The following is a 144179-nucleotide window of genomic DNA, read 5'->3' as shown; positions in this document are numbered from 1 at the left end:
CAGAAAAAGCCACGAGGAATCATACTATTAATAATCTACCCTTTAAGCCGGGCGGTGGTGGCGCACGCCTTTAATCCCAGCACTCGGGAGGCAGAGGCAGGCGGATCTCTGTGAGTTCGAGGCCAACCTGGGCTACCAAGTGAGTTCCAGGAAAGGCGCAAAGCTACACAGAGAAACCCTGTCTCGAAAAACCAAAATAATAATAATAATAATAATAATAATAATCTACCCTTTAAAAAACTAAAATACATATAAATCTGTATATAGAGCTTAAATAAAATGTTCTCATCTGGGCTGACATGCTCCCCCTAAGAGTCAAAGGCCACATAACAAAACCCCAACATCAGACATGAGAAGCCCTGTTGGTCAGGGCTGTCCCAGAGACTCCCAAAACATTATAGACTTCTGCCCTTAGTTGTCCCCGTAGAGACAGAAGGTAAGTCACTGTTGCTGAAGACGTGCACTTTAAAAAAAAAAAAAAAAACCCAAGACTCACGAGCTGACCTAAAAGTCTCCTCACTGAGGAGTAGTTTTCATGGTGCCATGTAAGCTGCCAAAGGAGAAATCAGCGTTCCTAGCCATACTATGACACCTATAAATCACAACAGTGACCAGCCTGGCACAAGACTCTAAGGATGCAGTAGTGGCGCACATACCTTGGCAGCAACCAACAGCTTTCTAATTGGACTTAAAGTCTGTTCAACAAGAGGGAAATTACGTCTGGTAGCAGAAACCCAGCCAACTGCCCAGGGCTTGTGGAGTCATGGACCTTGGAGGAGAACATATAGCCCCCACTTCACTAAACCAGCATAAGCCCTGACTCGACTCCAAAGATTTGTCCTTTTACCCACAGATAAGTGGGTTCCTCGTCCCCTCATTAAGTAAACTTTGTGTTTATATATTGTGTACCCTAATAAACTTGCCTAAAGATCAGAGAAGCAGAGCAGCCAGCCACTAGTTCTTACCTCTATGAAATCCTCAGTCTAAAGAGAGTGAGTTCCTGTTTCCTCATGTCTTATATACCTTTCTCTACCCAGACATCACTTCCTAGGATTAAAGGTGTGTGTGCTTCCCAATACTGGGTGGCAGTGTGCCACCACTGCCTGGCTCTGTTTCCAGTATAGACTTCAACTCACAGAGATCCAGACAGATCTCTGCCTCCTGAGTGATAGGATTAAGGCCCTCTATGTCTAATTGAGTGGATGGCTCTGTCCTCTGATCCTCAAGCAAGTTTATTACGGGACACAATATATCACCACAAAAATTCTCTTTGCAGCAGATGGAAGTCATTGCAGAAAACCCACAACCAATCAAAACGCAGAGTTGTGGAGCCCCATCTCAATGGCTACATCTACAAAACAACTCCCACACCTAAGGCTCAGGGAATATTGCAGAGGAAGAGATGGAAAGATTGTAAGAGCTGGAGGATTAGGGAACTGGCTCCGAGACTGTGCCTCCCAGTAATGTCGGGAGCTACATGCATAAAACCTCCCTAACATGACTGCCTAAGCATGAGCCGACCAAGATGACAACTCTGGACGAGCTGAAGTGGAGGGAAGAGCCCACGAGAGCTTGACCCTACACGAAGAACTGTAGGCAGCTATGCTAAGGACAGCACACTAATCGGTTTCCAATACCAAATGGTAAGCACTGAAAACATACATGCAAATAACATTACGTAGGTTGAGAAGGTGGTATTTATGTATGTAGGAATATACAAGTATATACAAATATGTATGTAACAATAATTATTGAAAAAGAGGCCATGGATTTGAAAAAGAACAAGGAGGAGCATATAGGAGTTTTGAGGGGCGGAAGGGGAATAAGATGCAATTATAATCTCAAAAACTGAAAGAAATATTTAAAATAAATAAATAAAAAAGACCTCTCCTCTCTGGACTCCTGTCAATCAAGCCTCCTTGTACAGACAATAGCTTTCCTTAGCCCCACAGAAAACTTTCTTTTTAAACTTTTCTTGCTTTTTTTCCTTGGGAGAAACAGTCCTTTGTTCTCCTCTGATCTCCCCAAAGCAGGAACGCCCACAAAGACCGAGTTCTTCACTATTGTTTTAAACTGATTCCCAGCCATGAAAACAAAACACTAGCAACTCATATGTGGGCAAGACAGTAAGGAAATACAATACAGTCACAAAAGAAGGTTGAAGGGCTAGCAAATTCGTATTAAAACATGTTAAGGAGTTTTGATAGACAGCCCCTTAAGCATGAACAAAAAGCTCTACAATAATTATTTTAAACTAATTATCCAGAGGATCCTCTTGACCTCCCAAATATTCATTTGTTCATGGGAGCAATCCCACCCATGCTTTCCATGAGCCTACTGAGTCATTATCTTTCCGTAATATTCTAATTAATCCTATTCAAATAAGTTAACTGGCAGAGGGCACAACTATGCTTTTTATCTAGGAAAAAAATAGTTTATAGAAATTTTAAACTGGTTTCTAAATTTTTTTCCAATTAAGATTCTGGTAACACACCAACAGAATCCTCTAACCTAGTATGAGAAATTTTAGGAATTTTAGCACAAATATCACATGTTTAAACCTTTTAAAAATTGCATTTATTATTTATTTATTTATTTATTTTTGTGTGCATGTGGGCAGAGTGGGGCATGTGTGTGCTACAGGCATGTGGATGTCAGGAGCCAACTTGCAGGGCAAGGCTCTCTAATTCCATTGTGTGGGTCCTGGGGACCCAACTCAGGTTGTCCGGCTCAGTAGTAGGTTCCATCCTACTTTTCCTGTTCATGTCTTTATTGCTAACTAACCTCTTCCAAAGGTGTATCGATCTGCTAAGGGCCAGCATCCTGCATACTAACAGCATGGACTCCTCTTCTTCCAGTTCTGAAGGCTAGAAGTACAAGATCCAAGTTCTGTCCCCTTGGTTTCAGATGAGGGCTCTCAATCACGTCCTGTAGACTGCCATCTTCTCCTCACGGGACCTTTCCTAAGCACGTGTCCATGGAGAAAGAGAACAAAATAGAGACCATCTCTTTAGACTCTGGCCTGACCCTATGAAACTCAGTGGACCTTAGATCCTTGATTGGATGTCCCCACTGTCAAATTCATCCACGCTGGAGGTAAGTACTTCAGCATGAAAATTTGAGGGAGCACCAAAAGAATCCAGTCTTTAGCAAGAAGTATTCAAGCATAGCGCTCTGTGGTCCTTGATGCCATCTTTGATGCTATTCCCTTTTCCCATTTCCTGATAACTTCTTTCTCTGTGTCTCTCTCACAGACCCCCACGCCCCCATCCACATGCACGGTTTTACAGAAAATATCTAGTATTAAGATAAAAAGTTTCAAAGCATGAGCTAACCACAGCCTAATATGTGAAATGTCAGCCTGTGGTCTGTGGTTTCTGCTTTCATCTCAGAAACATAGATTTATGCTGTCTTAGAGTAGCAGTGGTTCAATAACTATAAAACACAATTTCAACAGAAAGTTTTTGGTTTGGCCTTAAAATATAGTATGTGTCAGCTATGTCCAGGGGAAGCTAAATTACTAACCATCTTCAACTTCATCACCCTACTCCTAAAAGATCCATGGAACACCTTCAGTATCAATGCAAACACATTTTTTTTTTATTTTGTCAAAAACCTCAGAAGTAGCAATATTTTAAAAGATGTCTTCAGTGGCACCAACTCCATCTTGCTCTGGCCCTTCTCATCTTCTCCAGTCAAGGGTTGGGCAAGAGAGTATAATGGCTACGAGTACTAAAGACAGATGAGGGGTTAGAATTCTTGTCACTTACTAGTGACATGATCTTCAGCAAGCTGCATGGGCTGGTCCGTTTCTGTCAACTTAACACATACAAGAGTCCTCTAGCAAGAGGAGATCTTAACTGATGACTCCATTAGATGGCTGGTAGGCAAGCAAGTCTACGGGGCATTTTCTTGATTGATGCATGATGTGGGAGGGCTTGGGCCCAGCCCACTGTGGGAATTGGTCCTGGGTTGTTTAGAAAGCAAGTTGATCTACAGCCAGTCAGTAAACAGCATCCTCTGTGATGTCTTTTTCAGTTGTCTCCAGGTTCCTGCCTTGAGTTCCTGCTCTGACTTCCCTTCATGATGGCCTCTAAGATAGATGCTGATAGAAACCCTCTTCTCCCCAAGTTGCTTTTGGTCATGGTTTTTAATCACAGCAATGAGAAGCAAAAGTAGGACACCGCATGAGCCTTTAGTGCCTCAGTTTCCTCATTCATGAGCCAAGAATGTGTCGAGCAGTAATCGTCCACCAGCCACTCAGCTAAGCACCCATGTGAAGGACATGTGAAGTCTCCCCCAGAGCCCAAAGCAGGTTTCCCAATACATATTTCAGAATATTATTTTATAGGCCTTAACTACAGGATTCCCAGTTCTGACTGAATAGTAGAATCCCCTGTGAATCTCTCTTTAAAAGAACAAAAAAACAACGTATGCCCAAGTTGAAATACAGCATTTATATGTCAGTTGCACTTAAAGAAAATAGTCTGATATATTGTTAAGAGTCTAGCAAGAGAACTCTGCTGGTAGAGCGATAGCTAGTGTACATGAAGACCTGGTTTGGATCCCAGCACCCCAGAAAACAGCTTATTGGTTCGTGCCAAAATCACAGCCCTCAGGAGACAGATACCCGATACAGTGAGTTGAGTTTGAAGCCTGGGCTACAGGAAAGCCTGACAAAAATAAATAAATAAATTCTTTTTTAAAATATTTATTTATTATGTACACAGAAAAGGGCGCCAGATCTCATTACAAATGGTTGTGAGCCACCATGTGGGTGCTGAGAATTGAACTCAGAACCTCTGGAAGAGCAGTCAGTGCTCTTAACCTCTGAGCCATCTCTCCAGCCCCATAAATAAATTCTTAAGAAGGTAAGATTCATATCAAGTGTTCAAAAAAAAAAAATTCAGAGTTCTGAGAAAACATTTGGAGATAACAGGCTTTGCCGTCCTGGTTGCCTGGGTGTTCATATGGCCAAACTCATCAAGTTACATCCATTACCTGGGCTAGCTTTTGTATACTGACCACACCACACTAGTGAAGTTTTAGAAGTATAAACGATGCCAAATAGCCCCCTACAATCCAGTGCACAGTTTTCAGAATTGAAAGCTAGGCCCAGGGTGTCTCTTTATCTCTCATCCCGAGAGTTCTTACATGCAGAATTGACAACCAACTGATTAGATGAAGCGATGACACAAAGGAAGGATTATGTTTCTAAAGCTCTCGACAAATTCAGCCTGTGTCTTAGCCAGGGTTTCTATTGCTGCAGCGAAACACCATGACCAAAAAGCAAGTTGGGGAGGAAAGGGTTAATCTGGCTTACACTTCAGCATTGCTCTTCATCACCAAAGGAAGTCAGGACAGGAACTCAAACAGGGCAGGACCCTGGAGGCAGGAGCTGATGCAGAGGCCATGAAAGGGTTCTGCTTACTGGCTTTCTCAGCCTGCTTTCTTATAGAACCCAGGGCCACCAGCCCAGGGGTGGCACCACCCACCCACAGGCTGGGTCCTCTCCCATTGATCACTAATTGAGAAAATGCCTTACAGCTGGATCTCAAGGAGGCATCTCCTCAGCTGAGGCTCCTTCCTTTGATGACTCCAGCTTGTGTCAAGTTGACACACAAAACCAGCCAGGACAACATGTAACAGGAAAACAGAACTGAAGTCTAATGAGGAAAAAAAAAAATCAAAGAAAGGTGAGGTGCAGTGGGAGATGGGAGCAGGGGTCCCAGGATAGGAGCAGGGAAGGAGGCCCAGGTGGAGTAGGACTCATGTGAGCTGAGTTGTGTTCTATCGTAGAGTCCTAAGGCAGGTCGGGAAGCAATGACTACAACCCAGGTACTGTGGCCTGCACCAGGGTGGAGGCAAGGGGGTGGGGAGAATTGGTCAGATCACACTGCTGTGAGAAACAACAGCACTGGATGGCACTGGAGAACACTGGATGGCACTGAATTACACTGGATGGCACTGGATTATACTGGATAGCATTTGATGACACTGGGTGGCACTGGAGGACACTGGGTGGCATTGATGGCACTGGTCAACACTGGATGGCATTGGATAGCACTGGATAACACTTGATGGCACTGGAGGATACTGGATGGCACTGGATGGCACTGGACAACACTGGGTGGCACTGAAGAACACTGGATGGCACTGGATAGCACTGGGCATCACTGAACAACACTGAACGACACTGGATGGCACTGGACTACACTGGATGGCACTGAATTACACTGGATGGCATATTGGGGATAAGGTACAGAAGAGGAAGGCAGTAAAGATTTCAAAAAGTCTGGATGAGTAAATGGCAAACTATAGTGGCTTTTAATTGAGATGAGAAGTCTGTTAAATGTTAATTGGTGAATGTACTGTCCTCATAAAATGGAAATATAATCATCAGGCACATGCTTATTCACATGAAGTGTTGATGAGTAATTAAGCTTTTGTACTTTTGGGTAATAATAAGCATTTATTGAGTGTATGATGTGCTAGGCTGTGCGGTAGGTATTCTGAATCCAAACATGAAATAATTTGACCCAAAAGATTTACAAGAACAGAATGAAACCCAGGTGGACACTTGTAAGGTTTCAGAACAAAACTGCCTTTTGGGGAGACTGGCTTGGGACAGAGAATCCTGCTCTCATTTTTAAAATAATTAAGTAACTATTCTCTTACAGGCTGTGTGGTCTTGGGGACATCAAACTTTCTGGATCACAGTGTTGTAATTAATCTATCAAAGAAAATGGCTATTCTGTGATTATTAATTTCTTCTTGCAACTTATAAAATTATGAACTGCCCAAGTATAAAATCCAGGCCTTGTTTGTCTATAAAGAAAGAGATGGAAATTAATCTTGGTTCCCCTGATGCTCTGTGTGCAGATGGCTTCGGAAACACATAACGCTTCTGAGAATGGAGGCAACTTCCTGCTTTCACAACTTGGTCCCCTTGTGTGAATATGAGTTACTTTTCTTGTTGTTGTGACAAACTCTGAACAAAGGAGCTCAAAAAAGAAAGGGTTTATTTTTACTCATAGCTGGAGCAGATACAGTCGTCCATCATGGTGAGGAAGGCTTGAGGTACCCAATCGCATGGCACCCATGGTCACAAAGCTAAGAGAGGTGAATGCTCAGCTCGCTCTCTCCTTTTTATCCAGTCAAGGACCCCACCCCGTGGGATAGCACCACCATTTCTAAGGTGGGTTTTTCCATCTCAACTAACTCAATCTAGAAACTCTCCCACCCAGATGCACCCAGAGGCTTGACTCTTGGGTGGTTCTTCGTCCTGTCAACTTGACAGTCAATAACAACCATCGCAGTCAGGCTCTTACTCAAGGGTCATGTATTAAGCTCCGCCTCAAGCAAAGGCTCCTGACATTTCTGGAATTAAAGACTATGCAGCTCTGGTTTTATATATTTGCAGTCAGGTAAATATCTCTTGCCCGGTCCCTAGTCTATTAAGACTCGGCTATGAGTTGAAGATGTGGAGTTTATTATGTAAGGCAGCAAGCATGAACTCAGGGACCCCACAAAGGCCCAAAGGTAATCTAAACATAGGAGAGTCACCTGATTTCTCCTTTCTTGCCATGATATGTTAGATTTTAGTTGCTGGGACAACACAACAACAAACAACAACAACAACAAAAAAAAAACCTGAGATAAATCAACTCAAGGAGGAAGGGTTTGTGTAGGCTTACGGTTTTAGAGTAGAAGTCCGTGGTCAATTCTCTCTGGCAGTTTTGAGTCAGTGTCAAGATGAAAGATCATGGTAGAGTACATGTCACGAAACCAACCTTTTCACCTCATGATGGCTAAGAGGCAGAAAGGGGGCTGGGTTCCTGTACCCCCTTCAAGGGCTCTCCCCCAGTGAACTAACTTTCTTTTCAGTAGGTCTCACTTCCCATTAGCACTATGGGCTAGAGACTAAGTCTTCAACACAGGGACACTGGAAGACACTTCTAAACCATGGCACTCGATCAAGACGGACAACTGTCAGGTCCCACCTGACCTGTCCAACAGTCCGGAATAGGGGAGCGAGGACTGAGAAAAAAAAAAACAGCTAGGAAAAATAGAGACATACAAGAAAAGACAGACAAACAGGATAGGTTCGGGAGGGCTCTGAGTCAATACCGCAGCAGCCCCAAGTTTATTTCTCACAGCCTTTTTATACTCAAATCAAGGGGGTCAAAAGATCTCCCCCTCTCAAGACACCATGGTTCAAGGAACAAACAAGCATAAAAACCTCCTTAATTCTCAAGACATCTGGTAAGCACACCTTTGGCCAAACATCTTGTTATTTGGCCTTGAAGAGTAAGACATCTGGTGACCACGCCTTTGGCCAAATATCCTGTTATCCAGCCTTAAAGGGTAAAGACAAGCCTGAACTCTCTGACCTGAGTCAAGATGGAATCAAACCACAAACTGGAGTCACTGTGGGCTCCCACAGAAAACAAGGCCCTGACCTACGCCTTGGAGGGTCAGAGTAGTTCAAAGCCAACATGATGCTTGGGACTGTCCAGGATGTCCAGTAACATCTACAATAGCCAAATGCACATGTTCAGGGGAGAACCAAGGAATGTTGTCAAGTGAGAACCCACCTGTGTGTGTGTGGTGACTATGTGGGGAGAGTCACAGAATAGCTACATGATAATGAGCAGCACACATGGGCTGGGGTTGGGAATTGGACCACAAGCAAAGTATGAGAACCAGCTACTCTGACTCCCGTAAGAAGGGAGGAGTCACAGAGCTGCGGTGCAAAACACACACACACACACACACACACACACACACACACACTCATATACACACACACAGACACACATACACATACATACACACATACACACACACACTCATACACACACACACATACACACATACACACACAAACACACACATATACACACATACACACACACAAACACACATACACATACATACATACATATACACACATACACACACACACACCCTTTGGATTCCTTTGCTTCCAGCACAAGGCTTAAAGAGCAAAGAGAGGGTGTGGTAAAGAGCAGAGCACACAGACATAAGATTTGTTTTGCGATAAGACCGGATGGAGCTGATCAGTCGCAGGCCCCGAGGAAACAGGCCGCTCAAGTGCAGATGCCTTCTGCTTTGGCCTCATATGTACAGACTTCTACACTCATCTTTGCCAGCCACTGGCCTCTTCCTGGCCTGCTCCTCGGGTTCACTGGAGTTCTCACAGGACTTGGGCTGGAGGCTCACTCTGCATGGCACAGCCCTCCCAAAACTTGTGACAGGAGATACTCTTAATTTCTTTTTGGACATTTAAAGAAAATGACATAGGGTCATTTGTATGTCTTCCCAAAATACATAGAGTTTTTTTTTTTTTAATCACTCATAATCTGCCACCCAGGCATACTATATTTAAACAACACTTTTGTGTATTTCCTTCAAGCCTTTAGTTTTAGACAAGTTAAGGCTGTATTTAATATGGAATTTACAATTCTGTTCTTCCCATTGAATGGTCCTTTGTAAAGTTTCCCCAATATCATACATTTTCAGATTTTCCCTTGTAGCTGCTTTAGAAGTGTCTGTCTTTTACTCATTTTATCATTCCACAGTGACTTCCCAGGAGGTTTTTGAGTGGCCTTGGGTTCTACACTGACTGAGACAAGATCTTGAGTGGAACAGAACATGTCAAACCCAATAGCAGCAACCTTCATCCTGAGTGTCCAGGTGACCATGAGAGGGGGCAGATGGGGAAATGTAGGTAAATCATCTTGGAATCTTACCAAGTAGCCCCCCCCTCCTCACAGCCTGCTAGTTCATCTTCGTCTATGGTTGGGGGATCCTGTCTAGATGGTTCTAACACTGAGCCAGGTACAAACAACTGTAAGCAAATCGGAGACAACGAATCAAGAGTTAAGAGAGAAAAACAGTAACACAATCAGACCCTGAGTTCCTCCAACTCAGGCTGTAGAGCAGCAACACTCAACCTTTCCAATGCTCGACACATTTAATACAATTCCTCATGTGGTGGTGACCCCCAGCCAGAAAATTATTTTTGTTGTTACTTCTTGACAGTAATTTTGCTACTGTTACGAATCATAATGAAAATGTCCAGTATTTCTGATAGTCTGAGGTGACACCTCAGTGAAAGAGTCACTCAACTCCCAAGGGGGTCGCGACCCACAGATTGAGAACCACCGTCATAGAGTCTAAGTTTCCAACACCGCCTCTGCTTCTAGTTTTCAGCCATTCTGACCCTCGAAAGAGTCAGTCAAGACAGTGTCAGTATTAGGGGGACTTCAGAACGCACAGTACAAGCACCACAGTGCCGCTCTGTCCATGGTGGGATGGTTGCCCAGGGAGACTGGATACTTTCTCCCTAGACCAACCCCAAAGAGGGCTGGTTCATAGTAGAGACAGTTCATGAATCATTTGTATGGCTTTCGCTGTGTGAGTATTGTGTTGCTATTTTTGTCGCTCTCTATTAAAAGTTTGTGAGTTAAGCCTGTGTCTTAGTTGATATATGCAATGGTTATCATGCTTTTAAAATGTCATAGGAATGGAGAGGAGCAGGGAACACGGGGAGGAGGGGGAGTACTCTATGATACCTGCAAAGCCTGAAATACTTCTTATCTGGGGGATTGGGGGGAGGCACATGTTCATGGACACACGAAGGACAGATGACGATGCTGGGTATTACTCCCCAGGATCTGTCACTGGCTTGAAACCAGCCAGGAAGTCCCAGGTACCCACCTGTCTCTGCCCTCCACAGCACCTGGATTGCAAGCCTACGCCAGCGTGCCCAGCTTTTACGGTGTGATAACACTGGGGTGAAAACTCTTGCTTGTGGCAGCAAACATTTTGCCGCCTGAGCATTTCCACAGCCTTCCTTATCTGTCCTGTTTTCAAAAGATCTTTTCTGCCTCTCTAACTTAGAGTGAGCCCCAAATCTTAGTGGGTTTGCACAATTCAGATTTGGGGGGTATTTCTTACCATGTGGCAATTCCGTGTAGGTAGTAGCCCTGGTCGACTCGAGGTTTTCCTCCGCACAGTGACGCAGGGACACAGGCTACTTTGCTCTTGAGGTCCCACCCTCCCCTGGAGTGCCGAAGTGTCCTCTGCATCTATTGGAATCCCAGAGGGGACACCAGCCAGAGAAAGCACACATCTGCTTCTCAGAACTCCAGCCCACAAGTGGGACACGTTGACTCACTTCCGTCACTAAGAGGCAGTCACATGGCCACACCCGGGGCAGAGGAGCCAAGAAATGTAGCCTCTGTCTCAGTGGCTTCTCTGTGATGAATTGCCTCTCAGTGCTGCAAGTCATCATGGGCCTCCTCCACAGAAAGGACAGAATATCTTTTTCGGTTGGTACATAGATCTCTTTGCTAAGGCTCATGCATATGTCTATGTATGTATATATGGTCCATGCATATGTATGTGAATATAAGGTTCATGCATACATATATGTGTGCATACATGGGAAGTATATATGGGGGCACTTATTTTTTAAGTGACTGTGCTGTTAATTTCAAATTTAAAAAAAAAAAAAGGTTAATTTACAAAGAGTCGGTCTATAAGGAGTTTTTTTTCCCAGAAGAAAATTATTACTGTGGTGCTGGGAAGTGGGCTGTAACATCACCAGTAAGGGGAAGAAGTCAGAATCAGACAAAAATCTGTCGAAAACCATGGAGCCAGAAGATGCCTGCACCGTCTCTGTGGTCGCCCAAGCCTTCAAATCAAGTCACCTCCGTAGTCGGCCCAAATGAGAGTCTACCCGTCCTAAATTATGGGAGAAGATGAAAAGGGTCCCCCGTCAAACGCCTTGACATCACCGCAGCTCTGCACACTTCTCCTACACAAGCTGCAATTATGAGAAGCATCTGACTGGGCCTTAGGAGAAGCCACAGTACCTCGCCCCCTCCATGTCTCCAAGACTACAAAGGATGTGCTGGTGAAGAAGCAGAGGAGAGCTGAGACCCACGCAATCCTAACACCATCATGCCTGTGCTGGGCACCCCTCTTCATTATTGAGCCGGGTGCAACGGAAGGGGTCCCTCGACTACAGATGGACTGGGGTGGAGACTAGGAAGCTGAAAATCCATTCAGTGTGCTACCAAGGAAGGGAATTAGCGTGGGGAGTTTTAAGTTGGATTTGTGAAAACACACTTATTTTATTCAGTGTGTGTATACATACCATGACATGTGTGTGGAGGTCAGAGAACTATTTGCAGGAATCTATTCTCTCTCTCTCTACCACGTGGGTCTTGAGGATCAAACTCAGGTCATCAGTTAGGGTGGCAAATTCCTTTGACTGCCGAGCCATCTTGCCGGCCTAGCGTTGGGATTCCTTATGATGCAGAAAGTATATGTTAGATATGTTCAGGGTAATCACACACAGTGCCTTATCACATGCCCACAGGTGCGCAAATGTCAGCTGCATTTGATGGCAAAGATACCAGGACGCAGAAACCCAAGTACTTACACTTACTGGAAATACTGTGTGGTGGCAAATTCGGTATTCTCTTGAGAGGTCTGAATTCGAAACACCAAGGAGATGGCAATGTAAAAGACAGAGAAGGGAAGCTGAGTCACAAAGAGATCAAAACTAATAATCAAGAGCCCTGGATCTCAGTGAATCTTATGAGGAAGTTTTGGTCTATAATTGTTGATGGATCTGCTTCTGTGGTGTATTAAGTCTCAAGGAGGCTAAGCAACATTCTACAGGGAAGACCAAGCCACATTCACGAGTACTGGTGTTTTACAAATGCAAGGTGATCTTCTACTTACCATTTTAACCTCATCGTGGCATCCTCCTGCTCTTTGAATAATTGCTTAGATATCAAGTTTTCACACCTATCACTTCCCCATTTCCATTCGCTATAGGTAACCCCTACTCTTGGACTCCTGGGGGTCCATAATTTTTTATTTATGGTTATTGATGCTCATTTTGTATTAATTTCCCCATGATAACACTATGGTGGTGTTTGTCCTGGATAATATGGCAACCTCTTGCCTTCACTGGACATAATCTGAAGGCACCATAATCTCAGGAGCAGCATCAGTACCATGCTGACCTTGTACAAAGTTGTAGTATCAATCAGTTGTGTTGGAGACCCTTCACCGTTCCTCTGTCCCCTTCTAATATTGTATTGCTTCTCAGAACATCACACACCTTGTATTCCCATACCTTACCCAGACACGTCCTAGCCAAGTACCCTGTATACCCAGCCTCATCAAACTTGTCAGTGAGATAAGTCCGTTGACACTAGATTGAAAATAAATGTTCTTTTATGGTGAATTGTCTTTTCTAGAAGGTCTCCATGTTAGGGGGAGGGCCCTTGAGGGAGGCTGATGTTGACTGAGGGAAGAACAGTCACTCTCCCTTGGGGATGTGGCTGATGGTAAATTACCGTGTCCCAGTGGATAGCCTCACATCTATGTGCGTATGGGCAGCACTAACTGGACTCAGGGAGTTATTAACAAGTTAATCAAGAAGTGGAAGGCATGACGTTGGGAAGGAGACGGGGTGGGGGTGCTAGGGTGAGTGGGAGGGAGGTAACAGTATATGGTATAATCAAAATTCATTTTAAAAATGTACAGCATCTCAAAGAATAAAAAAAAATGTTCAAGGCTTCCATTGTATAAAAAAAAATCACTAAGTCAAAAAGAATCCATCTGGATTAGTAGTATTTACAGCCAGTAGTTCATCAATGTGGTGGGTGGTTTCTGTCTGCCAAGCCCAGAACAATGGGACAGACACTTGTAACCGAAAAGGACAAATTCGGCTAGGAATAGATCCCGAGGCTTGCATCAGGAAGGCCTCATGTGACTGAAAAGGTTGCTGTAGAGTAGAAGAGGGAAGGGACTGTCCAAAAATCGCGGCAGCGGGCTCCCCACAAGCTGAACCTTCTCGTGTCTTGTCACTGTTTGGGGTTTCTGTCTTGTGGGGGAAAAATGTGTTATCCTTGCTGCGGCAGAACAGATGGAAGTCTCATTCCGGAATCAGTTTATGGAGCTAATTGAGTAATTCTATCAGGCTCTATCACATTTCCCTCAATATTTTTCCTCTGAAGACGTTTGTCAGAAAACATCACAGTGCTGAGGTGGAAGGGGGTTAGGGACCGTAAAGTTCAGGGAAGTTCTTCATGCACTCCAGAACACTGTCTGTGCTCCTTTACTGGCCCGGACACACTTCTCTGGGGACTGAGGATCCCGTCGACAAGTCAGAAATGTCTTTGGTCTGGGACAGAGGAAAAGAAAAGCACACAGAGAAATAAGTAAGCAGAGGGGGGAAGCCTGCTCAGAGAAGCCCTTTGAAGAAGATGAGGTTCATAAGATGGTTGGATTAGCCATGCCTTACTCCTCCAGAGGGGCCTTTTAATTGAGATGGAACTGGTTTATCAAGGGTTCGAAGGAAATGTATCCCCGAGAAGAAAAACAGATGTCCTGAGCTGGGAACAAGATGGAGATTCACTCCATTGTAGATGTAACTGTCTTATGAAATAAGAAACACAGAGCCAATGCAGAGATGAAAGCCCAAGAGGTCAGAGCAGTAGCTAAGAGCTAAAAACCTTACCCTTCACTGCCGCTTCTGTCCTCCTCAGCAAGAGACCTACCAGCTGATCTTGTTTCCTCAGACTGGAAGCTTCTGTGTCCTCATATCTGAATGGCTCTCAGCTGAACTGTGCTGCTCAAAACCTAAAACCTTAACCAGCCAAATGCTTCTAGTTCCTGGTCCTCACACCTTATATATCTTTCTGCCTTCTACCACCACTCCCTGGGATTAAAGGCTGGCTTTCTGGGATTAAAGGTGTGTGTCACCATGCTTGGCTGTTTCCAATGTGGCCTTGAGCTCACAGAGATCCAGAGGGATTTCTACCTCTGGAATGCTAGGATTAAAGGTGTGAGTGCCACCATCTTCTTGCCTTTGTATCTAGTGGCTGTCTGTTCTCTGACCCCAGATAAATTGATTAGGGTATACGATATTTTGGGGAACACAGAACCACCACACTCCATGTGAGAAGGAGGCATGTGTGGTGATCTTTACCACCCTCTGCACATCCCTCCGGCCCTGTTTTCCATCCAGCTGCTGATGCTGACGTTGATGCCTCCAGGGCCAAGGGCCAGCACGTTGGCATCGTGTTGTTTAGTGTGCCAAATAAAACCCCATCTGGCTCCAGTTCAGACGTTTAGTGGGGACTCTGGTCCATCCTGGTCCTTCATTCATGTGACAACTCTTTTTTTTTTTTATTTGTTTTGTTTTTTTTGTTTTTGTTTTTTTCGAGACAGGGTTTCTCTGTGTAGCTTTGCGCCTTTTCTGGAACTCACTTTGGAGACCAGGCTGGCCTCGAACTCACAGAGATCCGCCTGCCTCTGCCTCCCAAGTGCTGGGATTAAAGGCGTGTGCCGCCGCCGCCGCCGCCGCCGCCGCCGCCGCCGCCGCCGCCACCGCCCGGCCTCATGTGACAACTCTTAGGAAATGAACCAGTGGAGTGATTCCAAGAGGACACCAGCCTTGAAGCTGGGGGTGGGGTGGCGGTAGAGGAGTGGAGGGGTGGGGGGTGGGAGTGGAGGAGTGGAGGGGGTGAAGGTGGAGGGGGTAATGGAGGGTGGAAGAGTGGGGGATAGGGGGAAGATGGCAAATTCGAGAGCAGAGATCATGGGAGGTGATTTCAGGTTTTCTGCAGAGGTCAGGGTGGCTTTGAGCTAAACTTGACAATACAGCCACAGTGAAGGCACATGGCTTTGTGAACTTTCATCCCCAAGTCTAGACGAAGCAATAAGTTAACTGGGTCATAGTCAATCATCTTCAGCCATGCTCTGAGTCTGTCATTTCTTACCTCTAATTCTGATAATTTTTTTAAGTCTTTGAAAATCAAATTATTTTCATAATTCATTTGGTCATGGTGCAAGGCCACTTGTGCCGGTCACAGGGTGTGTCCATATTTGTATTGATCCAGTTGTAGAGATACAAATGAGCTTAATGAGAGGATACTAATACCCAACAAAGGCATTCCAAAATCTATAATGCCCCCTCCATTTTAGCTGTATAAAATCAGGCAGTACGAATTCTAAAAAAAATCTGACACAAAGTCTGCCAGAGCAGATTATCTCCTACAGATAAACACCTCCGGATCTCTGGCCATTCAGTCTGGCCTACTGTGTAGTGAGCTCCAGGCCTGAGAGAGACCCTGGCTTAAAAAACAAAAGGTGGACGGCTTCTGAGGAACCACACCCAAAGTTGTCCTCTGGCCTCCACACTCCAGGATGTGTGTATAAATACACTAAGACACACACACACACACACACACACACACCCTGCTGTCTCTCAAACATAATAACTAAAATGAATCTCCTTTGTTTTCCATCACAACAATATTTTTGAGGCTGGCTTAGGGAAAAAATCATATGCATCTCTTTGAAAATGCAAATGCCCCTGGTGGGAGTGTGGGCACTGACGGAATCCAGGGGGCGCCAAAAAGGAAAGTTTCTTTTATGTGAGGGCTCTGGGCATCCTGAGAGAAGAAAAATATACTTTGGGATGGGTGACTGCAACTCCAGGCCACCGACCGTCTTGCCTCCTATCCCGAACCTGGATCGACGTTGTCACTGGGGAACGGCTCCAGAACTTGGGCAACAAGTTTTAAAAACAGAGTTGTCAAGGTATTATTTCAGCCCTAAGGTTGGCCGAAAGAGCTGTCACTTGGGGAAATGGAAACGCCCTTCCTCTTGGAAGATCCATCATCCTTAGCTAAGCCTAGTGAGGTGGTCTTCATGCTGTCCGGAACCATGGCAGCATCACAGGAACCCCTGAGGGTCAGCGATCCCTGGAGAGAGGGAAAGGGTTCAAACCGGGAGAAACAGGGTGGAGGCACTAGCAGCGGCAGGCATGATGCAGAAGCTTTATGAAGGAAAAAATAAGGTAGAAGCCTTCTTCTTCTGGGTCATACCCCTGCACAATGAGGTCATGGAGAAGTGGACTGGTGGAGTAAACTGGATCACAACTCCAGTCACAATGACAAAATCCAGTGAGGGGATAGATCCCATGTGTGACTGTGGCTAATACGACCTGAGGAAATAAGAGTTCCTTGAGAGAAAAGGATGTTAAAGCGCTTCGCCATTAATAAAAGAGCAGGAAACGCACTTTAAAAAGGAAAAATAAAAATACCAGTTCCTCCCACATCTCCGATACAAATCCCATCAAACCGCCTGGTGCTTCTGTAATTCCCAATGTCCAGTCATCTGGCTTCTAGCCCAAACTTGCTTCTAAGTGCATTACAACAAAGTTGGCACCTGCCCCAGCTCAATGGAGTCTACGTATCCAATACCAGCTCTGGGGAGAAATGTCAAGATGAAAACAGAGAGATCCTTCAAACTGGGACCACTTTCTTCGTGTCCTGGGATGTTGTTCCTCGAACTAATTGTTATTGATCTTGAGACAGCTCATTCTCCTCTCAGGATACTCAATTTCCATACCTTCAGATGGAAGATTAAGTAGAGATGGGGCTTAGAAGTAAGTGTGTGTGTGTGTGTGTGTGTGTGCGCGCGCGCGCGCGCGTGCGCTCATGCATGAATGTGTGTGGTATACTATGTACATCTGTGTGTGCAGACAGGTATAAAGCCAAACAGTGGGTCACATAGGAGAGCATCAAGCCTAAAATTTAGTATTAGAGAAAGCATTGCCAACCCAATTTGTCTAAGAAATGTAGAAAGAATTTTGGAAGATTTCTAACTTCTTCAAAATTCGCAGTGATAAGACCAAGCCCAGAATCTTATTTCCTAACTTTTTCTTATTTTTCTGTGTTATGTGTATGGGTGTTTTGCCTGCATGTACGTCTGTGGGCCATGTCCCTGGCTGGTGCTTGCTGAAGCCAAAGAAGGGCATCAGATCCCTTGGAACTGGAGTTACAGACAGGTGTGAGACACCACGTGGGTGCTGGGAATTGAACCCGGGTCCTCTGGAAGAACAACCAGTGCTCCTAACCACTGAGCCATCTCTCCAGCCCCATCATTTCCTAAGGTTTTAAAACATCACCTATCAGCCTGCCAGCAGAGCTGGGAAAGGCCACCGACATCGGTGTGTCGCCCTGTGAGAAGAACTGATAGGATGGAATGTCTGAGGACCGTGGGGTGAGAAGCATGAGGCACTGGGTGTCAGCCTGGGTGTGTGGACGGATGCATATAAGAAAGAGGCCACCAAGAAGAATATCAAGTGATACCTTTGGTCCCCGACTTCTCTCTAAAATCCCAGGCCCATTTGTGGGAGTGTTTCTGGCCAAGACAAATAAATTAAAAGTCCAAGATCCTGGGACAGAGTCTCTCATAGCCCAGAATGCAAAAGCTAACATAACAAAAATTTTTATCACCCTCAAGAAAGATATACTATACACACACACACACACACACACACACACACACACACACAAGGACCTCATTACTTTCAGTATGCATCAGCATCCAAACGCCACGGACAATACCAATTAGGGTCGTCCTCGGAACACTTTCAATTTTTCAACAACAGTCCTACAATTTGAACCATTTAAAATCAACTATCTGGACAGGTATGGTGGCACATGCCTGTAATCCCAGCACTTGGAAGGTAGAAAGGAGCAGAGAGGTCAGGAAGCCAAGGCTAGCCTCATCTCCACAGTGAGTTGGAAGCCAGCCAGAGCTATAGGAGACCCTGTCTCAAAAGGAAAATAATTACCAGCACCCGACCTCAACATGCTAATGCCACTAAGGTAGTTACAGCCCCAAGCCCAAGCAGAGAAAAGAGGTCAGGTCCAAAAGGAACTCAGGACAAATGTCTAACTGGTGCCCATTAGCCTATCGAAGTGACTGTTGGCCTCCAGGCTCACTCCGTACCTGTGGTTCCTCTCAGCTCTTCTCACTCCACCCCCTGCCCTAAACCTCTCCAGCTCATGGGCTTCCCTTCCCCCAGCTTCAAATTTCTATATAGCCCTGACATTTCAGTCATGCGTCCTCTTGGCCTCCTCTGTCTTGGTCATCCCTTTTGTCTTCCTCCTTGGTCCTCCGCTCTTGCCCCTTCCCGCTTATGGCCCGGTTCAGTCTACCAGCCATGGTCGGTCTACTACTTTCTCTCCCTGCTCTGGACTCTTCCAGACACCTCAGGCTGTGCTTTTCCTCATATCTACAATAAAAACCTGCCCCCTCAACCACACCTCGGAGCGCTCATGTCCTTACGTCACACAAGTGTCTCCTCATGAAGGGACTTCATAGAGAGGGCAAAGATTGATGGCCGAGGCTCCCTCTCATCAGAAAGTTCAGACTTGAGAGAAAAGCCATGCTCTAGCCTAGAGCTGGCTGTGTCCAGGCCCAATTCCTTTCTTCAAAGTAAGTGCGTCCGTTCATTTCTTTGAGCCTCAGCCAGTTCTGCTTGGAATTATGAAGGCCACTACCTGGAACTCGAGGGGACTTCCTAACGGCATCCAGAGCCAGCGATGTCCAGGAAGATGGAGAGCAGAACTGCTCTGCAGAGATTGTATCAGAGATACCTAGGGAAGACCAGGGTCTGTTTCCACTACTTCACGCTGCTCCAAGACAGCCTGGGTTAGATAATTTCAGTAAGGCTTCCTTGGCCAGAATTCCAGAAAAATCCAGACAAAAGCAGGACTTGCCTCTAATCAGTCCACTGCCTATAGGCCTAAGCCTACCCCAACACCAGCTACATCCAGGGCTGCTCATTCCTGTCCTGAGTCATGGGGGATGAAATCAGGACCGTGAGGGGTAAACGATACAATATAATTTCCCTCCTGGGAAAACATGAGCAATGTCGGGAAGTCAGCAGAGAACAGAATCTGAGCTGAACTTTTCAGACAAAAAAAAAAATTATTCAGTATCACTCAGCAATTCGGTGGCCCTCGTTTCTGGCCCCGAGATGGCAAAAACAAAACCCCCAAAACGAAATCACTCCCTCCACCCACTTTTCCTTTAGACACATGCCAGGCTGTCTGGAGATAAGTGTGCCAAACTTGGCAGGTGCCCCACTTCACCTGGCTTATTCATCAGCTCAGGTCTGCGGATCCTGACACAACTTCAGAGGCAGTGGCCTCTCGTCGCCAAGCCTCCTGACAAAGGAGGCTGATGAAATTGCGCTGTTGTCAAGGAGGATGCATGGGGTGAGGGATGGGAGGCCTTTAACCCGCTGCCTTCCTCTGAGTGAGCTGTCCTAAGTCAATATTGATTAAGTCATGGGGCACAGAGTGATATACAGAGGACAACAGGATGGCCTTATTTGTACCCACGGGCAGGTCTTCTGCAGTCTTAAGGACTGAATTTCTACCCCCATCCAACACACCCTAGAGCTATGGCCTCCCACTCACCACACACACACAAAGCCAAGACAAACCCAATCACCGTCACCCCCTCTCTTGGCAGCCAGGGCTCCAGGCAGCAAGAAAGGCTCCCAGAGGCCTTTGGCCAATTGTCCCCTGAAGAGAATATAAACATCTCCACGCTGCCATTCAGCGGACATCCTGTTTACATGGGGAATGAGGATCTTGCTTGCTTTTCCTCTTCTCTTTTTCAAGCCTGTAATTATGTTTACCCAAGTCCAGCGGGTAGGTGCCAGGAGGGCTAGGAGCTGATTTCCCTGGCTAACACTGCCGTGGCGGCAGCCCCACTGACCCTTGAGTCCAGGCAGAGAGCCAGGCCTGCACACACCAACACTCCCCACACAAAGAAACCATTCTCGCCGGGCTGTTTTCTCTGCGGGCATGCTGGGATGCTCTGGGTAATTGTCTAGCAAATGTCCAAATATGCCGGCGCTATATACTTTCTGGTCAACTAGATGACAGAGGAAAAGGACAGAGAAAGGCGCTAGGGTCTATGGTAGGCCTCCCACATGCAATGCGGTGTACTGGAGCCATTTTACACATATGCCATTTGAGTCAATGCCAGCACCACCCAGAGAGGTATGGGTCATTGCCTGATTTCCTTGGGCAAGGGAACTAGGCATAGGAGCATTCTGCTGGTGTCTGGAAGATCCAGAATCTAAGCTTGATCCATCAAGCTTTATTGTCTGTGTCCTTTTAGCTTGGGGAGTAGGTATGGGGAAAGGGTGAACTTTAGAATCCTTACATTTCTTTATAGAAGCACAATTAAGTTGCTCTGAATCAACGAATCGTGAGTGTCTTCATCCACTTCTCACCTACTCTAATGGATTCTCAAACAACACACTTAGCATAAACAGTTCTGCTTCTTAGGTGCCAAATCTGCCTATAGTTATCAAAGTTGGAGGTGAGAACCTGGGCTAGGTCAGTTCCAGCTGCGCATCCCCAGTAAGCCAATTAAAAGGGCTAAGTTAAAAGAGGAAAGCAGAAATGGGAGATTTATTCAATGAGGTCACTGTTGGGAAGAGGGATCCAGAGAACCCCCACCCAAAGTCCCCATTCAGGGGTCCTGAAGTGATGTCCAAAATTAAATAGAGGGTCAGGTATAGTGGGTAGCTGTTCCAGCTTTGACCTATAAGTAATACCCTCATTGAGGTTTTGGTAACTGTCACTCCTACAAGGTGGGGCCGAGACAGGAGCCCTTAAGATCCAGATGTGGCAGCTTTCTTGGTTCCTGGATCCTGGATGCTGGAGGTAGATTGAGCAGAGTTTTCCAGAGAACACCACCCAGACTGCGCTACACCTTTCCCAGACCCTGTAATCTATCCATTTACTTGGAAGTTACCTTACAAAATAAACCTCCCTTTTAACTAGATGGAGTTACCTTTAATACTACAACCAATAGTCAGGAATATGCACATCTAAGCAGTTCTGGTCAAAGTGTGGTCTTACCCACCACTGACCCATCTTCTGGGCTTCAGTCCCATCCCATAAGGTGGTCTGACAAGTTGTTAGAGCTGTGTGGAATCTCAAGTGGTCCCTCTGCTTGGTACCTCTTTCTTCTCCAGCATGAGGTACATAGGGAAATTCCCATTTCTTTGTTGCTCAAACTATTGAAGCAATGAACCCCCAAAGTGTGTCTTTCAAATACCTTTATTTCTGCCCAGCCAGTTACATACTGACAATGCCTGAAAAGTCTAGACAAAATACTCTTTTAAAAAATTATGAGGAAATTAGAAATAGACAGCAGATAAGTTGTTCAGAAAGATGAAATTTGGAATCTGGAAAAGTGTTAGCATGGAGACAAGTTCTCCTTGGCTCGGTTGGAAGGTTGAACCAGCTTAGTTGGTTGGTTTAAGGTGCTTTTTGTTGTTGTTGTTGGAATAATTTGGTGATTGGTTGATTTGGTTTAGTTTATTGGTTGGTTAATTGGTTTGGTAGGTGGTTGGTTGGCTGGATTGGTTTAGTTGGTTGAGCTGGTGTAGTTGGTTAGTTGGTTGTTTGAAGTGGCTTAGATTGGTTGGTTGGTCTAGTTGATTTGGTTGGTTGCTTGCATTGGTTGGCTGGATTGGCTTAATTGGTTGATTGATTGGTTGGTTGGTCCCATTGGTTGGTTTGATCTGGGTGATTGGTTAGTTTTAGTTGGTTGGTTGGTTAGTTGGTTTGGTTTAGTTCTTGATTAGACCAGTTTGGTAGGTTGGCTCATTGGATTGGTCGGATTGGGTTGATAATGAATTGGTTTGTTTGGTTGTATAAATTGTGTGCTGATTTGGTTGCTAACTTCTTCTCAAGGTCATCCAGGCAGCTTTGAAAATTGTCTCCAATGATTCCTCCCCTAGTATTTATTCCCCATGTAAGCCACCCTCACCAGCTCTTGAGTCTGGGCTGAATTTAGTATCTAGATTCTAACAGATGGAATAGACAGGGTGATGGATGTCATTTCCAAGATTGGGTTATAAAAATATCATATTCCCTCTGTGTCTTAGTTAGGGCTTCCATTGCTGTGATAAAACACAATGACCAAAAGCCACCTGGGGAGGAAAGGGTTTATTTCACTTACAACTCTCAGGTCACGCCCCCTCCCCCATTACTGAAGGAAGTCAGGGAAGGAACTCAAGGCAGGAGCTGAAGCAGAAGCCGCAGATGAATGCTGCATGCTGGCTTGCTCATCATGGTTTGCTCAGATTATTTTCTTACACGGCTCAGGACCACCTGCCCAGGGATAGCACCGATCACTGTGGGCTGGGCCCTTCCACATCAATCAGTAATCAAGAAAATTCCCTAAAGGCTTGCCTACGGAGGGATTTTCTCAATTGAAAATTCTCTCCTCTCAGATGACTCCTGATTATGTCAAGTTTACTTAAAAAAAAAAAAAGAAGAATGAAAGGAAAACAAAAACTCTCCCTCTCTCTCTCTCTCTCTCTCTCTCTCTCTCTCTCTCTCTCTCTCTCTCTGTTGGTGTGGGTCTCCCTCCATTCTCCCCCCCCCCCCTCACTCTGGAGAAAACAGGCTGCTGTTATATTGTGAAGAGTCCTATACAGAAGCTCACAGGTCACAGCCCATGAGGGTGTCTCCTAACAGAAATGTGGGTGGGCCTGGAGCAGCTCCCCCTCTGGCTGAGCAGTGAGATGATCCCCACCCTGGGTAACACCTTGATTACGGGTTTGTAAAAGGTGACAAATCGGGGACATTGGGTTAAACACTGCACACACGTAGGTAGATTCCTCATCCACAGGGCCAATGAAACAAAGTTTTCTATTTTAAGCTATTAGAGTTATGGCAAATTTATTTCCTGGCAATAAATAACTGATATAGTGTAGGGACAGACCCTAAAAGAGAAGCTATGTGAGAATACCAAGATAGACTATTACTGTCTCTAATTTCTGTAGACCCGGGGGGGGGGGGGGGGGGGGGCGGGGCGGCTGACTTTAACCTTCAAAAAAAATCTACAAAATTTAAAAAAAAAAAAAGTTAAACTTGTTTAAAGATATTGCCTAACAGGGCATTCACAATTTGATTGTAAGTTGTCAGAATTTGGTCTTCGGGAAAAGGTGGGGCTTGAAGAGAATAACCTAAGAGGAGGCTGACACACAGCAGAATAGTCAGCTATGGCCACTATCCTCAAGGGACAGTAACCCCAACCATCAATAATACTATAATTATAATGTGTCCAGCAGTGTGTGGGAAGAACTTGGACTAGATAACAGGTTGTGCCTACACCCAGGGATGTGTTACCCATAATGCATCATTGGGACTCTGAGAGTCAGTCCACAGGAAATACACTTCCCCCTTCGGCTGTTAATAGGAAGACCCCACCTCCACCCCTTGTAACCTGCTAGGGCTGGAGACTGCCAAGGCTAGTCAAATGTGGACTTTATGGGGGAGGGGGAAAAAAAGAATCCAAGAAAGGACTCTGTGGGCCAGCATGACAAGTCCTTAAGAAAGACTGTGGTTTGCTGGGCATAGGAAGAGAATACTTATTGGAAAAAAAAAAAAAAAGCAAACCTAGGCCTCATCAAAATGTATTCCTTTCTGTGGTTAGGAATTGTGGCGAGCTGAATAATGGGCCCCCAAATCCACCCACATCCGCGTTCCTGGAATTTGCAGTGTTCCCCTGTACAGCAAAAGGGACTTTGCAAATAGGATCAAGAGAAGAAGATAAGCTCTGGACTGTCTGGAGGAGCCTGGTGTCACCACAAGGTTACAAAGGGGGACCAGAAGTCGCAGTCCCTGGAGGAGTCGTGGAAAGGGAGGCAGACACTGGAGTGATGCACTTTGAGGAGAGAAAAGCAAAGTCCCAAGACAAGGTAAGGAGCAGTTGCCAGCAGCCGAAAAAAGGGGCAAGAGGACAGATTGTCCTCTTGGAATCTCCAGGAAGAACCAGCCCTGAGGAAATGTTAACATTCACCCTGTAAAACCCATCCATCACGTCAGTGCTGACCTCCAGAAGACTAACAGGATTGATTAGCGTTCTTTCCGCCGCTAATGTGGCAAGAACTGGAAGCTAATTCAGTTACTTGTTGCGGCAGCCCCTGGAAGCTAATTCAGAAACCATCAGGAAGTTGTCAGAGGAGAGCACGGAGGCCAAGCAGAAATGGCAGGAAACAAGGGCAAACTGAGGAAGGTCTCTGTCTTAGGGAACCCACACTCGAATCCTGTCCAAAGCTGGGGCCGAAGACTGCGAGCCACAGCTCTCCTTTCCCTGGGGTTCTCTTCCAACCTCAGGAGCATTTCTCAAGAGCATTTCCTGACGAAAGCATGAGAAGGGAAGGAAACGTAACTCAGGGAGTTTGTACCAATGATGCCAGCAGCTCCTCAGGGCCAATGCTTGTCGCAGAAATATTGCTCGGGAAGGTTTCCATTCAAAGTGAACCTCATCTTCCCCCACAGCAACACTCACTGTGACTGACAGATGGTGTCTACGCAAATACGTAAATGTATGTAGAAAGCAGGCCTTTGCCTGCACGTTGCTTTGTAGCACAAGTAAACAAATAAGAATATTCTGTGGCAAACTCGACTTCGCAAATACCCCAGACTTACATAGATTTAAAGAAAAACCTTAAACTAAAAAGTTAAGCGAGAGTTAAAAGTATACATTTTAGCTAACATTAACTATATAATATATAATTGCAGTTTATTATTAATGTTTGCTAATATACATTATGTAATATGAATAGTTCAACCAATTACAAAATTGTGATAATAAAACAATGATCAGGAAAAAAGTTAAACTTCGTAGACAGATAATTCTTTAAAAGTGCAACCTCAGCTGGTAAAGATGGAGACTCCATTATCCTCCCAGAACTCAAAGGGAGTAGGAAGTTGAACCAGGAAGGTCCATTTCTTTCAGATCTCAACTGCATGTGTCAGTCATATACCTCAGGCACGGCAGATGGGTCTGTGTGAGCCTCGTATTTGTCTTGCTATGTTCAATGTGTGCCTGTGCTCATCTGGACCACTTTTGTAACCTGCCTTCGCCACAGTCACCCATACTAACGTGTGCCAATCTATACGCTTAGACAGGTTTTGCTCTGGAGGGCAAAAGCCCCAAACTAAGATGCCAGTGTGGGTGACAAGGAACGCAGAGGGAAATGGAGAGAAAAACACAATGACACGGTTGTATAAAGACGTGATAATGGGCCGGGCGGTGGCGGCGCATGCCTTTAATCCCAGCACTCGGGAGGCAGAGCCAGGTGGATCTCTGTGAGTTCGAGGCCAGCCTGGACTACCAAGTGAGTCCCAGGAAAGGCGCAAAGCTACACAGAGAAACCCTGTCTCGAAAAACCAAAAAAAAAAAGTGATAATGAAGCCCATTATTTTGTGTGCTCTTGTGGTGCAAATGGATCATGAGTTTGAACGATACTGGGGTACTATTTTTGGAAGCCGCTGGCCCTTTAGGAGGTGGGGCCCACTCAGAGGCAGTGGGTGTCTGGGGATGAGCCTTATGGGTTACAGCCCTAATGCCTCTGCTTCCCGGCAATTGACAGATTTAAGAGCTGCCCACACTCCCACAAGCCCCCTCTGCTCTACCTCCCCTACGATGATGGCCTATGGTCTCTTGAACCAAAAACCAAAACAAGCTGCTTCTTTCAGGGATGTTTCACAACAACAACAAAGTTAATAATACATATGCTATATTAATAATAATAACTGTGGTGGTTTGAATAGGCATGGCCCTTGTAGACTGGTGTGTCTGAATGCTTGGCCCATAGGGAGTGGTACTATTAGGAGGGGTGGCCTTGTTGGGGGGAGTATGTCACTGTGGGGGCGGGCTTTGAGGTCTCCTATGATCAAGCTGCGCCAAGTGTGGCACACAGCCTCTTTCTGCTGCCTGCGGATAGGGATGTGGAACTCTCAGCTCCTTGTCCAGCACTGTATCTGTCTGCACACTGCCAGGTCCTGCCATGATGATAATGGACTGAACCTGTGAACTGTAAGCCAGTCCCAATGAAATGTTTTCCTTTATAAGAGTTGCTGTGGTCATAACATCTCTTCACAGCAATAGAAACTCTAACTAAGACAATGATGATGATGATGATGATGATGATAATAAATAGTAGTCAAAATAGTGACACTTCCTTTAGAGGCCCTACAGGAGGTTCTGTCCCTCACCTCTTTCACCTTCTGGTGGCTCCAGATCTCCCTCACACAGGTGCTGTATCACTCCTACCTCTGCCTGTAGTTCATGTGGCCATCCTTTCTGTCATGGGCCTCTTACAAGAAAACTTCTTCTAGGTCACTCAGAATGATATTACCTGTGGTCTTTACTTAATTACACCTGCAAAGATCTTTTAAAAAAAAGATGCACTCACTGTTATGGAATATTGCTTTAACTATGTAAAGGTGTGTTACATTTGTCTATGCTGCATGTGTTTAACTATGTAAGGATGTGTTACATTTGTTGGTGCTGTATTTGTTTAATTATGTAATGACGTATTGCATTTGTTTCACCTTGCCTGCCAAAGGTATCTGATTGGTCTGATAAAAAGATGAACAGCCAATAGCTAGGCAGGAGAGGGATAGGTGGGGCTGGTGGGTAGAGGGAATAAGTAGGAGGAGAAATATCGGCTTGAGAGAGGAGGAAGAGGAGAGAACGTAGGAGAAAGAAAGAGACACATCCAGAGCCAGAAGCCACGCAGCCACCAGACAGACAGACAGACATGAGAAGCAGGAAAGCAAGACATACAGAAAGAAAGCTAAAAAGCCCAAGGCAAAATGTAGATAAAAAGAAATAAATTAAGTTAGAAGAGCTAGCAAGAAACAAGCCTAAGCTAAGGCTGAGCATGCAAAACTAATAACAAGTCTCCATGTCATGATTTGGGAGCTGGTTGTTGCTCCCCGCCCCCAAAAAAAAAGAAAGCCTATGAGAATTTACAAACTTCGGGTTTTAGACATATCTGTTGGGAAGCCACCCATTTAAGCTATTATCTTTAAAAGTTAAAATTTGGTAGCGCTGACGAGGTGGCTCATTTGATGAAGAGCCTTCTGTGTAAGCTTGAGGACCTGAATTCAAACCCCTTGCTCCCGCAGCTGGGTACACTGTGTGTCTGTAAACAATGCACTGGAGTGGGGGAGTGAGAAAGAAACAGGACGCATGCAGCTCATTAGTGAGCCAGCTTTGCATAATTCGCGAGATGCGGGTTCACTGAGAGACCCTTCAATACAAACAAGGTAAAGATCTGCAAAACCAAAAACAGCTCGGTGGGTAAAAGTGCTGGCCACCTAGCCTGACAACCTGAGTTCAGTCCCCACGACCCACATTGCAGGGGAGCACCAATGCCCACAATTTGTCCTCTGACTTCCACGTGTGCGGTTGAAAATAAATAGATAGATAGATAATATTTAGTTTGGAGGTGGAGAACCATGGAGAAAGGCCTACAACATTGACTTCTGGCCTCCACACGCACATCCACGTACACACAACTCTATGTGCATACACCACATTCATACCTCTTTGTTCTAGCTTGCAAGAGATATGCCTTGACTCCCCCCTTCCTCTTTTCCATTATTGAGGCAGGACTTCACTTTGCTAGTCTATTGGAATCACCTTACTTTCTGAGACCAGATCTTCATTTTGCAACGTATCTGTAAAAGGGCATGGTAGCCCCGCCCTCTCTCTACCTGCCCGTCAGGGACAGGTTCCCCTTAGGAGCAGAACTTTATTAGAACGTAGATGCCAGTGACTAAGTCACAGCCACACCTGTGGCCCCTGCTTATGGAGCAGCCCCACTGTTCTGAGGGCATGGATGACAGGAGCCATAGGGTCCTGGCATCTTAAGCTTGATGTCATTCATCAGCAGTGACTGCAGTAAAGATGCACAGGACCCAGACATCTGTCCTAGCAGCTCCCTACGTCTGGGTGGACCACTTTCACTTCTGCTGCTCCAAACATCTTTACAATCATCTCCCTGTATCAAGTCTCTTAAGGCTGAATGACCAAAAATGGTTTCTGTTTTCCAAGGTGCACACGGACTAGTACACATCTCATGTTGCTACGGTTCTCCTGGAATGCTGTTTGCCCTCCAATAGCATTTTAAGCATATTTTTATATAACCATTCTTTGGCTCTGTACACAAAAAGACGATCCTCTTTTTGCCCCTTGTGGTTCAGTGGTAATTGATCTGGGTATAAAACCCCAGGAGCCTTGTTCTTGCGCTGTGGGTGTCTGACTGCCCTGAATCCTGGCACTGGCTGCCGTTTCTGAGTAGTGTGATAATAAGTTAGCTTTGTTCCACTCAACATCATTTGTCCTCTCAGGAATCATTTTTCTTTTGAGGCTTTAAATTTACCTGTACGGTTTCTATTTGTTGATTTCTTATCTCCACTGAAATGGCATTCTAGAAACCCTTGGAGTCTAATACTTGAAGTCTAATTATCTATGTTTCTTGATTGTTTGCCACAAAAATCTTGAATCTTCTTCACTATCAATTCTTTCTTATTCTGAGAATCCCATGATATCAAGGTTCTATTTATATATATCCCATATCTCAACTTTTTTTTTTTACCTAGTTCTTTCCCTTATCAACCCTTAGTTATGTCTAAAGGCTTGAGACATCCAGCTTACTGACTAGTTCATCCGAGATCTACAACCTGCTGTTCAAACTTTCCATTGAATTCTTCAATTCACAATTTGACTCATTACCTAATATCTCTACTGGATTTTTTTTAATGAGTATTATTTCTTTTTGCTATTTCTGATTTTTCCCACTTTTCCTTCTAGGAAGATATTTTTTAAGTTTATTTTTTATTGTTCTGCTTGCCCCCACTCAGTCCACAGGGCAAGTAGTAACCAGCTTCCCACTTATTCACCTTTCAGTTTATCCCCATATTTGGGGATATATTTAACTTTCATCACCTTCCTGCTAAGACCTATTCAATGGGTCTCCACATCATTAAATAAAGACTCTCAAATGCAACACTTTCTTAGGTCTTCCCATTTCTATCAATGCTTTCCTCTATCTGGAATCCTCTAACTTCCTTTACTGTTCTTTAGTTTACTATCTGTAGTCCCAGGTAGCCCTCATAATGTAACAATTTGTTCTTAGTGGAAGCAAATGTGTATGTGTGTGTGTGTGTATGTGTATGTGTGTGAATGTGTACATGCCCGCTAGTTAACTGTACAAAGCCTATAAGCTAATGATGACCTACCCAAGCATAATTGCTCTTAGCTAAGAAAAAATAAAAAGCCTATTTCACGTACAAAAAGGGGACATGATTCACTATCAGTAGGGCATGTGTTCACCAGTGTCAAAGAACGGTCTGCAAAGCTGAGGGAGTCAGCCCAGCCCTATGACCTCACAGCTGATCAAGACTTCAGATTTCCGATATGTCTTACTGGTGTGAAGCTGCGTGGAGGAAGTGAAACCTTGTGATGTCGATCTCCTCCGACAAGCGAGAGCTATCCTGTGTGAAAAGGGGCGTGGGAAGATGATATAACCTACCTAAGCATTCAAATCTACTGGCTTAGGTTGTGGAGCTCAGGACCCATGTAACAGTTGGCAGTTATGATCTGAGTTGGTTAATCACAAAAATGGAGGAGTGCAGTTCAAAGTAGGATGGGGATCTACGGGCTTCAAGATAAACTCAATCCACACAATCAGAGCGCATGTTGACTTCGAGGAGAAGTCACCAAAAGGCAACCGGACACATGGCTTTCGATGCTTTCACCCTTTGGCTCTGGAACCTGGGTCCCTTTGTCAGCTTGGCCAGACACTTGGGGAAGGGGGAGCTGCCAAGCAGGACTCTGACTCCAGAAACGTCTGTTTCTGTCTGCATGACAAACAGTGCTTTTGTGTCCTGAGGAGGAAATGCCAGCCTAACAAGGGGGGGACCACGAATCCACAACATTTTAATTTCTACTGTGGGGAGACGCTAACCCTCCCATTCATGCTGTTGTGTGACAGATTTTCATGACGACTTTCAAGTTGGCCATGGTACTTATGGTAATTTCATTACAGACCACATCTTCGTCTTTTAATTTCTTTCCTATTTATAATTATACAACGGTAATTAAAAAGTATTACAACTACATGCTATCCTAGCTGAAACTTCAGCCTGCCAGGCTTATAATATTCAAGACTTTGCTCTGTCTTTATTTCTTTTCTCCATTTTTGGAGGCAGAAGGGAGGAGGGCCGGGAGGCTGTGGGGACTCTGGTCATTACAACCTCGAATCCTTTCATCAACTTCTCTTTGTTCCTTAAAAAAAAAAAAAAAAATAGGATTTTTCCAAATAGTCCCCCCAACCAAATGAACTGTTTTGATGTAAGAGTTTCCACTTCAGTTTCTCACCACATCTGAAGCGGAGTCAGTTCAGACTCACTGAGAGCATGCAAGAACTTCAAGTGTTGTTGCAACTTGGATGAAATTCCATCTTCCGGAGCCGATGCCAGCAGCCTCGGCCTCCATTGCTCCAGAGATCTCGGGGCTGACACCAGAGCCAAGGCACCTCTTAGCTTTCTCTCTCGGCACACAGAAGGTACTTGGGTGTCAAGACTTGCCTACTTTTCAGTGAACTGTTGCTCAGAATGACGTGGAACCAAAGACATAGGCAGCGCAGACTGAGCCTCGGCTGCAGAGAGGGTTGTGAGCCGACAATTGACCCCATTTTTTTTAATATCGCCACAGAAGGTTGAACAATGGAGCCAAGGAGAGCGAGCTGTTGCCCCGCAGGAGTTCGCTCACGAGCCGGAAGAAGGATGCACATGCGTCCGTGTCCTGCCGGTCTCCCACCTTCCGTCCACTAAAGAACGGGCGGTGGTGGCGCACGCCTTTAATCCCAGCACTCGTGAGGCAGAGCCAGGTGGATATCTGTGAGTTCGAGGCCAGCCTGGGCTACCAAATGAGTTCCAGGAAAGGCTAGCAAAGCTACACAGAGAAACCCTGTCTCGAAAAACCAGAAAAGAACGGCTGTTCTTGCTCTCCAAGTCCGAACACACCTGATGCTAATCATCTACTCGCGGGCCAAACACACTGAAGCAGGTCAACAGAATCACAGTGAGCGGAAGAGGCCTGGGGGGAGGCGGACGCTATTTTTATAATCACTGCTCTACTACGCTCTCGATTTTCCAAACTCTCCCTTGTCTCCTCAAGATGCTTTTTTATGACCTTTTCCTATTGGTGACCTTTACCAGCACCAACCCAGCCCACTTTGGAATCTCAAAAGGCAAGGTCTCAAATCTTGATCCCAGATCTCTTATAAGGGTCCTCGGTCGCCCTCCACGCTTGCCCTCTGTGGAATCTCAGGAAAGCACTTTCTCAGTGACAGGGAATAAAGACTGGTATCGGATTCTGAGAAATTACTCACAAAATAACAAAAATCCTTTGCTTTCTGTTCCTAGACCAGTGCTCTGCAACCTCAGCTCTACTTTGGAATAACCTGATGGAAAAAAAAAATGAGTTCTATCCTCCCCAGATTCCAGGACTGAAGCCCTAAGCCCCAAGTTGATTTCTTAGGAGACGGGGCCTTTGGAGAGGTAATTCAAGTCAGAAACCCAGGGCCCTAACCCAACAGGCCTTATGTCTTTGTAAGAGATTCCAGAGATCTCTCCCTGAAGACACGGAAAAGCCCACTAGAGGCAGCCATCTGCAAGACAGAGGGAACCTCATGAGGAACCAGCTCTGCCAGTACTTTGGTTTTAGAATTCCTAGCTAGAGGTAGGAGAAAAATAATTTCTACTATTTAAACAACCTGGTGATTTGTTTATTTTTTTTTTTAATAGTAGCCTGTCCAAACTAATATGCCTGCAGGGCTCCAGAAAACTCAATGCCCAAGCCACACCCCTTACCAGTTACCAGAATCTCTATGTGAAGGAACCGGTGTACCCCAAGATGCTCCCCTCTGGACCCCGGATGAGGCACAGACCATACCCAAACACCATTTTCCAGACACAAAGTGATCCTTTATTAAGCAAGGAAAAGAGACAAGACGGCTGAATCTGAATCAGGCAAATGGTTTCACAGCTGTTGATTTTAAGAGAGGGAAAGGGGGCAGGTCTGTGTTAGAATGAGCGAGGACTTGTTGGTAAGTTCTGATTGGGTGTTTCAATTAGATTAGTCAAAACAATGAATTCTGATTACTGGACCTTGATGTTTTGACAGTTGGATCTTGGTGACCAGCCTCAAGCAATGAGTCGGTGGCCAAATAAGGGAATAGACCTTGGTGGCTAGCTTTGAATTTTCATCAGCTTCTCAACAACGAGTCACGTGATTCCCAAGTGGCTACAGCAATGAGTCACATGATCCTCCACTGGCTACGGCAATGTGATCCAAAGCCACGACTGTCACCTTCATTCCAGCCCACGGGAAGTAGAAAACGAGGAAATAATCCCAGGTTCCACTTCCTCAAGCCTTCCTCATGGGATAGGACCAACACTCCAATGGAAGAAGCTCTAAATGGATGTGACAAAGGCTAGTGTCACCCCCCACACACACACCATGACACTTCATCTTGGGCAACACGCTACATTGAACAAGCATTTGCTATGTGCCAGATACTGGAACAAACCAGCCAAGATTCCTTCCCAGAGGCACATGGTCTGATTTCTCCAGGAACAGACGTTGTTGGTCTCCCTGAAAATCACCAGACTGAGTTCTTTCCTCCTTTATCTTCCTCTCACTCCCAAAACTGCTATGGAACAATCTTTGTACACTGTAAATATGTATTGTTCTCACTGTTAATAAAAAAAATTGGATGATGGCTAGGCAGGATTTTCAGGACAGAGAGAATGCTGGGAAGTGGGGTGGAGTCAGAGGAGTCCAGCGAGTCATGGAGAGGAAAGAGGGGGTGCAAGATGAAAGAGAGGTAACACCACATGGCAGAATGTAGATTAATAGAAATGGGTTAAAGTTGTAAGAACTAGTTAGTAATAAGCCTGAGCTATCGGCCGAGAATTTATAATTAAGTCCCTGTAAGTTTATTGGGGATGGGGGGGGGGGATGTCCCAAGGAAAAACTCCGCCTACACAAACCCATCTGCATCTAGAATGGAAACATACCTACCAACCAAAGACGTTATTAGAAAATAACAAAACAACCCACTCAGCCCTCCCCCTCCCCCACCCCCCATGGTACACAGCCCATCCACACAGGGGCATCATATGTAGCAAGTGGATGGCTGCTGTGGACTGAGCGACTCTCCACCTCCAAAGTCCTGTGCTGAGAGCGCCCACCCTGAGGTGATACTTTTAGGGAGTGAGTCCTTTGAGCATTCCGTGTGAGGGAACAGCCATGGGTGCCCTGTGTGAGCCAGAGGGTGGGCTTTCCCCACCTTCTAATATTAACCAGAAGGTAGGCCCTTACCACCTAATGGGCATGGAAGTTTATTATTCTTAGCTAACGACAAGTAAAAAGATGCTAATGTTTGCCAGCATTGATCTTAGACGTCTCAGCCTGGGGAACTGTGGGAAATAAATTACTATTGCCTACAAGCCTCCCACTTTACAGTTTCCTGGCATGGCTGGCTGCATGGGTTTAGACACCAGCAAATGAGAATCAGAGAGAAGCCAGGCAGATTTGGAAAAGCGGTTTGATAAGCCGTCACTGCGCCAGGGAGCAGAATTACCCCAGTGGGCCCGGCCTTTAACCTGTGTGCCTGGATACGCCGCAGGTGTAGCCTACAGAACCTGCTCTACCAAGGCAGGGTCCAGCCCCTCTGGCACTGGAAGTTAACATTCTCGGAGCTCTGTGGGTAACAGTGTGATCAGCCACACCGGGTAAAGGGTGAGAACCCTGAATTTGCTTTCTGCTGACTACATAGGAGCCGAGGTGCTGTGTGAAATGAAGAGTCCCTGATGTATATCTCACCTGCTGTTGGCCGGGCCTCTAGAAGCCCTTGTCTCCCCTGAATGATTCCAGCTGGGAGGCCCTTTGTGCTGGCTTTTATGAGCTGTGAGGACGGATACAAAAGGTGGAGTTCAGCCTTTCAGAGAAGGTAGAAGTCTTGCCCCTGCAACTCAACACATGCTTCTCTTTTCTTTCTCTTTCCCTTCTGGAATTAATAGGGATAGGAGCTGCTTAAATGCTGAATGAAATGTTCTTAGACAACCCTGGCCCATGCGCAGATGCTCAGAGGACTGCCAGGACTTCACTCTCTGGGGGAGGAGGGGAGACTGGTATTTATGTTTTCCTGTCTCTTGTCTGAACCCATAAGCGATTGTCAGAAAAAATCTTCATGTTTTTCCCATCAATTCCAGAATTTAAATGTGGACTGTAGACAGAGATTTTACCCTCTTTAACCCCCACCCTGCTCCTTACCTCACCAGGTGCCCATGGCAGGTTGGCACCATAAATCCCAATATAAAATTCCCCCCTGCTTAACTTATTCATAAATGTGGGCACATAGTCATGCTATACAATTCTTGACTGGAACATGAATTCCCTGTTGTCCAGTGTGGTGTTTCAAGGGGGGGCCTAATGTGTCTGCCTGTTTGTTTTCTAATCTATGAATCCGGAGTAGGTGAAATAAAGAGGCAAGTTCCCTGTGATCTAAAGGTATGTTCAAAAGAATGGACAGAACCTTCTGGAATGTTTTACAGCTACCAATCTCATACACAAGGCCCAGGAGAATTTCAGTTGGATTTTTTATTTTCCCATTTCAACCTTAACTCGTCTTTAGGGGGGATTCATTGTCTTCAGACACTGGTTAGTAAATAAATAAATAAATAAATAAATAAATAAATAAATAAATAAATAAAAACCATTCATTTCTTCTAAGTCCAGAGTCCAGAGCCTCCATCTCCTCGCCCTCCCCAGCCCGTATCCTTGTCTCTTCAACATATGCTTAGAACTCTCTTGAATTCTATGCAGTTTGGAAGGTATTGGCTGAGTTCTTAGTTTGTTTTTTTTACTTTAGACTTCAATTAACTCAGCACATAACAGCCCTGAAGAAGTTGATGAGCAAGGCATGACTCTATTTCTGTGGGAGTGTAAACACGGCCTCCAGTACAGTTTGACAATATGTATAATCCTCACAGTAGTGAACCTATCTGGCCCACGTTAGGAAATACTTGTGCTAACAAAGGAAGGTGGGGGGGGTCTCAAAGAAAATGGCCCCCCAAAGGGAGTGGCACTATTAGGAGATGTGGCCTTGTTGGAGTAGGTGTGGTCTTGTTGGAGGAAGTGTGTCACTGTGGGGTGGGCTTTGAGGTCTCGTATATGCTCAAGCCATGCCCAGTGTCTTAGACCACTTCCTGTGGCCTGTGCAAGATATAGAACTTTCCACTACCTCTCCAGCACCATGTCTGCCTGCATGCCACCATGTCCCATCATAATGATAATGGACTAAACCTCTGAAAATGTAAGCCACCCAATTAAATATTTTCCCTTTATAAGGGTTGCCATGGTCATGGTGTCTCTTCACAGCAACAGAAACTCTAAGACAGAAGGTATGTAAAAAGGACATTCATCATAACATAAGAAACTGTGTCTAACATAAGAAACTTTAAAACAAGCCCGGCAGTGGTGGTGCATGCCTTTAATCCCAGTACTCGAGAGGCAGAGCCAGGCGGATCTCTGTGAGTTCGAGGCCAGCCTGGGCTACCAAGTGAGTTCCAGGAAAGGCGCAAAGCTACACAGAGAAACCCTGTCTCGAAAAACCAAAAAAAAAAAGAAAGAAAGAAGGAAGGAAGGAAGGAAGGAAGGAAGGAAGGAAGGAAGGAAGGAAAGAAAGAAAGAAAGAAAGAAAGAAAGAAAGAAAGAAAGAAAGAAAGAAAGAAAGAAAGAAAGAAAGAAAGAAAGAAAGAAAGAAACTTTAAAACAACCTATGTATCCAGAAAATAGGATCCTCATTAAATAAATTCTGGCATGTCCACGATGAGAAACATTATTTAGACATAAAAATGAATATGTATATCATAGGTTTTGACAAGAATGAATGCTTGCCATACATTTATAACATGAAAACAGCAATCTACTACATAAATTGCATAGCTAACCTTCTGAAATGATATGTATGCATAGGATCTGTGACATTTCTCCTCTGAAATTCATCCAGCAGACCACACAGACTGGAGTTCAATAGCACACATTAGGCAATTTTCATGCTGAAATACCATCATGTTCTCCCCTCCAATTAGAGCCACGTAAAATCAACAAGAATTTCCCATGAAAGCTTGAGCTTTTAAAAACTTCTCCTCATGTTGGGTTCATTATAGCATGCTATTTTGGGCTAAACATGACATACATCGCTCTTCCAGTCTGAAATATTTCTCATTGAAAAAAAAAAAAAAAAAAAAAAAACAGGTCTTGTTTATGGAGGCTTTTAGGAACCCGGGCATAAATAAGGACACACACATCAAGGACAGCTATTTCCACAGAGTGTCAGAAAGTATTTCATTGTAGTGGCTTCTCTTGAATGGGAGCCAAAGCCAGAATTGGAATTGGGTAAAAAGAAAATGTCTCAGAAGATTCTTTGAAACAGATTTAGCATGCATTTCTGTGAAAAAACTCAATACACATTTCCATCCTAATTAAAAGCATAATTGGCAACACGTATCTCTCTGCTATGAATATTTTGGTAAAAGGAGTGCAAAGATTAGCCATGACATCCATCTTTTTAAAACCTAATTATTCACCTACGGCAAAACCTTAGGCGAATCTTCAGGCTACACCCAAAGAAATCTCCGATACTAACTTTTGACATCAGATTCTCCATTTTGGTGGTTCACTATACACGAGGCTACAAGTGGAACCTGAAGCCAGAATGTCTACTGTTACCACTGCTGTGGCTTCATCTCTGAGGTTCCACAAGATGACCACTCCCTCGTGATTCTCAGTGTGTCTGGAACGAAACCCAGACATCAGGAGGTGTGGAAAGCCTCCTGGCATCTCTACTGTGTGACCAGAGTTTAGAGTTCTGTACCTTTATCAAAAATAGTCAAAAATGGGGGAGGAATAGTCTAGAAACTGAATGAAGGACTCAACTCATTACAGAATAAGGTTTTGGTTGGTTGGTTGGTTGGTTGGTTGGTTGGTTGGCTGGTTGGTTGGCTGGTTGGTTGGTTGGTTGGTTGGCTGGTTGGTTGGCTGGTTGGTTGGTTGGTTGGCTGGTTGGTTGGCTGGTTGGTTGGCTGGTTGGTTGGTTGGCTGGTTGGTTGGTTGGCTGGTTGGTTGGTTGGTTGGTCAATTCTCAGAGCTGAAGACCAAACCCCAAGACCTTGTGCGTGCTAAACACACCCTCTAGCAGAGCTATATCCACTCCAGAAGCGTTAAAGACTAAATGGGATTCAAATTTTCAGTTCATCCAACCCTTACTCTGCAGTTGAAGACACCGAGACTAGCGCCTCCCTTTATTATTTCTTACTTGGGTGAGAAAAAGAATACAACCAACCTTTCTTAGGCAGCGGTCATCGCTGCCTCACGTGTTGTTTATTCAATTTCAACCATTTTTCCCCAGCGGGAAATACAGTTCTACAGCCACCATCTCCCTCCTCCGTGACTGAGCGATGTGTGACTCCGGCATCAGGTCAGGAGAAAAGTCGCCATCTCCTCCTTCATCCAGCACCCACCTTCCACCAAAGCGCTCCAAGATAGGTACTACACTAGATCCGTTTTAGACAGGCAAACTTAATTTCCAAGGGAGCGCATGTTTTGCCCAAGGTCAGGCAGCTGGTGGGCAACAGGTGTGTTAACGCAGATCTCACCTTCCCAACATCAGAAGAGAGAATGGTGAAGCCTTCTACTTTGAGTAAACACCACTCTAGCACCCGACGTTTACTAATTTAGAGATGAAATCTCAAAGGAGCCCATTCAAACTCCTTCCGCATTTGATACCGTCGTACTTTGCTTTCTAGGGCTGTTATACAACACTAACCCAAACCAATTTGATTTACATTTCCTCATCCATACCCATCACTGAGGGAAGTCAGAGCAAGAACTCAAACAGGAACCCAGAGGCAAGAACGGACACAGAAACCATAGAAGAGTGAGTTCTGCCTACTTACTGGCTTGCTCTTCACTTGCTAAATTGGACTTTCTTAGACACCCCGGGACCATGTGCCCAGGGGTCACACCACCTACAATAAATAGGCTGGGCACTCTCATATCAATTATTAATCCAGAAAACCGCCCTACAGACTTGCTTGCAGGCAATTTGGTAGGGGCAGTCCCTCAGTGGCGTTCCCTCTTCCCAGATGACTCTAGCTTGTATCAAGCTGACAAAATAAAAATAAATAAAAATGACCAATGCAGACATTGCCAAGATTGCGGGAAGGCAGGGCCAGCAATTCAGCGGGAAAGGGGGTACGAGGAGAGTCCTTGATACTACAGGTAAAATCTTTGTTGCAGAAGCACTTCAAGCAGTCACATGATCTTCACCTACAGGGCAAAGCTCAGCTGACATGTCAGTTTCTATGGGAACAGGCACGTCCATCATCCCTAAGTACAGCCTAGGGCTGCTTTTCCTTTCAGTGAGTTTCTGGTCTCGTTCTGCTGATTTGCACATGCTCCTAAGTCTAAATGGGGTTTCCTTCCTCTCTCTTCTCCACATGGCTGCTTCCAAATCCTGTCTACCAGGGCCTCCCTCATTTCTGAAGACTTACATCATCTCTTTTGTGCACCCATAGCATTCAACGGCACTGCTCTGTAAACATCTTGGGTTGAGGTAAATGTCCCCTCTTCTGCTTGCCACCAAAATGAAGTTCCTTGAAGTGTGCCAGGCCTGCCTATCCCAGAGCTAAGCCCTTCCCTAGCACACAGCAGGTCCTCTATGGCTATGGAATGAATACACATATAGATGATAACAGGTACTCAATCCACATAGACGGATAGAAGAAAGCATGCACATGCTTCATAGGAATGAGAAAACATAGCCAAGTGCTGGTGGCGCACGCCTTTAATCCCACCACTCAGGAGGCAGAGGCAGGTGGATTCCTGTAAATTCGAGGATAGTCTGGTCCACAGAGTGAGTTCCAGGACAGCTGGTGGTATAGAGAGAAACCCTGTCTTGAAAACATCATTTTGAAATTGGCATGAGAACTTCCATTAAAGTTGTAAATATTTTATCCTGAAAAAAATAATTGTAATGACGACTGGATGTAGAGTCCTTTGAGACAATCCACTTCCTCCTCTTCACCTCCCACCCCAAGCAGATCCTACATGCTAGAGCTAGAGTTGCAGAGATGGAAATCAAATATTCTACATCAAAGAGGGATGCATTGTGTGTCTGAAGTTTCGTGGGCAATTCAGAAAAAAAAAGGGTGAGATGAGAGCAAGCAGTCAGAAAGATGTCTAAAATACATTTGCATATTGCCATTGGAACTCCAAAAGCGTTTTTAAGATTAAACCTACAAATTCTTCTTGTTTGGTTTGTGGGGATTTTTCAGCTTTACTGAAACTTGGGTTTCTATTCCATGGAGGGGGGCTGCTCACTGGCTTGCTCCCCATGGCTTGCTCAGCCTGCTTTCTTACAGAACCCAGGACCACCAGCCCAGGGATGGCAACACCCACCATGGGGTGAGCCCTCCCCCATCAATCACTTGTTAAGAAAATGTTGTACAGGCTTGCCTACAGCCTCATCTTATGGAGGTGTCTCCTCAACTGAGGCTCCCTCCTCTCAGAGCTGTGTCAAGTCGACATCAAATTATCGAGCACAATTCACCCCTTGTCAATATGACACACAACACATTTTAAGACATAAACTTTCCTTCTTCCGGTTCATCCCCAAGATCTCAGATTAATAAATATCACAAATATAAAACATTACAGTTGGGCAGTGGTGGTGCACGCCTTTAACCCCAGCACTTGGGAGACAGAGGCAGGTGGATCTCTGTGAGTTCAAGGCCAATCTGGTCTACGGTGAGTTCCAAGACAGCCAGGGATACACAGAAAAACTCTGTCTTGAAAAACTAAAAAATAAGAATAAAAATAAAACATACTATAAACTTAGAAGTTCCACAGTTTCTACCAATTCAAACACTTTTAAAGTCCAGTGTCTGCAAAAATCCAAAGTCTCTTAGAATCCAAAATCTCTTTTAAACTCTCCAAGTCACTCAATCGTGAGCTCCTATAAAATCAAAAATAAGTTAGTTTCTTACTTCAAGAGAGAAGAACCAGGACACAGTCACAACAACAACAACAACCAAGGCAAAACCAAACCCCAACAGTGTAAATAACTCAATGTCCAATATCTGAGATTCACTCACTATTTTCGGGGCTCCTCCACAGGCTTGGGTCCCTTCTCCAGCTCTGCCCACACACCGCTTGTCTTCTAGGCTCCGGCTGGCTCCACTTGGCGGCGGGTGTTCTTGGTGGTCATCCCATGGTCCTGGCATCTCCAAAATGCTGGGGTCTTCTGCTGAAACTGGGCTGCACTTTCACTAATCACCTCTCTAGGGCACTCTTCATGATGCCAAGCCTCAACTTTCCTCCATGACCCCTTCAGTTCTGGAGGCGGTGTCCCACTGCCCCTGAGGCTGCATCTTCACCAATGACCTCTCCTGGCCTCTCACAGTGCCAAGCCTCAGCTCTTCTCCATGACCCCTTCATGCCTTCAAAACCAGTACCACCTGGGTGACTCTCACACATGACCAAGTCCAGCTACCAACACGAGGTACAAGCTTGGCTGCCTCTGGAACGCAGCTTCTCTGTGCTCTCAGGAAGCGCTTCCCAGCAGCTTTCACCTCAACGATGCTGCTGGTGTCTTCTTAATCATAGCCGGTTCTTCAGCCCCCAGCTGATCAGCATCCATTGTCTCAGCAAAACAAAGGTTTTATTTCAGTGGTTCTGGTCCCTTGTTAATCACAGCCAATTCTTCAGCTCCAGCTGACCAGACACCACAGATTCTTCACAGAAATAGCCTGGTAGCGTCCTGGCTGCCCTCTGAAACTTGACAAGCCAGGCCTCCATGGTCTCCATTCCTTCCAACACTCTTATCTTCTAAGCTACTACAGGACAAACCACTGAGCTCTCCACACTCAATGGCTCTTCCAGTCCAAAGTTCCACAGTCCTTCCAAAATCCTCTCCAAAGAACATGATCAGGTCTGTCATGCCCCATCATCCTGGTATCAATTATCAATTTGTCTTAGTTTGGTTTACTATTGCTCTGATGAAACACCATGACCAAAAGCAAGCTGGGGAGGAAAGCGTTTCTTTGGCTTACACTTCCACGTCCATAGTCCATCACTGAAGGAAGTCAGGACAGGAACTCAAACAGGGCAGGATCCTGGAGGCAGGAGCTGCTGCAGAGACCATGGAGAGGTGCTGCTTATTGGCTTGCTTTCCCCATGGCTTGCTCAGCCTGCTTTCTGTAGAACCCAGGACCACCAGCCCAGGGATGGCACCATCCCCAATGGCTGGGCCCTCCCCCATCAATCACTAATTAAGAAAATGCCTTACAGGCTTGCCTACAACCCAGTCTTATGGAGGCATTTTTTCAAATGAGATTTCTTCCTCTCAGATAAGTCTAGCCTGTGTCAAGTTGACATAAAAATTAGCCAGCCCAAGAAATGAAAATTGTACACATTCAAGGTGGACAGAGTGGTATTTTAGATATTACCTACACATTATGTTATGATTCCCACAGTCAAAGTAACATATCCACTACCTCGTTTAATCACATTTCCATGTGAGAACCCTTAGGAATGACTCCAGAAACAAATGTCAAGTCTGCAAGCGGTGGTGGCGCACGCCTTTAATCCCAGCGCTTGGGAGGCAGAGCCAGGCGGATCTCTGTGAGTTCGAGGCCAGCCTGGTCTACAGAGCGAGATCCAGGATAGGCACCAAAACTACACAGAAAAACCCTGTCTCGAAAAAACAAACAAAACAAAAAAACTAAAACAACAGCAAATGTCCAGTCTGTGATACAGCACTACTAACTAGAGTCATTGGCTACCCAGCAAATCCTCCAAAACTATTCACCTCACAGTGACACTGTGCCCTTTAACCCCATCTTCCCATTTCATCCACACCTGGGAATCACTCATCTCCTGTCTGAGTTCGTATGATAAACTCAGGAATTCTCATAAGTATATATATATATATATATATATATATATATATATATATATATATGAGCTGCGTTTCATGCTGGCATTGGAGAGTGAGGTGGAAACAGACCAGGAAGAGCAACAGAAGGACAACACACTGTGGTTCTTCTTTTGTCCTGCAAAAGCAGTTATTGTTGGAAGTTCTGGGTCCTGCCTAGTCCAAGGTCAAGGAATCAGCGGATTCAGTGCCTGTTGAAGACTTGAGGCCTGCCTCACTGTGTCCTGTGTTCTACCACGTGGTTAAGGAAAGGGCGGGGGAAGGTTCTCCCAAGGTCTCTGCTGTGAGAGCCCTGATCCCATGGGTGAAGGCTCCACCCTGATGACCCAGTCACCTCCTCATACCCCTCACAATAGGAATCAGGTTTCAATATGTGAATTTAAAGGAATGGAGCAGAAAAAAACACTGTCCATCCCATCTCCAAATGAAAATCCTTCCCGAAATAATCTTCTAAAAACAATGCCAATGCTCTCCTGGCCTCCTGGCCTTTGTTCTTGTTACAAACATGTGCATAGGTTATATTGCTATAACCTGCTGAGTCCATTCAGCGTTATATGTGCATGACTTCAGAGCGGACTGCTTAGCATTGGATAACCCATTGGGGGGGGGGCTCCCCAAGGGGGGGAGACTGTTTCCCCCACTCTCAGCATTCCCTAGTTGCCCGGGTCTCAGGCAGGGGGGCCATGAATTTTCCCCTTCCTCGTAGCAAGTCTGTTTGTTCAGGTCCTGTTTAGACAGCCACATCGTTGAGTTAGGATGGGTTGGCTTCAGCTGTCAGCTCGACACAGGCTAGCATCACATGAGAAGGAAACTCAACCGAAAGATTTCCCGGGTCAGACTGGCCTGTAAGCACATCCCTGGGGTAGCATCTTGATGGGTAATTGAGGCAGGAGGGCTCAGCCCACTGTGGGTGGCGCCATCCCCTCGGCAGGTGGTCCCGTAAGAAAATTAGCTAAGCATGAGCCAGTGAGAGAGCCACCAAGAAACATTCTTCCATGTTTTCTACTTCAAGTTTCTCAAGTTTCCCCTTGAGTTCCTAGCCTGATGTCCCCTTGATGACGGACTGTGACCTGGAAAGGTAAGACAAATAAATCCTTTTCTCCCATCCCATTTGGCCTGAGCATTTTATCAGCAACAGAAAGGAAACTAGGTCAGAGCTTTTTTCTTTCTACAAGTTAAACACAACTAAAAAGTGGCCATTTCCAATGTATCCGTGTACTTCCGTGTCAAAAGACAGCTCAGGACACAGAACACCGGTTTTCTGCCTACACCATTGGAACATTAACGATGGCCACAGCTACGACATGAAACAAGTAACCCAGGTCATGCTGCTATTAATGCCCACCAGTTGAGACTGAGTAGAAGGACAGAGCAGATCAGATATGTCAGGACTGTGTTGTGTGACAGCACTTTCCTGGGAAGGCTCTACACACATCCACTCACCCCAGACAGGGAGCCCACCACAGCGCACCAAAATACGGATACCACCAAAGTCCAACTTGGTGAACCAATGAGTGTTACTGGGGTTACCTACAGGAATATGGGTGAGGGGTCACTTACAGGAGGAGAAAGGACTCGAAGACAAGTGTATCACCAAAGCCCACCCCAGCCCACGAAAGCTGGGAAACCTGGAGCATAGTGCATAGCCTGAATGTAGCTCAGTTGGTTGGAGAGTGTCCCTTCCAAGAGACCGGTCTGGGCCCCTTCCAGGCACCTAGTCCAGTCTGAGTCTTCTTTATAGCTTATGCCTTCCTGTCTGAGAGGGACTCAGTATTCATTGCTTACTCCACAGGGAGGGGCCTAGTGAAACTGTTGAGTTTCGGGGACTTCCTGAAGCTGTTTTGAGTTGTTTACCTTCCTGTTGAAGGAGCTTCCCCGCAGGTTGGAATGTTTCCATCTGGAGGAAACTGCTACCCAACAGATGGACACAGACTAGTTCGGGTGAAATCTCTTGGACTTGTAAAAATGAATCGATAGGCTCCAAAAGTAGATGGTTGCGGGGATGAATTATGTCGGGAAATGTCTGTCCAGAGAAGACAAGATCTGGGTACGAGAAGGATGTGAGGAGAGTGAGAAACTCCTCATACTTCTGAAATGCTGAGCCATAGAGGCAAAATGAAATGCTTCCCACATGGCCCTGGAGGACAGAGCCATGATGAATGAGGACAAAGTTCAAGGAAGCAAAACTGGATTCATGTGAGGAAACCGTGTGGCCCAGGGTCACGGTTTTCCATGGTGACAATCTTTCCCTGGAGGCAGCATTTTGAAAATCAATAGTAGATCTGGGGTCTTCTTACAGAATCTCAACCATAGTGTTCACACGTTAAAATGTACATTTTTATTATAGGTTTCTCTCCTGCTACTTCTCCCTCTGTGTTATTAAGGTACACAATTTGCTATTTTTAAATCATGTGTTATATGAACCATAGATTACATTTTGCAATGGAAAAGGAGTTGTCACCTAATGTGACTACAATGGAGCATTGGTCTTGCTTGCAAGGAGAGCCACGTGCCCAACAGAAAGGTGACAAGCCGAAGAACCTTCAACTGCCCTGCCAGCACGGGTGTTGGGTTGGTTCAGTCTCCCACAGACTCCTGTAGCAATTTCTGACACTTAGATGCTGGGGGAATCAGACAGCTTCATTGTTGATTTACAAAAACTGCTCCCTACACAAGGAGACACGGCCCTCTTTTGGAAAGGATGTGGGTCATCGGGGACCCACATGCCACCCTCCAGTCTCATTTCACCCACTTGTACCACCTGCTGGGGCTTTAAGGAGTCCCTGAGTGTGGTTCCTACTCTCATGGCAGGCTGGCATCCCTCCCTGGCAGAAACCATGATGTGGGTGATGCTGTGGCTGGTCCATAGTACGGGGAAGACTGAGTCATCCACTAAGAAACAGCTTTCAGCTTTTGAGGTTTGTGGCTGTTTGAAGAATCTCATAGAGCCTAGGCACATTCTCCCCCACTCCTGGGGGGGGCGGGGGGGGGGACGGACAGGATCACATTCTCACAAAATGTTGCCTCTTGTTTTCATAGCTTAAGACTCCCCAGATCTTATCATTCAACTCAAAATTAAGATTCCACTTCTAATACTCCATTGTGCCTAGTTGGTTAAAAAAAACGTACTTCTCACCTGAAACAATGTTTTAAACATTCATTTATTACTACTTACCTGTGTATTTGTGTGCAGGCCTGAGTTTATGTGTACCACCTGCATTCAGGAGCCTGAGGAGGCCAGAAGAGGGCATCAGTTCCCCCCTGAAACTGGAGTTACAGACAGTTGTGAATTGCCATATGAGTTCTGGGAACTGAACCCATGTCCCCTGAAAGAGCTACAAGCATTCTGAACTACTAAGAACCAGAACTGTACGCCCCCCCCCCCACATAATTTTTATAGACTCTCAGTAAGGAATAATGGCATTCGATGTCTATACTTGTGGACAGTTAGGCAGCTTCTGAAGTCTGACTAAATCAAGCAACTAAGTAACATCTAAAATCTGCTGTTCTTGGCAACTGCTTGCTTCCCAGAGGTCTCCCACACGACCACAACCAATAAATAAAATCCATTGTGAGACCAGACGCCCTCCCTCTTAAATGGTTCCCCAGGCTTACAGTTAAATAATGAAGACAGAGTTATCAACTAGGTTAGACAGCAGACTGAAGAAGTGAAATACGGCTGTGTTTATTTTCAGGAGAACAAATGCCTTGGAACTCACGCTCAATACTGTCAATATTTCATTTTTATGGTTCTCTCTCACCCCAGGCCTTCGTGCACTGCAGAATTCTCAGACATCTCCAGGACTCAGGCATAAAAGCATCTTAGGGCTGATGACATGGTTCAGAGGTAAAAGAGCATGCCACCAAGCCTGATAACCCAAGTTCAGTTCCTGGGACCCACATGGTGGAAGGAGAGAACTGACTTCTGGAAATTTCCTATAAACCTCATACATGCACTATGGCGTGCATGCTCGAGCACACACACACACACACACACAGAGAGAGAGAGAGAGAGAGAGAGAGAGAGAGAGAGAGAGAGAGAGAGAGAGAGGCAAAATAAATGTTTTTTAAAGGTGCCTTAAACTATTTATTCTTTTATATTTTAAAAATCTATTTTCTTCTAGGCAAGAGTAGAGTGTTTAAAATGTAGCATAAAAAATTACCAACAAGCCTTTAATTCGGCACATATTCTCCCTATGATTTAAGCCCATCAAACCACAGCAGTCCCTAGATAAAATTAGAATCAGACATAACAAAAACAAGATCTATGAAGGACTACTGGGAACAATCTTCAGAGACTACAAAAATTATTTAATAATAATAGAGGAGCTGTGCTTAAAAACCAGGCCGTGGTTATACACAGAGCAACGTGTGAATGCAGAGGAGAGATGGATATCATTTGGTGGATATTATCCGAAAAACAAGACAAGTGTTCTCACAGAGCACCTTTCATGGAGCAATTTTATGACTTCAGAAAGCACTGGAGAGACAAAGTTTTCCCCAATCCAATAAAGCTCTGTTGTACCATTTCAAATAACTGCCGAGAAGCCGGACATTCTGGGACAGAATCTTGGATCCAACTACCATGTTGTTCTATCACCAGTTAGAAGCGGAAAACCCAGTTATGTTCCTGAATGGCCTGCCTGTTTGTGAATGAGTACAGGACTTGGAAATAGCAGATGCAAACTTTCCTGTCCACTCTCACTGAGATGTGGGCCACTTTCTCCACCTGGCACTCAAATTCAGGCGTATGATTCCGGCCTACGCCTGTGGGAAGGCACAAAATGACGGCTTTTACTTCAAGCCTGCACAATGGTGAACTTTTATAGAGTGAGAAGAGCTCTGAGAAATGGGTCTCGGGGCAACTCTGTGTTGTGGTTACCGTTGTTGACTGAAATTACATAAGCTCTGTGTTGTTCAAATGCTGACTCTCTTTTCACCTGTAAATATACCACCAAGTGTAGCAACGTACATGTGGCATCATGCCCAATGTCCCAGATACTGCTAGCTAGAATATATGACAAAAGAATACAGTGAAATGAAATCCTTAGCCTTAAGAAAACTAAATGAGAGAGCTGTGGGAAGTGAGTAGTGGCCAAGACCACCCAATTACAGTGAACTGTCCATAGGTCAAGTTTTGAAAGCATTAATGAAGATAACATTTTACTTCCCTTTTGGCAATAAAATATGGAAACTCCTTCTCATCTTGTGGGTTTCTTTTGAACAGAAGTATGAACCTAAAACCAACATCAGGTCCTATTTGAGACTACAGTGTCATGGGCTGAGACCTAATGCAGCCTCATGTCCACAGCACAACTGCCCAGGAGAATTAGAAGGTACTGGTCACTAGAAACCCCATACCTTCTTGTGGGCTCCGTGCCTTGGATGGGACATGTCAGCTGGTGCCACTGACAGAGTATATCTAAGATGGAGTGGAGGAAGAGTCCTTGGTGTCCAGCACCATGCTGTCCTTTCTGAATACCATAAACATTTCAAATTTTCCAGAAAGAAAGGTAAAGAGTACACCCCCACGAAGTGAGATTTAAGGGGAAATCTATATAGCTTCCGTTACCCTAGTCCCAGAATCCAACCCCCCCCCAAAGTTGTTGCCCTAATCAGGTCCATTCGGGTAGTGTTCATCCTCTCCCCAGTCCTGGGAACTCAGGTGACTTCTGGGAACACCAGATGGAACAGGTCCACTTCCTCAGGTCGGGTCTAGCTGGGCCTTCAAAGTAGGGTAGTCACAGGATGTAGGTCATAATTTCTCTCTCTGATGAGGCAGTTTTCATATATCCCAGAGACACTGGGATATCCCAAGCATATTTTCTAATTCTAACACCCAACCAATCGATGCTCCATCTCACACCTATGGTTCGTGTCCTACTTGGTTCTATTGTATTAAGGAGTTGCCAGCCTTTCAGTAAGATCTCACCACTATCAGCAGTGAGCAACCACCGGACCCAAATCCAGGAACGAGAGTGTCCAGAAAAATCTAGTCTGTGTCTTCCCCCCTCATTAGCCCTGGGTGTATTGAAATTGTGTTTCCATAATACAGGACGCTGCCTAGGATTTTTCATTTAGATATTATGCAAATAAAAAAAGTGACGCTGAGGGCCAGCATAACTTCTCAGGAAGAACAAGAAAAGGATACAGAATCCCCGTGGAACCAGGACGACTCCAGGGTGCATAACCTCTGGGTCAGGGCGGCCTAGGAGCTGAAAGAGATCATAATAAGACCGCGTTTCATCTTCAAAGCCCTCTGTAAACCCTAAATCATTCATCCCACCACACTACGCTAATCACGCGATTTGGCAGAAGCAAAAGACCTTTCATCTTTGAATCACAAAGCACTCTATAAATGCCAATTAATCCTGCCGCTGCCCTGGGAGGTGACGGGCATCAGCTCACCTGCTCTGTACACGGAGCAGCTTCGTGATCGGGTCCAGTCCCACCCAGCAAACACTTGGTCTGGGGGCTTTCGTCCCTCAGCTCAGACACTTGAGACAAAAAGTCAGAACTGTCATTTAAGGCACTTCGATGGTGGCTGGCACATCAGGTGATGATCTGTCAGTGGGTGAATGCATGGGGTATCTGCATTTCCAGCGGCCCGAAGAACACATCTGAGTTCTGCTAACATCCTCAGCTCGGGTTCAAGTTTATCCTTCAGACTGGCTTTGGCTCCTGGGTTTCATTCACCATCCTCCAATGAAAGTGCTCCCTGTGTTACGGGACGGGAAACGAGAACCAGTGCGGGCACCCTAACAGTCACCACGGCAGGTGCAAAACAACACCCACCAGAACCCCCAGGCACTAGGAATTGCTTAATATCCTGGTAATTTAGAGCACAGAACCCTCATTTGCATCCTCCCCACCTATAATAGACAGCAAAATTCCTAAGGCTAGACAGGCCTGATCGCTTGTCTTCGGAGACGATAAAGGTGGTGGATAGCGCTCGGAGGTGTCCAGGCACAAGATGGGAGCATCTATGCATGGACCACAGAGGCCGTCTGTGCCCCAGAATTGCCCTAAGCATGATATCAAAAATGTCCAGGCACAAGATGGGAGCATCTATGCATGGACCACAGAGGCCGTCTGTGCCCCAGAATTGCCCTAAGCATGATATCAAAAATATCCATGAAGACCTTGCCTCCTTTGTTGCCTTAACTGTTCCTTCGTCATGTATCTCCTGAGTACCTTACTGTGCACCAGGTGGATGCTACCAGCCCTCGGCAGCCCTGTCAGGAGCCGGAGCAACAGTGACCCATCCCTCTACTCTTCAAAACAAATAAACAAACAAAAACACATTGTTTTCCATATTGTGAAGTGATTATGGGCCTAGTATTCCCTCTAAAAGCGGGGAAGTGAAAACCAATAGAGCAGTTACCTGGTGGTGTGGGGCCTTCAGTTTGTTGTAGGTATCTGTTGTTGTTTGTTTTGAGTTCTAGGCTAGCCTGGAACTCACCACGCAGACCAGGCTGTCCTTGAATCTCAAGGGCTCCGGCCACAATCACCCTAGTGCCAGGATTACAAACGCACCCCAGCCCATCCACTCGGAGCGATAGTTTTAAAACGAACTACCCAGAATCAGTTGTGTTTTCACCTTTGAAAAGCCTTTTCAGGATTATAGGACAATTGATCGCAGAGTAGACTGTCCTCAGACACTGTTCGCCCCCTACAGCTCTGCTCCCAATCCCTCCTGAACGTGTCTGCTCCTGCAAGATGTCAGGAAGACACTAAGAGCATCATCGGGCTTCTCAGCCCCTCAGACGACGCCTATAGAAGAACTCAGTCACAGAAACTCTAGTTGTATTTCTCCGGCCCAGACCTCAGAGCCATCTGTGTCCACCTAAAAAGCTCTAATCGCCAGGCAGTGGTGGCGCACGCCTTTAATCCCAGCACTCGGGAGGCAGAGCCAGGCAGATCTCTGTGAGTTTGAGGCCAGCCTGGTCTACAGAGTGAGTTCTAGGACAGCCAGGGCTGTTACACAGAGAAACCCTGTCTCAAAAAAACAAAGATAGATAGATAGATAGATAGATAGATAGATAGATAGATAGATAGATAGATAGATAGATAGATAAAAAGCTCTAGTCATATTTTCTGGGCCAAACTGGCATTATTATTGAAGCAAGCTCTAACAGCCCTCTTGGGCTCACTTCCTCTCTATGAAACTACTTTAATGGGGTGAAAGAAGTGATGGAGAATTGTCCTTCCAAGGGAGCTCCCTGGCAAAGGTTCCAGGGATGCCTAGAGGTTTGCATTGCTGGTGGACTTCACCATGAAAACGTTATCATTTTTCTCAAACCACACAGCGCTCGCTCTCTCTCTCTCTCTCTCTCTCTCTCTCTCTCTCTCTCTCTCTCTCTCTCTCATATGGGTATTGTGTCTGCATGTGTTCCTGTGCATTGTGTATCTACCTGGTACCCACAGAGGTCCACAGAAGGCAGTGGAATCCCTGGAACTGAAGTTAGAGAGTTGTGAGCCACCATGTGGATGCTGGGAATCGAACCAGGGTCCTCTGGAAAAGCAGCAAGGGCTCTCAACCCCTGAGCCATCTTACTAGCCCCTAAAGATGAATTCTTTAATCAAGTTCTCTTTCTTCTCACTGCTTCTCCAGGTCATTATTATCTCCTTTGTGAAAGTATCTAAGTGGCTGAGACGCCACTAAATCCATCGCCGGTTGTATCACGGGCTGATTTTTGTTGCTATGACCAGAAGCTTAAAGCTGGGTCACATTATAAAGAAAAATGATTAACCTGCAGTTTCAGAGACTGAAAGCCCAAAATTGATTAACATCACTCAACCTCAGGACACCGTGCCCTAGATGAGATACATAAAAGGAATCATGGCAAAGCGTACGAGTGGGAAATCACTTCACAAAACCAGAAGCCAAAGATCTTGGCTTCTCTCACAAGAACTCTTAGCATTTCTCACAAGAAACCCCACAAGCATTCTCTGACTCTGTTCCAAGGGTTCACCCCCAATCACCCAGACAAACACTCTCACATCCCAAGATGAAAACCAAGCCTCCAATACATGACTCCATTGGGGACACGCCACTTCCACACCACAGCATCTTGTAAACGTCAGTAGCCAATGGGGGCAGAGAGTGCTTATACCCTTCTACTTCAACGTTATCAGAGAAGGACCAAGGCAGAGTGAGCCTAGAAGGGCTGAGCTAATCTTCAACTCAAAGACTTGTTCTCTATGAGGGATGATTCACAGACCACTTTCTGCTGACCTTCCCTTTCCAAGGTCACAGTGATGGGCTCTGAGACCTTTAAAAATGTTAGAAATCACCCACATACCTCAAAATGTATTCATAAATCGTCTGAAACTGCCAGAGAAACTTCCTTAGACCCTCCAATTCAATCTCCTGAGGAATCTGCCAATGGGGAAATTGAGGACCTGAACAATGAAGGGTCAGCCCTGAATGACATCATGAGCATGAGCTGGAAACTGAGTGTCCTGGCTCTTCTGATGTTTGTTATATACACCTGGGATGGGTGATGTTCCCTTTGCCCTCACCGCTGTCTCTACTTTCCCGTGAGAACACTCAAATTCAATTAGGTTAGTCCATTAGTCTCCCTCCAAAACCTGCAGCAGCCCTCGGGCCCTGTTTCGGTCAGCCAAGACTTTGCCTTCTCTATATTCTCTCCAGCGGGAGAAGCTGCTACGAGGTCCCCGAAGAAGGGCAGGACCAGAGCTGGGCAAACACATCTGGTGTGGTTTCTGCTGTGGGGGTTTGGGTTGAGATATTACTAAGTCCATGGAGTCAAAACTACTCACTCGATAGCCCGGCGCAGCAGGAACTTCATGACCAGCTCTCTCAAATCTCCGAAGCCTGAGACCCAAGCTCAGCATCATGCCGAGATGTTCAGGAGTGGGATGAGGGCTGGGGATGGAGGGGGATGGGGGAAATATCCCTTTCTATGAGAACCTCATCCCAACACCCCTTATATAATCCCAAGTCAGTGCTCAGCCGCTGTTGATTCTGCAGGTATTTTATAAACGCTGTCCTCCTTACATCTTTGCTCCTTGGTGACAGATCAGAGTGACATCATCACGAGGCTAGCCATGTTAAACCAAGAGCACCATCACCACACCCAACTCTGGCTCAGTTTCTGCTTTGGCTAGGGTCTCTGGTGTAGTGTTAAAGCCTGCTGTGTTTTCTCAGAGCAGGGATGCTGGTGTCTAGCGTGAACTAGCCCATTTCTGTAGGTACACAAGTCAGGAAATTTTCTTCAGATCTCCTCCCCCTGCTGGGACGATCCTAGCTCCAAGATCTCAGCTGAGATGGCCTTTGAGGCCAACTTTGCCTGGTTTACAGCGTCACTAGCTGAAGTTACATTTTTTTTTAACTTTATCCTTTCAGGTTTTCATCCTAGGTGCATGCCTTCCTACTCTTCCCCATGCCTACCTGTTAGGCTGTTGACTGCATCTCACTCCGTCTTTCTAATCGAGAAGCACACAGCTCAGTTCCAGGCAAAGTTGAAAGGAAGTCACTTTCTGGGACCGCGGTGTCCATACGGCTGTGAACACACAAGTGAGTTGTTTACGAAAGGTAGTCAGCCACAGGTGATCCCAACAGAGATTATGTTTAAGGGGCATTTGGTGTTGTTTGTTTGTCTTATTCCGTGCTGGGGATCAAACCCGGCTTGTGCCAGATAAGCATGCCACCACTGAGTAACCTCCCCTTGTCCTAGGTGCTTGAACAGACATTGAAGAATTCAGTATATTTGCTATCTTGTAGTGAGTGATATGATTGATAAAGTGTTGACATGAAACTTCTCACTGAGTTCCCCCCTGGGACTCCACTGCTGTGGATGCCCCAAACATACGATGTCTCTCTCTCACAGGTGGGTCTAGGAGGCCCCCGGGGACTTTGGGACTGGAGTCCTTCATCCACATTCAAGCACCCACATACTCCCAGAAGAAAAGGAATGGGTTTTGTGTAGTTAACATTTGCGTTTATAGTTAACATTTATACAAGGCTGGTTAAGGCGCCGGACGTTTTATTTATTAACCCTCCAGCCATCTTACAAGCTGTGTACTGTTATTACCTGTGCTTTCACTGGGGGGAAAACCAAAACTGAGAGAAGTTGAATAATTTGGCAGGCTCACACAGCAAGCGGAGACTCTCTTGTCGATGACGAAAGCCCCGCCCATCCTAACGCAAGCACTTCAAAGGCTGTCTGTCACATGCATCCGGCCCGAAATGTCAGCCTGGTCAGCCCTGGTTCTCCCGGCCTTCCTAGCATCACCTCTGGTTTCCCCCAGCACTGACTGTGGGCACCATACATTCCTCACAGTGCCAACTCAGCATCGAGCCAATGGGACTCCTAGTTAAACGTGTATTATGAAGAAGGGGAAGGCCCGGAGTGTGGGGCCAGGGTACGTGTGCATGCTTGCTTCAGCTGACCTTACTGACCTAGCCTCTACTCTATGGGTGATCAAATATCGTTGGGAACGAATTCAAACAAATGTACTTCCTATTCATATCAAAACCAGGACCACAGTCCCACACAGGGGCTCTCCATCCCTCCTGGGACCTGCTACCCTGATGAAATTTTGAGGAAATGAAGCTCCTGCATTCCATTATGGAGATAAGCTTTGGAGTGAAATGATGCTTTCTCACTGAGAGAGGGGCGTCTCTGACTTGGAGCAGATGGACTCCGTGCCTAACTGTTTCTTCCCTCTAATCTCTTTCATTTGTTCAACAGGCCCTGGAGGGCACTGGGAATACCTCCATTGTCTACCAGGACAATGGCAGTGGCATGCTGTACACATCTCTGGGACAGAGTGTGGGGGACAGGATTGAGAAAGCACATGTTCCTACACGATTACAACCCCTCACGTGAAGAGGCATTGAATCCAGGAAATGAAAACAGAGATGAGCCGTATTACTTTACCTTTGGAAGCCTGGACAGTCTGGTTATACGGTCACCAGGAGGCAAGGATGCAGAAGGGCTTTGGCATGACCTAACCTGTGAGTCTCTTTTCTTGTTTTCCAGTCTGGAATCTTCTCCCTGGTGGTGGTGGGTGGGGGGTGGGGTGGGGGCCAGTGGTTCTGTCTGATGCTAAATATTTCCAGTCAGGGGACTCCTAACCTTTCTTCAGATGCTCTTGAGCAAATTCTCAGTCCGGCTCCACCCTGTCATTTTACGGCCACTGCTGGTTTCTGCTGGTTTACACCTTTCAAATATTTGCCGTCTGCTCTCGTGTTCCCTGAAGTCATTTCTGGGTCCCGGCTCTGGGGTTTTTTTGGTTTTTTTTTTTTTTTTGTTACTTTAATCTCTCCTCATAAATCAGTCCCTCCGTTCTCTTCATGATTTTTATGGCTTTTCTCTGAACTCTCTCCAGTTTGTCTACATATTTCTAGGACGAAGTATCTAAACAGAATTTGCTGAACCGAAAGCCGTATTTGGAAGGCCCTCATCAATTCATCTCCTGCCCTGAATACTTTCGGGGGGCCTTTGGTGTGGCTTATAAATACCACCGACTTGTTTACCGCGTTAGTGCACAATAAACGTTCCTGGAGCAACCTGCTCGTGTCAGAAGGCCGCATACTGCAAGGCTATCTTACAAAGAGGCTGATTGGGGTTTTTCTTTTTTGCACGGTCTTTCGGTACACGGTAATTAAATCAGTTTGCAGAGCCCCACTGTACATCTCAGTTCATTTTTATTGGATGGCATCAAAGGAACATTCCAAGGCATGTGTACTACTTTGGTTTCTGTGGCTGTAAATAAAACACTGACCCAAACCAACCTGCGGAGGGACACGTTTATTTGACTTACAGGTCCATCACTGAGGGAGGTCAGGGCAGGCACCAAAGCAGAGGAATACTGCTCGCCAAAGCATCAGGCTGATCCACCCGGCTTGCTTGGTACCTTTTTTCTACAGCCCAGGACCACCTACCCAGGGATGAAGTGGTCTCCCTACATCAGTTAGCAATTAAGAAAAACGCCCCCAAAGGCATGGCTACAGCCCAGTCTGATCCCCTCTTGAGATCCCCTCAGTTGAGATCCCCTCTTCCCAGGTATATCTGTGTCAAGTTGACAAGAACTACGCCAGTCTCACAGGCCACCACACAGAGAGAGAGATGAAGGCCGTTTCTAAGTTGGCCAATGAGGTGCAACATACAGCCCTGGTGAAAGTTTGTGCCTACGGCTGGATACCACCAGTCCACAAAATGTATTCGGCAGGTTATAGTGAATACTCACAAGTACTCACCAACCCCAGACTACCAAGACAGATTAAAAAGGAAATCCATATTACACTGGTAATACCTGTGCAAATTTGCACAACCTTTCAAAAGGGGAATTTGGCAATTTGCATCCAAAAATGTTTACAAAGTACATTCTCCTTAACCAATATGGTTATTTCTTTTATATATACATGTATGTTGTTTTATTTTAATTTTTTTCATTTTACATACTAACCACAGTTCCCCCTCCCTCCCTGCCTTCCACTCCCTCCCCCTCCCCCCCCCACTCCTCACCCACTCCTCAGAGAGGGTAAGGCCTCCCGTGGGGAGTCAACAAGGTCTGGCACATCAAGTTGAGGCAGAGTCAATGGAGTTATTTCTAGATATTATATGAAGGAAATAACTGAAAAAGGTATAAATGTGTGTGTACAAGGGTGTTTATCCAGGTATTATTCATGATTGGAAAAAATACTTCCTTATTTTAAATGGAACTGAAGGAAAGGGGCACAGGTTGTATATACGAAGGTATTGCATGCAGCGTTATTGGTAGCAGTGGAGAAAGACAGAAATAAAATCCACCACAGAGAGACCGGCTAAGGGACAATGGTTTGGCTCCGTGATTGTTCACACACAAACATGGCTGTGGTTTGTGGAGCAGCTGAGGCAGGATTTAGAGTCACAGACTGAGCTTTTTTATTTAGTAAAATCTCCCTCCGTGTTCAGATGTACATAAAAAAAAGATCTGGAGGTAAATACAGTGAACATGCATGGGGCTTGTCTCTAGTTGGCCGATAGAGGTGGGATTCCACTCTCGACTTCCTCATCAGCTCCCTGCCCAATAAACACGTTTCCTTGCAGAAATCAAAACAACAAAAACATCATTTTCTTTTACTCCAATTTAAATTATAAACGAATCAGAATTTACGGGGCTTCTGCCATGTACTAGAGCACAAAAATAAGGATTTCTTTCCTTGCCTGAGTGTGTCACCTTCCTGCCTGCATTCAGCCATCCTCAGGCGTCAGTAGTTCTGTGGCCATGACCATGGAAGAGCCACGGGTACCATGGGAGGACTGTGTGAGTTTAGAAAAGAGATGATACCTCCTTCAGACCTGGGAGGATGGCCTGAAAAAGAAGAGAGGAGGAAATACTGGGCCACCACAATGCCTGTTGCATATTCAATTCTTTGCAATTCGTACTTTAAAATACCTCCTTCCTACGTATCTCCACCATCCCTCTAGTGCAGACATTGCTACAATAACCAACTCTATTGCATGTGGTTCTTAATACTTGTTCTTATTATCAAGGGTGCAGTCAATGTATACGACTAGCCTTGGGTTGGCTTTTCTAACAGCATGACTAACACGATGAAAACTAGAAGACTGGATGAAATAGTTCAATGAAAATTAGAGGCAGGTGTAGCAGTGCGTCCCTACACTCTCCTCACTCAGGGACTGAGGCAGAAATAACACGAGTTTGAAGACAGCCCGGGCTACATCGTGATACTCAGGAAGGTGAGGGGAGAAAAGGGAGGGGAAGAAGACAGAAGGGGAAAGGAGGAGAGGAGAGGGGAGGAAAGAGAAGGGAGTCGGTCCATCAGACTCCCAGCAAGAAACTGTCCCACTTAGACAATAAACACGTGCCCACAGAATTTCAGCCATGCACTGAAACAGCCCCATAAAATTTCCGGCGCTGGACCGCACTCACACCCTCCCATGCGTCCCGCCCCGCCTTCACCATCACGCCCTGATGAGCGGCTGCCTGTTCCCTGAGTGATGACAAGTCCTCTTTAGTGCCATTGTGAAAGACTGCATCACATCTGATGTCCCCACCCCCCTCCCAGACTCTTGGCTCTAAGAACAGCCCGTGGAATTCCAGATGCCAGGAAGCACATGTCATCAGACACAGGAAGAACTCTTTGTGGAGAGGTGGGACTTCCTTCTCCCCGGGTGATCTGGGAAGGCGGGGAGATGTTGACTGGCGGACATTCACTCGTGTCACGTGGGGCTCTGGTTCTTCGAGCAGATTACCGAAAACCCTGCGGACAATCTTGGGTTGCCTTCTAGCTTACCAAAGCAGACCCTTAAATTCCACAGCCTCCGGGAAGGGTAAGAGGAGAAAAATCACAAGACCTCATTTTCTGCACTTTCCTGAGAACACAGACTCGGGATGTGATATGTGGGTTAAGACGCTAATGCCCACTTTTCCCCATACAACAAGTGGAACCAGAAAAAAAAATAATCGTGATATACTAGAAGAGAATCTCCTTGAATAAAAAGAGGGCCAGTAGCCATAGGTAGAAATAGTTTAAAAAGTATCAAGTGATTCTGGCCTGGAGAGATGGCTTATTGGCTAAGAACACTGCCTGTTCTTCCAGAGGACCAGAGTTCAATTCCCAGCATCTAAAGGGCAAATCACAATTGTCTCTAATTCCAGTTCCAGGGAATCCAAGGCACACAGAGACATGCAGACAAAATGGGTTTGCTAAAAATAAACATTGAAAGTTTTTAAGTAGCAAGAAAACATGAGTGGACTTATTGCCACGGGGCTGTACACTTATCATGATCAAAATGGTAGGTTTCATGGTAGACACGAGGTGCTGATATAAACGGTAGCACCAGGAAGCTGTACAAAAAGTTGGATCCTGATTATTTAGTATAGTCATGTAAAATATTTTTTGGCATTAAAAAAAAAACACATTGGGAACTATTATGCAATATAGCAGACCTTATTTCTAAATGTTAAAATATCCAGAGTGTGTTTATAACTTGGTGTGTGTGTGTGTGTGTGTGTGTGTGTGTGTATTCGTGTGTGTATTCGTGTGTGTATTCGTGTGTGTCAGTGTGTGTGGGGTTCAGGTATGTGCACCCAAGTGTGCACATGTATGCCAGAGGTAAATGTCATATATCCTACATTGAAACAATGTCTCTTGCCCAACTCACTGATTGGTTAGAGTGTTTGACCAGCAAGCTCCAGGAGTCATCCTGTCTCTACCCACCACAGTGCTGAGGTTACACACACCACCACACCTACCCTTTCACTTGGTTTCTGAGGATATTAACTCAGGTCCTCATTTTTATGTGACAAGCACTTTCTCCACAAAACCATTTCCCCAGTCCTGTATTTTCTGGTACTTTTCAAATTTTGAATGAGTATATATTTATTTTATAATCAGAAGAAAATAGAGCTGCAAAATAAACAACAGTCTTCAATCTGTCCCTTTTCCACTAGGACAGTATTGGCCACAGTTCACCACAGAGAAAGGAGGTGGGAGAATCAGGCTCGTGAAATTATAGAGTCCATGTTCCATGTTCCACCATCTGCAAGCTCTATATCCAAGAAAGCCTGTAGCATAATTCAGTTCAAAGTTCAAGTCTGAGGGCCTGAGACTGATGTTCTTATGTCCAAAAGCATTCTCACGGGATACACTCAAAAGTCACATTTTGCCATCGATCTGGATATTCCTTAGCTTAGTCAAGGGGACAACTAAAATGACCATTTCAGTAGCCCTTACCGAGATCAGCTTGGATTGTTGTCATAATCTCCTGACTAGTAGAGAAGACCTTCTCCTCCCCAGTGCCTCCAAAGACAGAGCTCTTCTGAAGGAGAAGACAGTTGAGACGTGTGACATGGTGCCCTTCAATAGGTGCAGAGATCCCCGCTCCGTTTCTCATCTCTCCCCCGACTCTTGGCTTGTCCTTCATCTCCTGGTCATCCCTCAGCATCACTGAATGGAAGAGCCAATGAACAATGTAGTCAGAAGTTTCCTCCGGCCCTGCCTGGCCCCTGCAGCCCTGGGGCCGCTTATAAAATAATCACTCAGAGGCTTATATTAATTATCAACTGTATGGCCTATGACAGGCTTCTTGCCAGCTAGCTCTTACAGTGTAACTCCACCCATAAATATTAATCTATGTATCACCACGTATTCTATGGCTTTACCTGCATCCCATTACATGTTGTTCCTAGCTAGGATGGGAGTCTGGCATCTCCTCCATTCTGTCTTTCTCTTTCCTGTCTCTCTCCTTGGGTTTCCCGCCTGCCTCTAAGCTGCCTTGCCGTAGGCCAAAGCAACTTATTTATTAACCAAGGGGAACAACATATATCCATAGCATACAGAAAGGCATCCCCCAGCAGAGCAATGCTGATTTAAATTTGAGAGGTGGGATGGAATGAAGGCCATAGGGAGAAGGACCTTGGAAGGTGTCTCTAGCGGGGAAACCGAAGTAGGGCTCTAACTGAAACTGAAGAAGCCGCATTATTCTTTGGGGAGTAGCTTGACATGCAGGGGATAGAGAGTAAGACACTTGTAATTAAGTGGCGTTTGCCTACTACGCCAATGGGATCTACTTTAATTGTTCATTTACTTGGAGTAAGGTAGACTAGGGTTAATGACAATTCTAGGAGGTTCTACTGCCATCAAGCTGCCCCTGGTTCTCCCCCGAGTCTGTCATCACTCATTTCAGACACTTGCTTTCTTGACATTCTCCCTCGACTCCAAGTGTCAATCCTTTGCCCCTCTTTCTAGACTCCCGTGACATTTAAAGCGCACCAAATCTAACAACAAGGCACATTCCATCCTGCCCCTTTCCTTCCCTGCCCTGGCACTGGGCTACAACTTCTTCAGAACAAGAGATGTCTTTTTTCCCAGTGTCCTGAGTACCAAGCCCTGGGACTGGCAAATGACAAGGACTTAGTAATTATTTCTAAACCATCATCAAACAAGTGAACAAATAAGAATTAAGATGGTCAGTAAATCATCCCAAGATCATGAGAGATTACAAAATGTCAATGGTTGTATTACTCTATACATCCAGCAACCCTGGCGAATGAGTCAGAGGGGTCTTTTTATATAGTAGCCACAGTGAGATAGCTTATAACTCGGATATCAGATGAATTAATAAACTAATGAATTAATCTACAATGACATCCAAGATAAAATGTGAAGCACACAAAAGTAGGAACCATGTGGCTATTTAATTAATAAAGAGTCGAAGGAACATACCAGGCACAACCCCCAAATCTAAGAATGATCAGGTTGGTACCCTTTAGTCCCTGTGAAATGATAACTGTTTCCAGAACAGGTTCTGGAAGCATCTCCTGTGGACCCTAAAACAGCCACCTCCCTTTCTCCTACTCCAATCCAAGAACAGAAGCAAGTTATCCACTGCTGTGCTTGTGGCTACTCACAAACAAAGTTAATCCTAATTCATGCAGATTCCTGAAGGAGACGAGTTTTGAAAACTAAGCAGCGGCCGTCCAGAAGCAGAGAAGCAGAGAGGGTGTCCCAGAAGAATAAATGATTTCAGGAATCGGAAACCCAAGGACAAAGTCCGAGAACAATGGACACGAGCTGTCCAGCAGAGGTGACAGGAACAAACGGGTTGTGTGAGGCTAGACGATATCTAGAAATATCTCAGGAAATTAAACTAAGCATAGCGCCGCTGCCGCCGCCGAGTGTCACACAGCGGAGCCTTTGTTCCGCCGATGAGGAAGGGAGAGGAGAAACGGTTTTTTAAACAGGGAAACGATGTGTTTGAGTTAGCCTTGAGAAAGCTCTCTCTGGAATAAAGGGCTCGAAGGAAAGCGAGCTGGAGTCGGGTGAGCGCTGCTGCACTAGGTTAGACCAGCTCTCAGCCTTCCCAGCTCTGTGACCCTTTCATACAGTTCCTCATGCGGCAGTGATTCCCCAACCATAAAATTATTTTCATTGCTATGAATCATAATGTAAATATCTGATGTCTTAGGTGAGCCCTGTGGAAGGGCCGTTCAACCACTCCAAAGGGTCGCAACCCACAGGGCGAGAGCCACTGATTTAGACAGGCATTACCCTGAACCACCCATAGCCTCCAATTCATCACAGAAGTCTATCCCTACACAGTTAAAGGGACAGGGAAAGCCAGCAGATTGGTTGTGAAGATCATATAGCCAGCTCCAGTCCTTTATATGAAATAACATTTTTTTTTTTTTTTTTTCCGAAACACCAATCTTGTCTACCTGTTTGGTCTAGTATGGCCCAAGTCATCAGACCTGCTCCTGGCCTATGAAGCCAAATTCCAAGATAAGAGATCCCTAAACCTTTGCCTTTTTTTCTGTCCTGCGCGCTGAAGTATTTCAGCCTGGATCTGGAGCCTTTGTTGGGGTCCGGCATCTCTCACAGCCCCTGGCAGTTCTCAGAGACTCACCCCTGGCCAGACAGACCCTGCCCCATGTCTTTGCTCCTCGTGGCAGCAAAACCTTTCCAAAGACTCTATCTCCACACTGCCCCTGGTCCCTTTCCTTCCAACCCATCTTCAGTCCATCCACCACCGTGCACACCAAAGCAGTGTTTTGTTGAAATCACCTTTGGCATGAATAATTGATGAATACAATGAATGACTCTCAATTCTCCGCTTATCAAATACCCAGCAACACCTCACACAGCTCCTTGCCTTCCACAATCCACACCTCGGGTTCCCCTCCCTCACACGATGACTCTGATGTCCTTTGCCAATTCCTCCTCACTCGTGTTACCTGTTAAAAGCTTCAGAGTCCTCAGATCACTGTTCCACCTTCCCCTTTCTATCTACAGAAGGTTTTCTCAACATTGACACTGTCAATACTTCGAGCTAGACAACCCTTTCCTTATAGCCAGCTGTCCCGTGCACGGGACAGCTCCGTCCACCAGAGCTCAGTAGCAACCATGCCCTGCTGAGTTAACCTTAAAGGCGTCCAGACATTGGCAAATAGCCCAGAGGCATGCACCGCTAGCTGGGGACGCATGTCCAACATCTATAGAGAAGTCTCCTTTGGCTGCTTTAGATTTCTGTGCTCTCTTCCAGTCTCCTGGTTCTAAAGAGTATCTATAGGCCAATGGCCTCGCATTTGCATGTCCAGAGCAGATCTCTTTCTTGAACTAAGTCCAATATTCGATGTCCCATTCAAATGGTCCACTCAACAGTCCATAGGCATCCGAGCCCACATCTCAGTAGCTGTGGCTCCACCCTGCTAGCTGCTCAGATGGTTCCTTGTTATCTCTGACTCTTCTCATTCGTACATTCGGCATCCTGCCAAGAAATCCCACTCATTCTCCTTTCAAATGACATCGACAAGGTGACCACTTCTCACCGTCTCCACCGCTCCCACCCCTGCCTAAGCCACCACACACCCACGCCTTCGTCACTTCAGGAGCCTCCTACCTAGTCTCTCTGGTTATGTCCCGATATAATATCCCCTCGTATCCATTCTCCATGGAGCAGCCAGAGCAAGCCTTCTGAAGTACGTCCGACGATTCCGCTTCTTGGTGAAAATCCTTCCATGTCTGTCTAGGCAGGTTTTGTTTGCTGGCTGGCTTGCTTTTGTCCCTGTGCCTGAATGCTTGCTGTAAGGAAGGGCTGTTTGGTCTTATGGCTTTAGAGGTTCCAGCCAAGGTCAGCCCAGTCCTATTGCTCTGAGCAGGCAGGAGATTAGAAGAATGCATGGTACGGTGAGACACAGTGTCCCTGTGGAAGGGCGGGGTGGAGCAGAGCTACTTAGCTAATGGTGGTCGGAAGAAGAAGAAGGAGAGAGAAGGAGAGGGGTAGGGAGGAAGAGAGAAAGAGGCTAGGAACAGGATATGGCCCCCAAAGACGTGACTCTAAAGATCTGCCTCCTGCAACCATGTCCCGCCTATAAAAGTTCCCATCACTACACAGCATGCCATTGAAATACAATTATATCAGTGCACGAAGCCACTGATGAAGTCAGGGGAACCAATCACATACCTAACGTCCTCTGTCTAAACACTGCTGCATCGGGGACCAAGCCTTCAACGAGTAAGCCTTTGGGGGGGACCCTTCAGACCCAAACAGTAACAGGATCTTTGCACTGTCCTCGAGGAAAACTCAGCATCGGCGAAGAGCTTTCCCTGTGCGGTCTGCCCTCTGTTTACTCTCTGTCTTTATCAACAGCTACTCTTAGTTATCCACTGAGATAAGAAAGCCGAAGGGAGCAGGCTGGGAAGGCGGGCGCAGAGTGCATGCAGAGACGCTCTTACACATCCAGGGCGGATGTTGTAGAGGCAGCTGGTCTGTACTCTGGAGCTGGGAAGGAGGTGTGGCCTGGAGGCCACCCATTTGGAGTTGCTGGCATACAAACCGTATTTAAAACGTGAGCCTAGAACAGGTCCCCAATGCAGCAGGCACTGACAAGTGGACCACGGGTTGAGCTCCAGGGCACCCCGCTATGAAACAGGTGGGAAGAAAAGGAGAAGACATTGAAGGAGACTCAAAGCAGGAGCCAATGAGCTAAGAAAGTGCCGGGCCCTGCCAGCTGAGTGAAAATGTCTCTGGGAAATGCATAATCGATCATTTGCATATGCAAATGAAGCACACTAGGCAAATACACCTTCCATGGGGCTGTGCTTACCTTCCTGTCTTTACCACATGTCTCAAAGTACTGAGTCTTTTCTCCTTATAAGGCATATTTTATTGTTTATGAAACAGAGTCACAGTTTCATTAGCTAAATCAGGGGGCCCTGGGAGGATGTGACTGGACCATCTGATGTGGAAGTACTCAATAATGTGTATGACTAGTGTCTGATATATTCAAATAGGAATATTGTGGTGATATTTTATCTGTGTCCCCCAATAAAGTTTACCTGAGGATCAGAAGAAAAAGCCAGCCATTATAGTAAACATGGAAGTCAGGCAGTGGTGGCACAGGCCTTTAATCCTGTCACTCGGGAGGCAGAGATCTGTCTGGATCTCTGTGAGTTCAAGGCCACACTGGGAACAGAGCCAGGCGTGGTAGCACACACCTTAAATTCCAGCACTAGTTAACCATAAAAGTCTGGAAGTCTGTAGAGGCAGACAGGAAGTGACAGAGCTGGGCAGGAAGAGGAAGTGATGTAGCTGGGCAGAGAGGAAATGAGTTGGCAGAACAGAAAAGTAGACAGGAAGTAGGTCTCTTTGGAAGCTGCGGAGTTGGTGAGGTGAGGTTGGCTGTGGCTTGTCCTATTCCTCTGATCTCTCAGGTTTTAACCCTGATATCTGGCTCCGGGTTTTTATTAATAAGACCGTTTAGCATTTCGACTCCAGAATATTATTTAGTTACTAATCTTGTCATCAACCAAAACGAGTAGCTAAGGACCAAAACTAAGGGGGGGGGTGGCTTTTCCTTACTGTAAACATCATCAGAGCAAGACCACAAAATCACATGTTGGCTAGTATTTAACCTAGTATATTCCTTGTGTTTATTTCTTTTTATTTTACCCTCCATCACCCCCTCCTACACCAGCTGTCTCCCTTTGGAGTCCTTCTGCTTCCTCCAGTGTTAATCTTGGTAATAATTATTCATTCCGTTTCCAGGGGGTTCGCAACCCTTAGAACCAGCTGGCTTGGCTAAGGTAGCTATTCTTTGAGTAACAAACTCATGTTGACATGGCCAGCGTGATCTTGATGGTTCCTCTAGCAAGTGATGGACAAACCTGAAGTGGGACTCAGGTCACCTTTGTAAGAAAATATGTGCTTTGTGTTCACAAATAAGTGAACATCTACTTACAATCATTTACACGCACGCACACACACCCGCCCCTGCCAAAAAAAAAAAAAAAAAAAGACTCAGGCTACCCAGCCTATGACCACCACTTTAAACCGGAAACTCCTAGAGACTGTTACTGAAGAGACCTCCAAGGCCATATTCCCTCCAGACAATAACTGAGCTTGTGGAACTAAAGGTCAGGCCTGGTGGTTCATGACTGAAGTCCTAGCTTTCAAGACGTTGAAGCAGGATCGCCACAATTTTGAGGCCAGCCATAGATACAGACAGACAGACAGACAGACAGAGAATGAATATAAGAATTGAGAGAAAAAGGAAGGAAGAGGGAAGGAAAAGAGACACAGCAGATGTCATGTGCACACGACGTGTGTACCTTCGGGCTACCTATTCCTCCCACAGTCATCCGCACCACATTTTACTAGCAATATTGAACTCGTTCACCGTCTGAAATCTGTAAAGCACCGCGGACGAACGGAATCCCAAACCCGAGCTGAGCTCCTTTACTCACATTTCTTGATATTGAATTGGAATCTGTTGAAAGCATCTAATCGGATTCCGTCTAAAGTTCCTATGGAACAACCACACACAGGCGGCCCATGCTTTAGAAATTAGGTGAGGTCAGAGCAGGCAAAGGTCTCAAGTCTGCGAATGCCACAACCCTGGAAGACGTAAAACGTGCAAAAGGTAGACCGATTGCCATACGTGTGTGACTGTTAAGTACTCACTAGCCACCGTGTGAATAATGACCTGGTTTTGTGGTGAAATCTGCTGTTTAAAAAAAAAAAAAGCATATGCTAGGACAAACTTACACACCACAGATGGGGGGGAAGGGTAGAGGAGGGGAGCAGACCAGGAAACTTAAATCTACCTTGAATTCAAATGCATTAGCAAACATCGTTGGTGTTTGTAACACGCCCACACAGTCTTGTTAGGCAGGATCTTCTAGACTGAGTGCCCCCATTGTGCCTACAGTTGGCATGGATTAGACTTCTCCCGGAATGTCACATTTCTTCCTAGGAAATACATGGTAAGATCCTATTGAGAGTCCCGGCTGTCTCCCCGGAACGCCCCTAGATGGTTTAGCCCAGGGCCTTAGACCTGTACGTGTTCAATAAATAGGTCGTGAGTTGCTCTGAACTGGAAATCATGATGAAGGACGATAGAAGGAAGGAAGACAGATTGGACCTGCACACAGGACTGCGCTCTCTAACAAAACCTGTCCCACGGGAACCATCGTATCAGTAGGGATATTAGTGCGGAGGGCACACACACCGCACACTCACCCACCAGTGAGGTTGCCAAAGAATTGCTTTCACTAAGTGGGAGGTGGAACGAGTGGCCTCCCAGAGGTTGTTCTAGCTCTGAGGTCCCTGGAACATCAAGACCTGTAGAGGACATTGGTCTCTGTTGCTCGGCTCATCTGCATCTGGTGATAGGAGTTTTAAAGGAAAGCGTTATTTTTTTTACCACTCTTCAAGACGGGGTAGTCTTTGGCTGGGAACTCGGTGCCTGGCTGCTTCCCACCCAGTAACCAAGTCCACATATGTTTGCAAATGAACAAGATGGGCACGTGGGCACAGGAGAAAGAAAGGAACCAGCCCCATGACCTGCAGGGCAGAGGGAAGCCTCCACCACAGCGCCAGCGCGGAGCCATCTGGCAATGTTCTGGCAATGTTCACGTGAAGCAACAGCGGCATCTAGTGGTCAGGTCCACCAATCGCACACCCGCTCCGTGCCAGCGATGGAGAACCCGAAAACCCCACATCCGCCTCGCATTTCCTGTAGATTTCCTGTTGATTGGAAAGATGCGTGAAGCAGATCGTCGTCGTCGTTAACACGACCCATCTAGAAGTTGCTGAATACTTCAGCCTAGAACTGAGGTTCGCCCTACCTTTATTCACCAACATTTGATGCACAACCAGATTTCCCTTTGCAGATTGCAGATCCACTAGGTAGCTGCGAGTGTGTACGGCGTATGAAAACTACTACACAACACCTTGGAAGCCCAGCTGGTATCAAAACCACTACATCACATCTATGAGGCCAAGTTGTTTACTACATTTGGGTGAAACTTTAAAATACGAAAGTGGAATGGAAGAAAACTAATGGAAAAAAAAACCACACCCACCTCTAACCCTGGGGGATGGAGGATGATGGGATAGAGACAAGGGGCTGCTGGGGCTGCTGGGGCTTGCAGGCCGGCCAGCCAGCCTGGCTGGGTTGAGTGAGAGACGCTGCCTCAAGGGAATAAGGTGTGGAGTGATAGGAATCTGGCTTCCCCTCACAGTCTCTATTGTACCTATTCGTATCCCCACATCTGTAAGTGCCGATACCAGACAGAGGCAGGCCGAAGCAGATGTATGGGATTCTGTACGCGGCTCTCCCCTTTTCCTGGAAAACTCTCCTCTCAAACATGAGAGGCTCCGTAACACTATAGCTGTCCTGGACATGAGCTAGGGACTCTTCCCCCCCACTTCCTGTGGCTTCTCTCACAAGGGTATAGTATTTCCACGCACACGGGGAGGCGAGGGGCATCCACAGGATTCTTGACGGAACATCATCTTTACCTTCAGTGAGAAACAGACAGTGGCCAAGCCAGTGGTGTTCAAACTCTGTCCTCCAGAACCCAAGGTCTCTACAGAACAGCTTCTGGGTTAATCCTTGGCAAGAAAGAGAAGGAATGAGGGAGGGTTTGGCCCCCGACCTCCATCAACCCAGAGGAGCTCTGATACTGCTTGGGTGGTTTAGTTTGAACTCAGGGTTCTGTTGTAAATCTGAAGTCCACCAGAAAAACACCCCAAACACACAGGGGCTTAGCACGGTGTAAAGATGGGATTTAGATTATTAAAACAGGTCACTTGACAAATGATACAGGCAGCCTGGGTAACCATTTGGGGAAATATGTTAAGATGATGCTTTACTTCACATCTTACATAAAAATGAACCTCAGATTCAAAGATACAAACATAAAAAAGAAAGCCATAAAAATAGCGAAGGAGGGGCTAGAGAGATGGCTCAGTGGTTAAGAGCACTGGCTGCTCCTCCAGAGGACCTGGGTTCAAGTCCCAGCATCCACATGGCAGCTCACAGCTGTCTGTAACTCCAGTTCCAGTAGCTGTGACACCCTCACACAGACACACACGCAGGCAACACAATCAATACACATTTTTTAAAGATGTATTTTAAAAATAGCAAAAGGAAAGAGAACTTTTTTACTAAGTAAAAGTAGAGAATGTTCCCCAAATTTCACAAGAAAGACCTAGAAACACATGGAGAAAATTGACAGATGTGAACATGAAGAAGTGTTTTAAGTCCAGATACATATTAGTAAGTTAGTGTTTTAAAATGTTGTGGTCGTTAGTCTTGGCTGCTTATGTGACTGGATTGAGGGATGCCTAGAAATTGGCAAGTTTTCTGGCTGAGTCTGGGAGAGGGTTTGCAGAGACACTTGTATGTGAGTTATTGCACTAGGAAAAGGCTCCCTTGAATACAGCTGGTACCATCCAGCAGGCTCGGAGGGGAAGGGAGAGATTCGCACCTAGGCCATCTCTGCACTTCTTCAGCAGGTGGATTTCACCTGGTACTGTTGTCTAAGGACATCAGACTCCAGACTCTTCAGCCTCTGAACAGAGATTTCTAACAGCAACTTCGCAAGAAGCTTCCAGACTTTCCACTCTAGTCTGGGGCTACAGCATCAGACCCTCTAATTCTAAAGCAGGGGTGTGGTCCAGGATAGCTGTGGATTCATCAAAAATCACAATCTCGCTTGCAATAGTATTAGCTTTCCTTGGGACTTTTTTTTTTTTTTTTTTTTTTTTTGTAACTTGATTGCAAGGTACGTTAGTGTGAATTTTTAGGTGAACAGTGTCATATCACAATATCACTCAAAATACACGCATGCACATTCTTGTACTTGTGCACATGTGCACACGCAGACTCTATGTTACGATGGTTGCATCTTCCAGTGTGTTATGTTCTGAGCGCTGGACAGTGGACTCGGCACCATCAGATGTCACAGTGCTCACAGTGACTTAGGGAGTGAAACACAGATGTTATCAATAATACTTTATCACTGCAAATGTCAGTGTGTGTACAGTTACTCAGAAGTCCAGCTTTAATTACATTTATTGTTTATGTGTTTACTTACTTAGGGTGGGGTCACATGCCACGGCACACACGTGGGAGTTAGAAGACAACTTGCCAGAGTCAGTGACGGATCCTGGGAAATCTAACTCAGGTCACGGGCTTGGCAACAGGTGCCCTAACTCACTGAGCCATCTCAGCAGCCCGTAAGACAGTGAAGTATTCCTACTTGATGATTAAGGATACTGCCGCACGTCAGCTCCACCTCCTGCACAGCATCCAGAGCTGAGAGCTGGAAAAGCCAAAGTCTGACGTTCCTGTCAATTTATTTCCATAATAAAGTAAACACTATCCCTTATCTATTTTTCAAATCCTGGAATGGCTTCTTAAAACATCTCAAAAGAGAGTGGGCCCCTGACCCTCTATAACTCCAGTTCCAAATGATCAGACACCTTCTTCTAGTCTCCTGGGAGAACCAGGTAAATAATAGTACACAGACATATATGCCGGTAAAATACTCATATACTGTTTTAATTTAATAAAAGTAATTTGGTTGGTAAAGCTGCCAATTTGAAATCTTACACTTTGTAGCTGGATGACAGCATGGATGTGCCCCTATGGCTCAGCTTGCTGTTTTTATTTGGAGTGCTGATGCAAATGTAATGTCACTATCTGAGCAGTGGTAGCGCACGCCTTTAATCCCACCAGAGGCGGGCGGACCTCTGTGAGTTCGAGGCCAGCCTGGTCTACAGAGTGAGTTCCAGGACAGCCAGGGCTACACAGTGAAACCCTGTCTCAAAAAACATTTTTTTTAAAAAAATGTAATGTCACCAAAGAAATAGCTTTGGTACAGTTAAAAGACACAACTAAATCAAGAGACCTAAAGCAGTAAAGACAGGTTAGGGATTTGTCCATTGTCAACACAGCTGGTACAGTGACTGGCGATGCCCCAGAACTTCAAAAACCAGTAAAAGGCAATTCAAGGACCATGCAAAACTCGGGCTTAACATCATCATTACATGAAACATAAAGAATTGTATGCCTGAAAGCATTAAAAGTGAACAGTATTGTGTGACTAGTCAAGACTGCTTCTCATGAGAGCCTGGTAACTAAATCGTCGCCCATCCTAACAATTCCTTAACATGGTTGATGGTAACTATGGTGACGTCATTTGCTTTTCTGAGGAAAATTGACTAAGTCAGGACCAAATGTCAAAAAGGTTTTATTATTTGTGACGTGTTGTCAAGTTGTTTATGGATGGCATCAGGAGCAAAATTCGGCCAGAACTTGATGAAAACTGGCTTACCTATTTTTCATTTTTAGTGGATCTAACCACTCGTTTCAATGAGTTGAACATCTGTCTTAATGATGAAAATGAACTTATTGATATAACCCCTCAACTCACACTAATGTTCCAACTGAAACTAAAACTACAGCAACTCCAAACTAGTGAGATCTTAGGCAACCCAACACGCAGGCTAAACACCTTCCTGTGGACGGCGAAACCTGGATAGTCTTGCTGTGTATTGGATAAAGGAATCTGAAAACAGACTTCAGGATTTCCAAGAAAATAACATTCTGGTATATTTGGGACTCCATCTTCAGTTGACATAAACATATCAGCCAGATTTCAAATGGAAAAGAAAGCCTGCCATCTGACAGTTAAATACTTGATGATGTCCCTGACAGTTAAATACTTGATGATGTTCCTTACTAGACTTTCCCAGCTTCCCAGAGACAATGATCCCTGGATTCATGATCACCCCTTCCTCATGCCATCACTTTTTGAAGCACCTATATATTCTGGAGGTTTTTTGTTGATTTTGTTATTGGTGGTAGTAGTATTTTATGTATGATGTAGGGACAGCAGCATGCCACGCTGCATTCAGTACCTCTAAGCATCCCCCCTTATTTCCAGTTTTGATGCATAGACATCTGTAGAGTTTGTCACCTACATCCTGGGTAATTCAACTTCCCTCACACCTTGGCACCTTTCGGTCCGGGTAAGATCTCATTCACATCAGTGATTCAGGCACAAGGCTTTCACGTCCTCCTGTTCCTTTGGTGTGGACAGGGTTTATTTTCACTCTTCAGGAGGTCTTCCTCGTGTGTTTCCAAGCAAGCTTGCTTCCCATGAATGCTCCCATCACTCTGCTCAGCACCCCAGGGCCCCACTCAGCTCTCTTGCTACCCTGCAGACACCATCAGAGGCACGTGAAGCTTTCTGGGGAAGCCTCCTGGCCACCCAGGAAGGTAAAATGCATGTCCCTCAAATTCCACTCCCACAAATATGCTGCTGAGGCTCCTAAATTTTGTTGAATTTGGAGAAAAATAAAAACAAACAACAAACAAACTGCTCTTGGTTGCTTTCAGTCCATCTACTATCCTCACCCATGAAAGCAGCTGGTATGGCCACAAGACACGGGCTGGGGCGGGGTGGGGGGGGGCGGAGCAGGGGGCAGAGGGGCAGGCTCAACCTTAGCATCGTCTCCCACAAGAGGGGAAGAGAAGAAAAAAGGCCAACAGAGGCTCGAGGGGCCCAAAGACAGCATGCTCCTCCTGAAGCCCCCCCCCCCCCCGTCCTCACTGCCCCACATTTTCTGTTACAAGGATAGAGGACACAAGAGCTCAGAAGAGGTTTCTGTCACCACAAACATCGTGGATTCTCCCCCACACCCCATGCACCTTTCTAATCCGTAACTGCCGTGATGTCTCTGCCACCAGGAAGTGCTTTCCCACACTAGTGACAGAGAATGTGACCCAACTCGCTAGCCCCAAGAAGGGGAACGGCAACTGATGTCACGAAAGGTATTGGCACGAAGTGGCGCACGTCTGATGCAGAGCTTAGCTGACTGGGAAAGAACCTGCCCTGTTCCTCAGCTCCACTCTTCTCCAACACGCCTGCCTTCTCGGGGGCACAAGACAGCTGTGGGCAGCACTTTTTAGGCCCTTTCCCTCCCAAGTTCAAATCCAGTAGGACCAAGGGAGTCTGTTTCCCTGTAAGTTCATAAGAAGAGCCCAGGAGTGGCGGGGTGTCTCTGCCTGTGTAGGGGCTGACGGTCAGTCACAGTCGCCAGGGTGAAGAAGATGCTGAGTCCATCTCAGCAGAAATAGAGACAGAGGGAGATGGGGGCCAGCTCACCAGGCTAACCCAGGCCTTTGTTACCAAAGGCAGGCAATAAATTCTAGCCAGCGAAGACAGGGTGTGGTCACAACCGCCAACGTGAACCTGACATGGTCACCATACACATACGGAAACTGACGGCGCCCAGTGACTGGCCCTCCGTCTCAGGAGGAAGTGGCATTGATTAGTGACCCCACCAATAATGTACGTGACAAGACTCCAGGAGTGAGCGGGTGCCCCTCAGGCAAACTGGAGCGAGGAGGTGGGCCCCTAGGATCTATGAACATGGAGGAGCAAAAACTGTTGAGGAGCTGAGACCTAGGGCAGGGGGCTTCACGTTCTCCTTGAACGGTGTGGTTCGGATAGTAAATGTTTCCCAGCAGCCTGTGTGTTAAAGGCTTGGTCTCCACCCTGGTGCTATCTGAGAAGAGGTGGAAACGTTCAAAGCGGCCTAGTAGGAGGTCTCCAGGTCATTGAGGTGTGCCCTTGAAGGGGCTGTAGACGTCTATCTTTTTTTTTTTTCTTTTGATTTCTGGACATGAGGTGAGTGATTTTGCTCTCACCATTACCACCATCTTGCCACAAAGGCCAATCAACCATCAACAGAAGGTTTGGAAGCATGAGCCAAGACAAAGCTTCTCTTCTTGGACTATTTCAGGTATTTGTCACAATTTAACACAAGACTAACTAACGCGCCTGCTTGTCGGGCAGGTAGCAAACGACACTACCAGGCCACAGTGTCCGGCAGTCCAGAGTCTGCGATGTACCAGGCAGGTGTCAGTCAATGGTCAGGAACCTAACTGCCTTGCGTCATCACCTGGGAGAGTGAGTGATCCCAGGCTTCCCAGCATTCCCAGAGGGACCCAGGAGCTTGCACACACGGGATGACGCCAGAACAATGCCCGACCCACAGAAGCCAGACAAATGGTCAATGGGACTGTTCCGAGGGTGCTAGGTCAAGAATGACAAAGGGGACCAATAATGAGCAAACGGTCTAGAGAATCAATTATTCGTGGTCCGGACCATGCTAACGCTTTTGCTTTCTCATCCTCCAGAAAATCAGAGTAACAGGAAGATGGGCCGGTTAACTGTTTTAATTTTCCAAAGATCACCCTGGCAGCGATATGATAGGGCATGGGTGGAGCATGCAGCACCACGCCCCCCACACACACCCCCACACACACATACATACATACACACCTGTTCACCTACAAACTAGGAAGAGGGAACTTCCTCACTAGACACCAACCTGCCAGCAGCTTGACCTTTGACCTCCTCCTCCAACTTCAAAACCATGAGAGGAGAACGTCTGTTGTTGAGGCCCCTCAGTTTGTGGTCTCTCGTTGTGGCGGCGGGGTCAAGACCCTCGGTATCCTGAGCAAGGCCTGGTTAGGTTCCTGACCGTTGACTGACACCTGCCTGGTAGATCGCAGACTCTGGACTGTCCGACACTGTGGCCTGGTAGTGTCGTTTGCTACCTGCGTCTGCCAGCCCCCCGTCCATTCCCCAGCACAGTGAGCACAGGCCACCTTTACCGGGGAGCCACCATCCAGGAACACCTCCCATCCACAGCTGTAAAGCAACGGCTCCGTGACTACAGACTTTGCCGACCAGAATCAGCCCTGGTGACCTGAGTTCAATCCCTGGAAACAGTGTGAAACATGCACGCACGCACACGCACGCTCACAGTTACTGAAAGATCTATGCCCAAACATGAACGAAACCTTGTATTTTCCTAAAGTCTCTAAAACACGCCACTTTTCCAATTAGGAAAAAATGATGTCTCTGAAATGCTGCCAAAGAAAGCGGTTTGGAAATTACAGAAGAGTTTATGCGGAGAGGTGGTAACAGCTGGACTCTGGATGCTAGTTCTCAATTCACTCGGACTTCTTGAAAGACCAAGGGGTAGATTCGTATTAGTGTTCTCTTTTGACTAGCCAGAGTAAAATGGTTAGGTCTAATAGTCGATTTACATGTACACCATATACACGTATTCTCTCTCGCTCCCTGCTGTCTTCCGTCTGCCCACTTCTCAGGACCTGCTCTTCTGCTCCGTTCTGGGCAAGTGACAGCGAACTCTGTGACCCAGTGATGAGAATGGGGAGGAAACGGAGCCGATTCCCTGATTCCTGTGACCGGGTGGGATGTAGGAGAGAAAGCGGTGAGGGATGACCGGGAGAGAGGAACGCCACGGCCCTGTGTCCCCGCGCACTGGGGTAGAAAACCACACGACGACAATGACGGCTACAACAGTGAGAAACTTTATGCATATATCTCTGTCATCAGTAACAGTTTATCAGAACGAGACGAGAGAGAGAGAAAAGGAGAACATCGTTCCAAACAGTTACAGCCATGGGTCGACATTACAAACTAGGTGTAGATCTAGTTAGTGGCTCTGAGAGAGGACTGAGGTGCAGTGTTGACTCCCCAAAAAAAGTGCTCAGAGAATACAGGCAGACGTGGAGACAAACTCCTACGGTTAAGTTCTCCCGGTGTTTGCATACGGTGCCCGAAACGCGGGGAAGACGGCCGGTGCGCACAGGCCTTGGTGCATGCTGTGTGGGAGAGGCCGTGATGGCGGCAGAGCTCTTGTCCTAAGAGGCAAGGCTGAGAAGTCGGCCGGTTCACATTGTGATTACTTGTGGTATACGGTGCATGCACGGTCTTGGTACAGAGAGCTTTAACGGGAATCTGCTGGGTTTTCTAAATTGACGTGGTCATTTTTTGCTGCAAAGAAGACCATTTTCCTTTCAACTGTTCAATGGATACGCACCCCGTACCCTGTGCCGTCTCTTTCGCCTCTTTCTCCAGACATAAGGGAGAGCGGATACTGATAGAATGGCTGGTAGGCAGTCCCACCTGATTACCCACCTCCCCCCCCCCCCCCCGCTCCACACACCCAGACTCTCAGGGAGCCAGGGAGCTTGGTAGAGAGTGAACACTTTACTATTCAAGTCACACACGGCAGACAGACAGACAGACGGGGGAGGGCGGGAAAGGGGAGTTGGGGTTGCTTAATTGGGATCACCAAGAGAAAAGTTGAAGAGACAAACAGCTTGTTATCTGAAGTTTAGTGAATAAAAGGAATCCTTTTCTTGTGCTTAGCTTTGGAAACAGTGGGTCCCATCACCTGGGGGTGCTATGCAAAGAAAGCCCAATCCCCCCACACACACACATCCTTCCCCAGGCCTAGGAAGAACATGGCTGCCTGTTGAGAAGGCGCCTGCTAACTTCAGATAGAACTTCAAGGCCCAAACTGTGACAACTTATCAGCGATTCATTGTATTTTCAGGTTCCTTTGGAGCAAAAATACCATGTAGGGGATGCAATGTGTCATTCCTGTAGAGGTTTTTTCCTTCAAAAAAAGCCCACACAATTACACGATCTTATTTTTAAAAAAAAATGAGTAACTCTCATTGTAAAAAGCCCCCTCTGAAACCAGCTCTGGCTTCAGAATTAGCAAACCGACTTGCTGAAATGAATGCTTCAACGCTATTATTCCTGCAAGAACTGCCAAAGTCTTCCCGAGACCGAGGGAAAGGTGTCAGTCACTCTTTTCCACTAATGACGGTGGAGACGGAGTGGGCCGCTCTTCGTCCAGCCACAGGAGCGGTGCCTGAAGCATTTTGAAAAGGAACTCCGTTTTCATGAGGAGGAGGTTTCGCAGCTCGTTCTGTAAACACCGTTCCAGGACTCTATAGAAAGAGCCTTAGAGTCAGGAGGCTGTGTACTGAATGGCTTCCCCGCCTTGGCTCAGACAAGCTCTGTGGCCAGGGGACGTGGACAAAGAACAGTGAGCCAGCTTATCGTACTAGAAGACACCCAGTGAGGTCCTAGGAGACTCTGGGTTATTTACCTTGAGTCACCGAAGTGCCACTCCCTGTGTGTGGCACAGAGTTCCCGACTGCATAGTGGAGACAAGAGGTACTACCTCTGACCTGCTAGGACCCGGACAGGAGTGAAATGAGAGAGAGGAACTTGAGAGAAAAGAGCTGAGACCTTCTCCAGAGAAAGGCAGTGTTCAAGTAACAAAGCATTCCAACCCCAAAAGCCCAAAATTCAAGTAACAAGAGTCCCGGGTGCTGCGTTCCGGCTACTGGCAAGGCGTTGTGCGTCTGCAGTGGAGAGAGCTGGTAGGTATAGGAACCACATCCGTCTGGAGGACGCACACAGAGCTCACTGAGTCCTTGAGAGAAGAAAACGAGCATCAGGAAGGGCTGGAATCAGCAGGCAGTTCAGGTGCATAGCCCACGGGGTGTCTCTCTGCGTGTGCTCTTGGAATTGGTTATTGACTTCAACTGATGGAACGGTTTTCTTTTCACAGGTACAAGTAGAAAGGTAAAGAAAGGCTATCTTGATTTTTCGGCTATGCTTCGGCGTAAGAATAAAAAACAGTTTGAAGACAGGTGGTAAAGGACACACACACACACACACACACACACACACACACACACACACACTCATCATACACACACAAATTCCCTGCCCTCTCCAACAGAGCAAAAAGAGGAACATCGGGACATTGTGTTTTTTTGCAACTAAGAAACTTACTTTCTACCCGTTCTAGCAAGCTGGTGTGTTCGTTCATGCTTTGAGTATTTGTGATGTCCAGAGGACAGGAAGGCCAGGGGAATATGATACTGTTTCAGGGATTCCAAAGAGGCCCCGAGAAGGCCAGAAGAGGGCTTCACAGTCTACAAGTTGTCTTTTCTAAAGAGCTCACAAGGAAAATTGGGGGAACTCCACACTTGAGAAGCACACGATTTATTCAGTCACGGGAATCCACTTCACCGGCTACCTGGTGGGTAGGCAAGGTCCCCAGCCTGGTTCCCACCATGAAACTTCCGATTCCCAATGGGATGGGCTGTTGGTGCTGGGCTCCAAACCTCTCCATTCATTTTTCACTGGACAAAGCAAACAGGAAGGGCAGGCAGGCTAACACCACCGTGCCACGTGAGTCCAGACACTGAGCCGCCGCCGCCGCAGGAAGGCATCACCGCTTCTTCGTGCTGCTGCTGCTGCTGCTCCCAATGCCCGACTTGCTGAAGCTCCGGCTTATCTGGGGGAAGTGCATGGTGGGGGTTCTTTCCGTCGGGCCATACAACCCCAAATTCCGGGCCGTGGCTGACTTTCGGAGCGGCTTCACACTAGGGAAGGGACTGAAGATGGTGGGTTTGGAGCTGCCGCCCGGGGGAGGTTTGCTGGTCGCCTGGTTTTCTCCAGGGCCACAGGCGGACTCCGGGGCGTGCCGCTGGCAGGGGAGGTGCGCCTTGGGCTCCGTTTCGACAGGGGCATCCCTCTGGTTCAGTTCCAAGGCTTCTAGTTTCACCTGCACCGCGGCCACATCCACAACGTCAGCGTCCCCAAATACTGGCTCCGGAGACTGCCCTTCGATTGTCCTCGGGGTGCCGCCGCCGCCGTCACAGCCGCCGCCCTCGCCATGAGCTGCAGCTGCTGCAGCCGCCGGCCCCGCCGCACAAGGGGAAGGGAATTCCTCAGCCGCCCCCAGGCTGCCCGCCCTACAGCCTTCGCCCTGCTCTTCTATCAGCCCTACGGTGTCCCCACAGCCCGGATGACTCTTGGCCCTCGGCATGCTCTTCTTGTGGACTCTGATGTGCGTCCGCCACGGAGAGTTGAGTTTTGTCTTGAGGTCTTCGTAGGGGACGGGCGACATTTTGCCTCCTGCGTGGCCGGGGAGGTGGATGACTGCGTTCTTGGCTGCTCTGTTTGTCGCCTTCATCTTTTTCCCTAGGAGGAGGTGATTTATCACCGGGGAATTGTTTACCTGAGATGGAAGGATGCTGGTGACTGGTCCTTTGTCTGAAAGAAAAGGTGGGGAGACCATGTGAAACACGCGCCCCCGCGCAAAGACGCGTCTACCTTCATGGCAATCTCACATAGCTCTCCCCAGAATCTTCTTTCTCCCCATGGACTTCCCAGGTGCTGGCAGAGCCATGTGACTGACGACAGTGGAAACTGAATCAAACCCTAGCCTGTGATGCCCAATTCCTCCTCTTCAGAGAAGAGAGCACCGGAGGCTGGGGATATGTTACGGTTTGGATGGGGTATAGTCTCCCCAAAACTCCTGTATGAAGGGCTTGGTCCACAGCTGGTAGATTCCATCACTGACTGCATCATCATGATTTTGACCTAACTGATGGTCACTGTCCCTCAAAGAATGTTCAGTTGCATCAATTACTTGGTGGTGGTTGAAACTGTAGAAGTGGGTTACCAGGGGCATGCTGTTGAAGGGTGTTTCCTAACTTTCTAATTTTTCTCCTGATTTCCCCAAGAAAACAGGGGCTCTCAGGTCTGAAAGACCTTGACTTCCTATCCTCCTTACCCTAGGAACCTGATACCTCCTCTCTACCTTAGAAATCTGGTACCTCAGGCCCTCCCTACCCTGGGAATCTGGTACCTCATATGGTGATATTTTATTTGTGCTGAAATGTGATTTTATTTGTATGTTAATAAAGTTGCCTGGAGATCAGAGCTAAGAGCAAGCCATTTGGCTGAAGTCGGATGGTGGTGGTGGCACACGCCCTTAATCCGATCACATGGCAGGCAGAATCTCTGTGTGTTCAAGGACACAGCCAAGCGGTGACGGAACCTTTAATCTGAGTACGAACCATAGAGACCTGGAGGTCTGTATAGACAGGCAGTGACAAGGAAGTCATGTGGTTGGGTTTAGAACCAATGAGAAGGCAGAACAGAAAGGCAATAAAAAGACAGGACACGGGAAGAAGGTCTCTCTCTCAAGGGAAGGACAGCAGTGAGTGTTAAGATAAGGTGGTCTTAGCTCTTGGCTACTGCTCCATCTCTGGGCTTTTTAACTCTGTATTTGGCTCTGTGTTTCTTACTTAATAAGACCGTTTATAATTACATCTACAACCTCAAGGACTATCCATATTACCACCTTCCATTCTCAGAAGCTGAGGTCTTTCGCTGTGAGTTAAGATCGCCTGCGTGGCCCCTCCCATCTTCTGCCATCTCCTCCAAAACCTCCACATCCAGCCCCCCACCCACCCACCCCCTCACCCACCCACCCAGGAGCTGAAGCACCGCCAGCCAGCGAACTTGCTGAAACACACCCTGAACTTCAGCCAATCTAAACGACTTTACGGGCCCCCTAAAATTGGGGAGCCGATGCTCTGTAACTTTGCCTCTGAGCAGCGAGCTCTCCCCGGATTTAAGGAGACCCACTGGTGTGGTATTGTACTCCCCCAAATATTGTGCATGCTAATAAGCTTATGTGGGATCAGAGACAGAGCAGCCACAATATTAAACATAAAGGATAGGCAGTGGTAGCACACGCCTTTAATCCTAGCATTCCAGAGGCAGAAATCCATGTGTTCAAGGATACAGCCAGGCATGGTGACTCATCGTGCCTTTAATCCCAGAAAACAAGCCTTTAATCCCAGGAAGTGGTAGCAGAAAGGTATATAAGGCGTGAGGACCAGAAACTAGAAGCGTTTGGCCTGGTTAAGCATTCAGGCTTCTAGCAGCACAGTTCAACTGAGACTCAGAGTTCTCCAGTCTGAGGACACAGGACCAGCTGAGAAGTTGGCCAGGTGAGATAGCTGTGGCTTGTTCTGCTGCTCTGATCTACCAGCATTGACCCCAATAACTGGCCTCGGGTTTGATTTTATTAATAAGAACTTTAAAGATTCATGCTACACACTGGAATCGCGATCTATAGCGGGGACCAGGGAACTTTCTAGTCTGTAAATCTTTTAACCACTGTGGCATAAAAGCAGCCTTGAACAGTGTGTCAATAAACGGGTTCACCATGCCCTCAAAGACAAAGGATCATGCCCTATCTCTCACCCTGGCCTGACCACCCACAACTGCTGTAAACCCAGGACACGTGTTAACTCTTCCTTAAAGATTTAAGGTCAAAGCAAGGAAATGTTTGGGTCAGTGTTGCTGTTGTGAGTTCTTTCCTGGTTGCTTGCTTGCTTTTTTTTTTTCTTCAGTAGAAGTAGAGCCAATTTGTTGATAAAGGAGAAAGGCTTTCTAGAAGACAGAAGCTGGCTAGCAGAAAAAGGAAGTGAGTGGGAGCCTCCTGAAGCCTGGGTTCCGAACTGGCCTCCCTGCCTCCCTTTATCACTCTTGAGTGTGGACTGTGCATGCGTGTGTTTATGCGCATTTACAGGTCTGTGGGCACATTCCAGTCTCAGAAAGCAGCATCCTCCAGAACCTGCCACTGCTCTGTTCTGGACTGCGGCTGCAATCTGGCTGGCAGAGTCAGAGCCCCACGAGAAGACTCTGAGAGCTCATGGCCCGAAGTTGTGGAGATGAAGCCTGGGCTGCATCTTGAGTCCACACGACGCTGGCGATCTCAGCTATGAGACCTCTGCCGTAGGGAGCTGCATATAGGGAGCAGAGTAACCAGCGCGCGATGTGTATGAGAAGTTGCAGAGGAAATGAGCCAGCTATCTAAGCCTTTGATGTCCCAGTCATCAGAGACAGAGCTGCAGGATTTGGTGTTTCCTCTGCTGGTTTTTAGTTTTGTTTTGGTCCAATCTTTTCGCACCATGTCCCCCCATCCTCTCCTTTAGAATGACAATGTATGCTCATGTTTGCTTTCTTGATGATTCAAAGTGGAGTTAGAGCCTTCAAGATTTCCCTATTGCTCCTGAGGGTGAATTCAGTTTTTGTCCAAAGTGATCAGTCACATTGCTCAGAAGCCACGTGCCAAATTTATGTCTTTGTGAACTCTGGATAGGGCAACATGTTCATTAGGAACAGGAGACCCACTCCCGAATCAGCATATATGATTAAACAGCAAGGCCGATTGTTTGATATGATTTGGGAGATTATAAAAGACAAAAAGAAGCTCGACAATCCTTGGAAAAGAGCATTTCAACCGAATGGCATGACAGACGGCTGTTCTCCTCTGCTCACCGCCGAGACCCTGGGAGCCAGCCTATCGGTGAGACACGAGTTTTCATTTTCCCCTCTCCCATCTTCCACGATCAGAATATCTGCTGAATTACTACCTGGTTTAATTTGCAAGTGAGCAGATGACCAAATTCCATTTTCAAATGTTTAAGTTTCCTATGGCTTATCTGTTTTCCTGTGCACAGAGTCACATGGGCAGAGGCAGAGGCGGACCACTGCACACGCATGCAGGTCAGAGGACAGCTTCTGGAGTCTTTCTCTGTCATGCCCAGGGACTGAACTCAGGCCATCCGCGACCTGTGCAAAAGCACCTCAAACCTGTGTGTCACCCCACTGGCCCACGAGTTTGAACTTCTAAGATTTCTCAAGTCCGGGGGCTGGAGAGATGGCTCGGAGGTTAAGAGCACTGCTTGTTCTTCCAAAGGTCCTGAGTTCAATTCCCAGCAACCACATGGTGGCTCACAACCATCTGTAGTGAGATCTGGTGCCCTCTTCTGGCCTGCAGGGGTGTGTGCAGACAGAACACTGTATACATAATAAATAGATCTTTAAAAAAAAAAAAAAAAAAAGATTTCTCAAGTCCAAGGATTGCACAGCTCAGCACCATTTTCATCATTTGTACATCCCTCTTGACAAACACACATAGTAAAGGGGATATAATACCATCCACAGCCTGCTCCTTGGGGCCTAAAAAGAACCCAAGGTCCTTTTCTTCTTTAGACCCTGATAAAAATAAAGTTGAGAACATGAGATTCTAAATAATGCTACTCTCTGGGACCAGCTGGCTTATGGCTAGGGGGCGTGATGGCTCATCTTCATCACCAACTGGACTTGGGGTCACCTGGGAGACACACTCCCAGGCATGTCTGTGAAGGTGTCCAGAGAGGTTCCCTGAGGAGAAGACCCACCCTGAAGGTGACCTTGGGCTGGGGTCTTGGACTGAATAAAAGGGGGAGGAAGAAGAAAGTCAACCGAGTGTCAGCACACATCTCTCTCTGCTCTGCGCCTCTGGGTGCAATGTGACGGCTGCTCTCACGCCTGCCGCCCCAGCTACAGCCACCCTCGCCACCTCGCTTTCCACTCCACGACGGACAGACGGTGAGCCGTCCCAAAAAGTCATCCCTTGCTTTACTCTTGCCGAGTCATCTGCCACAGCTATGAGAATTCTGGGGCCATCCTAGGGTCACACTGCCCACGCCGATGAAGGCATCCCATTACCTGCCCGTATGTACACCTGATGGACCTGCTGCTGCTGCTTCTTCTTAATTCGCGAGTACTGCCGCTTCAGGGCGTTGATGTCCGTGGTCATCCGCTCCATCATCATACTGTTGAACGCCGCGTGGTATTCGCTCCGACAGGAGTTGATGGCTCCCGGGCTCAGCTCCGCAATGTTGTTGGACCTCAGGCTCTGTTCCTCACTCACTTCTGCACCACAGGGAAGGAACACAGGGTCAGCGGAGCGGAACCCGAGCCCATGGGAGCAGATCACCCCACATCCGGTATAGTGCCTTAGCCTCCGAGAAATCCTAAGCCAGGAAACTGCCCTCTAGAATCCACCCAGTGCTTGCTTTGATTTGCTCCAGCCCCTCCCTAATGAGTCTTCCGGTCTGAAACGGGCTCCGAGGAGCATTGATTTTGTGGCCGCTTTCTCCATGATGTAGACATAAGATCAGCTATCTCCAGGTAAAAAATCGATGCCACTTTCTAAAAATCCCTCAGAAAAATACAGTATCAAGATGTCCTGTGATAATCACTGTATGGACGTCCTCACGTCTGCATAAGAATGTAAAAGGGATTAACCATTCATAGGCTTTACTATGACATTTTTAAAAAACATCTTTTATAAATGTATGAGACGTTGGAGCACTGTGCCAGAAGCAAATCCTTTTGCACCTTTAACAAGCACGTTCTGATCATCTGTCATGGATGTTATGTTTGATAGAGTTTCTGAACCTGTGATATCTACAACTAGAACTTTCCCTACATTAAAATCAAGATTGCACCAAAAAAAAAGAGACCATTTGCTCTGGTGAGCATGCGCACTCACAGGCTCCCTCGGTGACCAGAGAGAAAACCAGACTTCTGTAAAGCAATATATAAAAGTGAGTCTGGGAACCAATGGAAGAAAGACAGATATTCCAGCTGTGCTAATAACTGCTGAGACTGTCTCCAGCGAAAATCTGGGCATCTTGTGAATTGACTTCATTTGTAATAGAAAAGAAAATTAAAATAATGGATAAGCTGAACAAAACCACTAGAAAGCACGATTTATGAGAAACTGATGGCCACTCTGGTCTGTAAATGCACAGAAAGAAAAACTGACCATAGGCTAAGACCAGAGATTCAAAACCTTTAGCCCTGGGGGATGGCTTAGTGGTTAGGAGCGCTTGCTGAATGATTATAAGACCGGAGTTCAGATCTCAGAACACATGTATGTAGCTCAGACACACAAACATCTGTAACTCCAGCTCCAAGGGATCCAACAACCCTCTTCTGGACTCTGCATGTACACAGGTATCCACACATATATGTATGTATACAGGCACTCAGACACACACATATGTACACAGGCACTCAAGCAGATACATACACACACATGAATAAAATAAAACTTTAAAAACAAAAAAGACCAATAAAAAGTTATATATCAAAGTAATGATAAATTTTTTTTAAAAAACTTTACCATTAATAATTGACTCCATGTCTAAAAACCAAAAACCTGAAATTCAGACAAGAAAGGGTGCAGAAGGCATTACAGAAATCAAGAGGAACCTTACTGGGCTCAGATTTCCAACGGTTGTTTTAAAAGATGAGAGAAGAGTACACATCGTGGACATACCCACACAGCAGCGCGAACCCACCCTTCTTCCCCCCAGTGAAACTTGTTTTACATTTTATAAACTTTATTATTAAAATAAAAAAAACTTGCAAAGAAACAAAAACCATCATATGCCAAAATTAGCCGGACCCGAAGTCTATACAACTCAACGAATTTCTATACGTGAGCCCCAGTCTTCAAGTAGGTGAGGAGTCCAAATGAAGCTGGGCGTGCATCTCGGCTGGCACAGTGCTTGCCTGGTGTGCACAGAGCGTCAGGGTCAGCCCTCAGCACCATATAAACCCGGCATGGTGGTACATGCCTGTAATCTTAGCACCTGGAACGGGGAGGTATGCCCAGCATATAGGAGGCTGTGGTGGTCTGAATGAGAATGTTGATACCATAGGCTCATTATGTTTGAATAATTAGTGTGAATCTAATGAGGCTTATCAATAAAAACCCGGAGTCAGATATCAGGGTGAAAGCTGAAAGATCAGAGAAGCAGAGTTGTAGCAGAGTATTATTGTAAGGTGTGTTACTTCTGTTTATGCTGCATTTGTTGAACTCTGTGAAACTGTGTTACTGTGCCTGTCTAAAACACCCGATGGTCTAATAAAGATCAGAACAGCCAATAGCGAGGCAGGAGAAAGGGTAGGTGGGGCTGGCAGGCAGAGAGAATAAATAGAAGGAGAAATCTGGGAGAAAAAAAAAAAGATCTGGCAGCCAGAGGAGGACTCCAGGGGCCAGCCACTCAGCTACACAGCAAGCGATGGAGTTAAAAGTAAGATTTACAGAAGTAAGAGAAAGGGAAAATCCCAGAGACAAAAGGTAGATGGGATAAGTTAAGAAAAGCTGGCTAGAAACTAAGCCAAGCTAAGACCGGGCATTCATAATTAAGAATAAGCCTCCGTGTATGAATTTATTAGGGAGCTGGGTGGCAGGCCCCCCAAAATAGTAAAATACTAACAACACAGAACAGCAGTCACGAGAGATTTCTTACCTCTATGAATCCTCATCCTAAATGGGGCCTGAGATCCTGTCTCTACCCACCTTATATTCCTGTCTCTGCCTCCCTAGTGCTGGGATTAAAGGTGTGCACCACCACTGCCCACCTCTATTTCACTTTTAGACTGGTTCAGTTTTGTGGAGCCCAGGGTGGCCTTGAACTTCTCATCTTCCTGCTTCCTCTTCCCAAGTGCTGGAATTAAAGGTGTGTGCCTGGCCTCTAAGGTTAACTAGTGGCTAGCTCCGCCCTCTGATCTCCAGGCAAGCTTTGTCAGAACACAAACAAAATATCATACAGCAGTCTCCAGCTGGTGGAACTGTTTCAGAAGGATTAGGAGGTGTGGCCTTGTTGGAGAAGGTGTGTCACCAGTGACAGGCTTTGAGGTTTCAGGACTCACCATTCTCCACGTGCTTTCTCTGCCTTGTGGTTGTCTCATGACATGAGCTCTTAGTTACTCCTCCCACCCCAAGCCTGCCTGCCTGACGCCATGCTCCCTGCCGTGATGGTCATGGACTCAACGCTTTTGGTCATGGACTCAACGCTCTGAAACTGTAAACCCCAAATAAACTCTTTCTTCTATGTGTTGCCTTGGTCATGGTGTCTTCTCACAGAAATAGAAAAGTAACAAAGACCAAGACTGTCTCAAACAATCTCAAAAGGAGTCCAGGCTGGGTAAAATAGTCAAACTACCACAACCAAAAGGCAATATGAGCAGCCACCATTATCAGCTTCTGAATGAATGAATGGATGAATGAATGAATGAATGAATGAATGAAGAATGAATGAATGACAAGACAGTCCAATAGTCTCAAGAGTAAAGTTGGCAGGTGGCAAAGATAATGCAGAGGGACTTGTGTGTCATTGCTGTCCGCTTTGGATAAGAGAATCGGCCTCTTAATTAGAAGAGGTAGACTACATTTTCTAAGACAGAACTGCCACCCCAGGCGGAAAATGACCCGTGGGGAAAGCTATGGGCTGCTTCCAAAGGCTCATCAGACTGCCCTGCCCGTCCCACAGGAAGTCATTTCTGTGAGGAAAATAAAGCGTGGCCGTTGATTCAGAGCACCACATTTAAGAGAGACAATACCAAATCATAGCACGTGTAGGGTGGATTCATAGAACACCAAAAGGTACGGACCGAGTGCTATCTTATGAGAAACGGCCTCTTTAAGAGGGCTGGCACCCCAGCTCTGTGGTAGAGCCCTTACTTCCCTAGCATGTGGGAGGTCTTGGGTTCAGTTCCCAGCACTAAAGACAGAGGAGGTGGGAGAGAAAGGAAGGAAAGAGACAGACAGGCAGGCAGGCAGGCAGGCACTCCAAACATGGGCCTTTAGGAGACGTGAGAGGTTTAGGAGACGTGAGAGGTTTGGGAGACGTGAGAGCCGTCCTCAAGGGCTGGAGAGATGTGAGGTAGCGAAGGAGGCAAACTCCCTCTGTGAAGGAAGAACTGTTCAGAGCGGTAGGAAGCCACAGCTAAGGGGAGAAGCTAGTCGTGGCTTGTGAAATGATGAGTTTCTTGTCATCGAGAAACTAAAATACTCAGTCCTAATGCAGAAGAGAGCCAGTCTGCAGGGAACTGAATTCAACCCCAGGAGGATGCACCAAGAATACGCTGTGCACCAGGTAAAGCTGAACCTGGACAAGCGGAAGCGAGAGTTGCCCTAAAGGAAATGAAAGAGGTCCTGTGTGGGCAACATGAGATACAGACGGGCCCTGCCAAAAGATAAACCCACTGAGAAAATATATTTATAAAGACCACGAATGGTGGCAGTCAGTCAGAACCCCTCGGGCATCTCCATGCATAGTCATAGCGCCCTTGTTTGAGTGAACCAACACTCTACCATGATACGAAGGAAGGGCCCCGCTTTACCTTTAATCTGCTTCTGGTACTTCTGCAGTTCAGGTGCCAGGAGCCCACTGAAAGGTCCAAGACATCCCACGGCACTAGCAATGGCGTCCTCATCATCCGGGTCATTCTCTTCATCACTACCTCTGGCCTTCCCATGTCGCCTTGGAAACATGAAGGAAGCAAAGGAAATAGAGAAAATATCGATTTTTTTTAAGGAATAAGATTGAAAGGCCGTGTGTGTGTGTGTGTGTGTGTGTGTGTGTGTGTGTGTGTGTGTGTGATTTGTAAGTTTCCCCTTTGTCCCTGCCAATTTTTTTCCTGGGTCTTGCCCCACCTAATTGCTATTGGTCAACTCAGTTACCAGTTCCTTTTATAATCTCTAATTATCTATGTATAGATAAATAGGCATAACTGTAGAGTTTATATAAATCTGAGAATATACATATATCCCTCTGTACCTTGCTTTTAATCACATAAAATAATTTAATATTCATATGGAGCTTCCTTGACCTTTTTCACAGCTGTATGTATATCCATGCCATGTTAATACGCCAGGCTGCTAAGGATGCCCACCTGAGTGGTTCCCAGTATTACACTATTATAAAAATCATAATGTGTTTCGCATATGCAAAAATAAATCTGTGGGGGAAATTCACAGATAGAATTGCTGACGAAAAGGATACACACATCAGTATTTGGGACAAATACTACCACATTGTCACAAAGTCTGAATAACCACTAATAAATACTGTGTAAAAGTGTCTGTCTTCACCAGTGATCTTTTCCCGTGGTGGATATCGCATGCTATAATACCAACCTACCAGGCAAGATATGCCCAAACATGGCATGACTGATATAGGTGTACTCAACTGCTTTCTCATTGGATGTGAAACCTGCTCTGCAGGCAGAAATTTGTGCCTGGTCCTGTGCACGTGGTCAAGCGTAAGGCTAGGGAGGTCACGGGCCCTGCGGGGTAGGGGGTGGTGGGAGCTGACCTCTGCTGTTTTGTTAAATGGTCACATGGTCAAACTGCTTTCTAAATATTCATACGTGTGCCCATAGATATGTGCTGCTCTCAACCACGGTCAGGGAAGTTTCTCCTTGCTGTGGACAGCAATCAATGCAGAGGCCCTGTACCTGTTCTAAGTGCTGGGGGCCGGTGACTGCTGAGTGCTCAGACCTAAATGGGACCTTCGAGTCAGCTCCTCTCCGAGACCATTGGGGAAGATGGGGAGGAGAGAATATCAGAGGTGGGGGGTGGGGAGGGGTGTTGTGAAACGCTGTCCTCTGGACAGGCCGTGGCCGCTGCGTCCCCAAACTCACAGCAGGCGTGGCTGCCTGCTGGAGACGTGCATGAGGACAAGCCAGGCACAATTCCAGCAGAGGTGGGGGAAGTCCTCATGAAGTCCCCACCCCTTGCTGAGGAGTGAGTGGCAGTTAATGGCCGCGGAGGAACGGGAGAGTCATTTCTCGTTGGACATGCGACCACTGATAAGTTGCCATTGTTCAGAGGCTTGGCCCCACCCCCGCGTGCATAGGGGCAACACTAATTCAACTCGGGGGTGGGGAGTGGGGGGGGGAGGTCCCTGAAAAAGAGAGGTCATTAATTGGGAGGGGACTTTTGGGGGGCCCAAGGGGAGTTGGTGGGGGGAGGGAGAAGTGGGTGGCTATGGTTAAAATACACCATATACACGTATGAAATTCTCACGGAGTAAATAAAAACGCGTTTTTAAAAAAAGCTATCAGGGGGTAAATATTTAACCTGATTCCAACACTGCACGTGTATTATACATGTATTGAACACAAAATAGAACTCCATTTTTATTTTATTTTTTATTTTTTATTTTTTATTTTTTTTTGGTTTTTCGAGACAGGGTTTCTCTGTGTAGCTTTGCGCCTTTCCTGGAACTCACTCTGTAGCCCAGGCTGGCCTCGAACTCACAGAGATCCGCCTGCCTCTGCCTCCCGAGTGCTGGGATTAAAGGCGTGCGCCACCACCGCCCAGCTGGAACTCCATTTTTAAAAACAAGTTTTCACAGCCTTCCCAACAGAGGGTATTATCGAGCGAGCGACTGAATTTGCCCTGTTCTGACAGGTGAGGACAGGCCAACGAATACACTAGAATCCCTTGTTTTAAGCTGGATTTCTCTTAGAGCTGGTGGCGTTGCCCTATGGGCTCATCTCCATCCTTTGACCAATATGGTGACCATCTTTTATTAATTTTTTTTTAAAATCCATGTATTAGAGATACTCGTCTCTATTTTGTAGAACTTGGAAATGTTTTTCCAAAAATGTTTTTCAGTCTGGTTATGGAGAGCCTGTTCGCTTTTGGTCTAGGTCATGTAGGAAATTATTTTAATGTACTTAAATCTAATTTTTTCCCCTCCATTTCTGAAATGGCTAGTCAAGTAGTACTTTCCCTCCATTCCAAAGAAGGAGGGGAATTCTTCCACTTTTTCTTCTGCTAAGTGTTTTCCTTTCTATCTCTCCTTTTGGCCACTGAACATTTTCATCCACGTGGGATTAATTCATTCAGATATGTGGTGTAAGGGGGGGAGGAGGCTTTCCTGACTGTGTGTCACTGGGTCATGCCCACTGGTTTTCTCTGCCAAGTCTTCATATTCTAGATTGTGTGTGTGTGTGTGTGTGTGTGTGTGTGTGTGTGTGTGTGTGTGTGTGTGAGAGAGAGAGAGAGAGGGGGGGGGAGAGGGAGAGAGAGAGTGTGTGTGTCTTTCTGGCTTTTTATAAAGAGTATTCTAAATCAGGCCATGCGTCGATTGGTATACCAGTTTCACACTGTTTTAATTACTGAGACTGTAAGTATTTCACAGCTTTAAATAAGTTGTAGGTTTGTTACATTTCCCTTCAGCTCATGTCCCAACTTGTTTGGAAAGCACTTTGGAGAGCTCTCTTGAATCTAAGTCTATAAACCTTTGGGAGAGAGTCATTCAGATTTTAAGTACCAAGTTAGTTTGCATATATATTTGAGGGCCTAATGAATATCAACTTACAATAACAAATCAAGATATTAAGTCTTCCATCATGTAAACAAGGGAAAAAAAAACCCACTTACCCGGGAACTGAAGCGGGTTTGATTGTGGCCGGGAATGGTGTAATGTTGTAGGTATACTTTTCCCTCAGCTCTGCCAACTGTGGGAAAGGGAACGGAGCCATCGAGTAAACAGTCTGAAAAACAAAAGTGAAAATACCAGGTCTTTCTGAAACGGTGACCTAACAACCCTCGTCAGTCCTGTGTTAAAGGCGTGAATGTCCCAACGGGGTCCAGGCCAGACAGACAGATTGCTCCTCGTGGGACACCTGGGAGAGACTTCTATTTTGGAGAAAGACAGAATTGTAAAGCAGAGATGGGATGTAGCTCTGGCAACAGAGTGCTTGCCTAGTCTGTCTGAGGCCCTGAGTTCGATCCCCAGCACCACATACACATAGCACGGTGGTACGGGCCTGTGATCCCAACACCTGGGAGGGAGAGACAAGAAGATCGGGTCATCCTTAGCTCAGTAGTGCATTTGAGGCCAGACTAGGCTATATGAGAGCCTATCGGAACAAAATAAAATGAAGCCAGAATATTGCAGATTGGGTATTATCAGCTCTAAGCCTTGATGCAAAGTGCTCCAAAATCTGAGACATTCAGAGCATCAACATCATGTCTAAAAAAAAAAAAAAATCCACATCTGACCTCTGTGGGTCACAGACAAAATCAGGGATATACTCAACATATGGTATAATACTACCTTCAGATACAAGTATGAGGATCGTATGACATACACATAAATTTTATGTTTAGGCCTGTGCTCCATACCCAAGATTCCTCACTGCAAATGTGCAAACATCCCCCAAATCTGAGTTATTTCCAGCCCAAGCACTTCAGATAAAGGACATTCAACCAGTACTGATAAACACCAGTGGATGTCTCTACAAGGCAGCCCGCTGCACACAGCCGAGAACTCCGAATGAGGAGCACAGATGGAGAAATCCGGGCATCTAACATCTGAGAATGCATTAGCTCCTGTGACATCTGTACCAAAGAACCCACATATGCCCTAAGGCCTGGCTTGTTTCAAGTGTTTTGATAATGTCCGAGGGCATTCAGATCAGCTTTCTGAATAAAATTAAATTTGAGGATGACCTTGTGATTGACAGCAAGCTTTCCCCAAAGACACCACCTTTTCAAAAGCCCATGAGTGAGCTCTAAGTGAAAATCGCTAGCTGTTATTGTTAAAGGGAAAAGAAAAGACAACGGCAAGTTAACAAGCACAGGCCGTAAAAAAAAAAATACATATATATATATATATATATATATATATATATATATATATATATATAAATCAAAGCAAGGGAGCCGGGTGTGGTCGCTCACACTTCAATCCCAGCACTCGAGAGGCAGAGGCAGAGGGATCTCTGTGAGTTTGAGGTCATCTAGTCTACACAGCAAGTTCAAGACAGCCAGGGCTACACAAAGAAACCCTGTCTCAAAAAAGTGGGGAGGGGCAGACCAGATTCTTACACCAGCATTTCAAACCCGCGTATCTTCCCATCAGCACGGAGAAAAGGGTTCTGCTGACTCTCTTCCTCCGAAGTTTTCACCGCTTCACACGCACTCAATCAACCCCTCGGTTTCCACTCACCAGCAAATGCACGTTCATAACACTCGCATTTCTTCACAGAAGCCCATCAGATGTCCTGATGAGGAGCTAGGAAGACGACTTAGCAGTTAAGAGCACCTGCTGCTCCTGAGGGGACTGAGTCTCAGTTCCCAGCACCCATGTGGCAGCGCTCAACAGCCTGTGATTCCAGGTCCCGGGGGGAATCGACACCATCTTTTGTCCTTCGTGGACCCCAGGCATGCACACCGTGAACATACATTCAAATAAGTGAAACACTCACCAATATAAAATAAAAATAAATCTTTTTAAACTGTACATGCTGGTGATCCTTTGCTAGGAAAATGTTTTTAAGTGATTCGTTTTTTGGGTGGGTTTGGTTTTTTTCATTTTAGCAAGGCTTTTCCTCTGGGGCTGAGATGCCGCACAGGTGGGAATGAGATGTAATTGGCTCACTTTGTAGTCTGGTGATGTCACTGTGAGAATTCGCTGCAATTTGGATACACCTATCCTTCTGACTGTCCCCAAACTTCATGCCATCCACCGATATACTTTATATACCAATTCAAGATCCCAAACAAGTGGTGGATAAAATCCCTTCTCTTTGTGCAAAGCTGTACAGCCTACGGGGAACACCAACATTGTTTTTAAGCTGTCGGCTCACATACACTACATGCTTGATTATCCGCAAGGCTGAGACGCCGCGGTATAAATTTAGCAACAAAACACAACTCTTCCCACACCCTCAGAAGAAACAGAAGGCTCCTCATGGCTCCCATTAGCATGAAGTGTGAGATGACATCAGTCCTCAGCCTCTGGGCTTCCTTGCCCCCTCTGAAAAATGCAGGGTGTTGAAACTCAGGATAACAATTCCCTCCAGCAGGGGGCAGGTAGTTAAAAGTCAGGGAGAAGGGCACGGGTATGCATGTGAGTGTGGACGCTTAGATTCTTAACCTGGGTCGTGGTTTTTGTTTTGATAACAAAAATTTATTTTTATTATTATTATTATTATTAAGAAATTTTCTATTCATTTTACATGCCAACCACAGATTCCCCCCCTCCTCCCTCTACCCTCCACCCAACCTTCCTCCCCAGCCCACCACCCCCACCTCCTCCAAATCAAGGTCTCCCGTGGGGAGTCAGCAGAGCCTGGTACATTCTGGCAGGTCTGAGCCCCTCACCCCTGCACCAAGGCTGTGCAAGGTGTCCCACCTTAGGGCATCCGGCTCCAAAAAGCCGGCTCGTGCACCAGGGACGGGTCCCGATTCAAGACAGGGCTTCTCTGTGTGGCCTTGGCTGTCCTGGAACTTGCTCTGGGTGGTGTTTGTGTGGAGTTGGTGACACAATGCTTGGTGTCACTCTGTGTGTCTACGTGCTCCATATAATTGCACTAATAGTGAACTCTCACGTTTGAGCTCACAAAGACAGCCGACAGCTAGCTCACAACCAGTGCAGAATTCCCAGCGCTCTGCTCCGTGCAGCCTTTTGAAGGTATGCGGGCTTGTGCAAGCCTATTCTTGGCACCCTAACGTTGGACCCAAGAAGTCCCTCCTCTTAGATGCCAGTCAGGAAGAATGGAGTCAACGATGTCTGACCACCACACGCACCAAACATCACCCCAAAACTGAGCCGAGAATCACCTGACCCTGACATTCATGAACATTTTTGCCTTAACAACCGAGAAACTTGATTTAAGCAGTTAAGAAATTCACATCAGCCGGGCGGTGGTGGCGCACACCTTTAATCCCAGCACTGGGGAGGCAAAGCCAGGCAAATCTCTGTGAGTTCGAGGCCAGCCTGGTCTACAGAGCGAGATCCAGGACAGGCACCAAAACAACAGAGAAACCCTGTCTCAAAAACAAAAACAAAAACAAAAAAAAGAAAGAAAGAAAAGAAAAGAAAAAAAGAGAGAAAGAAAGAAATTCACATCGTTTATATTTTGTTTTTTAAAAAATTAACCCCCACAAAGAAATGTGATTACCTTCCCTAGGAATTTCAAAATTGCTAAGAATTCATCCAGATGTCTCACTCATAACAAAAACTGGGGCACCAGCTGAAGAGTTGCTCATGTTTTACTGTAGCCAGTTACATAACGGGGAATTGGAGTCCCCTAATCCAGGCTTGGGAAGGACATTTATAAGGGAGGAATGAGCAGTGGCCGCCTGGTCCCATCCCCCATCACACACACACACACATACACACACACACACACACACATACACACACACACACACACACACACACACACACACACACACACCGGTCTCATCCCATCCTGCCAGAGTCAGATGGCTGGGCTCCAACCAAATGTCATCAGAGGCCCTCAGGTGAAAACACCTGACCTAAAAGAGAAGGCGCTCTGCCGGGCTCACGGTTCCCTCACTCCCTCCTTCTCTTCTGTTTGTTCGGGGTTAGTGCCCCGAAGCAGCCACCGGTGCCCCCGGAACAAGCTCAGCCACCACAATCCTCCTTCACACGGACACACTTATGTACAGGTGAAGGTCTCACATGCCTGAAGGCACATTTGTCCCACAAGCGTGAGCGCCCCTGCTACATCAATCACCCACAGCACTTGAGACGTGGAAAGCTCTAGGCAATCAACTCACAGATTGGAGATTCACAAGAGATTCCAAGTAAGACTTCTTACTAAGTCTCTTGGAGTCCACGTGCAGTACAGTAATAGAATCTTAGCGTCCAAAAGGAATTTAGACATAATTCAGCTCAACGCCCCTCTCCATCCCACAGGAACCCCTTCTGGAGCATCACCAACAGATGGCCTCAAAGGCATTGCCTCAACACTTGCAGTTATGGGCATGCACCGCTATGTACGGCGGATGGCTTCCATTTTTGACAGAGCTAATTAATCAAACATTGTCCTTCTATTGAACAAGCATCAACATCCTTGACATTTCCAATCCATCGCTCATGGGGAAAATGTGAACAGTGTGGGTCCAGGGGCAGATCCGGCTTCACTCGTGGGACGGCTGCCTCCAGATTATAGTCTGTTGTTCCCAAACACCTACAACCCTTCTAATAATTCCCCCTACATCATCCTCAAGGAATTTAGCAGAGATACTGTCCAAAATCTACTGTGATCCAGACACAGGACATCATTAGTGTCCCTCAATCTCCCTGTCTAAATCTATCAATTAAAGAAAATCAGAAGGGCCAGTAAGAGGACTCTGGTGGTACCACTAAGCCTGATGACCTGAGTTCAATTCCCAGGACTCACGCAGCAGAAGGAGAGAACTTGCTCTGGGAAGTTCTCCTCTGACCTCCACATGTGTGCTGTAGCATGGATATACCAGCAAGCAAACACACACACACACACACACACACACACACACACACACACACAAATACATAATAAATTTTTTAAAATATACAGGTGAACACACACACAAATACATAATTTTTTTTAAATATACAGGTGACTGATGTAAAATTTGTGGAAGGTGATGCGATCTATGCAGGAAGCCGAGTGTGTTCGTTTGTGTGTGGTAATTAGAAGGGACTCGGGAAGGCCCACATGGGAGAATCCCAGCATTCTCTTCGGCTCAAAAATAAAAACCTTGCATTCAGTTCACATATTTCACATGGAGCCGTTTCAAGTTTGCTGACAAATTTATGGTCCGCCATAGCTGGACCAGGCGCTGATTTTTTTTTTTTAAAGGGTGAATGAAGAAAAGAAAGCGGCTTGAAATGGCATTTGCCGTTTCTGTCTCTAACATTCCTTCACGCCAGGGAAAACCGACAAGTTTACTCTCTGAAATACTAGCAAGCTTTTAAATAGACATTTCTATTTAGGCCCCATTGAAAAGGATATGTCCTTTTCCATTATTGGCGCGTTTTATGGGAAACATGAAAACACAACGTGTAAGATTAGGCTTTGCTGTGAGTCTCGCAGACCATCCAGAGCCGACAAACGGTGCTCCCTCTGAGTTCTCAGAAGACGGAGTTAAAGGGCCGCCCTCTCTCCTCATAACTAAGCAACTCAGGCTTTCCTTCCTTCAGGCAACATTTCAACTCTCAGGGAACTGCCATGTGGCTTATTCTTATGAGGCTTTCGTTTTTTCAGAAAGACATCTTTAGAATACGGTGTTGCGGCTGTCAGGAAAAGCATTCATTGGGCCAGGAGTCAGGGACGTGGGTCTCGGTCCTGCGTCAACTACTAAACAACCAAGAAACTGGCAAGCTGCTCACACTCCAACCCCTGGTTTCCTCTCCAGGAAGGCAGCAGAGTTAGAGAAGTTGTGACCATCAAGTTCCTTTCAAAGCCAGTGTTTTTATAATCCCCACCTGCATTAGAAGGGCCTACTGACCAACATGTGCGCTGAATACCTTCCTCAGATGTTTCTTATGCATGGTCGCTTTGAAAACTATTGCCTCCCGATTCAACATTCTACAATTCTGCGTCTCCTCTGAACAACCAGCTACATGTTTAGCACTCCCCGGGGCGCTATGGAGAGTGTAACACGAAGCCCCTCTCGTTAAAGGATGGCCGCCTTCCCTAGACGGTTCACACGCTCCACAAAATAGCAAAGAATACCAAATAACCTGCCATTCGTGATCAATCAACTTCTTGGACATCTTCCGTACCAAAGATGTACCAGAGGAGGAGGCTTCATCGGGGAGGGCTGAGGTAATAGAAATGGAAGAGACACGAGTAGACTAAAGAATTGTCCTGAACAGGACTTCAGCAGGAACACAGCCTACAGAGGCGTGGGCGAGGGCAGAGCCGTAGCTTCGAGTGAGCGATCCAGATGGGCAGCAGTGTAGAGGACCACCGATAAGGTACGGGGGAGCCAAAGCCCACCTTCCTCCCTCATAAATGCTACTTTCTTGTAAGTTGGAAACTTGTGGGTTGCCCATGCTCCCCCCCATTCCTCTCCCTCACCCCTAGACCATGCCCACAGCGACATCTGGTCAAGGTCACTTTGCATGGACTGTCTCTGTCCCATCCTGCTCCTCACCCTTCACTATTTCCCTCACAGCCCTTCCTGGCGTCAGATCAACCTTTTCAAATCCACGCTTCACAGATCTTTCTATACAGTTGACAGGAAACACAACTCAGGCCATGTTCCTTCTGCACTTAACAGATCTTTCAGATCTACAGCTCCTGGTTTTTGTCCTTAGCAAAGGGTCCAAAGAGACCCTACAAATGCAGGAAGTACCAACATTGACCGAAAGACGGAGCCAGGCTCCCTGGCCACTCCCATCATCCAGTTCCCGAAGATCAAACCCTTGCGGTGCCCCTCACCAGCCACGCATCCTCTCAGCACCATCCTTTATTCCCGCCGCCCCCTCGGCACTGGGAAGAGTTACAGTGATGTGTCTGGTTTTCGAGTTGACAAGGGGTGGACTTGGTAAGCCTTGTCGTCCAAGTGACTAGATTTGGGACCACCCAGGAGACACACCTCCAGACGTGTCAGCGAGGATGTTTCCAGAGAGCGTTTAGCGGAGGAAGGAAGGTCCATCCTGGATAGGAACACCACCGTGCGTGGGCTGGTATTCTAACCCGAATAAAAAGAGAAAGGCAGCATCCACTCTTTTCTCTCTGCTCCCTGGTCCTCCCAGATGTGAGAAATTCCAGCTGTGTCTTCCTGACCACAGGAACTCTGCGAGCCTGCCCTGCCATGATGTACTGGACCCGTCTAAATGAAATAAAACTTTGTCTTAAGTGTCTTTGTGTCGTCTTTGTCAAATATGCTGGCTGTACGGCAGATACAGGAAAATCAACCGGCAGAGCCACCAACGGCCTATCGTCTCTGCCCTGGGGGCTTCAGCACACACTGTCCTGGTCTGTGTCTCTGTCGCTGTGACGGACATCATAGCCAAACCCAACCCAGAAAGGGCTGATTTCACCACACAAGGTCACACAGCCCATGGTGGAGGGAAGTCAGGGCGGGCCCTCGAGCAGAAACCTCGAGGGGCAAGCACTGAGGCAGAGACCACGGAGGAACCCTGCTCACTGATCTGCTCAGCTTACACTTTTATACAACCTAGAACCACCCACTGGCGAGTGGCACCACCCACAGTGGGCGGGGCCCTCCCACATCAATCCTTTATCAAGAAGATGCCCCCACGGACTTGCCTACAGGCCGATATGATGGAGGCGTTTTCTCAGTTGAGGTTCCCCTCTTCCCAGATGATGCCAGCTTGTGTCAAGTTGATAAACACACACACACACACACACACACACACACACACACACACACACAGATGTGCTGTGACATGTATGTGTAACCCCATCATACAGGCACAGGGCTAGATAACTCCGATTAATCTTTAAAGATAAAACCAGACACTAATTCCCTCACGGCAGCATCTTCTCACTTCATCTCCCTTCCCCCACTCCCTCAGGCCCTGGGAATTAATTCTCCTCCTCCTCAGTCCTATACACACCTCTCAGTGCACAACGTCAACTTCCTCGTTCCACATGTGTCTCCAATATCTAAGCCCGGGACCTAACTTTTGGGGATAGTCAATATCGGAGAAGTTCCGATTCATAGGACAATATAACGACCAACTGACCAAAGGAGGAAGAGGATGGTCACTCTGGCGGCAAAATGCTGGCTGTATCGGAGCTGAGAGACTACAGGAGGGCCATCCGCGATGACTTTTGTTTAACTCAGCAGATGCTGACTGAACAGGAAAAGGCGGAAAACCAACCATGGATTCTCAATAAACGCTTGCTTCAAGGATTAGTAAGATTTCTGGGCAACTCTCATCTCTCAAGAACAAAAAGCTAAGCACGGGCCCTGTCCTCAAGGAACAGGCCACACTACAGAGGAGATCGGGTGCAGTCTTAGACACGGTAGAATGAGGTCAAGCTCTCGTGGGAGGCGTAAACGAAAGCATGAAATGGGCACTTCCAGTTTAGATGACGAGAGAGACCTTATGAAGGGCAGAGGCTTCCTGAAGAAAGACAGTGAGGTCAGGAGAAGCTAGACTGTACAGAGACTCTCTCTGTCTCTCTGTCTCTCTCTGTCTCTGTGTGTGTGTCTCTCTGTGTCTCTCCTCTCTCTCTGTCTCTCTCTCTCTCTCTCTCTCTGTCTCTCTCTCTCTGTGTCTCTCTCTCTCTGTGTCTCTCTCTCCCTCTCCCTCTCTCTCTCTCTCTCTCTGTCTCTCTCTCTCTCTCTCTCTCTCTCCAGGCATTGGTTCCGAACAATCTGACCCATCATGGGGAGGAGAGGCTACAGAAGGGATGAACAGGCACTCTGCCTGAAAGGGAGAGCGTCGTCGAGAGCCGGGGATGATGTGTCTGTGCTGCTCAGGAGGCAGTGAGGAGCCCCTGGTGGTTCATGGGAAAGAAGGGCTCGGTCTCTCTCCAGATCCTGCTTTGAGCACATGGCTCTACCAGTTTTATAGGACTTAAAGGATTTCATGCATGGAAAATGCCAGCCACGGGACTGGGCTACAGAACAATGCTCCGTAAAAGACGCCTCCCTCTCAGAGAGGAGAGCACAGACCAGGATATATGAGACAGGCTAGAGTCAGAGTCCAGCCATCGGGGTCAGGCGGAAGAAAGAAGGGTAAGATTCAATGGCGCACGGAGATTCAAATACGGATGCCCAGGGAAGTTATCTCAGACTGTCAGCATTCCCAATCAATCGGACGGTTTCAGCTAGGAGCAAGAGCTCCTGAGAAGGGGCTGTGGTGCCAGGAAGTGATAGAGGAATAATGCTCAGGTCTCAAGCCCTAAGTCAGTGTCCGAGTCTTAGTTATATGGTCTGTTGGCTGAATTCCAGCACCAAAAATAACCAGAGGCAGGGACTCCAACGTGAAGGTGACCCCAAGAGAAAGGAGAGAGAGGAAAAGGAAGTATATTCCAAGGACAGCTCGGGGATATAATCCAGAGTTGATCAGAGACAAGAGGGGGAGACAGAAAGTTTAGAGGGACCCCAAGCACCTGAGGCGAATGAGGGCAAAGTGATGTCCCAGAACCTAAAGAAAAATAACCAAACCCCTCATGTCTCTCGCACTGAAACTTACAATTAATACATGATACTACCAGTTCATAAACCAAGATGCTGACTGATCTCCATTTCACCCATAGTAACTCCCTTCCCCTCGTAAATGCATCATCCGTAAGTCTCCCTTTAACGGGTCTCGGAAGTCGGGCCAGCAGGAGGGCGCAGCAGGTCAGGGGCTTGCCGCGCAAGTCTGACACACTTGGAACTCTCGGCGGGTGGACAGAAACAACCCTTGAGGGCTAGCCTCCGACCTCCACAAGCATGCCATAGTATGCACATGCCTGAGCTCACGCACATCGTATGCTCATCAGACAACGGCTTCCTTTAATCTCAGAATCAGATTCTCACTGAGCACCTGATGATTTCGGTTGTTTTTTTTTCCCCCAAGTTGTTTTTCACCTTGTACCCAGGCACGTCTCGGGAACAAAGCCATCCGTCCCTTCCTTCCTCTTGTGACAGAGATTCTTATCAAATTATAAATGGGTTCGTGGCCAATGGAAAAACTAAGTCGGAGGACCAGACGATACATTCCCCGAAGGTCGGGGGTCAGAACAACATCACCTGTCATTCCCTTGGTCTTAAGGTTCCCATGCCCACGCTGCCCACGCTGCCCACACTGTCCACGCTGCCCACACTGTTCACGCTGTTCATACTGTTCACACTGCCCACACTGTCCACACTGCTCACATTGCCCACACTGCTCACACTGTTCACACTGTCCACACTGCTCACACTGTGCACACTGCCCACACTGCTCACATTGCCCACACTGCTCACACTGTTCACACTGCTCACATTGCCCACACTGTTCACACTGTTCACACTGCCCACACTGCTCACACTGCTCACACTGTTCACACTGCTCACATTGCCCACACTGCACACACTGTTCACACTGCCCACACTGCCCACACTGCTCACACTGTTCACACTGTCCACACTGCTCACACTGCCCACACTACTCACGCTGTTCACACTGCCCACGCTGCCCACACTGTTCACACTGCTCACACTGCCCACACTGTTCACACTGCACACACTGTTCACACTGCACACACTGTTCACGCTGCACACACTGCCCACCCTGTTCACACTGCCCACGCTGCTCACACTGCCCACATTGCCCACTGTTCACACTGCCCACACTGTTCACACTGCACACACTGTTCACACTACCCACACTGTTCACACTGCCCACACTGCCCACATTGCCCACACTGCCCACACTGTTCACACTGCCCACACTGCCCACGCTCCACACACTGCCCACACTGCCCACACTGCCCACGCTCCCCACGCTGCCCATGCTGCCCACACTGCCCACACTGTTCACACTGCACACACTGCCCACACTACCCACACTGCCCACACTACCCACACTGCCCACACTGCCCACGCTCCACACACTGCCCACACTGCCCACACTGTTCACACTGCCCACACTGCCCACCGTTCACACTGCCCACGCTGCCCACACTGTTCACACTGCACACACTACTCACACTGTTCACACTGCCCACACTGCTCATGCTGCCCACACTGTTCATACTGCCCATGCTGCCCACGCTGTTCACACTGTCCATGCTGCTCACACTGTTCACACTGCCCATGCTGCCCACGCTGTTCACGCTGCCCACGCTGTTCACACTGCCCACGCCGCCCACTCTGTTCACACTGTTCACGCTGCCCACGCTGTTCACACTGCCCACACTGTTTATCTGGCCATGCTGCCCACACTGTTCACACTGTTCACACTGCCCACACTGCTCATGCTGCCCACACTGTTTATCTGGCCATGCTGCCCACACTGCCCGCACTGCACACACTGTTCACACTGCCCACACTGCCCACACTGCCCACGCTGCCCACGCTGTCCACACTGCCCACGCTGCCCACACTGCCCACGCTCCACACACTGTTCACACTGCCCACACTGTTCACACTACCCACACTGCCCACGCTCCACACACTGCTCACACTGCCCACGCTGCCCACGCTGCCCACACTGCCCACGCTGCCCACGCTGCCCACACTGCCCACACTGCTCACACTGCCCACGCTCCACACACTGCTCACACTGCCCACACTGCCCACGCTGCCCACGCTGCCCACACTGCCCACGCTGCCCACGCTGCCCACACTGCCCACGCTGCCCACTCACCTGCATGAGTTCATGGCTCTGCAGGAGGTCGTTCTCCAACATCTCCTGGGTGAGGCGCCCCATGGTGCTGTAGAACTCATCTGCTGTTTCACAGCACTCTATCTGCCTAGATGGAAATAAAAAAAAGGACTCGGTCAGGGGGTTCCTGCTGCACAGCAGATCCAAGCCCACGTGCTGACTCTCTTCTCTCGAGCTGGTCCGCAGAAGTATGACGTCTTTCCCCGCTCTTACAGTATAGCCTGCTATGGAGGAAAGAGCAAAACCACCAAGGGGAAGGTGGTCACGCAGGCCTGCCACACCAACCACGAGGAAGGCTGACTCAGGAAGGGCACTGAAGCCCAAGGGTTCAAGACCAGCCTGGGAAACACAGCAAGACCTAATTTAAAAAAAAAAAAAAAAAAAGACAAAACAAAACAAAACACCCAAAGCAATTTTGAGGTACTCATTACAGAATGAATCCCCATCTTCCCTGCACAGCTCCCTGAGCCTCACAGCCCCACAGGGTAGCTTTATTCATCCCGCGTGATACATTCGATGCATCAGAATACACACCAGTGACCAGGAGTCGGAACCACAAAATTGGGAACTGAAAAGCAATTACCCCCTGTAGAAAATTAGTCAGTCCTACTCTGCAGAGATACGGTGAATGGGCTGAGTCCAAACCACAGTCAAGTTACAGAGCACAGGAACTTCACATCGGTCTACAGATCGTTTTCATAGGCGCCTGGGAATTCTCCTCAGGGAGGTGGCTGTCACCTCGGAAACTAGGAGACTGGTGAGATTTTAATCTGTCTTCTCAAGAGGAGGAGAAGGATAACGTAAGACAGGGGGCTCTGGTTGGCTCTGGTTTCTCTGTTGCAAAGGTTCTTGCACGGTAGGATGACTCTATTTGCCCGCTAACCATAAGGCATGTTCTGACAGGCACTAACGTTGGGCAATTTTCACAGTCGTTAAAGACAAATGTAATGAGAAAATCTCAGGCTCAAATCCCCTCGGTACCACCGTGCAAATAAGGAAGTGAAATAAAGTGAGGAAGGACTATTATGAAACATGGCCGAGCAAGTGGACATGATGAAAAATGGCTACACTCACCCTGGGGATAAAAAAAAAAAAAAAAAAAAAAAAGGGGGGGGGGGGGGGGGGCGGGGGGGGAGGGGGTATGCTTGGGATGAGTTTTGAAAAAAATGCTCTGTGGCTGCCGTGGAGGAAGAAGCATTGCAAAGACTCCATGCAGAAGACAGCAAGACTGTCTGAGGAGCCTCTTTGCTGTTCCCCAAGACCAAATGATGTCGCTGGGAGGGAAATCATTGCCGAGCCAGAGGGAGCTGGTGAGCGGCCAGGGCAGATTGCAGAGTGGCCCTATCTATTTCCTAAGCCTCATCAGGACACAAGTGACCCAAAATTTTTGTTTGTATGTGTTTGTGTGTGTGTGTGTATGTGTGTGTGTGTGTGTGTGTGTGTGTGTGTGTGTGTGTGTGTGTGTTTGTTTTTTCAAGACAGGGTTTCTCTCTGTAGTTTTGGTGCCTGTCTTGGATCTCGCTCTGTAGACCAGGCTGGCCTCGAACTCACAGAGATTTGCCTGGCTCTGCCTCCCGAGTGCTGTGATTAAAGGCACTTTCCACCACCGCCCGGCGACCCAGGGCTTTTTAATAGGGGGTGATGGAAGAGCCATGCCCTTGGCAAGGTTGGCCTAAGGGTGGCTTAGTATGTTTGGGTACAACTACCAGGGCTGAGGAGGACATTTGCCAAGTGTGAGGAGATGAGTGTGCCAATGTGGGAAGAAGTCACAAGAGAAAGACAAAGAGACGCTGTAACCGTGAGGTGGTAGAGAGTGCAAAACAGTTCTGCTGAGAGGAAGGAAGGAATTCCGAGCTGCAGAAACAAGGTCAGCAGAGGGGGTCCCCTCAGACGACACTGTAAGGCACACGTGCTCACAGACCCGGGGTTACCTACACACCGGGGATGTTTTCCGGTGCCACATCTGTGAGCAAGCAAGCTTCACCGGCTCTGGAGACCCAGCTCCACTTCTCATTAGCTGGGCGACTGTGAGCGAGTTAATTAACCTTCTCGGGATGATTTTCGCACTTGAAAAGGCAGGGAGGAATAATCTCCCCTGCTCTGCAGGGTTATTGAGGGAACCAAATGAGATAATATACTCAAGCTGCCTCCTGTAACGACAGGCACTGTCAGCCCTGGATGGATGTTGGTGGCCTCTTCCCCGAGCTCCTCACAAGCCGCAAGCTGAAAAAGATGCATCGTTATCGCGGGCAAAAAACCCTGACGCATTTACAGCTCATCCACAGGAGCCATTTCTGAGCATGGGGGGATTTGCATAATGAAAAGCACCAATTCTAGAGCCAGGGTGCCTTGGTTCAAAACGGCGTCTGCATTACTTACTAAATGGGTGATTTCGGGCAATTCATTAAAACTCTGCGCCTCGGTTCTCGTGCCTGTAAAATGAAGGTGGGCTACAGCCAAGACTCAGAAATGAAGAGGGCTTGCTGAGCTCGGTCCCCAGCACCCACATTAAGGAGCTCGCAACTGTTGTAATTCCAGCTCGAAGAGGATCCGGCGCCCTCTTCTGACCTCCCTGAGCATCTGCTCGTGTGCACTTGCATGCAACATACACACATGCATCCACGCACACCTACTACACACACAAAAATACACACATGCACACAGACACCTGCGGACATGCATACACACACACACACACACACACACACACACACACACGACACATTCATGCACACAAGCACATAAAATAAATCTTAAAAGGGAGATGGTAAAATAACAAACCGGGTGGGGTGACGGAGGCGCATGAATGAGCTAAGACGCCACCGCGAGCACCCGGTGAGTGCCAGCTCTTCCTAGCGGCAGGCAATTATGATTTCACCGGCGACAAATCCCGCCACCACCCAGGAAGAAATTCTGATGTGACAGAAAGTGAGTCGAGGGGACAGGGCAGTAGGATCGCCCCCTTCCTTCCCGCCTCATCGCTGAGGACCAGCGGCGAGTGACCAGCACTAACCCATCCATCATACAGTCCAGCACTCTCCTCCTCAATGCTCTAGACAACTGGACCAGCATACTCAGAAAGCTTACAGTGCAGAGTAAACCGGAAATACGTGAATGCAGAATGAAGTACATACAGGGGAAGTGAAAAGATAGGTAAATGGCACAGCAGACCTCATACAGGTGGGTTTGTTGTTGCCTTGCCTGGAAATCATCATACAATAAAATAAAGACAAAAGAAGGCAGCTCTGTGATGTTTACAAATACATATATTAATGATTTTTTTTTAAATCCCCGAATTGATAGTTCCTGGATCTCTCCTTGTAAAAAACTCTTTCCAGAAACAAGTTATAAATTAAAAAAGGCTAGCTAAAAACTTTACAAAACAGAGCGGGGCAGGAGGGCCCAGTGGTTAACGGCGCTCTCTGCCAAGCCTGCCAATGTGAGCTCCACCCTCGGAATCCAAATGGTACAAGAAGAGAACCGACTGCTGTCATTGTCTTCTAACTCACACACACACGCCACGGTGCCCTGCACCCCTGCACGTAAAGACACAATTTTGTCACTTTAAAAAAAAAAAAAAAAGTGTCACTTTAAAAATATTTAAAACAAAATACTGCCAGTGGTTTATTAGTTTTCCAACATGTCATCGTCGTCGTCGTGGATGCCTACTCGAGTCCTTCACTGGCAATATCGCCCCTTCTCAAGTTGACTATAAATAAGCAGAAACATGCCACCTTTCTCTCTATGGGAAAGGGGAGTAAGTGAAATCTGGTTGGTATCTTGTTCTGGCAGGACCAGATTTGAGCATCTAAGTAACTCCTCATGAATGGAAGGGAAGCAGCTTAGATTGTACTCCTAGTGAGCGTAGACACACCTTCTCCTACTGACTATACAGACACAGGCACACCTTCTCCTACAACTGTGCAAGCACAGTTTGACTGGACAAAGCATAAACACACCATTGTAGTGGGTAGCCATTCCAGCTTTGACCTGGAAGTTCCAACCCCCATTGAGGCTTCCAGTAACTGTCATGCCTACAAGGCGGAGCCAAGAGAGGACCCTGAAGACCCGAGATCCAGATGCACCAGCTCTCTTGGTTCCTGGATCCTGGACACAGGAGGTAGACCGAGCAGAGTTCTCCAGAGAACACTGCCGGACAGCGCTGCATCTTTCCCGGACCCTGTAACCTATCCCTTCACTTGTAAGTTACCCCACAACATAAACCTCCCTTTTAACTACGTGGAGTGGTCTTAATATATCCACCAATACACCTTCTGCTGCTGACCAGACAAGCACAGGTACACTCTGTGCAGGGAATCTCATTTGATCTTATCACAGCTCCCAAGGCAGAACAAAGTAAACAAAAGAGATTCATAAACAATCCAAGAGCCGGGTGTAGTGACGCACACCTATAATCCCAGCACTTGGGAGGCAGAGATGGGGGACCAGGGGTTGAAGGTCATTCTCCCCTTCATAGTGAGGTGAGGCCAGCCTCTGCTAGATAAAACTCTGTCTCAAAAAAGAAAAAAAAAAATAACCCCAATTGTGATGTGGGCCAGCCAGTCTGCCTATTTCTTTCCAGATACTGCAGTGTCTTCTCTACCTATGGCCCTTTCCTCTTCCACAGGAGTGTCCAGAAAGCCTCTGAGGAAGAGGGCAGATACTCAGGAGAGGACCTGGAGGAAGCTGCCCGGCCCTGAATAGATCCCCTTTCTCCCGGAGAAACCTACGGGCAGCTGGGGTTCCTGGAGGCTAACACAATCACAACAGCTCACAGCTTTCTCTCTCTCGCGCGCACATACGTGCTCTACACCCAAGCGCCCAAAGAGAGCCGACCCCCAGAGCACAGCCAATACTTACTCTCCCAGCTTCGCCCAGATGGCCAGCGACACCCTCAGGATGATCTCTGAACCTTCAAAGAAGATGGAGTCCCAGATCTTCAAAACCGTGTGGTTAGGGAGGCACGTGGCAAAGAGGGTGAGGAACCACTGCATCGTGAAGACATTGGTGAGCGGGGGCTCGTATCCGCCTGAAACGAAACAATACCCAAGTCCTCCGGGGCTGAGACCTGAAGGGCGCACGGTGCCCACCCAAAGAGTGCTGTGTCCCGGGCTGCTTTCTTCGCACACCTTAATTTTTTTTTTTTTTTAATTTTAATCTTTCTTCCTTTTCCCCTCCCATGTTTCTAGAAGAAACATTTTTAACAAAAAACAAAAACCTCCAAGACTTGAGAGTCATAAAGTCTTGGCCACATTTCAGAAATCTTTACCTGAACTAAATCTGGGTCTACAGATTGACGGCTGCCTAAAATTAAGCAGGAAGTTTTTCTCACCAAAAGCATTGTAAAAACAACCGACTGTATCTCCTCAGAAACAAACGCTGGGGCCGGGGGCAGAACACAGTGCTCACCTGGCACCTCAGAGGCCCGGTTCAAACCCCAGCCACACCACCCAAACAAAAAATAAATAAATAAAACAAAAAATGCCAGCAGACTTTCAAAATCAAATAGTCCCACATTAATTCAAATGCAGCTATTACAACTAAAATCACTTATAATAAATCACTTATCTCTTAAGTTATATAATTCCCAGATCACACTTGAATGAAAAGAAAATAAGCTGGAAAAGTTCCAAAATATTTAGATGTTAAACAACTTTAAACTTGAAAATATTTTGAACTAAGTGATTCACTATTTTAAAGACAGCTCTAAGGCCCAGCCCATTTGGAAATTTCTGAATTCTCTAAAAGGTCACCGCCCCTTCCCAGTTTGAGTGACTATAAATGTCTGTTGGATTTTCAGATGGTCCTTCCAATGGCGGTCAATAGTACAACTATCTAAGGATAAGTAAAAACAAAACAACAACAAAACCATTTTCTTCTCTCCTGGAAACAAATATTTACACAGAGAATAGAATCTGAGGTTATTCCTGGTGATCAGGAGCAAAAGAACTTTGAGGGAAAACATGTCCTTCACTAGCCTGTGTCTGCCACTACCGTGAAAACAGAGGTATGGTGCCACCAAACCACGCAAGAAGATCATCAGAGACACCCAGCTATCTCAAAAACCTCCAGAGCATTTGAACAACTAGATCTTCAAAACCCGTTCATATAGCCAGGCAGGTTGGTACAAATCTGTATTTCAGCACCAAGAGGCTGAGGCAGGGGGATTTCTGTTAAGTCTGAGGGTACAGCATAGGATACACAGTGAGACCCTGTCTCAAAAACAACATGACCTTTTAATGTGCCCCCCCCCCCCCCGTTATTTTATTTCACTTCAACTCATTTTGGAGGGGGAGGGTTGGGATCAAGCCTAGGGCCTCGACACATGCTGGATAAGCACTGAGCTGCAATCCTAGGCTTGCGTTCCCAGCTTTACATGTGCAGACCAGGCCAGGCTGCAAGAACAGGCTACCTACCGCAGCAGCTGCCATCACAGACAGAAGCCCGGCAAAGGCGGACATCCGACTCCTCTTCCCGGTGTCCAGAGAGGACACAGTCGCGGAAGTTGCACCAAGTAGGCACATTAGAGCCAAGAGGAGCCGACGACCTGCCCATGACCCCCAGAGTCACTCTTCCATGACCTTATGGCTCCTGCCAAGGTCATGGTCTGGGCCAAACTGCGCTGCACCTGCAGCTCGGTTTTAAGGAAGTCCTGCTGATGCCAGTTTAGTCGAACTGACTAGGAAGACATGTGCGCCCTGTAGGGTTGGACAGATTCTATTGGTCAACAGACCCTATTAGCTGCTGATCCGGAACTGGCGCAGGGTTAGGCTCTCAACCAGCCACCTGGTCCGTGCCTACCCCAAGATTCAGCACGTGGCCCTACATATTTTCAGTTCTGTGTCTATTCTGTGGGGATAAAAGGGTTTGATTACACTTGCTGTCTTTAGACAAAAATACCTGGCAACCTGTGCCTCCTCCACCCAGACCGTAAACTCATGCACAGAGCGGCACCGGACTAGCCGAACACTTCCGGAAACGTAACCGCCGCGAGCCGACGTTTACCTCCGCTTTCTTTGTTTGCCGTTCTCTGCAGAGCGTCGAGGTGCTGGGACAGCTCGGGGAGCTTCATTCTCAAGAGGTCTCTGAAGACGGCCATATCCACAGACAGTGCCCGGAGGTTATTGACAAAGTAGCTCTCAGGGAGCACCTTATCGATCAGGTAGATCATAATCTAAAAAAAGAAAGAAAACAAGACAGCTGCAGAGACCCACCAGGCTCTCAACAACATGCCCAAAAGAAAAAGCACATCCAAAAAATAGGCAAAGGCAGCTAGCCGAAGCGCACATGCGTCAGAAACCAATTCAGGACTCACCTACACACACACACACACACCCCCCGCAAGGAGCGGGTGGCATAATTATCTAAGTAACCCAAAGTCAGCTGTGCTGTGAAGTTTCTAGAAGGGCTGCCAGACCTGAGCTCACCCCATATGGAGCTGTGATTACACAACCCTCAGCCTCGTGGAGAAAAATGGGAACGCACAAGCTCCCCGCATTCGGCAGGGCCCTCTATCCTGGCTCCTGGATGCCATGGGTTTTACAACCTGGATAGGAAAAACCCAAGAGCTGGCCTGTCGTTAAAAAACACCCACACTAGGGCAGGCCTTGCGAGGCACTCATGGCCACCTGGGCTATCTGAGCAATGGAGAGCATAACCAGGTTTGGTTTTTTTTTGTTTTTTTTTTTTTTTTTTCTTTTTCTTTTTTTTTGGTTTTTCAAGACAGGGTTTCTCTGTGTAGTTTTGCGCCTTTCCTGGAACTCACTTTGTAGACCAGACTGGCCTCGAACTCACAAAGATCCGCCTGCCTCTGCCTCCCAGGCTGGGATTAAAGGCGTGCGCCACCACCGCCCGGCTATAACCAGGTTTTGTCTGCACACTGGGTGCCTTTCTAAATTAGTTCCTCTCGGAGCCCTACCACGTGAGCTCCTCAAATTACCATTTGGTTCTGACCACTGTGCCTCTGTTGCCTCTTCTAAAACGTCACGTGACCCAGCCAAGCACACATCACTTCTTTCCCAGTTGGCTAGAATGTTGTGTGATGTCCCACTCCCTGAGAGTCCAGCTCACTCCCCAGGACACCAGAAAAAAAACCAAAACCAAACCCACAGCTGGCTCTGCATGCTAGTGGGGAAATTCAGTGTCTCACGGGATCCCACCAAACCCCATTTTCAAAAAGGAAGTTACCTTTTAGCCCTGCCAAGGGCCCTTTTTTTTTTTTCCCCTCCACTCATGGTTTGCAATTTTTCAGGTCTTAGCTCTGTAGATAAGAGGGCAGACTCCCGAGAAATCCCTTTGCAGACTCCCATACAGGATGGGCAGGCTCAAGGAGCCATAGCTTTGTTACATTAGGACAGGATTTACCAGGTAAACAGATCACCAGAGAGGCAGAAGCAGGGGGGCGGGGCATGTCCACCCAGTCCCCTGGGGAGGGAGGGCCAGCCTGGGGCAAAAGAAGGAGTCAGAGGCCGGAAGATCAGATTCCCAGGAGAGCAGAGGGCTCTGATGGGTCATCAAAAGATGAGGTAGTAAAATGGAGAAAAACTCAAAAGGTCATAATCTGTACACCGTGACACTTCTCACCTAAGCTATATGGCACTGAGAAAATAGATTTATTTATTTATGGTGCTGGAGACCTAACCCATACACTAGGCAATATGAAAACTCCCAAGAGCTGGCCTGTCATAAAATGCCCACGGTAAGGCAGGCCTGGAGATGCCCTCACTGCCACCTGGGCTCCCCGAGGCCCATAGACTCGGCCTCTCATATTCCAGGCGATCAGCTTCGCCACTGAACTGCATCCCAGCCCTAACACACTGATCTCTTTAAAAAAAAAAATTCTTCGATTGAGCTAGTAATTCCTTTCTGTGGAAGGTGCATGTTTACATGTGAAGGGCCGAGGATGACGCTGGATGCCTTCTTCAGTCACCTGCACATCAGATACTGAGGCAGAGTAACTCATCTGGCTAGCTTGTTCGCTCAGGGTCTGCCTGCTTCTGCCTCCAACACGCGGGAGTGACCGGCAGGCCACCACATCCATCCGACTTTTATGTGAGTTCTGGGGATCTGAACGGCTTCATTCACCGAGTTACTTAGTTCTTTATCCGCTGAACCATCTCTCTAGCCCCAATTACGCTGGTAATTCTATAACACAATAAAATCCTCGGTCTAAGGTCATCTCAAATTCCGACATGAAGTCATAGGAGACCGCCCCCCCCCCCTCGATCCACCCGCGGCTGGATTCCAAAAACCAAACCTGAGGAAGAAGAAATAGGAAGGAGCACGTCTGATGGTTAACGAACATTCTAAACAAGGCAGCTAGAGAGGAAAAGTTGTGGTAAGTGCCGAGGAAGAGGAAAAGCCGCTGTGCTGTGGAATATTAGAACTGGGCAAAGGTGCGTCACATTTGTTTAGCTGTGGACTGTTACTCCAACTGTGTAAAGGTGTGTTACTTTTGTTTGTGCTGCATTTGTTCAACTGTGTAAGGATGTGTGTTTAATGGTGTAAAGATGTGTGGCGTCTGTTTCACCTTGCCTGCCTAAGGCACCTGATTGGTGTAATAAAGAGCTGAACGGCCAATTGCTAGGCAGGGGAGGGATAGGCGGGGATGGTGGGCAGAGAGAATAAAAGGAGATCTCTAGGCTCAAGAAAGAAGAGGAAGAATGAGAGGAAAGGAGAGAGAGGGGAGGAAGGGAGGAGAGAGAGGAGGGAGACACAGGGGCCAGAAGCCAGGCAGCCACCAGCCACCAGCCAGAAAAGCCGTGAAGGTAAGATAAACACAAGAAAAGTAAAAAGCCCCAAGACAAAAGGTAGATAGAGAGAAACAGGTTAACTTAAATTAAAAGAGCTAGCCAGAAATGTACCTAAGCTAGGCTGAGCATTCAAAACTAATAATACGTCTCCGCGTCATGATTTGGGAGCTGGTTGATGGCCCAAAAGAAAAAGCCTGGTACATGGCTGGCTTATTTCTATGGATTCCCAGAGTCATTTTAGCTTGCAGAGGCTGAAACAGCTGCTGGAGAAAAAGAGACCTGCAATAATTTCCTGGACCTCAGGAAGGTCCCCTCATGAATCTAGCCTTCCTCTGCCTGTGAGGCGGCTACCAAGGTCCACACATCCTCATGGGTCACCACATGTGGCATCTCACGGCATCCTCCAAACTCATTTTCTGTCTTGTTTAGTATTGGTTTTATGTAGCTGAGGCTGCCCTTAAACTCCTGAGCCTCTGGCTGGAGAGATGGCTCAGTGGTTAAGAGCACTGGCTGCTCTTCCAGAGGACCAGGGTTCAATTCCCAGCACCTACATGGCAGCTCACAACTGTCTACAGTTCCAGAGGAACCAACACCCTCACAGAGACATACAGGTAGACAAAACACACACAAAGCACATAAAACAAGGGTAAAATCATTTTAAAAATAAAAATAAAAAACTCCTGGTCCTCACGCCTCCATTTCCCAGGTGTGCACCACCACTCCTAAGCCCCAATTCAGCTTTTTGTTTGTTTGTTTGTTTGTTTGTTTTTTGAAACAGGGTTTCTCTGTGTAGTCCTGGTTGTCCCCAAACTCGCTCTATAGTCCAGGTTGGCTCACAGAGATCTGCCTGCCTCTGCCTCCCGAGTGCTGGGATTAAAGGTGTGAACCACTGCCCCTAAGCCCCAATTCAGCTTTTTTATGTGTTTTTAAATTTCCCAAGCATTGTTGAGCCCTTTGGAGATCAGACACATTTTCCCTAAACCCCTCCATCCCACCTCCACTCTGAATCACTTATTCCAACTTTTCAACAGACTGCTTCCTACTTCAGACATGCAAATGACATCTGAGAAAAAATTCGAAAGCTTCGGACTGAATACATAAAATAGTCTTGACTGGGCTGGCCTCGAACTCACAGACATCCACCTGCCTCTGCCTCCTGAGTGCTGGCATTAAGGCGTGCGCCATCATGCCTAGCTAAAATTGCTTCTTAATTTAGAGCATCCCAAAGTCCCACAATGGACCATCCCTGCCTTTCCATCTCCCCATCACCACCCTCAGGTGAACATAGCTTCGAAGCTATTGCCTTCGATACGTAAACAGAAAAAGTGAGAGGGTGAATGTACCTCGGGCCAGGTTTATAATTAAGTCTACCGTGATATGTATAAAACCAGGAGGAGCATTTGTTTATCTTTCTACGTCACTGAGATAGTCCCCACAGTCAAGCAGATGGAGGCTTGAATACAAAGATCAAATCTCCTTTATTGCAAACGCTGCCGCCGCCGCCGCCATCAACATCAGTTTGGAGGTTCAGCTATGAACTGGAAACTCACACTGCCTTAGGCCAATGAGGCAACGGTGCCCTCCACATCTGCGAGCCTTCATTTTTCCCATACACTCTGTGGTGGTGTGGATTCAAATGGCCCCCAGAGGCTCGCACATTTGAACGTTTTGTTCCCAGCTGGTGGACTGCTTAGGAAGAATTGGGAGATGTGGTCTTGTTGGAGGAGGTGTGAGGTTTCCAAAGCTCTGGCCATGCCCCCCTCCCTCCCTCCCTCCCTCCCGCCTGCCGACGAGGATGCAAACTCTCAGCTACTGCTCCAGCACCACACTGGTCTATACCTGCCGCCATGTTCCCCACCATGGTGGTCATGGACTGACCGGCGGAAACTAGCCCCAAGCCAGCCCCAATGAAATGCTTTCTTTTCTAAGAGCTGCCTTGGCCATGGAGTCTCTTCACAGCCACAGACCGGAGACGGAGACAGGCTCCATCTGTGGTGACTCACTCACTCCTATTCAGACCTCTAACCTTACACCACTAGTGTGTTCAGAACTGCTTTCACCTTAGACATCGAAGTCAAAGACACAGTGTGTTGCCACATGCGTTGTTCTCCATGCAGACACCTCCCGCAGACACACACTTCCTTACCTCCTCTGCACCTTGCCCCAAATACAAGAGTAAAACAACCAAGTAAGACAGTACAACATAAATGTGTGCTAGGCAAGCAACTTCTAATATGATCCCCAGGGGTCCCTGTCTTCTGCTAGTGTGTGTGTGTGTGTGTGTGTGTGTGTGTGTGTGTGTGTGTGTCTGTCTGTCTGTCTTTCTGTTTGTCTTTCTGTCTCTCTCTGTCATTCCCCTCTCTGTCAACACGGTCTCAAATGGCCTGGGCTGGCCTTAAAGTCATTATGTAGGTGAGTACGGTCTTGAACTCCCCAGGATGCCCCTGCCTCCACCTCCCCCGAGTATTAGAACTACAGAAGTACACTACCATGCCTGGTCAATGCAGTGCTGGGAACAGAATTCTGTGAAGGTTACGTGAGAATTCTACCACCTGAGCGACATCCCTGGCCTGGCTGGTCGTCACTTCTGTAAGCCCTTTCCCTGAGGTATAAACCGACTCACTCTGAGGATGTCTGTCACCAGTTTGGGGTAGGGGGACTCACAGGGCAAGGAACTGGAAGGCCTCCAGCCAGCCGCCACCAAGTACCTTGAGACCCCCCTCCGTTCAACAGCCTGTAGGGAATTAGTTCAACCTTGGCCTCAACCGCATGCACGAACCCACTCAGCAAACACTCCTGCCATTCGAGCCTTCAAATGCGATCAAAACGGGCACTCTCCTGAGTGCCAGAGTGACGGGCCCCTGGGCTGGCGAAGGCACGTCGCCTGGCATGGTTTTAACTTGGGGGAACTCTATCACCGGTAATTACAGAGGGCTGAGAAGGGGCGAGGCATCCAAGGAAGGAGGTGATAGCCCCAACTTGGGCGCCCAGTTGGCTTTGTCTGAACCCGGCACTCACCTTCAGGGCATCCCCCTCATTGCCATCCACCACCTCCAGAATCAGAGCAGCCAGGATGTTGAAGCCTTGGCAGTACCCAACATTCTTGTTCCACCGGGCGTACGCCAACAGCACCCGCTTGAGTACCACCCTGTCCTGCTCGGCCTCCTGGCCGCAGTAGGAGCTACAGCCCGTGCGATGTAGATCCTGGGAAGGGAAAGGGAGAATAGTTTGGAAATGATCTCCTGCTGTGGTCGGGATCCACGCCCTTGAAGGGGCTACTTACTGGGACTCACTCTCTCTGTGTCTCTGTCTCTGTCTGTGTCTCTGTCTCTGTCTGTGTCTCTCTCTGTCTTTCTCTGTCTCTGTCTGTCTCTCTGTCTCTGTCTCTCTGTCTCTCTGTCTCTCTCTCTGTCTCTCTGTCTGTCTCTCTCTCTCTCTCTCTCTCTCTCTCTCTCTCTCTGGTTTACCACGAAGTGAGCAGTATTGCTCCTCTCTACACACTTCCCACCGTGATGCCTGCCCACCACAGACCCAAACCAACGGGTCAAAAAAAAAAAAATCTCTCAAACAGTGAGCCAAAATAAATGTTTTCTCCTTAGGTGTTGACTGTCTCAGGTATTTCATTACAGCTCGGTCACAGTGATTGAAAGGTGACGAGAAAAAGTCCTAATATTCTTCCTCAGGGAGGGGGGGAAATGCCTTAATTTCCTCATTTCGCCTTTTCCTTTATCGACATGGATATTGATTATTTTAATTTACACAGGAGCCAGGACACTCTTCCGAATTGTGTTTTCCTGCTGCTTTCAACCATGCCGCCTGAGAAAGAGTCACAAGGACGCGTTTTAGTCAGGCAAATGTTCTCAGAGTGCTTCCAGAAGCAACACAAAGAATTACTCAATTAACAGAACTCCATTTCCAGTCTGTGTAAACGGAGAGTCTTTTTAAAGGTGTCCATTAGTGGTGTCTATCTATAGCGTCATTTCGGCACATAATGCGGGGTACTGATGATTCTTTGAACAAAATAGGGGATGAGATTTAGCTGCTAAAGCTCCAATACTAAAGACGAAAATTAAAACAGCAAAATCGTTATATTACACAGACATCATCCTGTGCAGATCACGCTATACATTTCTACAATATGAACAACACCCGCTGCGCTTTAATATGTAATGGGGCTAATATCTTTAATTTAATTACCAAGATGACACCATGGTTCTCAGGAGAGAAGATCATCTTACTGATGTAGCATTTGCTTCAATGAAAAAAAAAAAAAAACAAGAGATCTTTTTTAATAACATGACTAAAAAAGTGTGCATTGCCTAAGCCGGTCATGGTGGTGCCCTCCTCTAATCCCAGCATTCAGGAGGCAGAGGCAGGTGGATTTCTCTGAGTCCAAGGCTAACCTGGTCTACATAGTGAGTTCCAAGCCAGCCAGGGCTACATAGTGAGACTCCCATCTCAAAACACACACACACACACACACACACACACACCGGGGCCTGAGATGGCTCAGTGGTCAAGAACACTGGCTGTTCTTCCAGAGGACATGGGTCCAATTCTGAGCATCCAGAGGGCAGCTCATAACTGTCTGTATCTCCAGTTTCCGAGGATCCTAACCCTCGTCTGACTTCCATAGGTACCAGGAATGACAGTGATACACACACACACACACACACACACACACACACACACACACAGACAGACACATACACACACACACACACACACACACACACACACACAGAAAATAAGGTAATGTTTTCTGAAGGTGCACTGCCTTCACTCATGACTTAAACAGAAAGGGACTATTCCAAATATGAAATTGTGTCCTATGCTGAAATTCCAAAAAAGCATTAAAACGTGGATAACACAAAGGGCTTGGGTATGCCACGTGCAACGCCAAAATTTTTTTTTTTAATGTTCATTTGAAACTAACCACGTTAGATCAGAAAGTAGCTCGTTTTAGTTCGCACTTCCTCTTTTTCAAAAGAAATGGATTTAAGTGTGCCAACACATTAGCCATCCTGTGGCGGCCAAAATGTAGATGAGACAGGGCTTCCTTTTCAAATCCCAGCTTAGCATCCCACTGCGGAACACTCGCAAAATCAAAGCCCACGTGCCCGAGCCTTATGGACAAGGATTATTCTGGTCCCAAATGAAGTCAGCATTGTTGGCTCTCCGTATGAGATCCACAGCCACAGCTGCCCCCACAGCGGACCTGAACTGAACGCTAAGCCACCTGGTTTAACTCGGCTCCATCAGCCAACCTAACGATCTATCAGTTAACAGACTAGCAAAGGCTCCAGGGGGAGCCAAATGTTTCCAATACGAAACAAACTCACCTCTAATTTTCTCAGTCCAGTGACTCTAATGTAAAAGGACAATCGGTATCCCTGACCCATACTAAAGAAAAAATAAAAAAGGAACTTCAATCCTCCTGCTGTGTAACAAAATTAGATCAAAATTGGATACGAACGGAAGCTCAAGTCACATTTCCCTCTTACTGGCAACACTGAAATTCATGAAGGCAAGGCACAGTCAAGTTCTCCGTACAAGAGCTACTGATGGATGGGATGAGGAGGCGGATCGTGTGTTCTGGGGGCGGAGGTCATTTGATCCTCCGCGGGGGAACCGTTGGTCGGCCCTTCGAGTCCTTTCTGCGACACCGGAAGGAACGGGAAGCCGAGCTCAGGGGTTTACCTTGACTATCTGGATCCCCATGGAGTCGTCGTCCGGGTTGCTCCTCTCGTTGAAGGTGAAGCGCATGGTTTTGGCCCAGTCGATGGCTATACTGTGTAAATAGTGATCCGCCAAGGTCAGCCAGACCTAAGGGGACGCAGGAGGAAGACGTCAGCGGACGTCTGACCGCCATTAGAAAACCAGGACAGCATCCAGGGAGGGCCAGGGCGAGCTCCGTCTACAAGTCCTGTTGGCTGGACTAAAGTGAGCCCTGTGGGGTCTTTCCTGCAGTAAATATTTGTTGCGTTCCTACTGTGCGCTAAGTAACAACCTAATCGTTAGGAAAGAAAATAACCGGAAGTTGGTTTTGTTTTTTTTTCCGTTTTATTTCAGTTCATTGAGTAGGCTCTATGATTCCATGACCTCATTTTACTTCATTCTAATTCGTTCTCTGCTTCAGGAACAGCTACTTGGTCACACACGGACAGTTTTTTTTCCTCCACAGAGGCCTCTGCCTTAAACGCCCTCCCACACACACGCCCTCCATACACACAATTCTGACAGATGGGTTCCCAGAATGAATAATTTTTTTTTTCAGGAGTCACTAGATATTTTTACTCCTTTACCTGACACAAGATAATCTAATTCTGAAAAATGAATTTCATAAATCCACATTAATATTCACTTTGGGAAACACTCGGTGTTCAAATTCTATGTTAAGATTACATTTATAAATTAATAACCTTAGAGTACATTTCAGATTTCAGCATTTGAACATAACTTGGCAAGAGCAGCATGGATTAATATCTCCAACCAGACTTTTATGCATCAGAATCCTGCTCAAATGCCCAGTGGATAGCTCTGCATTAGACACATATCAGACATGTCAACTGCAACAGATGTGAGACCAGTATCTCAGCCCCCACCACCCCAATTATACACACACACATACACACCTGTCCCTCCCATCCACACCAACGGCAGCTCTACCTTTCCAGCCACTCGGGCCTAAATCTTGAGGTCCTCTTTGACATCCCACATACGTCCGATATTCAATCCACTGGGCATTCATCTCAGCTTAGGCTTCTAATACACCCAGAATCTAACCCTTCTCAGCATCTCCGACAGCCCTGATCCTTTTCTTGCCTGAATTATTATAGTCTACAGGTCTCCTGGTTTGTACCCTCACATCTCATATGCTCAAGGCAACAGGCAGAGTCGCCCATCTTGGAACTTCCTGGTGCGCTCTCTCTCTCTCTCTGTCTCTGTCTCTGTCTCTGTCTCTGTCTCTCTCTCTCTCTCTCTCTCTCTCTCTCTCTCTCTCACACACACACACACACACACACACACACACACACTGAATAAAGAACCCTAATGTTTCTACCGCCTAGGAGTGTGTTCGTGACCTAGCCACTCACAGCGCCTCTAGACCCACCCACCCCCTTCTGGTGCTTCCCCCCCATCCCCCGCCTTTATGAACCTCCCACTACAGCCTCTCACTTCTCTAAGAAGATGCCCCAGGTGCTCCCCACCTGAGTGTCCTCCCCCAGGGCAGCTGCGGGTGGCTGATCACTTCCTCCTCCAGGGCCCTACTCACATGTCAGCTTCTGTATAAAATCCCACCTCCTCATCCCTCGTCTCCCACCCACACTCTGCCCCTTCTTTCTCTCTCTGCTTTACGTCTATCTACAGCACATATCGCTGTGTGACACGCTGTATTGGATTCACTGTAAGTTCTACGAGGACAGACTATTCCATCTGCGCTGTTTCCACTGACTGCATCCCTCGCAGGCAGAGCATTACCCGGCACAAGTAATACACATCCAGCGCATGATTAATGAAGAACACACTTTTTGACATCCCAGACATTTTCATGCACACAGTGATGGTCCTTCTGTATTTTAGCCCTGTGAACCCACTTACCTTTCTCCTCCATTCCTTTGGGATCCCTGTGGACAGTCTGGCCACGGCCTTGAGAGCGTCATACCACTAGGACCAGAGAGAAATATTAGAAAAGTAACAATACGGACCTGGAGCAGTACTTTTCAGGCTTCCTCCATCTTGACATCTGTGCCGGCTATTTTTATGTCCACTTGACACAAACGAGAGTCACTGGACAGGAGGGAGCCTCCCTTGAGAAAATGCCTCAGGAAGATCTGGCCATAGGCAGGTTTGTAGGGTATCTTCTTAATCAGTTATTGATGGGCCCAGCCTATGGCGGGTGGGGCCACCCCTGGGCTGGTGGTCCTGGGTTCCATAAGAAAGCAGGCTGAGTAAGCCATGGGGAGCAAGCCAGTCAGCAGCACCCCTCCATGGCCTCTGGGTCAGCTCCTGTCTCCAGGTTCCTGTCCTGTCTGAGTTCCTGTCCTGACTTCATTTGATGGTGAACTGTGGTGTGGAAGTGTAAACTGAATTAACTCTTTCCTCTCCAATTTGCTTTGGTCATGGTGTTTCATCACAGCAATAGAAACCGTGACTAAGACAACGTCCATAGTAATGTGAGAAAATGAACACAGCACCCTAGGACATGGGGCTTCTCTCCACCAGAAGTTATCTTTCTGGGGATTGCTAAGGATCCTGACCCTTAACTATTCTAACTGAACACGCCTGTTGCCCCTGTGGCCCCAACAGTTGGGACAGTCTGAAACAAAAGGCCACACACACCACGAGTTAAAGATCTGTCTATGAGCTTTTCTATTAATTCACATTTTGTGGTTTCCGAAGTGAACCTGTAACCATGTCCACCTGAATTTATTCACTCTAGGTATCACTTTACAAAAAAATGCAAAGTTTTTCATTGCAAGTATAAACCCAGGTCCCTTATGCTTTCAAAGTTATTTTATCACAAACTGGGGGAAACTGACATCTCTTGTGTATCCAAATATATGTGAATATTTTCATTTTAAGGATATATGACAATGTGTCCTGCTGGTATTCCCAAATTAAAAAAAAAAAATGCCTTAAAAGCCAAAAGCAAAGTTACCTGCTGAAAACCATTTTGGCCTAAAGATGGCTCAAGTGTGAACTTCAATTTTGTATCAACTCCTAGAAGAAAATTAAGTAGTTGTTATTTATGGAAATTATAACAAAATTATACCATATATCAATTCAACACTTGGTCCTACTGAATTGTGTTTTAAAAAAATTAAGTGTTTTTTTACTGAATTTTAGCCAATTTCATTAAAATTAAAATATATTGATTTTAATTTTTTAAAAATGACCTAAGACAATAAAATGGACTTTAAAACATTGGATGGTAGCCTCCACAGATGCCTAGAGTAATGCAAAAATAAAGCCAGTAACTGGTATCACAGGCTAGAGCCACAGACCTCCATTATCTTTGGGTCCTAAACTCAAACTCCTTAGCCTGTCTGGACCTCAATCCCCTTATCGCTGAAGGGAGGACAGCACCTTCCACTCAGAGGACTATCACCATGACTGGCTGTCAATCTCCTCACCTGGGTCATTAGCAGTTATAAAACACAGAGGGGCGATTCTCCACTTACAGAGGGTGTTTTTCTGCCACACTTACATAGCCTAAGACAGTTAAAGAAACTCCAAGGGCTGGAGTCGAGGCTTGGCAGTACATCATCTGTCTAGCATGTGTGAGACCTTGGGTTCCATTTCTGACACAAGGCGGGGGGTGGGGGGAGGGGTGGGGGGTACTTCACTGGCGCATCAAAAACTGTAATATACCATCACGGCACTGTGATTGTGGCAAGGAGGCAGAGCTAGTGCCTGGTGTGTGCAGGGCGCCGAGGTAGAGTCCTAACGGTACAAATTAGACGCCATCTGTATACATCTTTCTGTTTGCTTTGATTTGGTTATGCCGGGGATGGAACCTAGAGCCCAGTATGGGCTCTTTCACTGGGCTACACTCTCCCACACCTCTTTCTGCTTCCAGAATGATTTATTATAGCAACTCCATTTGATGACTTCCAAATATTTTAATTCTGTCTTAATATTCATTGATTATTAAAAAAATATATATTATAAAGCTGGACAGTGGTGGCGCATGCCTTTAATCCCAGCACTTGGGAGGCAGAGGCAGGCGGATCTCTGTGAGTTCGAGGCCAGCCTGGGCTACAGAGTGAGTTCCAGGAAAGGCACAAAGTTACACAGAGAAACCCTGTCTCGAAAAACCAAATATATATATATATATATATATATATATATATATATATATATAAATTTTATATAAAAATATATTAAACTCTAGAGCATAAACTAAAGATAGGACTGAATTCTAATCCTAAGTAATCTACCACTTTAATTTCCTTTAATTTAGATCCCAAATCAATGGAACAGAAGTGAGAAAGTACATTAAAAAAATACATTTGTATTACTTATACTTAGCCTAGAATTGTGTGTTGTTATTGCAGAGAAATTCCATAACAATTCTTATTTGTGTTTAAGTTCTACAAAAAAAATATAATCAAATCCAAAAATACGCTATATTCTTTTTCTACGACTTCAAAATCATTTGATAACACGGTTTGGTTTTTGAAGACAGGGTCTCATTACTTCACCCCTAGTGGCCTGGAACTCACTGTGCAGACCTGTCTTCACTTCCTGTGTCTTCTAAGCACTGGGATTATAGGCAGGCACCAACCAGCATCACGTCCAGATTAAAGTTCTCTGTGTGTGCGCGCGTGCGTGCACTCAGGTGAGTGTGTCTACCTATGTGTGCAAGTAAGCACGCACATGGGGTGTCTTCCTCAACTGCTTTCCACTTTATATTTTGGCTCATAGTCTGTCACTGTGGAGCTCACCCATGCTGCTAGGCTAATCCATAAACTCCATCCCCAACCCCCAATGCTGGAGCTCCGGGCTTACACTGGGCAGTTTTTGCATAGTTTCTCGGGGTGCAAATGCAGGTCTTCATGTTTGCATAGCAATCACTTTACCATTAAGCCACCTCCCCAGCCGATTCAGCCAATTTTAAAAAAAGACCTATTGCTTACAAGTTCAAGGACCCAGAAATGTCAAACATCCTCGATAAATACTCAGAAAAATCAAATGATGATGTTGTTGCCACTCAGAAGTAGACCGTAGTGTACTCATAATAAAAACCTCTCAACCTCCGCCACTTAGAGGTTGGCATGGGTTGGAACACTTAGAGGTTGGCATGGAGAGGAACCATCTTCAGGACTTTAAAAAATAATAATAAAGTGGCCTTTTAAAATGTATACATATGGAATCGAGGAGCAAGAAGGACATGTCTGGTTGGCCCAAGGCCATGATGGTAGCAGATAGATGGTGGTGATGTTGCTCTTCTCACTGAAGACAATGATACGGAGCCCTGTACAAGTAAGTGTTCTGAATACATGTATTGAGACCTAGATTTCCCGTCAAAAATTCAGGGCATCCGATGCTGCTGATACCTCGACATTTCAAAGCTTTAAAATCAAACCCGTGTTATACCTGGATGGATGATTTTCTTCTCCAAGAGAATAATAATTACCCACTGATTCCAATCTCTGAGAGATGGTTTTTACCAAGAATGCCTCCAGTTCCAACCAATGAAATGGACTTTGTAGAGAGGATGCTGTCCAGGCCTGGGGTGCTGAATGCAAGCGCTTATAATTATGATTCCTGCCTTATTACAAAAAGACCAGGAAATTCGGCCCCATGATGACTTTACCACTGCCCTAAAACCACTGGATTCCCAGTGTGCTTGACCAAACATACTACTTTGACTTTCGGGGGCCACTTGCTGGGAGGATACCAATTGCTTTCCCGTGCTGAAACCCCACTGGGGCTAGTTAGTCAAAACCACAACTATTTTCTCCTGATCAAAAGTGAGTCAGGTTTTAAGTGGAACTGATCACTCGCCGCCCGCATGCAAAGGCTTAAATCGGGTCATTTTCACGCTCTTTTCTTCTAAGCGAGAAACGAGAAGGAGAGGAGGTTTGTGTTTCATCTGATAATCACAGCTGTTCCGGATTCAGAAATACAAAACACTGTTCAACGTGGGAAGGAGATTTGAAGAAGAAGAAAAAAAAAGGTAAAAGAAGACGGGTGAATAAATACTACACTCTGCAATTAGACACTTCGGTTGGGGAGAAAAACAAAGAAACCACGAGGTTCGGGAAGGCAGCGAGACATTCCACCCTTCAGGACCCAGTGCCTGGGCAGCATCTGCAGCGGCTGGGTGGCAGCAGGTCCCAGAAGGGGTGGGGAGGTGGGAAAGGAGGGTACTGTGGAGACCACACACTGCCTGGAGGCAGCCGGGGCCACTCCAGGGAAAGAAGAGCGCCGAGCGGGCAAACAGAGCTGCTCCCACTGCGGCCACCCCTTGCCAGAACCCTCGGTGCCCGGGCGCGGGTGCCAGGGCCAGGCTCTTAAAACCCTGAGCAACGATACCAGGTGACCGAGCTGGCGCGGAGATAAGCGCAGCCTGGAGAAGCCGGGATGTGTAAATACAAGGTGATGGTAGGAAGGGCCTGTTCTCACAAGGCCAGGAGGGCTCCTGGACCTTACCTACGGAACCGAGCCCATGCCCTCTCCTACCCCGACACAAACACACCACAGGACTCTCGAGAAAACATGCGCTCGACCGTCCTTTGCTCCCGACCTGCGGGGGTCAAGGCCAACCCACACACCTCTTTGGAAGTCTGGCTCCCAGGGAGCCCGAAACACAATAGGTGACGCAGCCTGGGCTGGAGGGGGCAGCCTCCCTCACTTCCCCACCACGCACACGCATAGGCCGCCGCGGGGTGGCTTCTGCAGGGCGGCGGGTGGTCGGTGCCCTGGCGGCCGCTGAATGCACCCAAGCCGGGGTCCGCTCCCATCCCTCCCAACCTGCACCCCCGGCGCCCGCCCGCAGCCCGCGCCTCACCCGGCTCCAAGGTGCAGAGCAACCGGGGCGCGGTCCGCGAGATGCAGCTGCGCTTCTTGAGCACATTGCTCAGGATGGTGCCCACGCCGCCGCCACCGCCGCCGCCCTGGCGCTTCAGGCATCGCCCGCCGCGACGCAGGGAGCCGGTCAGCTTGTCCTGCCGCATCCGAGAGCGCCGGCGTCGGCCTCCCGGGTCCTCGCCGCCGCGCCGCCGCCGGAACGACTCCGCACGCGGGGCTCAGAGTCTTCTCCAAGCCGGCGAGGCTCCCTGGCGAGCGGCGAGCGAGCGCGCAGCAGCAGCAGCCGCCGCCGCGGGAGTTCCGGAGACCGGAGGATCAGAGGGACACGGCGGGAGGAGCGGAGCTCGGGGAGACCGGCTGGCATCTGCAGTGCGGAGCCCAAACGGCTGAGACCGGAGCGGGCTGGGAGGGGAGAGGGAGGGCGGGAGCGAGCGCGCGGGCGCGCAGAGACGGAGGCGGCGCCTCGGCACCCAATCCCGGCAGCAGCCGGAGCAGGCAGGGCGGCCTGAGTCCCGGAGCCCAGAGCCAGCTCGGAGGACAGAAACCAGAAACAAGGCAGGGGTGTCGCACTTCTCCGGAGCCTGGAGGGGCTGGAGGGGCCGCGCAGGTGCAGACACCTCCAAGTGCCCACCTAGTCTGAGCAGTCAGGGGAAGTGGGGGATGTGGGGGTGGGGGGGAACGCAAGGCTATCCACGGAAGAGCAGACCCTGGGGCGGAGAAGCTGGCAGATGGTGACCTCAAGCTTCAGCCCAAATTATGTTCATGACTTTCCTAGCCACTTAGAAGGGCAAAGAACCATGTTTAATAACAACAACAACAACAATATAGTTCCTCTTGGGAAAAGGGAACCCTAAGAAAATGTTCCCATTGAAGAAGCAGTTTTGTTTTTTTTTTTTTTTTTTTTTTTTTTTTTTGGTTTTTCGAGACAGGGTTTCTCTGTGTAGTTTTGCGCCTTTCCTGGAGCTCACTTGGTAGCCCAGGCTGGCCTCGAACTCACAGAGATCCGCCTGGCTCTGCCTCCCGAGTGCTGGGATTAAAGGCGTGCGCCACCAACGCCCGGCTAAGAAGCAGTTTTTAAAAGAAGTGTTTCCGGGGGCGGGTCGAGGCCAGGTTCTTAATAAGAAAACATCTGCCAGATTTGAAAAGCTCCGAAGAAACTTGGAAGGGTGTAGTTTTGAGTCAAGGCTTTGGGAGGTGGGTTGGTGAGAAGGAATAAGTACAGCAGGATTGGCATCTTGGCCGTCACCAGGACGGTGACATTGAAGGTGGGGGGATCACCCTGATGGATGAAGGATGATGGCCACATCCTGACAAGTTCCATCCGGCCTGAGACTACGGATGTGGGCAGTCCACCATGAGCTGCTGTTGGAGGTAGCAATCCTGGGGAAGCAGAGAGCCCAGGATGCCAGCAGTGCCAACCTGAACGTGGCTCTGCTAGGTATGCAGCTGCCCTCACCCAGCCCTATACTGCTTTCCATCAGGGTCTCACGAAGTTGCCCTGACTGGCCTTGAACTTGTGATCCTCCTGATTCAGCCTCTTGAGCAGCTGGTATTACAGTACTATACCCCCAGACCTGGCTTGTCTGATTTTTTTCCCTCTGCCTATAATACATGCAAATATAAAATCATACAAGAGCCAGGTATGGGGGTGTAAAGGACCCCCCCCCAATCTGTCTTTATGACCTCTTCAAAGTGCCTGTTGTTGTTGTTGTTGCATTCTTTGGTTCTCGGCTTCCAAATCTTCCAACGCTCTAGATAACAGAAAGTTTGCCTTCATCAACACTAGCAGTCCAGACACAGACTTCTTCAGGCCTCTGTTGACATCCCTGCTCTACCACCTCTTTCCTTAGGACCACAGAATGCCCTTCCGGACAACCTCAGCAAAGTTTTCCGGGAGTACTGGTCAACCAGCTAGCCTTCATAAGCACCCTGCCAGCAGAAGGATATTTCTGTCAACTCTATTCTCTCCTTTCCTTTGTCGATGAGACAAGCTGGAAATCACCTCATCTTTTCTTCCTATGGAAATTTCAAAGGCTTTCGGCAGCTCCTGCAAGTCACTGATCTGGTTCAACGGCTGCTTTGCCAATGCCGTGCGGTTTTTCATTTCCATGTGGAACCAAGTCAACACTTGCCTACTTAAGACGCAGTGTTTGTCTTAAGATCTGAACTCTAGAGATCTAGTACATTTTCCATCTGAATGTTTTCCTCAGGAACAAGACAATGGCCCACAACTATTTCCACCATGATTTCTTCATAGCAAGTTCCAGGCCATCCAGGGCTACACAGTGAGACCCTATCTAAAAAGAAAAGACCGAGAGAAGACCGTTCCTTAGCAACCCTTTGAGATATAACTTGAGAGTTACCAAAATAGAATGTATGGCTAGCGCTAAGACACTTAATTGCAACGCTCCCTTGGGAAGCCCATTCCACACTTGAGTATGTCTCATTCTTTTCCTAGGCATCCCCCACCCTTAACCCACATAATTAAAATCTATGTGAAGCTTATCATTTACAAACTTTTACTCTCCTTTGAAAAGCCCACATCCATACTCTTGGGTAGGTCGTGCATTATTTAGTCCTGAACATCTCTCCTCTGCCTAATCTTCCTGTTTAAAATCTATATTAAAATCTCTTTTAATAAACTGCTACTCTGCTTCAAGAAACCAAAGACTGTTTCATCATCTATCTGCTCCTTCAGTACTTCTGAACAAGCACTAACCACCATTGCTACTACAAAGGAAAAGCCCTTCTTAAAGTGCAATGGGATATTTCCCTTTCAAAAGCAGGGGGATGGGAGAGCATAGAGTTTTTTTTTAATTTGGTCATGTTCTGGGTGGGGGAGTAAATTTTTAAAACTATGAGAGAGGAGGTCAGTGAAAGACCCTGTCTCAGAAAACAAGATGATGAGGTCTGATGAAGAACAGCTCCAGAAACTGTCTTCTGGCCTCCACATACACCTACACATACATGTACACTTACACACATGTACATACTCACATACATGCCCACAATACAGTAGATGCAAGAATGGAACACTGAGATTTCTCTAGCTTTGCTTAAACAGGCTTGACTTTGAAATAATGCTTATTAAATGCTAATAAACTTAAGTTCTTAAATGAAACTATAGAAACGAATTAACATAAATGAACCTAACTGAATAGGCCATTTACAGCACAAAAACATAAGAAAAATTATTGTACTTAAAGCAGGGATATATACTGCAAGGAAAAATAGAACTGAAAAATCTTAATTTACTCAGTAGTTAACAATATTGGTGTTTTAACTCATGTGCTATAGGAGAAGGCAAATAATTACTGTCAAAGGGAGCCAATATTATATATAATTACATAACCAAAGAAATTGATTTTCCTTAAAATACTATATAACTTTTTTTTTGAGACAGGATTCCCCGATGTAGCCCAGGCTAGCCTCAAACTTGCCATCCTCCTGCTTCAGCCTCCTGAGTGCTGGGTGGGGTTAGAGGCATGTGATACCACACTCAACTTACATGTACTTAAATTGGGAATACTAGTATGAACTAACCTCTGTCCTCAAATATCAGCTTGCCTGCTGAATCTCAACCAAAGGGCAAATCCCTAAACAGAACTAAACATTGCAGCACTCAGGGTATGGTGACTAGAACCCATTCTCCACTGAAAGAAGCAAAGGCTTCCGGGAAAAATGACAGAACCAGAAAAAAAAGCCCATGCGACCCTGCAGCATCTTCATGTGACCCTGTAGCATCTTCATGCACTCGGGGTGAAAGGGGTCACTTCACAAGGGCAAAAAAGCCACCTCATCAGGCTCCTCGGCTGACGAACATGAAACCACCCCAGGATCAAAAGCTATCTCTGCATTTGACTCAAGAAACACTAGAGGCCGGGCGTTGGTGGCACACGCCTTTAATCCCAGCACTTGGGAGGCAGAGGCAGGCGGATCTCTGTGAGTTCGAGGCCAGCCTGGGCTACCAAGTGAGTTCCAGGAAAGGCGCAAAGCTACACAGAGAAACCCTGTCTCGAAAAACCAAAAAAAAAAAAAAAAAAAAAAAAAGAAACACTAGATATCTCTTACGTGCTTTAATCATGCTATTCTGACTGTTGGGTCCGGGGTCTCGCAATAATGGGGGACAGACCACCAAAGTCTATTAAACCAGAAGCCAACTTTATTCCAGAAAAACAACAAAATTAAAAATTAAAATAATAATAATAATAACAATAATAATAATAATAATAATAATAATAATAATAAAACACCGCAGGGTACAAACGCTTATCAGCTAGCTGAGACCACAGCCAATGTTGAAATTCTGGAGCTGTGGCAATGGAGGTAGGCACTGGCCCCCTTTTATAGTGTAGGCATGGGGTGTATGCTAGGAGTCATGTAGGACCATCAGGTATGAGATGCATGCTGGGAGTCATTAGAAACAACTATTAAAAGTTAACTTGGACGCCGGGCGGTGGTGGCGCACGCCTTTAATCCCAGCACTCGGGAGGCAGAGCCAGGTGGATCTCTGTGAGTTCGAGGCCAGCCTGGACTACCAAGTGAGTCCCAGGAAAGGCGCAAAGCTACACAGAGAAACCCTGTCTCGAAAAACCAAAAAAAAAAAAAAAAGTTAACTTGGGTCCAGGCAGTTGTTGGCTATCAGGGGCAAGGGGGTTAAAAGTTGACCCCCGGCTGTTGACAGAGGAGCTGGCTGAAGTAGAGAGCCATTGTTAAAAGTTAACCTTTAGAGCTGATGACTATCAGTTTTCATCTCTTAAGCTTATAATTTTATATTTCTATATTCCTGGACCCTTCATGACCAAGCCAGGAAAAGGAGTCATCCCCCTTGACTCCGGCACACTTCTCTTGTCCATGCAACGGGGACTTTGTAAAACACCCCTGGATTTAAGGAGACGGTCTGAAATGGTGTAACTCTAAGAATGAAATTTAGAAAACTCTGTTAACATGAGGTTAGCTGCTAATGCAAACCAGGCGGCCGTGTGCTGGATGAGCCGTGTGGTTTCACTGTCTGAACGAGGACTCTCGGCAAGTGTCATTTTATAAAATGAAATCAGGCTGCCCTCCAGATTGGCCTCAGATTTCCCGGCCTTCTTCAACAAGTTCAGGTACAGAACCTTACCCTTCACGTGCGTTTATATGGCACGTATTCATTATCCTTCAGTTTTCCTTAGCCATCCACCTCTCTCGGTGATGCTAAGGATTATAGGAAGGCCTGATGTTTTGTGCTTAGCTGGCCAGTGTCTTAGAGGGTCAATGTGCTCCCAAGGCTGGAGACGGTGAACCCGGCAGGAGCAGAAAACTCCAGGAGGACAAGTGTGCAGAACTCTCCTCAGCTCAAGCCTTAGCCGGCTTTGTGTCTTCCTTTAACAAAGGATGCTATTCACACTGTACCTCCCTGGGCCAGTGGGAGAGGCAGCCTCACAGGCCAAGAGAAGGAGCCTGTCATGTGGGAAGGACACCCAGCACCCGAGACTGTATGACACATGCCACTCAGAGCACCCCGCACCCTTTAGCTCAGATGTCACGCTCATCAGGCAAACCTCTGACTATCATTTGGCTCCAGAAAGGGCTGCTGCCTGGAAGGGAATGTACAGGACATGGCACGCGGTGGCTGCCACCCCCGAGTTCAGCTTAGCAAGCTGCAGGCCAAGATTCTGGGCTGGCAGAGATGAACCCTGACCTGGATGGGGTATGGGGTAGGTCAGGGCTGACAAAAGACTTCTCTCTGAAATTCTTCACAATACTTTTCTTCCTCATGGTGGAGGAGTTTACTTCCCAAATGAACATTCCATTTCATTTCTTTCAGATTACAAGGGAAAAGGGGATGGGGGGGGGGGGACGGAAAGGGCTTCTTTGAAATCTTTCAGTTCTAAACTTGCATAAAAATTAATATCATTTGTGTGTGTGTTTACTACTATAGCAATAAGTAGCAAGGGAATAAAACAATATTATTTTGTTTACATTGGGGAAGAAAGCCATGACTGCCAACTTTTGTAGCAAACAGATAATTAAGTTAGTGCTAAAACATAATACTCTAAAAGTAGCCACGGCACAAGCCTGGCATTATATTTATTATGTGACTCACAGCTTCTTATTTCATGTCTGGGATATTGTTTTCCAAAAGCAAAAGACGTCATTTGAAGGCAACTCGGAGAAAACAAGCCATCGTGGCCTTGGCCCGAGGCTATCAGCAGCAGGGCCAACCCATCATTAGTCTCTACCTCATCAAATGACGCTTCCCACCAATAATGTCAGTGAACCGCCATGTAAATAAAGCACACCTTACAACTAACTGGAAAAGTGATGATTTCGGCTGACCATGGGGGAACACACACTAGAAACTGTATGCTGGCTGAGTCGGACTTGATACAGGAGGTGAGGCAGAAAGATCCCAAGTTTGAGGCCAGCATGGGCTACGTAGCAGGTTCTGGGCTATCTCAGGCTATAAAGTGAAACCTTGTCCCAAAATACTCCTTCATACCACATGAGAAAGTGTTCCTTGTATTGTTAAGGAAAGGGAACATTTTGCGGAAATGTCCTGAACATCTCAGAACTAGAAACTGAGACTGACCAGGGAATTAAGGACCATTGCTCACAGGGCACTTGGTGAATCTCTCAAGCCTACCTGAAAACAAATTTTGTCATGAATGGGCGAGACAGGCAAGAAGTCTGAAGGAAAGGCAAGCCCAACACCAGGAATAAAAGCCATGTCCCAAGGGGCTCCCAAAAAGGAATTAGGGCTGAGACATTTCTGATTTCCTATTGCTATTTCTGCTTAACAGCAAAAATCTCAAAATAAAAAGGGCCTACGTGTTCATCCTCGGGGACATAACCAGACTGGTGCAGGCAATTACCAAAGAGAAAGGGCCCAGGAAACCTGCTGCTAGGAGAGAACAAGACCATGGGGAACCAGGCTGCTCTGGGACCCTGGGCCTGGATCATCCCCAGGGCTGCCGCTTTACCCACGGCTGGCTGCATGGGTTCCCTGGCAGCGGCTTACAAACAGCCAAGTCTCTGCGGGGCACAAGGATCTCACAGGTCATCATATCTTCCCTGGCAGCGGCTTACGAACAGCCAAGTCTCTGTGGGGCACGGGGATCTCACAGGTCATCATATCTTCCCTGGCTTACGAACAGTCAAGTCTCTACCAGGCATGGGGATGTCACAGGTCATCGTATCTGAGGCATCTCATCTTGGGCAGCCAATGAGTCCACATATATTGCACTCAAGCTTGCTAAGAGCAAAGGGGAACTGAACTGCCAGCATAAAAAATCCTGCTTCTTCCTTTCCTCTTCTCCTTTCAATTATTGATAATCTGTAAACTCCTGAATGATAAAAAGCAATGTTTCCACAAGTCTCCTAATGTCTGCTATAGCCTGGATCTTGAGTGCCCAGGCTTGGTCATCAGCACTAGTGAGGGGCAGTCAGCCTTTAGGAGCTAGGGTCTTTCTGAATGGCCATCCCTTAGGTCATTGGGACATGCCCTTGAAAGGGAAGGGAGATGTGGGACTCTGATCCTTTCTCTTCTCCTCTGCCTTGTAGCTTGGGATGAAGTGAGGAGATCTGCTCCACCGGCACTCCCGACTCACCACAAGTTCAAAGCACAGCGCCAACTGGACCCTGGACTGGAGCCTCCGAGACGGTGAGCAGAAGAAACCTTTCTCTTTACGTATTAACTTTTCTCAAGTGTTTTGTTACCGTGGTGGAGAGCTGGCGAACAGAACACCGGTCGCCACTTCCCTGGAGAGCTAACAGTCTCCTCAAGCCTACTGAAAAGTCGTCTTCATAAGTAGTTCCTTCAACTCATCACCCAGGACTGAGCCCTCCTACGGCAAACTCACAGTGACGAACATCAGAACCATGCTCTTCCATCAAAGAGGCACGCGGGGGGGGGGGGGGGGGGGCAGAATGACAGGGAGAAACTGAGAGGAAAAAAAAAAAATCTACAATTTCCTGACACATCACACGACGCACACGGAACATTTTACTTTCCTTTCATGTGATTTTTCTCGTCTTAGTCACAAAAACAGTTTCTCTAGTTAAACACAGGCGTCCTTTAAGACAATGGGGTGTGGCTTTTGTGTTCAGTTAAATGCAGAGAAAAGGCACCATCACGGGCAGAACAAAGGAGCTTTGAGGATCCAAGAACAAATCCCTCGGCCCGTTCTCCCACCTCTCCCTACGGCTATTTATGCTTCTCAGAAACATTCTCTTCAATAAAAAATAAAAATAATAAAAATAAAAAAACACTCCCAAGCATAAATCCTACCTAAACTTCCTCAAAAATTCTGGAAGAAGTATTTTTAAAAAAAAAATAATAATAAATTCCTTTTATTTATAGGTCAGATGTTCGAAATTAAAAATAGATGGACTATTATCATTTAATTCATAGTGCAGAGTTCACGTTTCTTCGTATACCGGAAGGCATACTTGAACCCTCTGCAAACCACGGAATGACTAGCCTGGCAAGAGCTGCCGGCTGGTGCAAGAGTGACCATGAATGACCGGATTTGAAGCCCGCTCCACAAGACCATGCCGGGTACCATCAACGCGGCCCAAAACACATGGCTGGCTGGGTCACAGGCCATAGGAGAGCACCTACCACCATTCTGCTAGATGGTCACCGTAATAAACTGCCCTCTACGTTTTTGTCTTTATACCCATAGATCAGTGCGTCTCTGGACCCTCACCAGGGAAGCTTCTGTACACAGTACACGGCCATTAATGCAGACAAGACCTGCAACTTGTCAATGAGCAGAGAATATGAGACTGGAGTGCTCAGTCTAAATGAGACATCTGACTCTCTCTCTCTCTCTCTCTCTCTCTCTCTCTCTCTCTCTCTCTCTCTCTCTCTCACACACACACACACACACACACACACACACACACACACACACACGGCTCAACTGTAGCAAACTAGTACTTTCTGGAGGTCTGTTGCACTCAGGAATTCTCAGTGGCTGTAGCTGCATGCACGAGATCAAGCCGGCCAAACATCCCAGCACCAGTGGGGGAGGGGAGGCTCATGAAGTCCCACCCCTACCTGAGGAACTACTGACCATTGGTGGCTTCAGGGGAGGGGAGTCAGTCTTCTTCAGGGACGGGACCTCCAACAGGCTATCTATGTGCTCTGTGTTCCAGTAGATGATCCTACACCCATGCACATAACAGGCTGGATTGTGTGGACTCAGCAGGGGTATGTGTGTACAGAGAGAGAGAGAGAGATGGAGAGAGAGACAGAGAGACAGAGACAGAGACAGAGAGACAGAGAGAGAGAGAGACTGGATAAAGCTGGGAAAGAAAGGTGGTGGGCATACAGGGGAAGAATTGGAAGAATGGGAATAGGGAATGGGTTTAATTGATCAAAACACATTATATGAAATTCCCAAACATTTCACCTCCGCAGTCAGGAGGCAAAGACGGGCAGATCTCTTGAGTTTGAGGTCAGCCTGGCCTACACAGCAAAGTGGCAGGACAGCCAGAGCTACCTAGAGAAACCCTATCTCTGAACACTAACAACTAATTTCCAAAATTAAATATGAAGGGCATGTTAATGTGCGTGACCTGAGGGAGAATGTGGGTGGAACATGTTTGTGTTGGGAGTCCAAGTCGGTACAAGTGACATTGTGCCAAGCGGATAACCTAGTCTCCCATGTAGGGCAACCCCTGGCACACACACACAGATATAAAAGAAGCCTGGGGTGGCATAAGCCACAGGTGTATCCTAGCAAATGGCCACATTTATGTTCCTGAGTGCCAAGGTCCACACGAGCTTTGGCAATAGAGAGGAACTCCTGAGGAAGCAGACCGCACAAGAGATGCGCTTTCTGCATTTTTTTTTTTTCCTCTCTCAGCTAGCAGCAGGGCAGGCTGACATAGTCTACTTGTGAACTTAATATAGCACCAGCAGCACCTTTAATTACCACGTCTTCGGTCCCTGCTTGCAACAGAGCATCACTTGGCAGGACGTCAATCTGGCGTAACGCCAACAGCAGTCATATACACACCAGCTCCTGGGGAGGAAGCACGTTAGGTCTTCTGAAGAAGAAAAGACTGCCTCTGATCATTTTAAGCCTTTCTGACACCTGATGCTTAGTGACCATTTCAGTGCCCCGTATCCAAAACGGCTGTGACCACAAATTTGGTCAAATTTGTGTTTCAAATTTGGGATTTTTGGTTCAGGCTTATTCGAAGATAACATAGTGAGAAATCACAGGGCCAGGGCCTGCCCTTGGCTCCCACTTTACGCGTATGGCTGGAAATGTAACATCATGCAGTGTTTTTAAACCATCTTGAGGCTGGTCTAGTGATCCACGCCTACAATCCTGGCATTTGAGGGTCTGAGACAGGAGAATTGAGAGTTTGAGTTAGGTTACCTAGTAAGACCCTGTTTCAAAAAACAAAAGGTTTGTACATAAAGTTTATGGTACAGAGTTTTCTACTTGTATTTTTTTTATATTTAATTCATAATATCAGGGCATCACGTTGATTTTTTTCTATGTTAATTCTACTTGTATTATTATCACATTGGCACTTGAATTTTTTTAATTTCGGACTTCTGGATTAGCGATGATAAATCTGTGTGCATTGAGAAAATGTGAAACTGCTTTCTAACGTAGAAACTAAAACACGGTCATTCTCTTCATGCCTTTTTTTTTTTTTCTTTTTGGTTTTTCGAGACAGGGTTTCTCTGTGTAGCTTTGCACCTTTTCCTGGAACTCACTTGGTAGCCCAGGCTGGCCTTGAACTCACAGAGATCCGCCTGGCTCTGCCTCCCGAGTGCTGGGATTAAAGGCATGCGCCACCACCGCCCGGCCTCTCTTCATGCCTTTTTACTGTGTAGCTCTGGCTGTCCTGGAGCTCACTCTGTAGCCCAGGCTGGCCTCAAACTCAGAGAGATCCGCCTGCCTCTGCCTCCCAAGTGTTGGTTAAAGACATATGTCATTATACCCAACTTCTAGTGTCTTTTTAGCTATCCCTAGAGCACACAAAGCGTATCAGAGAGGGGTCCTGCCTAAACACACACACACACACACACACACACACACACACACACACACACACACACACCCATTGTGTAGTTCATCTGTGTGCTTGCATTATTCATATGGAGGCTTTGATCCCCTCAATAAATCATAAGCTTCTTTGAACGCAGAGACTGACTATTCACTGTTTCTTCTCTCTCCGCCCATGCCCACAGCTATCACGGGGCTCTACACATTTGCTACCCGGTACACGCGCGTTAAAAATACATGAAACCAGAAAGCCATCGTGTCCAGAAGAGAGAACCCTGCCTTCCCACTCACTAGACACTGACTTTTCTAATTCAATTACAGGAGGAATAAGCAGATGTGTTTATGAACAGCTATTTTGACTAACATTTGTGCAATGGAAAAAAAAAAAAAAGATCCCTGGGCTATTCTTAGTCTCCTGACAAAGTGTGTGGTACTCAACTCTCACACGCCCACCCTGCTCACCCTGTGCGTGTAGGGCGTCAGCATGGGATAGTAGCTAAAACTCACAGTCTAAAACCAGTCGCTGGGGCTAGAAACCTGGCTCCATTACCCAGTAGCTGCGGTCATTTGGGTAACATCTCAGTTTTTTGACCCAGAACGTGAGACAAGTGCCAACTCCTTAGATGGTGTTTCGGGAGCAAATACTACAGACAGAACATCAACCACATGCCGGCCCCACAGTGAGCTCTCAATAGAAATATCGCTTGTTCTATCAGGGGTAGGAATGCATAAAGGCACAGGTTACTTTTGAAGACTTGTTTTTTGTTTGGTTGGTTGTTTTATGTTGTTGTTTTGTTTTGTTTTTTGTTTTGAGACAGAGTCTTACCTTAAGCTCTGGCTGTCCTGGATCTCACTCTATAGACCAGGCTGGCCTCGGACTCACAGGAATCCGCCTGCCTCTGCCTCCCGAGTGCTGGGATTAAAGGTGTGCGCCACCACCACACTGGCGTGTTTATCTTATATAGTAACACTGTCACAGATTACTGCCACCAGGTCACTTGAGCGCCTATACTTTTTAATTTCCTTACGACCCAATCTTGTCTAAAATGTCAGGAAAGCAATTTTTTAAAAAAAGCATTAATTTCTACTGACAAACTGGTCACATCGTTCATCTTGATCTTTTTTTAACATTTCTCAAACACAGCCTAACATTTACTAGGAAGTCTGCTGGTCTCTGGGTTTCTTTTTTCATTCTTTACAGTATAAATAAGCTTTTTTTAGTGTCTTCCACATGCCTGCAGGTGCTAACTACAGCTCCTCAAATTGGGGGTTGCAAATATATCCTAAAAAAGGTAAATAGTTTGTTCAAAAAAGGGGGAGCTTGGGGTCTAGAGGGATGGTTCAGCACTGGCTGCTCTTCCAGAAGACCCAGGTTCAATTCCCAGCACCTGCATTGTGGCTGACAACTGTCTGTAACTCTAGATCCAATGGGGTCCAGTGCCCTCTTCTGGCCTCCATGGGCACTACATACATGCAGGCAATACACCTATACACATAAAATGAAAACAAATAAATCTCCAAAAAAAAAAGCATTTTTCTAAGTTTCTCAACTTTCCAGGATTATATTCCTCCTAACAGAGACACACACACGCAGGAGCAAGGATGGGAAGGTCAGAAGGAGATAACTATATTAACAGCCAGCAATCAACTCCTGACTTCGGATCAAACACCAGCGTGCAAGCTTTAATTGTCTATTTAACTCAACAACACAGACATCCCAATAAAAAATTGCCTATATCAGTAGGGTATCTTCTACTGGGAAGACAGAAAAATGACTAAAAGGTAACATAGTCAACGGATATAAGTAGCTGATTCTGAGTATTGTGATCATTGCAAATTATTGTTGTTGTTTTTTTTTTCCTTTAACTCATTGTTTTTTCACTCTAGGAGAAGAATGTTGGGTGGCTCTGGGACCCCTCCCCTCGCCATGGGTGTAACTGGTAATCAAGGGCTGGGGTGGAGGCTTCCTCCGTGGTGTAACAGCCCACACGTTGTCCAGGAATCTTCAGGGATGCAGCTTTCAGGACCATCACCCATGCTAGCGTGGGTTCTCCGGCAATGCAGTGCCTTTGTGTTCTATAAAGAATCCCTCGGCTATGCTTAAGTAACCCCAATAACTCTTTGGTTCAGCAAGCTGAACTTAGGTGGACTCATCCTTGGTTTTGGGGGTACCCCGTCTGTGATGAACAGACATTGTTCACATCTTCCCTTAAAACTCACAGTCTAAAACCACGGAGAGAAATAAGAAAAATACAAACAAAGAGATTAAATAATGTCACACAACTAGTTAGTTGGGATAAGAACCTGGTTTAACTCTAACGCCACACTCAAACAACTATGATAATAAAATGAACCAGGTAACTTTACCTGAACAAGATCAAAGCATTCTGGGAGTTCTAAAACAGACTTGCTCTCAGCCACCTGAATGTTCCCAACTGAATGTGATATCCATCATTTCTGCATATTCTTCTTATATTATTTACTAACTGATACATTATTTACTAACTAATATATTTACTAACTGTTACATTATTTACTAACTAATACTGACACAACTAACCAAGAAGCAACTTCAACACAGTCAGTCGTCTAGCTGTGCTGGTTAGTCGAAAACTCCAGAATAGCAAAGGGAATGAGCAAGTTCACGGGTGAGGGCAACAGAGCTGGTTGATGCACATGTGGCACCATGACAGGGCCCCACAGGGGTCAGTAGGAACATGAGAGGTGGGCTTTGGTGACATCCAGAATATTCCTCTCTGCCACAACCCACCCTGTGAGTTATCCAGGAGAAATCCGGTCAACCTTCAAGTTTCCCAAGACACTTCCGAAACGATTTCTTTCTCAAATTAACTGGTCCCTTGTGAAAGAGGAAACAGGATGCCGGGTAGTTAACTGAGGCAGCAGTAAACTAAGGACCCTCTCCACAGAGAGAAGGCGTCCAATGAGACAGACCCAAGGTATCATCAGTTTGCAATCATCTCTGTGTTAATGTTGTGTTCCGCCTTCAGGAAGAAGCAGCTGTTGCAATCACTGTGTGCAGAATTGGGAAAACTTCTGAAATGATTCAACCCAAATGGCCCTGGCTTTTTAAGTGCTTAAAAATTCTCACATCACACGACACTCACTAGAGGAAGAAAAACCTATGAACCGCTCATCACGTCAAAGCTTTGATAGGGTCAACATACGCTGTCTGTCCAATGTTTGCATTACAGTATCTGGTGTCCAGCTTGACTGAAAATGAACTTTGAAGAGAAGTGTTTGGAAATTGTGGCGGTTAGCTTCAATTGTCAAATTGACACAACCCAGGTCTCAATGAGGGACTACCCATGTTGGGGTGACCTATGAGGAGTTGTCGTCATTAAGTTAACGGGTGTGGACTGCCCCCACCCACTGTGAGTGGCACCATTCCCTAGGCAGGGGCGGTGTACCAGAGTGGAGAAACAGAGCTGGGCGCCAGCAAGCCGCTGAGCACGCACACATTTCCTTTCTTTCTATTCCTGACTATGGATGTGATGAGACCGTTTTTAAACTTCCTGCTGCCTTGACCTCCCTGTGATGACGGTGTGTAACCTGGAATTGCACGCTAAAATAACCCTTTCTCCTTAAGTTGAATTTTGTTGGGGTGTGTTACCATGGCAGCAGAAATGAGACTAGAAAAGTCTGCCTTCACCACCATTTTTGAACTCATCCAACTACACAGAAACCACACAGACAGAGATTACAGACAGCCAAGTCTACAGCTGACTCCTCATGGAAGAAAAACTAGGTTAGACCATGTTTGTAGGCTTGCCTCCAAGGATAGGAAGCCGCTGACTTGCAATGTGTCGGGTTCAATTTCTTTTGGGGGAGGTGGGGGCCCTGCAGCCCTAGGAATTTAACCCAGGAACTTGAGTGTGCTAGAAAAACATTCTACCACTGAACCACAGCTCAAGCCCTGTCTCTGAATTCCTGAAAATAAGGATGGCTGAGCTATTAGACAGATGGTGAAGACCTAAGGGAGAAGGTTATTAGAGAATTCCTCTTCAAAGAACAATGGAGAGCAGCGTTGTCTAAGACTCAATCTAAGAACCATTCTTGTTTTCTTCCATGCTACAGTTTCCCTTCTTTATCTTCAATAAAGTGTCCTTCCAGCTTCGTGTTGGGGACACCAGAGATGAGGAGGAGGGGCAGGCGTGGAGTGAAGTGAGAGATGTGGGGACAGAAAAACCCCTGGGGAAAGCAGGATGGCTCAACTCAGAACACTACAATAGTAATAATAATAATAGTAGTAATAATAATAACAACAACAACAAATCCCACAAACACACACACACACACACACACACACACACACACACACACACACACACACACTAGCACTGCCTGGAAGTGAGGGGTTGGATTGCTATGGGTCGACTCTAGTTCAGAAGGACAATATTCATTCTCCAAGGCCTTGAGGTCATGGGAGCAGGAAAGGAGACTGGTAAGTATGTAAAGGAAGGAAGGACCTCATGCTGAACATGGAAAAGCTTGGGTCATTTGATCCCTCTAAAACCAACTATCCACAGGACATTGATACACACTCCAGATATAGTTTCCAGAATAGCACGGGTTGAAACTGAGGCACAAGGATTGTTAACTAAATTTAAGAATCTTAAGAAATCCTGGCCCCGACCACCTGCAGGGAGGGCGTGGCTATGGACTGGACACTGACACTGAGTACACTGAACGCCCGCCCACACAGTGGTGCTCCATTTCACTGGCCCTCACAAGGGTGTGGTTGGTGATGAGCACCACGTGGACAACTTCGACTCATCCAGTCATTTCTCTTCTACAGAAATAAATTGCAGCTAGATTTTCTAAGACAGGTCTAGCTATATAGCTCAGGCTGGCTTTGAACTTGTGCTCAATCCTTCTGCTTCAGTCTCACAAGTGGTGAGATTACAGGTCTGTGTCACTATGTATTAGTGTGTGTGTGTGTGTGTGTGTGTGTGTGTGTGTGTGTGTGTGTGTGGTGTGTGTGTGTGTGTGGTCAGGAATAAAACAGGCTGAAACAGCCATTTCCAGAGGAACTCTGTTTTCTGATGCAGGATTAACCCACCCAGAGACAACAATGGAGGCAGAAAGAATTTTTACAATGAGATGCCCAGAAGAAGAGTCACCAGTCACGGCTTTATGAACATGTAAATGATGCAAGCAGAGTGAACTAAAATAAACAAAAAAACAAATACAGGCTCCCAAGAGAGAGCTGGGCACAACGGAACACACCTACAGATGCAGCTACTCCACAGGCTGGAGCAGGAGGCTCAGCTGAGCCGGAGTTCTGGGCCAGAATGGACTACACAACAAACCCTAGTCTCATAAAACAGCACAGGCCCCCATGGGCACAATGTAATCACGGCACTCGGGCTACAGAGGCAGAGGGACATTACGTTCAAGGCCAGTCTAGGCTACATAGAGAGCCCTTATGTACGCACGCACGCACGCACGCACGCACGCACGCGAAGTCTAAGACTCCTAATTTTCCAGTCTTAAAGCCCAATGCTGTTCACAAATTTAGCTTCTCCCTTAAAAGGGATGATGGTTCTTCTAAGAGCAGAAGCCGCAAGTCGTCTTTGTAGGGGTATGCGCAGACTTGTAGCTACATGAAAGTCTCTGCGTTTCTGTGGCTCCTGCTGTGGGCACTGAACAAGAACCAGCTCCCTGGTGATCCGCTGAGAATCACCACCCAACCCTTGAAGACCCCAAACTTTTCCCACTTATGGAAGCTTCAAGTTAAGTCCTTTAGGCCCGTTATGGGAGAATCCGGGGACAGAAAAAGCTGAGATTGCCACCAACGTGCCGAGAGGGACCTCCTTCACCTTGTCAAGTCTCGCGGGGGCGGGGAAAAGCAAAGAATTCCTGCTGCTGTTTAATGTTTATACAACTGGGTCTAGGATCTTGGTGATCCAGTAAGTGGGAAAACTGCTGGGAACTTGAGAGAAACAGAGGGAATGGGGGGATGGAATGAATCCCAAGTCACGGACCAAGGGAAGGAACTGACTCGCCCTCTACTGACCAAGGGAAGGAACTGGCTCGCCCTCTACTGGCGACAGCAGATAGTGTCAGCAAAATGGGAGGTGACCTTCCCTATCCCCTTGACCTGAAAGGCCCAGAGAGGCCCACAGTGAAACCACGTTGCACATCTACAGCAACTCCCACCCGTGACCAGAACACTTTACTGCTACGTCCTGAATGAGCCCTCTTCTGCCAATGTGTTGAAAAGGCAACACTGGACAGAGGAAATGGGGTGGGGGTGGGGGAGCCTATGGAGATAGCTGACGTGGTGTAAAGTACATGAAGCACAATCATAAGACCCAAGCTGGGGTCCCCAAGACCTGAGCTGGGTCCTCAGAACAAAGCTAACCATGGCGGTGTATACATGGAATCCCAGCACTAGAGAGATGTTTGCTGGCCAGAGAGCCCTATCCAATTCAGTGAGTTCTAGGTCATCAAGAGACCCTGTCTCACTGACTGGGCAGTGGTGCCGTATACCTTTAATCCCAGCACTCAGGAGGCAGAGGCAGGTGGATCTCCGAGTTCAAGGCCAGCCTGGGCTACAGAGTGAGTTCCAGGACAGCCAGGGCTACACAGAGAGAAACTCGGTCTTGAAAAACAGAGAGACAGAGAGAGAGAGAGAGAGAGAGAGAGAGAGAGAGAGAGAGAGAGAGAGAGAGAGAGAATTAATTTAATTAATTAATTAAAGACAAGCTGCATAACTCCTAAGAAATGGCATACATGCACCCAAATACATGCAAGCATACACAGAAGAAATTTAAGTCAGGTAGGTATGGAATACATCGGAAACTCCTCTTTTCCAATACACAACATCAAAATAGATTTCTATATATAGTCCATTATGAATAGCTAGCTACTTTCTCATACCATTACCGGGGCGGGAAATGACATTATTCTTCAGGGGCAAATCCTTTGTTGAAAGTAAAATGTCAGTAGCAAAAATGCAAAGAACTCAGATTTTAAAACAAAAAAACTGCCGGGCAGTGGCGGTGCACGCCTTTAATCCCAGCACTCGGGAGGCAGAGGCAGGCGGATCTCTGTGAGTTCGAGGCCAGCCTGGGCTACAGAGTGAGTTCCAGGAAAGGCACAAAGCTGCACAGAGAAACCTTGTCTCGAAAAACCAAAGGAAAAAAAAAAAAAACAAAAAACAAAATATAATACTACCGCCTACCACTAGGGAGAGAGACTGGGTCAGGCTCGCACTCGGCATAAAGCCACCACGGTGTAAGAAAGATGCTCTGCAAACCGTACATCCCCAACTGACCTGTTCTTGCTATTCTGCTGCCTCAAAAAAATGATTCTTTCGGGGCTGGAGAGACGGCTCAGAGGTTAAGAGCACCAACTGCTCTTCCAGAGGTCTTGAGTTCAATTCCCAGCACCCACATGGTGGCTCACAACCACCTGTAATGAGATCTGGTGCCCTCTTCTGTATACATAATAAATAAATAAATCTTAAAAAAAAAAAAAAAAAAAAGATTCTTTCTTTGCTTCTCCCCACCCACATGTAAAGATTGACATTATCATAAAAGTTTATTACATTATATCAATACTTCCAATGGCTTTAAATCCACCTAAGAAAGCATTTGATACACACTGATGTCCTATATGCAACAGTAAGTTGAGGCCTGAAGAGAGGCTCAGCAGTCATGAGCGCATACCGCTCTTTCAGAGGACCTGAGCTCGGTTCTTAGCACCCAAGAAAGGCGGTTTGCAACGGACTCAAACCCCGGCTCTAGGGCATTCCATACCTCTGGCCTCCACAGGCACTGGCACTGGTGTACATGCCCACACAGACCTACACACAATTAGAAGTAAAGGAGGGATGGCTCAGTGGTTAAGAGCACTGGCTGCTCTTCCAGAGGTCCTGAGTTCAATTCCCAGCACCCACATAGTGGCTTACAACCATCCGTAATGAGATATGGTGCCCTCTTCTGGCCTGCAAGGACACATGCAAGTAGAACACTGCATACATAATTAATAAATAAATAAATAAATAAATCTTTTAAAAAAAGAAGTAAAAAATATAAATCTTTAAAACGCACAAGATGAATTCCAAGTGGCTCCCATGAGCTTGAAAATTCTAGGGCATCAAAGTCCACAAAACTCAAGCACGAGTATAAACTACCATCTCAGCAGAAGCCCCATGCTGCTCCTTCACAGCCCATCCCTTCCCCTCCCCCACTTGCCAAAGCGACAGTGCCAGGCACGGTGCCGTTCCTAAGCCCTGGGCCTCCCTTGACGCGTGTTACTTTCACGACATCGCACGCACACATGCACATACAAGGTAACTCTGGTCCTGCCTCCTGACCATCCTACCTGTCGGTCTGTGTGATACATATTCAAAGAGTCCTGCTACCGGTACACTCTTCATGTAACAAATGCTAAGGGGGAAAGGGGACAGATGCAGCCTCCTCCTCCTCCTCCCTCCTCCCCCTCCCCCCCCCAGCTCCGGCAGGGCTATGTGTAAGAAGGGAGAACACATGCATACAGGAGCAGACATAAAGTATCACTGGCACTCTACAGAAGAAAGCATAGCAACGCTGGGGTCCAGGAGAAGGTACAGGGGTCCCAGCCAACCAGGAAAGGAATCCAGGAAGGCAGAAAGAGCCTAATGCTCAGTCCAGCGCATCAGCAAAACACCCTGAAAGGACGGCAACACTCTGTGATGGAGTGCAACGCGTTCTCTTCGTGCATCCGGAATGCATTTGCAAAGCCAAAGTCCACCGA

At 46.9% G+C, this 144179-nt stretch overlaps 1 protein-coding gene across 2 annotated transcripts; it reads right to left on the bottom strand.

Annotated features, from left to right (window-relative positions):
* Positions 1-74990: 74990 nt before the first annotated feature.
* On the bottom strand, positions 74991-124809 carry Tbc1d30 (TBC1 domain family member 30). Of its 2 annotated transcripts, XM_028869604.2 has the most exons (12): positions 124379-124809; positions 120521-120582; positions 119461-119526; positions 117559-117684; positions 114877-115062; positions 109112-109280; positions 106967-107135; positions 102089-102194; positions 90403-90515; positions 87351-87490; positions 82875-83081; positions 74991-78572 (listed from the first exon to the last, which is right to left on the bottom strand). In XM_028869604.2, the coding sequence occupies exons 1-12, from the start codon at positions 124542-124544 to the stop codon at positions 77746-77748; spliced, it is 2337 nt and encodes a 778-aa protein (XP_028725437.1). In that variant the 5' UTR covers positions 124545-124809; the 3' UTR covers positions 74991-77745. The 2 variants fall into 2 exon arrangements, with proteins under 2 accessions (XP_028725437.1, XP_037052629.1); XM_037196734.1 differs by lacking the exons at positions 117559-117684; positions 119461-119526; positions 120521-120582; positions 124379-124809 and adding an exon at positions 117201-117552.
* Between the last annotated feature and the right edge of the window lie 19370 nt (positions 124810-144179).

This window comes from Peromyscus leucopus, chromosome 18 (genome assembly GCF_004664715.2).
Source record: "Peromyscus leucopus breed LL Stock chromosome 18, UCI_PerLeu_2.1, whole genome shotgun sequence".
Lineage (NCBI taxonomy): Eukaryota > Metazoa > Chordata > Mammalia > Rodentia > Cricetidae > Peromyscus > Peromyscus leucopus.
This window is presented reverse-complemented; position numbering and strand designations above follow the sequence as displayed.

Excerpts from the sequence above, each read along its gene's own strand:
- Tbc1d30 (XM_028869604.2), bottom strand. The coding sequence starts at position 124,544 with ATGCGGCAGGACAAGCTGACCGGCTCCCTGCGTCGCGGCGGGCGATGC. Across the intron at positions 119,527-120,520 it reads GCCAAAATGGTTTTCAGCAG|TGGTATGACGCTCTCAAGGC; the intron begins GTAACTTTGCTT and ends CTCTGGTCCTAG. Across the intron at positions 83,082-87,350 it reads GTACCAGAAGCAGATTAAAG|AAGTGAGTGAGGAACAGAGC; the intron begins GTAAAGCGGGGC and ends CCTGTGGTGCAG.